At 41.9% G+C, this 116584-nt stretch overlaps 2 protein-coding genes across 2 annotated transcripts; both read left to right on the top strand.

The window, feature by feature from the left end:
- Nucleotides 1-16612: 16612 nt before the first annotated feature.
- LOC121452774 (ankyrin repeat domain-containing protein 26-like) lies at nucleotides 16613-48428 on the top strand. Its single transcript, XM_041659025.1, has 10 exons — nucleotides 16613-16733; nucleotides 19142-19334; nucleotides 26027-26210; nucleotides 27689-27826; nucleotides 32445-32515; nucleotides 33139-33232; nucleotides 37565-37855; nucleotides 38922-39136; nucleotides 40567-40792; nucleotides 48378-48428. The coding sequence occupies exons 1-10, from the start codon at nucleotides 16613-16615 to the stop codon at nucleotides 48426-48428; spliced, it is 1584 nt and encodes a 527-aa protein (XP_041514959.1).
- Nucleotides 48429-56812: 8384 nt separating this feature from the next.
- Nucleotides 56813-104647, top strand: Mccc1 (methylcrotonyl-CoA carboxylase subunit 1). Its single transcript, XM_041659494.1, has 19 exons — nucleotides 56813-57016; nucleotides 60098-60144; nucleotides 61540-61676; nucleotides 64774-64869; nucleotides 66656-66777; nucleotides 67265-67412; nucleotides 67495-67616; nucleotides 73980-74091; nucleotides 75241-75322; nucleotides 84416-84543; nucleotides 86662-86845; nucleotides 87474-87583; nucleotides 89665-89881; nucleotides 92255-92341; nucleotides 96567-96616; nucleotides 99851-99988; nucleotides 101363-101470; nucleotides 103538-103609; nucleotides 104327-104647. The coding sequence occupies exons 1-19, from the start codon at nucleotides 56940-56942 to the stop codon at nucleotides 104438-104440; spliced, it is 2151 nt and encodes a 716-aa protein (XP_041515428.1). The 5' UTR covers nucleotides 56813-56939; the 3' UTR covers nucleotides 104441-104647.
- Nucleotides 104648-116584: the final 11937 nt, after the last annotated feature.

The raw sequence follows: 116584 nt of genomic DNA, 5'->3' as shown, positions 1-116584 counted from the left end.
GCCGCAGCTCTAGGGAGAACTGGTCCTGCCCCTCATGGGCTACAGCACTCAGAAGAGAGGGTCCTACACCTCACATGGGCAGCACACTATAGCTGACCCCGTTTGCGGGGGCGTAGGCCCTAAGGACATAAGAATGGGAGAAGCATGTGGTGTCTGCCATGTGGTGGTGTGGGTAAGGAAAAGATGCCCTTCTTCCCCTCTCCTCTTGCCACCTGTAGCAGGTGGGAGACCTGACCCAACATGTCATCAGCTGCAGCACCCCTGAAAACAGATCTTGCACCTCACCTGGGCAGCACAGTAGAGCTGACGGGCACAACTGAGGCAGCCCTACGGGCTCTAGATGGTCATAGCTGGTATGGCCTCCCTCATCTGCAGTACCACAGTGGGAAGAAGGGAAAGATGCCCTCCCCGCTCGCCCTACTGCCTTCAGCTGGCGAGGGAGCTGACCTCTCCTTTACCAGCTGCAACACTCAGGAGAACTGGCCCTGCGCCTTGTCTGGACAGCATGGCAGAGCTGACCCTGTTGGTGGAGGTGTGGTTGAGCCAGCCCTGAAGTTGTGAGCTTGGCGGACTCTCCCTACTACTAGTCTGTTAAGCGGCTGTGTGGGCCAGGGAAAGATGTCCCTCCTTACCCCTAGCTCCTAGCCTCCAGCAATAGACGTGGGAGCTGCCCTCACCACACCAGATACATCACTCAGTTGCAATCAGGAAAGCAGGACCCTTGTCTGGGCAGTACAGTAGAGACTACCCTGTTTGCGACCCTGTTCGCAGAGGCACCAGTGAGCTGGCCCTGAGGGTTTGAGAGTAGGATACCTGGCCACATTCCCTTCATCTGCCACGGAAGAGGGAAAGATGCCCTCCACCCCTGCCCCTGCCGCCTGTGGTAGGGGAGGGATCTGACACCCCCCCTTTACCAGATGTAGCACTCAAGAAAGTGGGAACTGCACCTAACCTGGTCTGTACAGCAGAGCTGACCCTATAGACGGACGTTTGGGTGAATGGACCTCCAATAACTGAGAATCGGAGATCTGATGCCACCCCTCATCTGCCATATGGTGATGTGGGCAGGGGAGAGACGCACCCCACCCCGGCTGCCCATGGTGGGTGGGAGAGCTGGCCCTGAGGTCATAAGAACAGGAGCGCTGCCCCTGCCCTTCACCAGCTGTGGCACTCTGGAGATTGGTCCCTGCACCTCACCTGGGCAACACAGAAGAACTGGCGCTGATGGTGTAGGTGTGGGAGAGCCGACCCTGAGGACTTGAGAGCAGAGAACTGGCCCTGCCCTTTGCTTAGTGCTGCAAGGGGTGAACCAGCCAGGGTAGTGCTGGAGAGCTCCCCCTGGTGGTGAGGACAAGGGAGAGCCGGCAGGTTGGGCAACCCTGCCACTACCGGGGCCCAGAACCAGGGTTATGAGTTGGCCCACCCCAACATCCGCCCCATCTGTGATCTGCTGGAGCATGTGAAGGGACCAGTCCTGCAGACCCAAAGCTGCAGGATCTCCACAACACAGAGCAACAACAGGATATCCAAGAGGAGTCCCAGTGAGAACCCAGCATCCATAGTGTGTTAGAAACCAAAGGCGGATTTATCCCATGCTTTTTTAGACCTTGGCCAGCTGGCCTTGGTGAGTTCCCGATAGAACATCCCCATTGTCTTAGTGTGTGGGTGCACCCCTCGTGGTCCTGAGTTCCTTGCTCTTGCTCCGTCTCCTTCTGCTCCTGATTTGGACCATGAGATTTCTGTCCGGTGCTCCCATGGGGGTCTCTGTCTCTGTCTCCTTTCATCGCCTGATGAAGGTTAATATTCATGATCTGGCGCCCTCTTCTGGTGTGTGGGAAGCAGAATGTTGTACACATAATAAATAAATTTTAAAAAAAAAGATGTATGGACAAAAGGGTCTGCTGTGTGACTCACTGCGTCACACTACAGCTTCCATGATGAGATTTTTCCTTTCCTTTTCCTTTTTTTTCTCTTATTTTTTTTTATTGGGAGGTTTGCAAGTGCAGAGGGGGATATGTATTTATTTATTATGTATACAACATTCTGCCTGTGTGTATGTCTGCAGGCCAGAAGAGGGCACCAGACCTCATTACAGATGGTTGTGAGCCACCATGTGGTTGCTGGGAATTGAACTCAGGACCTTTGGAAGAGCAGGCAATGCTCTTAACCACTGAGCCATCTCTCCAGCCCTAGAGGGGGGATATGAAGGGATGCAGAAATGAATGGGATCAAGATGCATGATGTGAAAGACACAAAGAGTAAATAAAAAGAAAGTTTAAAAAAAGACACAGACTAACAGAATAGGTGCAAACCCCCGTCTATCCTTTTGCTACACCCAAGAAACACACCTCAACATCAAGGATAAACATTACCTCAGATTGCCAAAAGATATTCCAAGAAAATGGACCTAAGAAGCAAGCTAGTGTAACCATTTTAATATCTAACAAAATAGATTTCAAGCCAAAACTAATCAGAAGAGATAGGGAAAGACACTGCATACCCATCAAAGGAAAACTCCACCAAGGTGACGTGGTTACCCTGATACCTAAACCATGTGAAGACCCAACAAAGAAAGAGGATTACAGAACAATTTCATTCATGATGTAAAATCACTCAATAAAATACCTGCAAACCAAATCAAACACATAAAAAAGATCATCCACTGCAATCAAGTAGGCTTCATCCCAGAGATGCGGAAATGGTTTGACATATGAAAACCAACAAATATAATCTACCATATAAACAAACTGAAAGAAAATAAAACCCACACATGATCATCTCATTAGAAGCAGAAAAGGCCTTTAACAAAATCCAACACTCCTTCATGGCAAAAGGCTTGGAGAGATGAGGGATACAAGGAACATACCTCAGCATAATAAAAGCAGTTTACAGCAAGCCTGTAGCCATCATCAACTTAAATGGAGAGAAACTCAAAGCAATTTCACTAAAGTCACTAAAATCAGGATCAAGACAGGCTGTCCACTCCGTATCAGTTGGGCAAAGCAGCAGCCTACAGCATGGAAAATGACTTTTATCAACTCCACATCCAATAGAGGTTTAATATCCAAAATATATAAAGAACTCAAGAAACTAGATATCAACAAACCAAATAATCCAGTTAAAAATGGGTACATATCTAAACAGAATTTTCAACAGAAGAATCTAAAGTGGCTGCGAAACACTTAAAGAAAAGTTTAACATGCTTAGCCATCAGGGAAATGCAAATCAAAACCACTTTGAGATTCTATCTTACACCTATCAGAATGGCTAAGGTCAATAATACAAGTAACAGCTCACACTGCCAAGGATATTGACCAAGGGAAACACTCCTCCATTGCTGGTGGGGGTGCAAACTTGTACAGTCACTTTGGAAATTAATATGACAGTTCCTCAGGAAACTGGGAATCATTCTACCTCAAGACCCAGCTATACAACCTTTGGGAATATACCTATAAGATTCTACCACAAGGACACTTGCTCAGTTATGTCCATTGCTTCTCTATTCGCAATATCCAGAAATTGGAAAAAAAAAACCTAGATGTCCCTTAACCAAAGAATGGATAAAGAAAATGTGGTACATTTACACAATGGAGTACTACTCAGCTATTAAAAAAATAATCATAAAATTTGCAGGCAAATGGATGGAACTAGAAAAGATCATCCTGAATGAGGTAAGCCAGACCCAGAAACATAAATAAGATATGTATTTGCTTGTATGTGAATATTAACCATTAAATAAATGATAACCGAGTAACAATCCATAAACCCAGTGAGATTAGGTATAGAGGAAGGGACCAGGTGAAACACAATGGATCTTCCTGGGAGGGGAAAATAGAATAGATTTTTATGTGGACTGGAGGTTGCGGGGGCTGGATTGACAAGACATGGTGGGAATGGTAGGGAATAACAGGAGAGACAACTAGAATTGAGGGGCATTTGAGGGGTGGTATGGAAACCTATTGTGATGGTTTGAATGAAAACAGTTCCCTTAGGCTTAAATGAAGTGGCACTAATTGAAAGGATTAAGACTCCTGGCCTTGTTGGAGTTGGTGCGGCCTTGTTTGAGGAACTATGTCACTGGGGGTAGGCTTTGAAATTTCAGAAGCCCAAACCAGGATCAGAAACATTTGATCTTGCTCGTGCTCCGTCTCCTTCTGCTCCTGATTTGGACCTTGAGATTTCTGTCCGGTGCTCCCATGTGGGTCTCTGTCTCTGTCTCCTTTCATCGCCTGATGAAGGTTAATATTCATGAGGATGCCTATGTGTTTGATCCTACTGCACGTACTGGCTTTGGGGGAGCCTAGGCAGTTTGGATGCTCACCTTACTAGACCTGGATAGAGGTGGGCGGTCCTTGGGCTTCCCACAGGTCAGGGAACCCTGATTGCTCTTCAAGCAGATGAGGGAGGGAGACTTGATCGGTGGAGGGGGAGGGAAATGGGAAGCGGTTGCAGGGAGGAGGCAGAAATACTTAATAAATAAATAAATTAAAAAAAATAAAAAAATAAAAAATAAAAATAATAAAAAATAATAAAAAAAGAAACATTTGATCTTTCTACTACCTATGAATCCAGATGTAGAACTCTCAGCTCCTCCTACACCATGTCTGCTTGCTTGCTGCCTTTCTTCCTGCCATTCTAATAATAGACTAAACCTCTCAAACTGTAAGCAAGCCCCAATTAAGTGCTTTCAATTATAAGAGTTGTCATGGTCATGATGACTCTTCACAGCAATAGAACACTGACTAAGACACCTAGCATAGTGAAACTTAGTAAAATATAGGAAGGTGATCCTAATGATAGCTCCAAGTAATGGGGAGACAGAGTCCTAACTGGCTGTCTCTTGTCACCAAACAAAGCATACAGTACTGGGACTGGGTTACATCCAGTTGAGTTGTTGGACAAAGAAGTCCCATGGAAATCCCCAAACAACCCAAGCTGTTTCCAAGACAATAGGTTGCTTTCCACAAATTGACAGCAAGCCCCCTTGCTAAGACAATACCCATGAAGAGTTCAAGCTAATACCTACATAGAACCTTCACCCCTATGTTCTAGTGTCTTTTTATACAGAAAGTTACTCTATAGAATACCAAAATAGAAATGTATATACCAAAAACCTTTGATCTACAATGGTTTCCTGCCTGCAAAATATTTTAGGGCAATGGTAGCACAAACTTGTAGAAACAATCAACCAGTGTCTGATTTGACTTAAGGCCCACTCCATGAGATAGAACCCATACCCAACACTGTGTGGTTGACTAAGAACCAGAGACTAGATAGCCCAGAGACTTAAGGTAAAATCAAATACTATTGGTCTTTTGTTCTAAAGTAGTAATAAAATCACTCCAAATGATTCTCTATTATACTCATAGATCCATGGCTTATTCAGCCATCATCAGAGAAGCGTCCTCAAGTAGCAGATGAAAACAAACACAGAGACCCACAGCCAGATGTTACACAGAGAGAGAATCCATGGAGCATTTAGTTCTAAATGGGATGTCTTCATAAAACATCTCCCCTTGGAGATCAGGAGAGGAGAGAGAAACTTTTATCATTAGTTTTAGTTTATCATTTGTCTTAGGGCTTTTATTGCTGTGAAGAGACACCATGACCAGCAACTCTTATAAGTGAAAACATTTAATTATGGTGGCTCTCACAGTTCAGAGGTTCAGTCCATTATCACCATGACTGGGAGCATGGCAGCATGCAGGCAGACACAATGCTAGAGCTGAGAGTCCTACATCTTGCAGGTAACAGGACGTTGTCTGAGACACTGGAAGGCATGCTGAGCATAGGAAACCTCAAAGTCCACCCCCATAGTGACACACTTCCTTCAACAAGGCCATACCCACTCCTACAAAGCCACACCTCCTATTAGTGCCACTCCCTAAGAGATTATAGGAGCCATTTACATTCAGACTACTATAATTACCAATATGATTTTTTTTTAAAAAGAACACATTCCAAGTGATTGCACTCCCAAAGGATGATTCTTCTAAAATAAGCATGGCCATGACTTTGCTTGCTCTCATCTTTTCTGCGATCACTGGTCGACACTTTAATGTTACTCTTGCTTAAACCTCACATATTAGTCTTGCAAGATTTGTGTCTTCTTGGAGAGCTAATGATTTTAAGCTCCCTTTGACAGGAATTCCAGATAACTCTTATTACTGGAAATGCAGAATTTCCTCTTCAATCAAAGGATGAGATAGGGAATTTTGTAGTTTTCTTAAGTAGAGAATCTGCCCACCGTCAGCTGAGAAATAGTATTAGAAGGTTAATTGATCAGCACTGCCTTAATCTGACTTTCTATTGCTGATGAAACACTGGTAAAAGGTAACTCGGGGAGGAAAGTGTTTGTCTAATGTATGCTAATCATTGTCCTTCACTGAAGGAAGCCAAGGCAGGAATGGAAGCAGGACAACCATCATTGATCAAGGAAGCTTCCCCACAGATTTGCCTACAGGACAATCTGATGGTGGCATTTTCTCTGTTGAAGTTACCTCTTTCCAAGTGATCTTGGCTTGTGTCAAGTTGACAAAGTAGCAAGCATAATTGACTCCTTGTCAACTTGACACAAGCATATCATTATCAAACCCTAACTTCTCCCCCTTTATTTCCAAGATCTCATGTTAGTATCACAATACATCAGTTAATCTATTAGAGATTACTATAGCAAAGTCTCTTTCTCTCTCTCTCTCTCTCTCTCTCTCTCTCTCTCTCTCTGTGTGTGTGTGTGTGTGTGTGTGTGTGTGTGTGTGTGAGAGAGAGAGAGAGAGAGAGAGAGAGATCTGAACTGTCTCTATTGCCTATGCCTGTTCTGTGTCTCTGTATATATCTCAGTCTGTGCTTGTCTCAAAAAATAAGTGCTTTGCTCTGCATTTCTTAAACATAAAACAGTATGGGCAGGGAATTAAAGATTCTTTATAGAAATCTCCAACAGAGGTTTTGTTTTTGTTTGTTTTTAGGAGGCTCTCACTTTGCAGCCCCAGCTGGCATGGAACTCACTCTGTAGGCTAGGCTATGTCTCTGCCACAGTAACCCACCTGCTTTCCTCTGTTGCTGGAATCTCCCTGTAAGCAGCATGTGATACTGCTGAGAAAGGAAGAGAAATGTCACTGAAGCCAGGATAGTTTGCATTTCCATCTTACACTAAAGCCACAAGGTGGGGCCAGCAAGCAGGGAAGTGGGAATTTTCCAGACAGAAGCATACCTGCCAGTTAGCCTTTTATTTTAGAGGCATAAATTATAGTTGACAAGTTTAAGTTTCTGTGATCAGGCTCCTAAAGGCAATGACTGCCTTGGGGCTGGGACTTTCCCATGTCCTTGGCGCCTCTCCAGAATAAGAGTTAGAGGGTTAGGGTAGAGTTATGGTTAGGATTAGGGTAGGTTAGAGATTGGGTTAGGGTTAGGGTAAATTAGGGTTTTGTTAGGGGAATTAGGCATGGGTTAATGAGGTTTTAGTATTTGGATTAGAAGTTTAGGGCTAAATTTAGGATTTAGGATCCTGTTTAAGGTCTCTACTAATAGAAACATCAGTTATTGTGTGTATAATGGCTTTCTTGGGGACCTTATTCTTGGAAACATTTTTTTAAAGACATTGACTGGCTCCATTATATATCTATGTAATATTATGGTTATTTTTAATGTCTAAGCTGTTTGCAAACATCCTACACACATCCCACATTTTACCCATCATGACACATTACACACACACACACATACACATACCATATTTTATCCATCACAACACATTACACACACACCACATTTTACCCATCATGACACATTGCACACACGCATACGCACACCACATTTTACCCATCACAACACATTACACACACACACAAGCACACAATCCGTTCATAGATTTTTATCCTGAAGACGACTTGTCCTAATAAGTCATAATTCTTTTTGCTTGGTGATCATTTCTGGATATCTATCTTATCCTCTTTAGGCATCCAAACATCCAGGGCCTTTCTTCATTTTGAAGATAAGTATTTTCCTGTAAAGACAAGAAGAGAACCCTGCCCCAACCCTTATGAAATTCCCTTACCACCTGTATGGTTGTCACCTCTGTGGTTGAGCTGTCATTTCTCTTTCTCAAGAGGTTTCTCCTTTTCAAACCGAATCTTTATTAATTTGATGGTATCCATAGCTTTTCTTCACTTGTGGAAACAAGAACAAAACCCCTTCTCCAATGCTTCCATTGTGAGGTCAACACATCCTTGAAATACACCAGCTGATTTAACTGAGAAGTTTTTTCTATTATTCAACATCTCTCTGCTGCTGTTGTTCCTTTCTCATCAGCATTAAGCAAATTCAAGGTTAATAAAGCCTGTGTTATCTATTTCTGGGGGTGTTTTCCAATCCTTTCTGTTTATTTAACATACCCTTTATAGTTGAATATGATCTTTCTATATCTGCCTGACCTGTAGGATTGTTTAGTATACTTCTAATATGCTTTATATTAAATAAGAGAACCCTGTTTCATTTACTTAGATACATATGCTGAACCATTATCTGTCTTTATTTGTATAGGTATACCCATAATGGCCATAGATTCTAAAAAATGTATGATTACTGAAACAGCCTTCTGAGCTCAAAGCAGTTGCCCATTGAAAACCTGAATAAGAGTCAATGGTGTGGTGTACATATTTTACTTTTCCAAAATCTGCAAAGTGGAACACATCCATCTGCCATATTTCATTCCTTTGAGTACCCTTTGGGTTATTTTCTGCAGGTAGCAGTGTTTGGTTATAGAAAGAGCAAGCAGGACATCTCTTTATGATATCCTTAGCTTGTTGCTATGTAATAGGAAACTCTTTCTTTAAACCTTGTTATTTACATGATGTCTTTTATGAAATTCTGAGGCCTTCAGCATATTTCCAATCAATAACCAATCAATTTCTGCATTACTTTGTGCTAGAGGAACTGGCAGACCCATATGGGATTAGATGTGTGCTATGTATACGGAACAAAGCCTATTCCTGATTATGTCTTGAACCTGAATGAATAATGAAGTCAATTCTGTATCATCTGGTGTAAATTCAGCAGTTTCATTATGCAAGGCACTTCTTTCTGCATATTGTGAATCAGTAACTATATTGAGAAGCCTTTTAAAATCCCTTAGAACCATATCATATAGTCCTGTCTTTTGGACAGAAATATAAGAGCTTTGTTCCACCTGACTCAAATCTTCTGATTTGTAACCTGCCTTTCTTAATTTACCTGCATCAGTATAGGATGGATCCAGTAATTGTTGCATCATGTACAGTCTGATGAAGAATTCCAGTAGTTATCTTTATAAGGTTAATTCTGTCACTTTAGGATACTTGCTATTAATCTTTCCTAAAAAGTTAGCACAAGCTCTTTGCCAGGGTTCATTGTTTTCCCATAATTTTCTAATTTCATCAGTAGTAAAAGGCATTATAATCTCTACTGGGTCTATTTTTGCTAGTTGATGAAGTGTCAATTTTCCTTTTATAATTAATTCAGAGATCTTTTCCATGTAAGTTTTACTTTTTTACTTGGTTTATGTGGTATACAGATCCATTCTAAGATAATATCTTCCCTCTGAATTAAAATTCCTGTAGGGGAAATTCTGGAAGGTAATATGACTAGAATACAATTAAGATTTGAATCTACCCTATCCACATGTGCCTCCTGTAATTTCTCTTCAGCAACAGTTAATTCTTTCTCAGCTTCAGCTGTTAATTCCCTGGGACTGTTTAAGTCTTTGTCACCATCTAGGGTTTTGCTTAAATGAATTATTAGATCAGGTGTTATCTCAACTAGAAATGTTCTATACTGAAAAAGTCTCCAACAATCTTTGAAAGTCATTAGGAGTCTTCATTCAGTCTCTCCTAATTTGTGCCGTTTGTGTTCTAATTTTCTGTAAACCTATTTTATAACCTAGGTAATTGACAGAACCTCCTCTTTGTATTTTTTTAGGAGCAATTTGTAATCCTGATTTAGGCAAAACTTTCATTACTTCTTCAAACTTTCTCTCTTTCTTTTGTTTGTTTGTTTTTGGTTTTTGGTTTTTGAGACAGGGTTTCTCTGTGTTGCTTTGGAGCCAGTCCTGGAACTAGCTCTTGTAGACCAGGCTGGTCTCGAACTCACAAAGATCCTCCTGTCTCTGCCTCCTGAATGCTAGGATTAAAGGCACTTGCCACCACCACCTGGTTTTTACATGTATTCTTATGATTATCTGAATTTCCTTAGTGTCTGTTGTAATGTCTCTCATTTTTAATTTTATTAATTTGGATAACTTTTTCTTTTGAAGAAAACAAGTGAAATATCTGTACAGTGAAACTTTAAGATACTGAAAAAAATGAAGATATCAGAAGATGGAAATGCTCATTGATTGGAAAGATAAATAGTGTTAAAATAGTCATCTTACCAAAACACATTTACAGATTCAACCAGTTTTTGATTGGATTTCAGACCTGCTCCATTGTATTGAACCCATATCTGACACTCTGAATGAGGCCAAAATGTGAGACTAGATGGGTCGTAAACCTCCTACTGTTTTTTTGTTTTGTTTTGTTTTTGTTTTTTGTTTGTTTGTTTGTTTGTTTTGAGACAGGATTTCGCTGTAGTTTTAGAGCCTGTCCTGGAACTCACTCTGTAGATCAGGCTGGCCTCAAACTCACAGAGATCCACCTGCCTCTGCCTCCCGAGTGCTGGGATAAAAGGTGTGCACCACCGCCACCCGGCTCCTCCTACTGTTTTATAGCTAAATGAACATAGCAATAAAACAACTCAATGGCATATTGCTCTATGCAAAGAACAGTGCGTCCCTCAATCCTCACAAGGGAAGCATTTTACAGAGACGGTAATTAACAAAGAGATGTACAACTGGTCAGCTGGTCAGCCCTAAATGGGAAGCCCTTTTCAAACCCCTCCTCTTAAGGCTCAGGGATCTACATGTAAAAGGAAGTAGAAAGATGTTAAGAGATGGCAGTGAACAACTCCAAGGACTGATGTACATATGAATGCACATGAAACTGGTAGCAATCTCAAGACCTGACAAGCTTAAGCCAGACGAAATCTCAGCACAGAGATAGGGAAGTGGCCGCAGAGAGGCTGTGTGTACTGATAGCTGCTATTAGGGGAAAAATCAGGTTTCTTCAATGGCTGGATGACCCTATGTCATCCACACTCCAGACAGGCCCCAGGCTCAGGAGCACTCAGCCAACACAAACCAGACTCCGGTGTTTTGTGGGCTTATTTTTGGGTTTTGGGTTTGTTTTAAGAGAGAAAGAACATGAAATTGGGTACATGGAGTGGTAGGGGGATTTGGAAGGAGTTGGAAGAAGAGAAAGAATGTGATCAAAATGTATTATATAAAATTCTCGATAAATAAAAAGACTTTTCAAACCAAGCCCTCCCCCCCCAAAAAAAAACCCTCAGTGGTTTCTTGTATTAGTTTTGTGTCCTGATACTTTGCTGAGGGTGCTTAGAAGACTTGAGAATTTTCTCTTGACTGCTGAGGATCTTTGAAGTATAGGATCACATGTTCTGCAAGCAGAGGAAACTTCCGTTCCTTTTCTGCTTGTCTCCCTTTAATGCCATTCTCCTGCCCCACTGCTCCTTCTAAAACTTCAATATGGTGTTGAATAAGGGTTGAAAGAATGTATCCCCGACTTTTTCCTGATTTTAGAGAAAATGATTTCAGTATTTTCTCTTCTAACACGCTTGCTGTAGATAGCATTTATTATGTTGAAGTATGTTTCTTCTGCTGGTACTTTTTCAAGGCTTATAAAGAAACATTGATATCGTTCAAATTTCTCTTTTATAGTTATTCAGATGATTATATGATTTTATATTTGAGTGTAATTATATAGTTCAATTGTTAATTTGTATATTTTAAAATATCCTTGTCTCTCTGGAATGAAAGCAACTTGTTCATGGTGTATGGATTATTTTAGTGTGTTGTTGAATTTGGTTTTTGAATATTTTGTTTAATTTTTTATCTTTGACAATTTCATATGTGTATATAGAAATCTATTGTGATATTATGTACTCTCAATGACCCTCTCTTATCCCACTCTCACTGATTCTTCTCTTTTCCTGTCTATTCTGTCTTCTACTTTCAGGTCTTTCATGGGTTTGTATACCTCACCAAGTAGAAATAGAGTTGCTTGCACATAAACTTCCCAGTGGCTACATCACTGAAAAACACTGTTGCCCCTTCCCCAGCAACCATTAACTGCCAAAAGCCCTTCAGAGGGGGGATAGGGCCTCATGATAGAACATTGAAGGGCCCAATTTTGTGAGCGAGAACCACCCACATCAATCACTAATTATGAAAATGCCCCACAGGCTTAATTATAGACATACTTATAAAGGCATTTTCTCATTTGTGGGTCCCTCTTCTCAAATAATTCTAACTCATGTCATGTTGAAAACAAAAACTTTGGATTTTGTTAGTATCTATTATGTATCTATTAGTATCATATCTAATTTTATCAATGGAGCTTTTCCTTTTTTGGTTGGCTTGATAAAGCGTTTCTCAATCTTGTTTATATTCTCTAAGAACCAAATCTGTGTTTCGCTGATCCTTTGATATTCTTCTTTTCATTTCCATTTCATTAATTTTTGCCTCAATTATTACTTTCTTTCTACTAGTTCCAGTTTTTCCCTATGTTTCTTTTGTTTGTCTTCTTGTTGTTGCTTTTGACATAGCCTCTCATGTGGCTCCACTTGGCTTCAGAATCACTCTGTAATCGGGGAAGGATAGCAGTGAACACCTGTGTCTCTTGCTTCTGCTTCTTAAGTGCCGTCTTGTGTGTGTAAGACCTGGAGCACTGGTTCTCAACCCTAACACTGCAACCCTTTAATACAGTCACACATGTTGTGGTTACCCCAACCATAAAATTATTTTCATTGCTACTTCATAACTGTAAACTTGCTATTTTTATGAATTGTAATCAAATAAATATGTTTTCTGCTGGCATTAGGTAACCCTTGTGAAAAGGTCATCGTTCAACCCCCACAGGTTGAGAACCACTGACCTAGAAGAACATTAAGTCATTATAGAAATTTCTTTGATTTTTTTTTCCAATATGGGCAATCACAGCCGTAAGCTTTTCACTTAGAACTCACTTTTCTGTACCAACTTCTGTTTTCATTTTCTTTTTCTTTTTTCTTTTTTTATTTTCGAGACAGTGTTTCTCCGTAGCTTTTGGTTCCTGTCCTGGAACTAGCTCTTGTAGACCAGGCTGGCCTCGAACTCACAGAGATCCGCCTGCCTCTGCTTCCCGAGTGCTGGGATTAAGGGCGTGCGCCACCACCGCTGGGCTCTGTTTTCATTTTCATTTAACTCTAGAATTTAAAAAAATTCTTCCCTGTTTTCTTCAAGACTTACTATTTATTCTGAATGTATATTATTCTAGCTTGTGTTTTTAGGTTTCCATAGTATTGTTGCTGATTTCTAGATTTATTCCACTTCAGTCTGCCAATAAAATGGAATTATTTCAATTATTTTGTATTCTTTAAAAATCACATTAATAATTTGTATTCTTTTAAAAATCACAGAAATAGCAAAGAATATACCGCCTGGTGCTAATAAAAAGTCTAACAAATTAATACACAAAGCTCAAGTAAATGTAAAAACAATAGTCCCGTGAAGTAAATATTTGTATTAACAAGAAAATACTGAAGAATTTTTACAAACCTGTTATATTTAATCCCCTCCCAACAAAGGAAGCAGAAAGTACCAAGTTCCAGGACAATCCTTGTCAGTGACTCCCAGAAGCCACTGCGCCAAACCGTATCCCCGCCCCTATCAGTTTCCCCTCCCCCGGCAGCTAAGGCTGGACGGTTGAACCCTCCTGGCTGGAGGACACGGCTAGACCCCTCTGTGCGCTCTTGTGTTTTCGGCAAAGAGGTGAGAAATATGGGATGCTATACGGTTTTGGGAAAACGTACTAACACCGCTTAAATGACTTCAAATTTGTGATATTGTAAGTGACCCTAAAATCCAGGTGTTTCCGTTTATCCATTGTTCAGACTCCAGGGAAAGGGGGGATTTTGTTTATGTGTAATCAACAAGTAAAGTTGGGTCAAGCATAGACCATTAGATCCTAAGCCCCAACGGTGTCCCTACTTGGCTGTGACGATGGATGATTGTGGTGCATTAGTTTGTGGTGCATGAGTAAACAGCTAAAAACATGCCCATTGAGGAATTTATTTGAGGTTGAGGGAGAAAGTGAGCTCCCCACACACTGCCTATGTTTATTGCTACTTTATTTTTTAAAATATTTTCAAGATTTGGTGAGGATACTACTCAGTAGGTAAAACGTTTGCTTGTCAAGCACAAAGACCGGAGTTTTGGTCCCCAGCATCCATATAAAAGTGCCAGTCATAGTGATGCTCCTGTCGCCCCAACACTAGAAGGCTTGGGCAGGAGACTCTTAGACCCAAAAGCTAAGTCCAGTCATGGTGCGCTCCAAGTTCAAGAGACAGTGTCTTAAAAAATAAGGTGGGAGGTTCAGAGAGATCAGCAGGTAGAAACACTTGGCACTGTTGCTGCTGAGAACTGGGCTTGGCTCCCAGCGGTGGCATGTCGGCTCACAACTGCCTGTAAATCTAGTTTCAGTGGGTCCAATGCTCCCTTATGATCTCCCAGCCACCAAGCGTGTACGTGGTACACAGTCATATGTTCAAGGATGTAAAATACACATACATGTAAAATTAAAAACTAATTAAGGGAGCTGGAAAGATGGTGTGGAGGTTAACAGCACTTGTTGCTCCTTCCAGAAGACTCATGTTGGGTTCTCGGCATTGACCTGGCGGCTCAAAGCATCCTTATCTCCAGTTCCAGAGAATCTGACACCTTCTCTGGCTCTGCAGACGCCCCGCACACATGTGGTGCCCACACTACATACAGGTGAAACATGCGTACACAAACACAAATATTTTTTTAATTTTATTTATTTATTTATTTATTTAAGATTTCTGCCTCCTCCCCGCCACAAATATTTTTAAGTAATTAAGGTAGAGAATAATATTTGAGAGCATCAGGCTGACCTCTGGTCTTCACATGTGCTCATATATGTGTATATACCACATACATGTGCACGTGTGCACACACACTCACATACAAATATTTTGCAAGATTCAGAAATTATCGATTGTAACAAGAAGTGGAGTGATAATAGGAATTCACCTGCCAGTATATGATTGTTGGAGATACTACATCACCACATACGAAACATGCTCTGGAGTCAGAATCGATGGCTGAAATTCTCGTGCAGCCACTGGTCTGCTTGGGTGAGTGATCCGAGCTTTCTTTCTTTGTTATTTTGTTTATGCTGATTGATGGGAGGACATGTCCTTGCCACATTTGGAGGTCAGAGGACGACTTGTGGAGTCAGGTCCCCCATCGATCCTGTGCATCCTCAGGACCTCAGGTTTGGCAGCAAATAAGTGCATTTACCTGCTAAGCCATCTTGCTGGACCAGGACCCCAGGAAGTTTCCTAATTCATTTCTTTATAATGTAACTAATGTGTAACCCACCTCACAATTGTGTGAGGATTGAAATGAATACAACACGTGCCCAGTGCTTGGAGTAATACATAGTAATTGCAGAGTAGCTCCTGAGAAAGCTACCAATTAAAAGTGTTTCCCCCAGTAGGAATTTAAGTAACATTTTCCAAATTGAGTTTGATTCTCATAAAGGCTTATTTTATAAAAAATGACAATAACAGCAAACTGCCTGGTTTATGTCTACTTAATAGTGAAGCTAATGTTGTTTTCCTATTCCTTAAACTGAAAGTTTGATTTTGCCATCTTATTAATAATACTAGCCTTTGTCTCTTAATGTTGCTTTTTCCATTACAGATATATCACCCTTGTATTGTTTTCCAATAGTTTGCAAATATTATCAATGGGGCAAATAAAGAAATAACCTTTATATAAAGTTATTTTTAAATGGTTTGTAAACTTTATGAACACGATAAATAATAAATGTGATTTTATATAAAGTGATATAGGTATAGACGTTCTTCTGTATTTCACAGATTTACCATTTGTCTTAAAGGGATTTTATGGGTTTGTAATCCAAAAGGGCCACACTGAAGGCAACGGTGTAGGCTGCTTAAAAATAAACAAAGTAATATTTTATTAGAATACATTATAAAATGCAGAATTATGCTTTTTTTTTTCAAGTAAAGGGAAGATTCCAGGGATGTGGAAGGGAAAGAAGAAAAGGAAGACAGGATAGAAGAGTATAGAGTGAATGAATATTATATGTGCATAAATATATGCATGCATGGAAATGTCATAATGAACCCCCAAATTTTGTATTGCTAATATACACTAATATGGCAATATTAAAAGATATCTAATGAAAGATAAAGTAAAAAGAATCTATTGTTAGGTGAAGTCATTTAACTTTTAAAATGAGATCAAGAAACATTGTCTCATGGATAGCTAGCTTCCTCCCATCAAAAACATCAATTTTCTTCAGAAACCCCTATGGTTCTAACTATAAAAAAGTGTTCACATTTGCCTCTTCTGTGTTGATAGTATGTATTAAATTATTAAACTGCATTTTGAATTGGTATGATTTATTTTAAAGGTCAAGAAGAAAACCCGCCTGCGATGGAAGATTTTGATGACTTAACTCGGTCGTCTGAAACAGCCTCAGAGTACGGCAGGTTTTCTTGCCCTAGTTATGAAGCTGTATTAAAACTAATTGAACATCTTAGCCTGGAATGCAAAGGTAAGCCCACTGCACCTAGAAAAGAGCAGCAGCTGTCACATTCCCTCGCGCTGCACCCCGAGCACTGATGTGTCTCAGTGCATGGCAGGGGCACAATGAGACTCATATACGGTTAGCCAGAAATTTTATTATTCCTACTGTATTTGCCTCAGTGTGAGTGATAGGTCTAGGATTTTAAAGCCACTATTTCTCTCTTGAGTGTTTACTATGATTAGGTCAGTCTACCAGGAAAACTTTGGAATGCTTTGGAATTGTTTCTCTGCTAACCTCATCCATCTCTTGAGACCAAGATCTACTTCAGAACCCTAATCATTTGTTGTTAGCAATTAAGATACAGTCATGTCAACACCTTGCTTAAGATCCAACAATTGGTCTAATTTCATTTATGCTGCATGGCTGTGTGTCCATCTTGTGCCTCAGAAGTTTGTCCTTGTAATGGAGCTTTTCTTTCCTATATATACACAAAGTATATCATTTGAAAATTTAGACATGTTGTTAAACATGTTGACGTATGCTAAACACACATTTAGGCACCATATCAAGATAGCAACAGATCTACCCTCACAACACTGTTTCTACGTGTGCTTAAGAGCTCACAAAATCATTTCCATGTTTGTACCATCTTCCAGTCCCTTCCTTCAGAAGCATAGATGTTGTCGGTTGTTTTAACCTTCCCCATGGGTTGTAACACATATAACACAATTACATATAACACAGATCAATAGCAATGCTTAGCATTTCTCCATGTCCAGGATAGGCTTCAAAGCTACTGAGAAACCCTGTCTCGAAAAACAAAAACAAAAACAAAAGAGCCAAATTGCTTATTTGTCTGATTTTAGTTTTAGTTTGTTGTATATTTTCTCGATATCATTCCTTCATCAGCTGTCTCCACTCCAGTTTTTGGGTTGTCTATGTATTCTCTTTATAGTATCTTTCTTAAGTGCTGTTTTCTTTTATACTGGAGAATGAGCTCAGGGCCCCACACATTCTAGGTAAGCATTCTAACAGGGAACTACATCCCTAACATTAGTAAAGATATTTTGAAGAGCAAGAATTTAAATTTTTATAAAATCCAATTTATGTTTTGTTCAGTTATGGATTTTGATTTTGGGGTCATAGCTAATAATCTTCATCTAGCCCAGTCTTGGTTTAGAGGTTTTAGGTCCATTTTGAGTTTATTTTCATACGCAGTGTAAGATTTGAGCCAAGTTCATTTTGTGGCTGCAAATATCCAGTTGTTCCTGATCCACATGTCGGAAAGTCTATCCTTTCTCCCCTCCAGGGTAGCTTGTGCTTGCTTTTAAATGTTCGATATGTTCCCGTAGGCTCTGCTGTTCTTCACGGATTTATTTGGCTTTCTTCATTCTAGTGTCATACTGTTTTGATTACTATATGTTTGTTATATCGTAAATGGACTCTGTTCTTACAGGTTTTCAGGGTAATTTTATAGTCTAGGTGTTTTGCATTTCCATATAGCTTTACAATTTATTGATTGGTTTTTTGCATTTCCATATAGCTTTCTGGTTGATTTTTATCTGCACTTGCTTTTATATAGTCATAAGGATTAAACAAGCCTTGAAAATATTCCTCAGTTCCTTAGCCATTGATGTCAATGTGAATTTTATAATCATTTTGTCAATTAAAAATAATTGACAATTTTAATTAAAAATAAGGATAAAAATAACCTGAGTTGTGGTCCTGCACTGACCATTAGACTGCCAAGCATTAACATCTGAGCATATCCTCAAGCTACTAAGCAATAGATTGCATTTATTTTCATGGATAACATTTTATATTTTCATGTTGCTAGAATTTCCGTGTCTTTGTGCAATGTGTGTGTGTGTGTGTGTGTGTGTGTGTGTGTGTGTGTGGTCTGCCTATCTATCAGTCATCTCTCTCTCTCTCTCTATATATATATATATATATATACACACACACACATATGTATACGTGTGTGGGTATTTCTATATTTTATCAGTTTTATCTGCATTTTAGCTATCTTGATAAAATAATATTCACTTTGTAAAATAGCATTTTATTTTACTAACACATGGGAACATATCTTTACTTATATTTATAGGGCTTAGTATAGCATTTTAATACATATCATGATGTATAATTACCAAAACATAGCTTTTATATATCTATAACCTCAAGCTGTCGTCACTTTTTAGCTGTGGGAACATTGAAAGTTCTGTCCACTAGCTACTGTGAAATAGTTAATGTTAAGCATAGTTGTCCTATCGTGTTATGTGGCACTAAAAGTGATCTTCTCACTCGGCTGCTTTGTCCCCTTTCTATGCCCTATATACTCAGTATGAGAATGCATGAATGTGACAACAGACTGTCCTTCATATGCAAAATGTACTCACCTATTCTATCCTCATGTTGGTGTCTCCCTGATTCAGATTCTGGTAGCCTATTAAAAATTCAAGACGCAGTTCATTCATATAGAAGGTCAATAGAACTTAAGGATAGCCACTGCAAAGCACTTCTGGGAAAACTTGGAGCTGTGGAGAGTGAAGTGGGTGGACTCCATAAGAAGCTATCAGACACCGAACATGAGAAAATAAAGCAGGAACAAGAACTCTGCAATCTAAGGTATGACATCTCAATGTTAACGATGTCTAAGTGTTAGGGGTTATGGCTTAGTGGTAGAATACTATGCCCAGCATGTGGAAGGCCCTAGGTATTAATCCCCATAACTTCAACGGGAGGTGGGGAATCAAATTTTGAGCTGGTTGTGGCAGTGTGTGTAATCCCAGCATTTGGGAAGCAAAGGCAATAAATCTCAAATTCAAGGCCAAAGGCAGATAGGGAAACACTGCTGAGGAAGGCGAAGAAGAGAAGGAAGACAGGAGGGTGGGAAGGAGGAGGAGGAAATTGAGGAGGAAGGGGGGAAACAGCAGAGGCAGCACTCTTAATCTTGCGAACTATATAAATTTTGGCATTGACACAAAAAATGAGCTATCACCTCAGAGGGAATAACAGTTTATTCTAGAGACAAATGTAAGTAGCCATGGCCCCAAATACCAATATGGTCACAATTTATAAATTAAGGCATTTTTATTTATTTTTTTTTCACGCAATACATCTTGACTGCAGCCTCCTCTCCCTCCACTCTTCCCAGTCCCCCCTCCGACCTCCCCCTCTCCCAGATCCACCATTGCTCCTCTGTTTCCCTTTAGAAAAGAACAGGTCTCCCAGGATGTCAGCAGAACATGGCATAACAAGACACAATCAGACTAGGCACAAAGTCTCATATTAAGGCTGGATGAGGAAAAGAGTCCCAAGTGCAGGCAAAAGAGTCAGAGACACCGCACTTCGACTGGTGTCAAATATGCAAAACAGAGAAGTATCTGCTATAGACCAAGATGCTATCCGCTAACATTCTTAAACTTAGGGTTAAGTATAATGGTATCTTTTAAAAAGGTTCTCACTGGGTAGTCTAGTCAGAGATGCTCACTCAGAGGACAATACATGGTTGTTTAGGAAGTGAAAGATATCCCGTGATAACTGTGGTCTGCAACCTTCTAGCTCTCCACAGTTTCAGAATAAGTCAGCCAGATGTGGCTTTGGGAGGGGAGCTTCAGGTCAGAGTTCATCTTTTGGGCAAGAGGTACATTTTGTGCTAAAAGACATAAATATTGTTTTATGTTCTACTGTACTAGGAAGGCTCATTCCCAAAATTGGTTAGAGATGGGACTTTGCTAAGAGAAATGCAGAGAGAGAGAGAGAGAGAGAGAGAGAGAGAGAGAGAGCTGGTAAAGTCATTAAGAAAGAAATCCCCAGTTTATACCACATAATGTGTTTGGGTATTAGATTGATACTGGCTTCATAGAAGGATTTTGGGAGTATTCCTCTGTTTCTTTATTTTGAAGGATTGGTTCTAGATCTTCTTTGATTTTTGTTTGTTTGTTTGTTTTTCGAGTGTTGGGATTAAAGGTGTGCACCACCACCACTGCCTGGCTAGATCTTTGAATGCCTGGTTGAATTCTGCTGTGAACACACCTGGTCCTGAATTTTTCTTAGCTGAAAGGCTTTTATTACTATTTCAATCTCCTCATTTTTTTTTTTTTGGTCATGTTGGTGTTGTTGACTTCTTTTTTATTTAATTTTGGCTGAATCTAGAAAATCACTCATTTCTTTTAGATTTTCCAACTTCATAGAGTACATGTTTTTAAAATATTCCAATATAATATTCTGAATTTCTTTAGGGTCTGTTGTAATATTTCCGTTCATTTCTGACTGTTAATTTTCTTCTTCTTTTTCCTTCCTTCCTTCCTTTCTTTTTTTCTTTCTGTCTGTCTTTTTTTTTTTTTAGTTGAGCCTAGGGTCTGTCAGCTTTGTTTATTTTCTCAAAGCACCAGCTCTTAGATTTGTTGATTCTTTGTATTGTCTTCTGTGTTTTTATTTCATTAATTTCAGCTCTGATTCTTATTGTTTCTTGCCATGAACTGAGTTTGGATTTGATTTGTTTTTATTTTTCAACCTCTTTTTGTTACATCATTAAGCTATTTGTTTGCACTCTAATTTTTTTTTAATGTAGACACTTAGAGCTATAAATTTCCCTGTATGGGAGGGTACCCTGCCCTCTCTTAGGACAGGAAGGGGAGAGGAGGGGGTGAGTGGGGGAGCGGGAGGGAAGAGGGAGGAGGGGAGGTGAAGGCGTAAGTCACAAACAATGCCACACCAATTCGGGGTTATGATTATTAGGGTGGTATTTATTTAAAGGGGAAAAAACTTACAGATCACTGTCCCAGGCAACAGCCCTCTACGCAACCAGGAAAGGAGTCTAGTTGCCAGCGGAGCAGGAAGTGAAGAGAGAGAGGAGAGGGAAGTGGCCGCTTTTTTAAAGGGAGAGAAACCACGCCCCAGTGGGCTGGTACCTCAGCGGTGATAGGCTGGAGGAGTGGGAGGACCTCCCGCAACAGGGAGGAAGTGGAAATTTTGATTGGTATTATTTATAAAGTAATAAAAAAAGAAAAATAACATGACATAAAAAAAATAAATAAATTTCCCTGTATGACTGCTTATAATGTGTCCCCCGAGGTTTTCATTTTCACTCAGTTCCAGAAAGTATTTTTTATTTCTTTCTTGATTTCTTCTTTGACACATTCATTGTTTTATAATGAGTGTTTTATTCATTTATTTTTTTTTTTTTTTGGTTTTTCGAGACAGGGTTTCTCTGTGGTTTTGGAGCCTGTCCTGGAACTAGCTCTTGTAGACCAGACTGGTCTCGAACTCACAGAGATCCGCCTGCCTCTGCCTCCCGAGTGCTGGGATTAAAGGCGTGCGCCACCACCGCCCGGTGTATAATGAGTGTTTTAATAACCACGGGTGTGTGTATTTACTAGAGGTGTATTGTTTTTGTTTTGTTTTGCTGTCAACTTTAAGATTATTGCACTCTGGTGAGATAAGGTATAAGCAGTGATTTCAGTCTTTAGGAATATGTAAGTATTTGTTTGTGTCACAGTATATGGTCTGCTTTATAAAAGCATCTGTGTACTGCTGGCGAGAATGTGAATTCTGTGGTGTTTGGACAGAATATGCTGTAGATATCTGTTAAATTCTTCTGATGTGTGAAGGCAATTAATTTTGATGTTTTCTGTTTTTGTTTTGTCCAGGTAACCTGTACATTGGAGAAAGTGGGATACTGAAATCGCCTACTATTGATGTTAATCTGTGTCTTCCAGTTGTTGATATTTTCTGAGATTGGGTATCCCAGACTCTGGTGCATATCTGCTTAGAATAGAAATGTCTTCCTGCTTATATATTCCCTTGATTTGGATAAATTTCCTATACTTTTACCTCTTCTGATTCGTTTCATTTGATGATATTTTGTCAGATATTAGGATAGTGACATCTTCTTGCTTCCTGGTCCCATTTCCTTAGAGTACTTCGGTCCAGTCTTTCACCTTGTCTTTAAAGGCAATACCTGTCTTTAAATTTAAACTGTGTTTCTTTTCTTTTCTTTTTTTTTTTTTGTATTTCCTCTTTTTTTTTAAGGTTTATGTGTTTATTTATTTATAATGTTGACAGTATTCTGCTGGCAAGCCAGAAGAGGGCACCAGATCTCATTACAGAAGGTTGTGAGCCACCATGTGGTTGCTGGGAATTGAACTCAGGACTTCTGGAAGAACAGCCAGTGCTCTTAACTCCTGAGCCATCTCTCCAGCCCCCTAAGCTGTGTTTCTTATAGGCAGCAGATTGGTGGGTTTTGTTTCTTGATCCATTCAGTCAGTCTGTGTCTTTTGATTGGAGAATTGCGGCCATTGCTATTCCAATGTGTGTTAGTTGTGATCATGTTGTTGATTTTTGGTCTTGTTTGTATTCTCGGCATGTTTTTTGCTTTAGTAGTTACCACTTTGTATTCCTTTTCACAGTCTCTCTCCTATGTTCATTCTCTTCAGCCTGAAATAATGCTTCCTATATTTTCTTCAGGCTTGGATTTTTGGATATACATTTTTATAGGGAGATAATGTTGTGGAAAGTTTTGCTTTTCTCTTCAATCATAGTAGATAGTTTTCATAAATATATTAGTCTACATTTTTGTCATTGGTTTTTAGGACTTGGTGTGCATTACTCTAGACTCTTTAGGCTAAAAAAGTTTTCATAGAGAAATTAGCTGTATTCTAATCGATTTTCATTTATATCTGACTTGTATTTTTTTTTCTCCTGTGTTTTTTTCTCCTGTGTTTTTTCTCCTGTGTTTTTTTCTCCTCTTTGTGTTACTTAGTGTTTTAAGAATGGTATGCTGTGGGGGAATTTTCTTTCTGGTCTTGTCTATATTATGTTCTGTGTGCTTCTTATATTCATATGGGTGTGTTTTTTTCTTATTTATGTACATTTTCTTCTTATATTCATATGGGTGTGTTTTTTCTTGTTTATGTACATTTTCTTCTATGTGCTTATTTAATACATGCTTTATGCCAGTGACTTGGGATTCGTCTCCCTCAGCTATGCCTATAATTCAAAAGCTTTTTCCTGTGCTTTTAATTTTCTCACGTTTGTTGCTTATTTGGTTTAGATCCTCTATTTTATCTTCCAGACCTGACACTCTGTCTTCCACTTGAGTCGTTCTATTTGCTAGGCTTTCCTTTGAGTTCTCTAGTTGGGCTACTGAGTTTTCAGTTCCTTCTTCATTTCTGCTTGAGTTCTCTTTGGTGTTTCTGTTTCTTTATTTAATTCTGCTTTCAAGTCCTGATTGCCCTCCTCACTTCCATCAGCCTTTTATGGTTGTGTTTCTTGGACGCCACTTAAGCTCTTCTCCCTGATTTCACTGAACAGTTTCTTTTGTTTTCTTTAAACTGCTTGAATTCTCTGAGGAGGTTTATACTTTTTCTTTTAATTTCTGTGTCCTGGAGTTCATCTAGGTAAGTTTCACGGGCAAACATTTCTACGGCACAGGTGGATTTTGGAGAGGAGATACCGGCTTGATCTTTCCTATTGTTAGCATTCCTTAGGTGAGATCTGGGAATGTAGGCTTCCTTTCTCAGTCTTTATTTTGTCATGGATGGAGCAGTGCTGGGGAGAGAGAACATGCTGAAGCAGGCGTGGATCTGGAGCTTGGAAATGGCCGTCAGGTAGGCAGAGGAGACTGGCCTGGTACACAGGAATTACTTCTCGTTCCAAGCTGAGAGTGTGGGGATAGATAGGTCTGAACGGCAAAGTTGGCCATGACCTGGGAGAGTTGTGTTGTGTGCCAGTTGGGCATGGAGGATACTGAACCAAGCCTAGAGCTCCTCTGCAGTGAAGGCAGCGAAGGCCTGACTAGGCTGGTCCACTCATTGTGGGAGACGGTAGAGAGGGTATGGATGAAGAGGTCAGTGGTCCTCACCAGGACAGAGCCTGGAGGAGGACATGGGTAGTCTGCACGTGGCATGGGGTTGTGAAGGCCTCATGAATGATGGTAGACTGAATCTTGGTGGAAACCTAGATTTTGACTGCAGTACAGGAGGAGGTTGTGGGACTAGGTCAGGTTGTGGGATTGGGGACCCTGTGGAAGCCTAAAGGTCTCCACTGCCAGACAGGGGCCGTCAGACTTGGCTAGGGTACTGGCTGGAGGACGCAGGCTCTCTCTGGCATGATGTGGCAGACAAGTATTGGGGGTACTCACCAGGCTAGACCCTGGAGGAGGATCTGGAAATTGGTATGGAGTGGGGTGGTGTAGGCAACACAAAGAGTTCTGGGAGTGGATCTCAGTAGGTTTTTTTCCTTTGATCAATCCTGATGGTTTGATTCTTCAGTATTTAAATAAATGTTGTTACTTTCTATGTACTTGTATTAGTCACTTTTTGTTGCTGTGACAACATAGAGCATCCCATAAGGAATTCTTACTATTATAGAGCATGGCTACTTTCTTCGGTAGGCATCCTTTCGAGATAGATCCTGTAGAGCAGTCCTCTCCGCTGGGAACGGTTTACTCCTTAGCTCTTCTTACTCCTGGGCTGCTCTGTTGCCCTCCTTCTCTTTGGCACAGTAAGGTGGCAGCCTGACCCAGGAGAGAGATCAGGAGGACAGATTGAGACATGTATCTGAGTGGGGAGGCCAGTTCATCGCCAGAGCCAATTTTTTGGTGAGGCAGTTTATCAATATAACGTGTTTGTGAATGTGTGTGTGCATGTATGTGTGTGTGCATGTGTGCATGTATATGCATGTGTGAGTGCATGCATGTGTGCACGTCTGTGCATGCGTCCATGGTTGCATGTGTATGTGTGTGTGTGGCATTTGCTTCTGTGTAGAATTCAAGTCAATGGTTAACATTGAATAGGAAATTTGCTGTGGAGTCCAGTGAAAAGTGGCTACGCCCAAAGCACCTCCTTCTTATCACCTACATAAAATTGTTCAAACAAGTCATGAGTTCTGTGTTGTGCGTTGCAAAAAGGCTGACAAGGGACAGAGAGCATCTCATCTCCCCCTTTTGACTTGGGTTCCTTCCTGATCGCTTTAAATTTTGTAAGGTGGCAACTATGTGTCACTCTGTACTTATGATAAGTATGTCACCTTGTTGAAGGTGACAGCACCCTCTGCCTTTGTTGGTGTTTGACTTGATATTGTCCCTGACTAGTCTTGAGGCGGCCAATTACTTGAAAACCTATACCCAGTTTGTGTGTGTTTGAAAATGGAGGCGTGACGTCAGAAGGGGCAACAGTAAGTAAGAGTCTTCAGAGGAGGGTTCAAAAATACTCTAGAACATAGACACTTTATGATAAAATTAAATAAATGATGAGCCCAGCAAACTAATATTTCTAACAAAATGCATTCCTAACATAAGCATTTTTAAACCGCAGATTTGCTTTAAAACAAGAGGAAGAGAAGAGAAAAAATGCTGCCTGGGTTTATGAAAAAATGAAGACTCAGCTAAGAGAAAAAGAAGAGCAGTATAATAGAGAAGTTAAAACGAAACAAATGCTTGAGATGCGTGTTAGAGAACTGGATGTGGAATTGAAGACTGCAGGAAATAGTCTTAATAAAGTAAGATAATCACGTACAAATAAAATTGGGTTTTGTTTTTATCAGTATTGCTTATACCTTTGGATATATTGAATATAAACATACACAATCATATGTTACTTACATATGGGACATGATCTGAGAAATACATAGATCTGCAGTCATCAAAAGTGTGCATTCACGCAAGTGTAACCCACCTAACTCATCACCCAGGCAACGCAGTCTCAGCCTTATGGCATCCTTAAGTGGAGTGGAGACTTTCTTAGCTCTCTCTTTATGCTTACTAGGGAGGCTTGGGTCATGCAAACTCAGCTGTGTCCAAAGCCACCCTCAGCCAATGGCTTCCAAGTTCACTGTTTCATGTCCACAAAGAATAAGGAAATGTGAACACAGAAAAATAAAGAAAATACAGATTCATTAAGGAAAATTGAGAACGAATTCACCAGACGAGGACAGGCTCCAAAAGAAAAACACCGTCGTGCTGCTCTGATCGTTTGTGTTACCCTTGCTTTCATGGGTTCTATAGAGAGAATTCAGTGGAGCCTGATAGGCTCTCCAGGGATTGGTCTTTCTGTGCACATAATGGGCCCGGCTAATGAGAAATCGCTATGCCCTGTGCATGCTGTCTTGGCTCTACCTAAGAACTTTTATCCAGTCAGGGAAGGGGTCACAGGTGATATATGACTAGCTGGTGATCGACCATGGGTCCTGCCCGCACTACCAAAGGGCAGCTAGCTCCTGTCTCATTACGGGACCACTGTGTTTTCTTATGTGGTAAATGACAGTATTATTTAGGTTCTAAATAAAAATAGTGTCATGAGAGTGCTGGAAGTTGTCCATTCCCTGGGATGAACAAAGAACTGAGTGAGCATCTAAGAAAAAGCAAAAGCAAAAGACCAAGCAATAGAGAAAGCAAGAAAGCCAAAGCAACCCCTTGGGATGGGAGGGTCCCTAAGGCTGGGAGTCTGCTGGATCGACTCTGGGTTGGATGTTCTCTAGGGCCTCTAAGTCCTCCCTGTTCCCCTATTGATCCAAGTCCAAGTAGACGGTCTTGGGCTTCCATGGCGATTTCACGAAGTGCTAGCTAGCGGTCTGAGAACCTTCATTGTGTCCTTTCAAGGCTAAGTTTGTGCCTTTCCTGCTCCAGAATCATCTTCAAGTATCTTCAGACTGAACTCCTAATCCTCCTGGATCTGCCCTCTGGAGATCTTGCATCACCAGCATGTGCCGCAATTTCTGATTTTACAGTGTGTTCTGAACGGAACCAGGGCCTCAGGCAAGCCCCCTGCCACCTGAGCTGTGTTCCCAGCACCAAGTTTTGTTTTTACTGCCGAAAAAGCTGGCTATCACTTATGTGATCAAATAACGACTGATTCATGTGGGAGGCAGGTTCCTGAGGATTTGATCCACTCTTTGAACATTTTTTCGAAGTTTGTCTCTTAATATGGTTTTATCTTGTCACGTGGTATAAGAATAAATCCTTCTCTGAATGTGTCTAGGCTATAGAGGAACGGAATGACATTGAGAGGCAGCTTTCGCAAGAACAGAATGCCAGAATCCTGCAGGACCAGATCCTGGCAAATCACCTTCACAAACAAAAGGAGCTGAAAATGGCACAAGAGAAAATCAGTTCCCAGGTACTGTCTTCAGTCTCTTCCGTTTTAGACTTTAGTCTCTGTATATGTATCTGTATGTGTGCATAGCTTTTCAAGACAATTAAAGGGCTCATAAAAAGTACAGAGCACTTTTCAAAATTCTATGTGGATATACTTACTAATACACAATTTGATATGGGAATGGCTTTTTCAGAAAGCTGGATAAAGTAATGTTAATTCAAGTCCAACTGTTTACAAAACAGTAATGAAATTCACAGTAGCCTTGTCTAAATGTTCATTCATGTTCAATTTTAGGCACCATAGAGTAATGTCTTTCACAGTAGTCTCATCCACAAGGATTCATTTTTACATGGTCACAAAAGCCTTGTTGATAACAATGTTTCAATCATCTGCATTGGGACTGTGTTTTCTCCCTCTTGATCTGTTAATGGACAGATCTGCTTATTTGTCCCAACATTTGATAAGGAGGAAAAGCACAGCCAGCAGAGATCATATTTCAGACGTCATTTTCTTCTTTTCCAGAAGAGTAGCAGTTCCCTCCAAATCTGTATTTCAGCACAAAGAGCTTTTGACAGCAATGATACACTGTAGTGTAGACAGAGAACCTTGCTACCACTAAGTCTCACCCAGAACAAACGCTTTGGTTTCTGTGCTGTGATTTCTACAGTGTGGTGGCTGGAGCCCAGGTATTTGCTGCACAGTTTTTCTCACAGTAAGACAGGTCTCTAAGCTCAGATCTGGACCTACTTATTTCATACAGACATTTCAAGATAACACTATAGAAAGGCCTTTATACCCTTCTCCAAAGGAATTTAAAGGATTTGAAAGATAAGGTATTTCTCTTATATTTTAGGCATATTTTGAAGCACATAAATAGTAGGAACAAGTTTAATACTTAATATTCAGAGTAAATCAATGAGATATTATATAGATTTTGTCAATGGAGTATTAAAAGGCAACTTTATTTAGATATAACAGTTGTAATACTAAATAGTTTATACATTTGACATAGAATTCACTGTTTCTTAATATACACACAGAGTTTCATAACTACTTCCAGCATCACAAGCAATTTTAAACTGTTTTCATTACTTTGAAAAAGAAACCATACACTTTTTATCTGGGAAACCTCTAGTGACTGGTCCCTCCCTTGTCTTCTGTGCTAAAAACCCATCAGTCTGTTCCTTGTCTCCTTAATGTCCCAGATATAGTCCTTTTTGTGTGTCTTATTTCTCTTAAAATAATGCAACTTATGTAATTTCAAGTGTCAGTCATTTTCCTTCTGTTTATTGTGTATCTGTGCCACTTACCACTCACCAGCTGAGAGATGTCAAGGCTCCACTTGCTGGCTGTCTTGGTTGCTTCTCTTTTGCTGGGAAGAAACACTATGACTAGAGCAACTTACAGAAGAAAGGCTTTATTGGGGCTTACAGTTTTAGAGGCTGGTTCCATGACCATCCTGTTGGAGAGCATGGCAGTAGACATGGTGCTGAAGTAATTGAGAGCTTGCATGCCTGTCTATGAAAAGAAAGCAGAGAAAGACACACACACACACACACACACACACACAGAGAGAGAGAGAGAGAGAGAGAGAGAGAGAGAGAGAGAGAGAGAGACTAACTAGGAATAGCGTGTTTCCTAATCTTTCCCAAACAGTTCTGCCAACTGGAGACCAGACATTTAAATACATGAGCCATTGTCACTCAAACAACCACCCGGCTGTTCCTGAAAGTGCTGCTGAGAACTCTCATTTATGGAGTACAATATGTCATCTCCCTACTACTGGATTTTATTCTAGAGTTTCCTAGGCTGCTTTGATCATTTCCCTTCTTTTGCTCTTGCTGACCAATTGTGTCCATTTGCTTGGGAGCACAAGGTCTCATGTTGCAGCCAAGATGAGCTGAAGCACAATATATAGGCTGGGTAGGCCTGGAACTTGTGATTCTCCTGTCCCATCCCCCCAAACGCTTGGATTCCAGGCCTACATAAGCCACTGCACAAAGCTAGATGTCTCGTTGTTAAATAAGTGTAAATATGTGCACTTAACAGTTGTTAGGTTAAGATGAACTCTTCCAGTCTAAGTCAGCAGACTACCCAGGTGCCTGCACAGCCATATTTATTGTGGCATTATTCACAGCAGTCAATTTAATGAACCAACTCAGATGTCCATCAGCAGATCAGCAGATAAAGGGAAAAATGGCATGCTGCAATGTAGAATTTTAATATACCATAAAAGAACAAAATTATATATATACACATATGTATGTATTTATATGGTAGATATGAATACCATGTAAGTGATAAGAAGACAATTTTGGGAAATGAAGGAGCTATCCTAGCCTAAAGGGGAATGAGAAAGGGAGAAAAGGACAGTGTTGCCTGGGGTTAAATATAGTTAAAGTTTATGATATATACAGATGAAAATGTATTTTTGAAACTTGCCACTATGTACAGTGAAATAGGCTAATAAATAAAAGAAAAAATTACATTCTTCATACCATAGCAATAATTTATTTAAGACACTGACATAATTAGGCTCTCATTTTAAATAGGCTATATAATTAAATATAAAATTAATAGCATTCACTTTAACAGTGCAGAATTGTTTTGCATTTTCTCATTATGGATAAAGAATGAGAATCACCATCATTCTTTATTATGCAGTCGGAGCTGGAATTTATGACTATATAATAATTTGCCACCTAAAATGCTCTGGATTCAGATTTTCTGATGGCCATCATTCCATATAGTCTTCAGTATTCATCAGAGTGCACACGAAAGCCTCCCCGCATGAACAGTGACTGGGAATGAATTGATTCAGGAATTCTACTACAGTCCAATATTTTTAGCCACTGGCTCTTGCCTGCCTCTGATGACCATGCCACTTGCATAGTCCTCAACCCGAGAGGCAGCATTTGCCTTGTGTTTCATCATCACTGCCCACCAAGGAGTCCAGAGAACAAACGGGTTGTAAATATTGATAAGTGGGCAAAGGTTCAATAGGTTAGTGATATTAATGGCTTCGTGGGGTTTTCAGAATGTATTCTGGACCTCCTAGTCCCCATTTGTTACACTCTCTAGGAGGAAAGAATGATTAGTTCACTTCACACAGGTTATTTCATCCACTGGCATATCTCTTGTTAAGAACACCAAGTTCTAGTAAGCATAAAGTATAATAATAATACCCATGACAGTATAATTTATACTATCAGCCTATTGAAGTTCTTTCTGTATATCCTGTCATTTACCTTCCTGAATATCCAGTGAATTCTGTACTATTATTGTGTCCATTACAGAGAAGAAGCGGAAACAGAAAGATAACTTACCTGGGACCACATAGCTAGTGATGCTTGAATCTGGGCTTTAACCCAGTATTTAGACTTGTGCGCAGACACCGAATGTATTGTTCAGATTACTATGATGATTGGAACTGCCACAGTCATTTATATATGTGTGGACATTTCAGATCACACTTGAGGGAGTCCTTGGAACACAATTTTAAATTTTCACCATGGGGAATGTATTGTTTTCCTCCATGTTATCAATTTTGTTGTTTTTAGTGTTGTTATGGCTTGAAAGCAAAAGGTCTCCTACAGGCACATGTGTTTATGTACTTGGTCTGTTGTAGTAAGTTATCTTGAGAAGGTGAGGCCTGGATGAAGGGTGTGGGTTACAGGGAGGCAGGTCTTGAGGCATGTAGGCTGGCCTTGCTCCATTTCTAGTCTCTGCTTCCTGACTGGTAGAAATACAGCAAGCTGTGCTGCAAATGCTTGCCACCACACATTGAGCCCCAGCTGACTTGTGTTCCCCACCGTAAAACTGAGATAAAATAAATTGCTCTCCTCCTGAGTCACTTCCTGGCAGGTTTTATACTATGGCAATGAGGAAGGAAACTAACACTGGAAATTGGTACCAAAAAGTGGAGTTATTGCTGAAATAAACCCAATTATGTGGTTTGTGGGCCTTTGGAACTGCTTTGCTTGAAGAATATGGGGGAATATGTAGCTCAGGGCTGAATAAGCCCTGGAATGTTGTAAGTAGGGTTCCTTTCTGCAGTAGATGATAACAGTGCAGAGATCCACAATCAGTCAAATGCAGAGTGTAAGGAATTGTGAGAGGCTCAGCTCTAAATGAGATGTCTGTGTCACACGCCCTCTTCCAAAGGTTCAGAATTCATTGCAAAGAGGGGGACAGAAAAATTGTAAGAGCCAAGATAATAAGCACCTGCAGCCAAAACAGTGTTTGCTAGACATGATGGAACGTATTCCTCAAACCATGAGTGAGCCATGGCTTCTCCTCATTATTTCTGTATGGTATTCTGTTATAGTGACTTGAAAAGTAACTAACATGATAACACATAAATCCAAAATAATATTTCCTTTCACTCATAGTATAGGCCTCAGTAAATTTTTAAAGGACTTCTAGGCTCTGTGAATCCTAAGATCCTCATAGTTTACTGTAAGAGACTCTTTTGGATATGTGTGCTGTAATTTGGATAATTTTGCAGTTGCAACAACAAAAAGTAGCTAACACATTCTTCAGGTGAAGGGCTACTGAGTCCACTGAAACTTGACAGCAATGCCCAGAGTGGGCATGTGTACACCTGATGACTAGTGAAGGATGTCTCCCTTTATTTTAGTTGCAAGAAGCACTGGATCAACACATAGAGCCTGCACAATGCGTTCAGAAGATGCACGACTGCATTCAGAAGTACACAGCAGCATGCACAATGGCTTGAGTATTAACAAAGCAAATAAATAGTGTGCTTTGAGATTTATGCCAGTCATGACAATTTATGAGAGTTATTCCTAATTTACTTGGAATGCACAATTGAGGCTTGGGGGCAGTTCAGCGGTATAATAATTTTTGCACATTTTACATAAATGTTGCATCTTATTTACAAACATAGCTAGAAAAATGATACTTATTTTACTGTTTTGTTCTGTTTTTGGTTTTTTGAAACAGGGTTTCTCTGTCTGTATAAGAGCTTTGTAGACCAGACTGGCCTCAAACTCATAGAGATCTGACTGCCTCTGCCTCTAGTTACTTTTTAATTTTTAAGAATTTAAATAAGCCGGGTGGTGGTGGCGCACGCCTTTAATCCCAGCAGTCGGGAGGCAGAGGCAGGTGGATCTCTGTGAGTTCGAGGCCAGCCTGGTCTACAAGAGCTAGTTCCAGGACAGGAACCAAAAGCTACGGAGAAACCCTGTCTCGAAAAATCAAAAAAAAAAAGAATTTAAATAATTATTACTCAAGATGTTTGTTGAGAAATTATGAGATGTTTTTAAACTTGGCATACAAGAGTAACTATTTTAAAATGTACATTATAATAGACTTGGACTTGAAAATTGCAAATTAAAATCTACAGCAAGAAAGCAAGCAGAGAAAATTGAACAGTTAAAGAAGAACCTACTAGGAAAAATTTTGGTAAGTTATTCCCTTATTTCTCATAATAATGAAAATAAAGTTTTATTTTTCTAGTATTTGGAATGTTTTAGGCAGTAGAACAGTTTGACTGGTGAACACACTGTATTCATACCAATGTGTACAATTATATTAGTAACACACATACTCCTCTTTGCAGAAGTTTGCTGACTTCATAAAACTAATGATCTGGGTAGCAAATTTTAAATTAAAATGGTGTGAGAGTCTAAAGGCAGTCTATGTGTCCTATATTTTTAGCCACTCACCCACTGAAGGACATGTAGACATCTTCTATGTTTTGATTATTGTAAATAGTGCTGCTCTTACAAGATTGTTTAGTAAACCATGTATAAAATTTACATACAGTGTACAAAAGGAATACATTTATTAATGTAGTTATTACTGCTATGATTGTTATGATGTTTTGCATAGGGATTGAACCTGTGACCCAACAGATGCAAACCAGGCATTATGAGCACTGAGCTACACACCTCGCCTGCACTATGCATCCTGAGGCTGTGATTGAATCTCTGCTTGGCTTTTAGAAAAGCTTTTTTTTTTGGTTTTTCGAGTCAGGGTTTCTCTGTGGTTTTGGAGCCTGTCCTGGAACTAGCTCTTGTAGACCAGGCTGGTCTCGAACTCACAGAGATCCGCCTGCCTCTGCCTCCCGAGTGCTGGGATTAAAGGCATGCGCCACCACCACCCGGCTAGAAAAGCTTTTAAAATTACAGGAAAGTAATTATTTGATGTAGACTTTGGGATACCTATTTTAGTCTAAGACTTCCCCACAAGATTTTGACAATGAATTCCTTATAACATATATCTCATCAGGAATGAGTACTAAGTCATTATATAAACATTTTTCCCAGAGGATAGCTTTCACAGATTCCACTCTGGATTCTAGAAAAGAAATTTTTATATTCATCTGTGATCATTAGCCAAAGACTTATTAGTCAAAGTCCAATTTAGGAGAAAAGAGATTGTTCAGTATGTCAATATAATCATGTATATTAAAAACTCTATAAATGTTTTCCAAGCAGAAGAGAATGCTTTCCCCTGTAGAACTTAAGATCGTAAGTCTGCAATATAAACACTAAACTGGAACAATGCAGTCGTTGCTCCCAGTAGTTGTTTTTTAAGTCACAGTTACCAGACGCTTACAGTTCCATTATAAAGCTGTAGTTATCGCTGTTGGATATGTAGTCACTCTTTCTGCCCCAGCTCATGCACACAAGGACTTAAATGCTGAAGCATTGATCACTGGCCGGTGCATCCGATCACTGGAGGGAAGTGGCTCATGATGGCACTGATTTCTCTAATGGACTAATGCACTCTTGTTTCATAGCTGAGTCTATGAAGAGTGACGGGAGACACATCTGTCCTTGACCTCATTGTTGTTGCTCTGCTCCATGACTGCCATGAACTGAGATTTCTCCTCAGTAACACATCCAGGCCACCATGGTTTTCTGCCTCACTTCAGGCATAAAATGTCAAGTGATTGGGGACTTAAACCTTTGAAGCCATGTGCTGAAATAAATCTTTTTCTAATTAATTGTACCAGGGGCAGGGAAACCTGAACCATATAGAATGTCGGCACCAGGAAGCAGAGTAATTGCTGTGTCAAACACCTAACCCTGTGGTTCTCAGGCCCTTAGAACCAATTTGTGTGAGGAATGTAGAAACGTTTGGAAAAAAAGCTTATAGAAACTTTAAGAGAACTTTTGTCTGGGAGCTCAGAAGACTAAAATGTGGAAAGTATAGGCTGTGCTCATGAAGTTTCAGATAGGAACAAGGACTCCACTGTGGGTAGACTAGAGGCCATTTGTGTTTTCTTCTTGAAAAGAATATGTTCTCCTTTTTGTTCATGGCCTAAGACTATATGAAGCCAAGTTTAAAGTTATAAATTAATTTAACTTGCAAAAGAAGAAGTTCCAGGCAGCCTGACATTCAGGCTGTTGCACCACCATTGCGAGCTGGTTTTAGACAGGTGTTTACTAAATAAAAACTAGAAGCAAAAATATGATTGAACAATTTTTGAAATTTTGTGGTTTGGTCCGTTTTGCCTCTATAAAACTGGGGTTAAGAAGGTATGGTTTCTGCAGAGATAAACACGGTTTAAAAGAAGCCAAGGGTCAGGGTGCAGTGTTGCATACCTTTAATCCTAGCACTCAGGAGGCAAACACAGGTGGATCTGAGTTCTAGGTCAGCCTGCTCTACATAGTCAGCCAAGGTTATAGAGTGAGACCATCTTAAAAAAGAACCAAAAACAAGCACAAGACCAACAAACAAAATCAACAACAACAGCAAAAATAACTATATAAAAAAGAAGCCAGGTATTTTTTTTTTTAACCAGGACAATCAGAAAGACATCTTGAGGGCGTCTCAGGTATCAACAAGACCACCACACCAGTAAAGGCATTAAAGTTATAGAAGGGTAAATTCATTTAAAAAGACTTGAGAAGTGAAAACAGCTAGACACACTTCTGTCACAAGACTGCCTAAGATGCTGTTTCTCATAATTCCTTACACGATGCTCAACTCATACCTAAGGGTTTGCTTACAGCTCAGAAACTAACAACAAAAGATTGTCAAAACTCTTAAATGTACACTAAATGTCTAAAGGACATAAGCCTCTAGAGGCCAGAGGGAGAATATTACAGTTTAAAAAGCCTCATATGTTGAAGACTTGTGCCCTCGCTGATGGGTCCAATCATTCTCAGTGATTGGCTCATAGAGGTGCTAAATTCAACAAGAGAATAGTGAGAGATATGATTGGCTCATAGAGGTGCTAATTCAACAAGAGAATAGTGAGAGATATGATTGGCTCATAGAGGTGCTAAATTCAACAAGAGAATAGTGCATCCATGAATTTGTAGTAGAATATGGTATAAGGTCTGAGGCCTTCTTGGGGAAAATAAGGCAATGGGGATGGGCCTTTGACAGATGGATCTGTCCTTGAAAAAAAAAACCCACTAACAGTTGTGTTGACGGGTCTATCTTATGACTGAAAAGTATCTTTGGGATTTCGTATAGTCTCATTCTCTTACTATATTTTAATACACAGAATTTGACAATTTATTAATAATGAGTTAGCTAAGAATGAAAGCCTCAAAGTACCCTCTTATATCAGTATCATACAGATCAGAAAGTGAGAGATTAATAGGACCCTAAGCCTAGTAAGTTTATCAAAAATAATGAGTGTTTTGCTATTTATTCTTTAAAAAATTAGGAATATTAGCTAAAATCATTAGCCACTTTGAACTCCTCTCCACACGTCAGAGTCACCCAGTGTCCCAATTCCTCATGTTCAGCTACATCTCATTTCTGTGCCATTTTTATGTGTCAGAAATCAACTCAAAATTCAATCTCTCAAAGCCAGCATTTTTTTTATAATCTACATTTAAGTAAGAATTAGTGCGGCTGGCTCACTTAGCATCAACTTCAATGACTAGATATTAGGCACTCAATCTCAAAACTTGTTTATACACATGTTTGGCAGGAGAATCTGATTTTTAACTAGACTTTTGCCTGGGTTGTCTTTATTAGGATTCATTGTGTGGCTTGAGTTCCCTCACCATTACAAGTATCATGCTACCGAATTAAATCATTCTTATGCACAAAATAATATGGATGTGTCTCTCGACCTTTTTAATCACTCATCTTTGAGAATCATTACATCTCGGCGCGCAATTCAAATATTATCAAACATTTACAGTTTGCAAAAGAATTATTGACATTAGAATCTTTATTTGTAAGATTCATTAGAGTCCTATGTATTACTTTCCTTCATCTGAGAGCCAATTATTGAACACCATGTAATATCCTTATGTCTTCTTTAATAGTGAAGATAGATGCCATAAGGTGCCTTCTTCTAAGGGGTAACTTCATGTTAAGACAAAAGTGTAGAAAAATAAAATTTTTGTAACAAAGATAATGAATATGAAGACCATGTTTTTGTGACTTTGGTGAAGTTTTTATTGTTGACCTTCTGAGTAACAACCGTGTTGTAAGAATCAATTAGAAATGATACTTTGTTGCGGGCTGGAGAGATGGCTCAGTGGTTAAGAGCATTGCCTGCTCTTCCAGAGGTCCTGAGTTTAATTCCCAGCAACCACATGGTGGCTCACAACCATCTGTAAAGGGGTCTGGTGCCGTCTTCCGGCCTGCAGGCATACACACAGACAGAATATTGTATACATAATAAATAAATAAAAAATATTTAAAAAAAAAAGAAAAGAAATGATACTTTGTTGCAACTAAAGTTGTGTCAGATTTCTCTTAGACTATTCCCAACCCACTTCCCCAGCACCGAATGGTATGATTTTGTGCCCACAGAATGATGATCTTACTGCAAAACTGGAAACTGCGTCTTCCAAATGTCTACAACTGCATAAAGAAAATCAGCGGCTTCGGCAGGAGTTGCTGTCTATGAAAACCATACAAAAGAAATGTGAAAAATTAAAGAAGCATAAGAAGAAGTTAGAACAAGAAATAGTTAACCTCAGAAATCACATGGAAAAGAACATGATAGAATGTGGTCAAATAGAACAGTATAAATGGGAAATCGAAGAGAAAACAAAGCAGGACTTAGTGGAAAAATTAAAACAAATCAACCTATTTTTGCAGGTTATTTGTTTACAATATGTCTTTTCACTGCCTATTATATTTTGGGTGTATATGCTGCATGTGCTCCTCCTACTTCTTTTGTAGAGGTCTGTTTTATAACTATTAAAGAAATAGTGGGAAAGGTCAGAGGTTAGGGAGGACCAGACTGAAACAGTGTCTTCTGGACACAAGCCAACTGAACTCACAAACGCATAGCAGATGTCACAGTTTGCAGAAGACCTGGATGAGATAGAGCCAGTCAAAATTTAGCATGGAGTGGGCCGGGGATCGTGAGCCCCTCCCCTAACTAAGGAACTCTGGACAGTTGATGGCTTCTAGGGAAGAGAGTAAGTTTTATAGGCTATAGTCCCTAGTAGGTCAATCATGATCCAGTAGATAGCCCTACAGGCATGACTATATGAACAGCACAAAATTGGTACATTACTATATTTAAGAAAAGAAAGACAAGAAATTAAATGTAGGAGGTCTTGAAGGAAGGAGAGGGGAATCACATGACAAAATACATTAAAAATACATTCTTATGAGACTCTCAAAAAATAAAAATGTTGTATTAGAAATTTTGGAAGGCAGATAATGCATGTTTTCCCTTGAGATATTCCCATTGGTATAACCGAAATGATCATGCAAAACTGTTTTTCTTAGAGAATCATTTGATATTGAAGACTAGCTGGCACAAACCATGACTTAAGGAGAAAAAAATATGGCACAAAAATTGCACTTTGAATTGTACTTAAGTTACCACATTCCACTTTTAAAACTGTTAGATTGTGTGAGTCTGAGCATAGCACAGTACTGATTTGAGGCCGTAGTTGATGGTTAGAGCACACGTAAGCACAGGCCTTCAGTGCTCAGCACCACAAGTAGTAGAATGGTAACCGAGAAACGAGTGGTTTCATTCTAAGTTCAAGTTTAATGTAATTCATATTTATGAAAAATGTTTAGAATTTAGCATCATTTTACATATTTAAATGCATTTGTGATGTAATTGGTCAAAACTAAAGGAAACAGATGCGTACCAACTGTTTGAGCGAGTCATTGTGAAACTGCTCTCCTTTGCATTGGCCAGACACAGGCAGCCTATGAAGACAAGCTAGAGAGGCTGAGGCACAAACAGAACGCTTCGGTGCGAATGCAGATGGAGCTCAGAATAAGGGACCTGGAATCGGAATTCTCTAAAATGAAGAATCAAGTAGATTGTAATCAAATCGAAATGGAAAACTATAAGCAGCTCTACCTGCAAGAAGTCAAAATTAGAAAATCATTGTCAAATAAACTAAGCAAGTAAGTCAGAACATCATGGAAGATAAATCAAACTCATTAACTTGTCCCCAGGACACATGTGGGATAAGGAAAGAAACTCTAGGATGTAAATTTAGAGACTGGTGCAGCAGCCAATCAGAGTGCTGGTCTGGCAAGGCAGTGCCCCTCCCCTGCAAAAGTTTCAAAGGAAAAGAGAATATAATTTTAGAGCATAAGATCGACAAAATAAGTTATCCTTAAGGGGCTGGAGAGATGGCTCGGTGTCTAAGAATGCATACTGCTGTTGCAAAATAACTGAGCTCAGTATCCAGCATCCTCATCAGGCAGCTCACAATATCCATAATTCCAGGTCCAGGGAATCAGTGTGTCAGGCTGTGCCAGCTCCTACATGTGAGCACACACATATCCCTTGGTAAAGTTTTAATAACTTCATCCATGTCAGTGTCTATCTCCCCCTCTTCTTCCATATGGCTTTTCATCCTGCTTTATACTCTGCATATTCTAAAGTTGTGTACTTCATACACTCTTGTTACCAAATTTCTGGTTAGCATCCTCTCAAAAAGAAACATTGACACGGTTGGAAAATTACAGCTTAAGCCCGCGGGTCATGGGATACTATTACCAGTGCGCTGGGCACATTCTAGCCTATGGGATTAGGTTCTTTCCCATTACCTCTTGAGGGTCCCTACACACAACTGTCCTTTAGTGTCTTCTACTGTACCTAAAAGTACAGTTTTGTCACAGGAAAACATAAGGAAAATATAATTTGGAAAGATGAGAAGACACTTTCTGATTCAGTGTAGGTCTGAGTGAGGCCTCTAAGGCTTTGGTAAATGTGTAATGGCTGCTTTGTCCAGAGGTGCTTAAGCTGTTCGTGATCGCCATCTCAGCCATCTCTTCTCTCGTAGAAATGATTCCTCTGAGTTATTTTTCACTGCCACACACTAAAAATGGGCAGAATGTACATATAATAAAAGACAAATGCCTTTAAGGGATAGTTTTTTATATTGGTTTGCCAAGTACATATATTTCTAACTTTCTCACTCTTACTTTCAATGTTCTCACAAAGTAGATTGGCAATTAAAACTGGACAAACTAGCGTACTCATCATTTCACGGTCACCCTTTCACGTGTTTCTAGGGACATCGGGAATCAAATGCGTAGGGCTTCTCCAGAAGTCAGCGGTGTGACTCACTGAGCCATGTGTTAGCAACAGAGGTCTCTCTGCTGCACTGTTTGGATTGTTTGCTAGTTAGAATTCCCCTAGAAATACATGCACTGCTTTAAAGCAGTTTGAGCTCTTTCTTTAGATACAATGTATGTGCTCTGACACAGTCTGAATACTAAGATACTGCTTAAGGAGGAATTTCACTGACCATTTTAAAATGTAGATTCCTGAGGATGCACTCAGGAAAGTGAGGTGTGAACAACTTGTCTCGCACTCTTCTTAGAACAGATGAAAGGCTAGCAGAGGTGAAGACTAAACTTCTCCTGGAGAGGAAGCAGAGCAGATCACAGCACAGCACCACTGACGCAAGATCTGTCCTGGAGTCCACCTGCCCTCGAGACCTTAGTAATAGACTTTTCATCCCAAGAGGTTTCTCCGGAGAAAACATAATGGTTCCTACCTCAAACCTATGGCATTCAGTTGAGACTATGGAAAACTGCAAGACCAAGGTAATCTTTTTTACTTGCTTTAGATTCCATTCTGGTGTGGTTCTTTTTCATTTCAGATAATACTAAGTTATTTAGTTGGCTTATGCATGTTGAGTGAGCACCACAGTGTGTGCTCATAAAGAAAGAACGCAGGAATTTGATCATCTGCAGGAGCTCAGAGCTCTCCTTCGCACGCAGTGCTCGTTTCTTAGCTTGGGTTTCCTATGTGACTGACAGCTAGACTGCAGTTTCTTTAACACCGTATTAGCTCACACTTTAGAAAAGGAATGTGACAGCCAAAAGCCAAAGGTTTATTTTAAAATGCTTGGGCTTTCCTTGTAAATGATTTTACTTTGCACTTCTATATTAGTTTCAGCTTTTTTCCTAGTTAAGTAAAATATATCATTAGAATTTTAATGGATTCGAGGCCAGCCTGGTCTAGAAGAGCTAGTTCCAGGACAGGAACCAAAAAGCTATGGGAAAACCCTGTCTCGAAAGTCAAAAAAAAAAAAAAAAAGGAATTTTAATGGAATCGCATTGACTCGTGATTTCCTTTCCATGTCATGGCCAAATCCACAATATTAATTCTGATAGCCTATAAGCATTGTTACGACTTTTCATTTCCTATTGCCGTCATTGGTTCCTTCCTTTGCTATTTTTAGTGTTTCATTGTCAACTTTCCACTGTCACCTTCCTTACCCACTCAACTTTGTTTGCCCCTTCTTTTGTTTACCCATCAGTCCAATTTTAATGTCCATGCATTCGTGACTGTGCAGTGTGGTGAACCTATCAGTGGCAACACTCTTAAAGAAGAGTCTCAACAGCTCTCAGCTGCAACAGTTTCTCTGATATGTCCACTTCCCATTGCCATCGTATCTCTTCTGGTTTGAACGTGCTCCAGGATTGTGTATGCTGTCATAACTACCATCATTTTGTGTGTGCCACTGGCTGCTTTGTCTGGAACATACTGGCCCCTTCTGTTCATTCACCTCCTCTTGCTTTTGCAGTTTTTATGCCCCTCATTTAATTGCTCCATTTTTAAACCATCTATTGTGGAATCATCCAGAGACCTAACTTTCTCCATAGTAATAGTGTTTCCCATTTTTTAACATGGAAAGAAACCCTCTCTCTCTCTCATCTTTCTTTAACTAATTTCCCACTTTAAAAAAATTCCAGTTGTCACCCGGGCGATGGTGGCACATGCCTTTAATCCCAGCACTCAGGAGGCAGAAACTGGTGGATCTCTTTTTGAGTTTGGGGCTAGCCTTGTCCACAAGAGCTAGTTCCATGACAGGTTCCAAAGCTACAGAGAAACCCAGTTTCAAAAAAAAAAAAAATAATAATTCCTGTTGTCTCACAAAATCTGCTGATGATGGTGGTAAAGGGTGAGGCTAGCTGTCACTTCGTAGCACAGCTGGGCGGAGAACACAGGTGGGACACAACCTGGCTTGGGACAGCAGCCCGAGGAGAAGGTCCAAGGGAGGCCCACAACCCACAGGAAAAAGGAGCCAAAGAGGCCGTCTGCAAAGTGGACCCTGGGAAATGTGCGAAAGCAGCGTGTGTGATGGGTGCGGGTGAAAGCATAGAGCTACCCGAAGCCAGAGCTGCCCAGTGCGGAAGGGCTAACTACGGTGGCATTTGGAGTCCAGGCACCGGTGGAGTTTGAGACTTGTAGAGACTGCTGTAGATTGGGTGCAGCAGGAAAAGCCCAGACTCGCTCAGAGGGCTTGGGGAAGAAAAGGAAAAGCCAGCCTGCGGTGTAGCGCCTCCTGCGGGTACAACTCCTGTGTGCATGCAGCTCACGCAAAGCCACTAGCAAATAGTTATTTTGTGAATTCCTGCCCTGAAAGTGGAATGCCCGATAAAGCATTAATCTAATTAATCTCTTCAGCTCCTCAGTCCAAAAGGGCCAAGATCCTGTCTCAGCCCACCTAACCACTTCCTGTTCCTCTCTCTACAGTCCTCCAAACCTCTATGGTCAGCTAGTGGCTAGCTCCATCCTCTGGCTCCCAATAAGCTTTATTTGTCAGAACACAATCAAAATATCACACAACAATGGGAACTTTTGAAGCTGGGTTCGAATGCATTCTTACACTGTAATATAGCTACAAGATTCTGGGGTCCAGGATGTGGTGTTTGAATAAGTATGGCCCCTATAGACTCATATATTTAAATGCTTAGTCATCGGGGAGTGGCGCTATTTGAAAGAATTATAACAATCAGGAGGTGTGTCCTTATTGTCACTGGAGTGGGCTTTTAGGTTTAGGTTTCAAAAGTCCACACCAGGCCTGCCCCCCCCTCCCTCTCCCTCCCCCTCCCCCTCCCCCTCCCCCTCTTCCTCTCCCTCTCTGCCTATGAATCAGGATATAGCTCTCAGCTATTGCTTCAGCATGTGCCTGTATTCAACCATGCTCCCCAAATGTTGATAATGGACTAAACCTCTGAAATTGTAAGCAAGGCCCCAATTAAGTGCTTTTTTAAAATAAGAGTTTCCTTGGTCATGGTGTCTCTTCACAGCAATAGAATATTACTCTATTCTCATGAAATTTATCTTTTTCTGTGCTTGCATGATCAAGATAATCTCCCCCCGCTGCTCTGCATCTAAATTTCCTTTAAATATCTTCTGAAGCATTGGCTTGGTGATCCTGAATCATGTTAATTTGTGCTTGTCTTTAAATATTGTTTTCTATTAATTCCCTACTCTGCTGGCTATAGTAACCTTAGTTAGCAATTATTTAACTGTGTTTATTTTTTATTAACTGAATTTCTCATTTACATAATTTTTGAAAATATGTTTCCTTGATGAATTTTTCCATGTTGCTGTCTTTTCTACATCTTGATGTCCTTTCTTCATCACATTGCTTGTGTTTCCTCTTAGACGACACTAGTCGTTTCTAAATGTACACTTGGAACATTAGAGAACTCTAAAACTTAAGTCTTCCAAACTTGGGCTGTGGAGAGAGCGTGAAACTGGAGATTTTTATATTTTCTCACATTTAGACTTGTGCTGACCCTAAAATATTAAGTGTCAGATATCTGTTAAACAGAAATAGCTGGGGTGGGGTGGGCTTAGCTCGCTGATGGAGAAATTGTAGCACCCTAAAAGCTGAACACATTTATTACATAGAAGTGAACAAAGATGCAGTTATTACAGACAGCTAAATATGAAGACATGGTTATTGCATATTTATAAACAAGAGGCAGGGTTTATGATTCATGAACGGATCACAAGTTTAGCTACTATTAGTAGGAACAATCTCTGCAGGGGAGTCCAGGAGGAGAAGGTTATGATGAGCATTTTCTGCACACACTCTCAACACTCACTCTTAGTCCTCCAAGGAAGGCTTTGCCATCCCTCTGAGCCAGAGGGTAAGGAGTCCTTGACTTGTTAATAGCATGCATCCACTCAGGACTTCATTCACTCAGGACCCCCTCCACTTCCTACACAAGACAACAGAGCTTCTATTCCACTGAAATTTCAGCATTTTCAGTTGGATCACCCATGAATCTCAAGTGTTTGGTGGCTTCAGAGTTGGGAGATCTGATGACCTCTGGCTTGACCGATAGGTTCTGTAGATATCTCCATATGATAGGCTTACCTCTTAGCCTCAGAGGGCAGACTGCTTATACAAATCCTCATGCTGCTAGAATTTCTTGAATTTCTTGTCATGTCAGAATCCTGCCCAACTTTTCTCCATGACTGCCTTCTGCTCTGTGTCTTATATTTTGGCTGTGGGGTTGGCTTTGGGATTCTTCACATTTTTTCTACAAAGACCCCACAAAATTTAGTCTTAAAAACAATTAGATTCCCTTTCAAGATGATGACTTCCCTCAGCTCTCTGAGTCTTGGGGAATGACAAAGAGACCTGTTCTGGACTGTTGACCAAACACATGAAGAATGATTGTTTCTTCCTATCTCAAAGTTTGCAGGAAGCATGAATTTGTCACGTGCATTGACCACTTGTCTCTTTTCACCAGGGCCACATCGTCTACCTTTTAAAAGGAAATTGGTTAGCCTCTCCCTCAAAATTTGGAAGTATGTGATCATTCTTCCTTTATTCCCACCACTCTGTTCTCCACACTTTTCAAGGGTCTTCTTTGTGGTTTCCAGTGCTTTGCCAGTCTTGCTGTCTCTGAATTAGTCCATTCCTTGCTATTTGGACTCTTTTCATTCCCTGCAGCACATGGAGGCAGTTCCTAATCCATCCTCTTACCCAAACAGCCTCAGTTTTTAATATTTTAGTGTAAAGTTCTTTTTTTAAAAGATTTATTTATTTATTATATATACAGTATTCTCAGTATTCTGTCTGCATGTATGCCTGCAGGCCAGAAGAGGGCACCAGATCTCATTACATATGGTTGTAAGCCACCATATGGTTGCTGGAAATTGAACTCAGGACTTTTGGAAGAGCAGGCAGTGCTCTTAACCACTGAGCTATCTCTCCAGCCCTGTAAAGTTCTTTTTAAGGGAAAAAAACACTGAAGTGAAAAAGGAGTTTGAACAGATACCCTTTTTATGAAGAGTAACATTTTACTAAGAATCACAAAGTAATGCAACCAGCCTAAAATATGAGGATTTGTTTAACTTTTGTATTAAAAACACAACTCTTTGAAGCATGGACATGAACTAGATGAAGAGTAACAATCACACTTGCATTGATGAATCTACAATGTTGTATGAGCGGCGGGGCTGCTTTCCGCCGCCTCGCTCCCAGCTAGCTTTACCTGAAATAATTACATGGAAACTGTATTCTTTTAAACACTGCCTGGCCCATTAGTTCCAGCCTCTTATTGGCTAGCTCTTACATATTGATCTAACCCATTTCTAATAATCTGTGTAGCACACGAGGTGGCTTACCAGGGAAGATCTTAACCTGTGTCTGTCTAGAGTGGGAGAATCATGGCAACTGACTGACTCGGCTTCTTTCTCCCAGCATTCTGTTCAGTCTTCTCCACCTACCTAATTTTCTGTCCTATCAAAGGGCCAAGGCAGTCTCTTTATTTAACCAATGAAATTAACACAAAACAGAAGACTCTCCCCCATCACTGCAACAGGTCTGCACATTGTCCTTATTACTTAACTCAGAACACAGTGGGATTTCAGTTTACTTATGATTTTAAAGAAGTCTTCTAGCTAAGTATACTCCTAAAAGTCTCAATTAAGGGTAATATTTTCCTTTTATTTTCTATACACATTTTAAAATAAATAAATGAATAGATGCATACTGTATTTAATTTTTTTAAATTGGATCACTTTGTAATCCAATTGACCTTTGTATTACTATGAATCCCAGGTTGGCCTGGGATTCACAGCTTTCTCCTACATTACCCTCCTGTAAGTAGAGATTGCAGGCATGTGTTACCTCAATGCTTATTGGCCACATTTTAATGATATATAGTCCCCATCATATTGTTTCTTGCTTAATTTAAAGATTATAACTAATATTTGACTGATTTTAGGTGCTGCAGGAATGGGGACAAAGTATAACTAGAGAATTAAGACAAGGTAGGTGTCAATTTTGATTCATTAAATTTGGATTAACTAACTGATTCCTGGAATAAAGTATAAATAGCTAACAGTATCTCTTTCAGTGGGAGTTTCTACATTGCTATTTGTTCTTACAAAATCAAGGGAAAGGTGTGCAAAACAAAGCATTCTTAATGAAAATATATTTATCCACTGTTTATTCCTTTCCTATCACTTTAAGTTCCTCAAAGCCTTAAACAGCTTAAACAGATACTTTTTATATAGAGAGAGTAACATTTTGCTAAGAGTTGCAAAGTAATGTGGTTAGCCTAAAATATGAGGGTTCATTTAACCTGGTATTAAAAATACCACGTTTCTGAAATGTGGATATGAACTAGATGAAGAGTAGTGATCACATTTGTATGAGATGATACAATGGGTACATATTATTCTGTATGCACCATGTGGCTCCCACTCTCTTCATTTCTCCCATTCTTGTGAAACTATCCTTAAACACAATGGCATAGCTCCAAAGACCCTCGGGATTACAGGCAGCTAAGGAATTGGAAGAGCAGGATAAGGATTCTGTTTCAGGGAAGAACACAGCAGTTGGTATCCAACACCAAATGGTCAGCCCTGAAAATATACATACAGGTAGCCTTATACAGACAGAGCAGGTGGTATTTATGTATTTAGTAATATATACATGCATGTATGTATGTGCGTAACAATAATTAATGAAAAAGTGACCATGAATTTGAAAAAGAGTGATTAGGGATATATGAGAGGGTTTGGACAGAGGAAAGCAACAGCAAAAGAGCTACCCTTCATAAACTGTCTCTTGACAAGTGCCTTTCCAATCTCCCAGCATTCCAATCTTCCTTATCTGTTTACTGTTTATCCTCAGGGTAAGCTTACATTTCCTTATCATCAACTGAAAATACCCAAATCCACTTGTTCTTGGCAGTACATCAGACTTAATTCTGCATAGACTTACCTCTACCTGCTGGCTCTCACTCCTCGCCAAGGCAGCCTACTCAGAACTCTATCCACGCTCCTCCGTGTTCATGTTCTTCTCTCATTCTGCTGTATTCCCTTTCTTCTCGCCCTTCAGATATCAGCTCTTAGATATCCACCAAAAAGCCGTACTGACATCTGAGTCTGATTGTTCTAGAAGTGTTGTGTTTTGTACCTGTCAAAGTGTCTGAGTACATGGACATTGTCAACTCACCTGTTCTTTTTCTTAGCATTATAGTATTTGGTTGTGGAGGAACAGACTGTGTACTCCTCACCTGTCTTACCTGTGCTTGTCACAACGCCTTACTAAACAGCTCTTGAAGAATGTTTGAAGACCAGGAAAACCAGATGTACTGTCATTTAGTCACATTGGCAATTAATTGTATAACTATTGCCAATTTCATTTGTCATTTCTACTGTAATAGTTTTAATTTTTCTTTATTAATGAGAATTTTATACATGTACATAAGAAATACAATATATATATATATATATATATATATATATATTTTCCTCCAACTTCCCTTATTTTTCCCCCAACATGTCCCCTTCCATCTTCATTCTTTGTTTTATAATTCGCCAGCTTCAGTTAATGCTGCCCATTTGTTCACAGATGTGGAGCAATTCACTGGAGCCTAAGAATCCTCCTAGTGGCCATATTTCCCCAAAGGAATGATTCTTCCCCTTTAGAAGCTATCAGCTCTCAATAGCTCCTCAGTAAGCGATAGAGCCTGGAAGTCACCAGCCCCATCTGTGCCAGATGAGATCTTGGGTAGGTCTTTGCCCCATCTGTGCCAGATGTGATCTTGGGTAGGCCTTAGCTCCATCTGTACCAGATGTGATCTTGGATAGGTCTTTGCTCCATCTGTGCCAGATGTTGATCTTGGGTAGGTCTTTGCCCCATTTGTCCCACATGTTGATCTTGGGTAGGTCCTGTACAGGTAAGCACAAGCACATATTCTGTGAGCTCATGAGCATGATGGGTGTTTCCTGTCCACAAGGCAGCACCCCTCCCCATCCTCTCATCTTGATATTCTTTCCACCTCCTTTTCTGCATTATTCCCAGTCTTAGCTCAGGGGATTGTCCTGTTTAGAGTTCAGGGGATTGTCTCTTATTCTCAGGGCTCTGACCAGTTTTGCATCTCTCCATTGACTACTGTCTACTGCAGATAGAAGCTTCTCTTATGACTGCTGAGACCAGCCTGGGTCTTTGGGTATAAACATAACTGTTTAGAAGGTTACAGATATAATGAACATTAGCAAAACGATAGTAGGTTCTGCCCTCCAGTCTGTGGTCTGCTGAGCTGTGCTGTCTAGTTTTATGTCAACTTGACACAAGGTATATTCATCAGAGAGGAGGGTGCATCAGTTGAGAAAATGCCTCTAGAAGACAGGGCTGTATGCAAGCCTGTAGTGAGTTTTCTTAATTAGCTATTGTAGCATGGATGATAAAAATCCGGAGACAGATACAGGGGTTAAAGCTGAAAATGAGAGAAGCAGAGCAGTAAGCCACTAGAGAGACCTTTTCCCTCTATCAATGCTCAGACAAAAGGGGTGATCCTCAGACTGCCTAGAGTGCACTGTATCTCCACCAAACCCCAGACTCCACACTCCAGTGAATTCCTGTCTCTTCCCCTCTGTCTGCTCAGCTATATCCCTTCTTGTCTCTACCTCCCTAGTGCTGGGATTAAAGGTGTGTGACTTCCAAACACTAGGATTAAAGGGGTGAGATTAAAGCCACCGCCACCTGGATCTGTTTTGGATAGATCATGTGTAGCGCAGAGTAGCCTTGAACTCACAAAGATTTGTCTATCTCTGTCTCCTGAGCCCTAGGATTAAAGGTGCATACCACCACTCCCTGGCCTCTAGTGGCTTAGCTTTGCATTCTGATCTTCAAGCTTTATTTATAAAAATACATATAAAATATCACTACAAGCTACTGATGGAGGAGGGCCCGGCTTACTGTAGGTGGTGTCAACCGTGGGCTGGTGGTCTTGGGTTCTATAAGGTTGAGCAAGCCATGAAGAGCAAGCCAGTTAGCAAGCACTCTCCTCCATGGCCTGTGCATCAGTTCCTGCCTCTGAGTTTCTGCCCTGTTTGAGTTCCTGTCCTGACTTCCTTCAGTGATAAACAGTGACATGGAAACATAAGCCAAACAAACCATTTCCTCCCCAAGTTGCTTTGGTCCTGTGTTTCACAGTAGAAACCCTAGCTAAGATACCAACCAAAGGTTTTTGATCAGGATGACAGTACCAGGCACTGAATTTCCTTCTCTATACGGCCTCAGATGCAATCAGAAAGTGGTTAGTCCATAGCAGTCATGCTACAATTCACCAGTGAAATATACTGTTTATCTTCATTAACATTGATATTTTTTTTAACTTTTTAAAGCTAACTCATTATTAATTCACTATAAAGTCTTTGACATAGAGATTTTTTTTCTTTGCAGCTACTGCTGAATCTGGACTTCATAGAACTTCTTCTCTAGAATTCACTCATATGTGAAGTCAGAGTCTTCCCGACAGACCTATCAAAAGAATGTGTAGAGATCTTAATACACACACGCACACATATACACATAATTTGAAATATAATATTTTACCTTTGATATGTTATTTGACTGTTCATAAAACATTTTTATTATTTCCAGTATGTATAAAACATTAAAGGATATTTTGTATCAGAGATTGGTGGTAAAAAATAAATAATCTGTTATTAATTTTTAAGTAAACATTTCAAGTTAACACATGTACCATGGAATTTTATGCACTCGGGCTTCTTCAATGCTAGTTGTCACAGTGGCACACAGAGAAAAAATTCTTAATGCTTTGGTGGGATTAAATGTCACCTTAGTGAAGACTTATTTGCCAATTTTTATCAACCCATGGATATATATTAATATATATTTTAAATATTATCATATATAGTTTAAATATCATCTTGATATACTGGCATCATAGCCATTGTCAACACATTTTAATTCAACTTAACAAAATCATAGATAAAAAACAGACACTGTGGAAATTCAGAAAGTCATAATGACTTGCTTTTAAAATCTTTATTCCACCAAATCAAAGCATCTAACAGAAACGGATCAATGTCTAGCTATATATGGGATACCAAAGCTGTATCAAGATGAAAAGCAATAATTTAAATAGACATCTTCCTTGCTGAATTACAATGTCTCAATCTTCCTTGCTGTGTTACAATGTCTCAATCTTCCTTGCTGAGTTACAATGTCTCAGTCTTCCTTGCTGAGTTACAATGTCTCAGTCTTCCTTGCTGAGTTACAATGTCTCAATCTTCCTTGCTGAGTTACAATGTCTCAGTCTTCCTTGCTGAGTTACAATGTCTCAGTCTTCCTTGCTGAGTTCCAATGTCTTAATCTTCCTTGCTGAGTTGAATTTCTACTCAGGCATTATGAGCTCAACCCTCTCTTGTAAGTTCCTGCAGCACAGGGCACTAGCTTAGAATAGTGATCGTGTGGCGAGCTCCTGTCTTCTCTGTGTGCTGAGTGTCAAGAAATAATTTGGTAGGTTAGGTTATAAACTGACAATTTTTATAGTGTTGCTTGGCAGCGGTGGCACACGCCTTTAATCCCAGCACTCCAGAGGCAGAGGGTGGAAGATCTCTGTGAGTTCGAGGCCAGCCTGATCAACAGAACAATTTCCAGGACAGCCAAGGCTACACAGAGAAATTCTGTCTCAAAACCAAAAAGAAAACAAGACAAAACAAAAAAACACCACCAACAACAACTACAGCAAAAACTATAAATAGTGCCAAAATTAAAAATTCCTAGAAAGAAACTGTGTCTGCAGAGACTGATTATAATTTCAATACTGGGAGGAATGGAACGTTAGGGTCCCTGAGGCTAATTGACCTTATTTTGAGTTAGTTTTAACCCTCAGGTCAGCCATTCCTTGACCACTTCCGTGTGAGAACTAGTCTTGTGGGTACCACACAGAAGCTTTTGGAATCTATTGGCTTACCCAATGCACTGGCTCCCACCAACCCAAAAGCAAGAATGTCATCAGATGGCATTTTAGGCCTGTAGCAAAGCCTCCCCTTCTTACTGTAACCCTCTCTAAAGTACCCTCTAATTCGTCTTAAACTCTTGTTTTATGACTTTTCTGGTCTGTAAAACTATGAACCTCCATAAAACTTCCTCCACATTACAACACAGAGTTGGGGGAAGTCTGAATCTGTGTCCTTGGCCGTGCTCCCCCAAATGGCTCAGGAATAAAATATCTCTTATTCTCTTTATGATGGGGCTCTGTTTCTTCTGTTGACAGTACTGTTATTTTTTTTTTACTTGCATTAGTAAGTGTAATGGTCGTACGTCTCTGAGTAGTTATACTGTGCTAAGCGCCTTTCCCATATGTGTTAATGTGAGATGCAGAAGGATATCTGAACTATGTTTTAAACTGTACTTCCCTCTGCTGGTGTAAACTGATTGCTTTTCACATATATTTACTGTGAGGCCAGTGGAAAGAAAAGACAATCAAGGAAATGAGTGACTCCAACAGCACAGGTTTAATCTGGAGGGGGTGCACCTGTCTGCCTTTAGGCTGGGGTAGTTAAGGGGAAAGTGTTGAAAGGTGAAAGGGAACTGGAATATTTCCTCTTTTTTCTCTAGGTTGGCCAATGCTAGGGAGTTATACCCAAGATATTAATCCCCAAATGAATTCACGCAGCCCAGTTTCTGATGCAAATTACACGAGGGTCTTTATTTTACAAACCCGAGTGTGGACCACCCCTTTCTAGCACCCCAGCTTTGTGAGTGAGGAAAGTATGTGGTGATGAGCTGGGGAGGGGAGATGTTAAGGGGAAGCGCAGGAATCAGGGCAACTCATGTCCTGTTGTCTTTGGATTGGGTAAGGAGAACATAGGGTAAGGTAGTTTCTGAAACCACTGGCCAGTTTTGGAGCATGAAACACTAACAAAGAGCTATAAATTACTGACAAGGTATCTTCAAGGACAGGATGCTTCCTAGGAACATCTGGACCTCATTAAATTTTATGGTCCTGGCCCCTAGTCCCTTAATTGGCTATTTATGGAGTATCTATTCAAATTCCACCATTACAGCACATTTCTGGAGCTGAGATCCCCCACCCCACCCCCATTATCTGGTTTAAGATGAAGCCCTTTCTTTAAAACGGAGCTTGCAAAGTTAGGACCTCACAAGGGGTAATGGTGAGTTGAAGAATTTTAAGTGATCCATAAGCATTTCTAATCTATACTCTCCACATTTTACCCTTTTTTCTCGCATTATAGGGGTTCCCCCTTAGTTCATCTGAGGTGTTTCGTATATTAAGGAAAGTATATAGTTGTATTGTTTTTTTTTTTTTTTTTGTGAACCCATGAGTTTACTGGGGTTAATTTACAAGAGTTGTGAGTGAGGAAAGAGTAGAGGGAGGGAAACTGTCCAGATTTACACTGTATGAGAAAAGAATCTGTGTTTAATGGGGGGAAAGGGGACGTGGAGGACAGCAGACAAACAAGTCCTTCTGAATCAACACCATCCAAGCTCATTTGAACTCCCAGAGACAGGCAGCACACACACGGCCTGCTCGGGTCTGCACCAGGTCCTTCGCATATAAATTATGGCTTGTTTTTATTGTTTTCATGGAATTCCTGAGTGTGCAAACGAGAAGTTTTCGTTTCTTGTGCCTTCTCTTGGGCTCCTTTCCTTCAGTTTGTTTGTTTTGTCCAATTTCTACTTGCTAGTTTTTGTATTATCTTACTATATTTTATTACTATTCCTTAGAAGTCCGTTTGTTTTCTGATGAGAGACAGAAAGGGAGTGAATCCATAGTGGAGGGGAGGTAGGAGGACCTGGAAGCAGTAAAGGGAAGGAAAACAGTAATCAGGATATATCATATGAGAAAAAATAATATCCAATATTCTGATGTTTTTATCTTGTTGTGGAAATGTGGGTTAAAGGAAGAAGAAAAAGCTGTAGAAATAATTGGAAGAATTTACAAATCAATTTACAAGATATTTCCCCTTGATTTCTGGAGTGCTCTTGAAATCAAGTGCAGCTTTCCTAGCCTTTTCAGGAGAAATTATGTCAGGGCATATGAGTGGATTGCCAGTCTTCCGCATCTACAATCCTGAGCTGCTCTTGGAGACCACTGAGCCTTCTCAACTGTAGCCCACAGGACTCATGCAGCTAGGAAGATCCAGCGAGACAGGGGAAATATACTGAAAGAACCCTGTCATGTTTCCAGAAGTCACCCAAGTAACATAGCTGAGGGAAAATCACTTTAATTTATTGAAATCATACAAACGTTAGACAAATAATTGTTAGTCCTACTTCTGAGGCCAGTATAAGACCCCTACCACAATTTTAAAGCCAAGTTAGAAGCAAGCTCTATTAAATACTGGCAGGACAATGGACACTGGCCAGGTCCATGCCTGGGATTCCCAGAGAATGGCAGCGAGTTAATTATATTAATCCAGTGCCTATAAAGGCAAAACCCACAAGTCTATGTACTTCCTACCGCCATCCAATCCAGAATAGCCTCACCCTATCCTGTAATTTTATCTATCAGTGCCTGCCAAGTGTGTTGCTATATTTCCATGGATAGCTATTTCGAGAAGAGTGGACATTTACCCAAAATATCTAAGAATCAGATACTTTCAACCAAAATTTCAATTATATACTGTGGTTTTTATTTGCTGTAATGTATTAAACGTCAGAGGCAATTTGGGATTCAAAAGCTAGGATTCTAAGTCAGTGTGTGCATTTCCCACAATGAGCTGCTATGGTGAGCAGAGTATAGTATGCTGACTAGACTTTCCACATCCATGTAGTAAATTATATGTATTCTGTGGTATTGAGATGATAGAAAGTTTAGAGTGACAAACATGTTTAATCTATATTTTAATTAAATGTATGGCGAGTAAGATGTTTGGAGGCAAGGAAAACAAAGTTATACATGTATATGTGCATGTGTGTGTATTTGCTCATGCACACATAAGCTTTTGTCCATTTAAAGCTTCTTTGGTGTTGAATGTGCAACATGAATAACGATCTAACACTCTTTTTCCAGAGAGCCTAACAACCCCAACTCTTGAATTATTGAGTTACAGCGAAGAAGGATGACTGGGTTTTGTCAAACACTGGCCAAGTAACTATGAACAGAACATTTTCTTTTCTCGCAAATACCAACATGATCAACTGAATTGGCGACTGCTCAGTAGTAACCCATTCTCACCGTAAAATTCACCTTTTTATATGGCACTGTGTGCTTTAGCAATATTTACATAGGGTTTTCCCATTGACACCCATAAGTGACCTTGGGTTATCATGTGTGTGAAGAACGTGTTGTTTTTATTGATTTTGGCATCATCATTATCTTCATTTAAAAAAACTTCAAAATTTTCCATCTTTTTGTTATCTAGAAAAAAATTAATTGCTTTTCAGTGAACCAGTTTTTATCATTTATATGGGATTTCTCTGCAAGGGAAGGTGGGGTTTTTTTCCCCATCATTTGGTGTAGAGGGGAAGAGGAGAGTGGAATGGTAGGAAGAATTAATTTTTGGTTATATAGTCCAATTCCCCTGTGCTAATGGTTTGTTTAGACTTCGTCTATTTCTGGGATCTATCTGAGTAAACTGTATTTTCTTGTAACATCCATTTAGTTTCCTGTTTGTTTAAAGTTGAGTGAAATTAGTTTCTTGATAATCTATTTTCTATATATGTGATTTTCCTACTTTAAAAATATCACATCAAGGCTGAGTGTGGTGGCATACACATTTAGTCGTAGTCCTTAGAGGGCAGAGGCAGGTGGATCTCTGTGAGTTCAAGGCCAGCCTGGCCTACATAGTTCCAGGAGGGCCAGGATTATAAAGAGAGACCCTGTCAAACCAAAGAAAGAAACGTCAAGTGAGATTTTTCCCTTTATTTTTTCTTTTTGCTTATTTGAGGGTCGTGTTCACTTTGGTTTAGTGTTTCTAATATATTTTACATTAATTGTAGGTACAAGATAGAACCAATTTCTCCCCATCACCAGAAAACAGTGTGTCATTTATTTAAAAATTCTGGGACTCTTCACACTCAAAACAGCATAGAAATAAAAAAATCAATTAAAACCTGAGGAAACCTGAGCAACAAGGAACTGAATACATAGAGTTCTTATAACTCTGCAGGAAAAAACAAGGTATGTAGCCACACACAAAAGGCTGTAGAACTATCTGATGAGGTTACTGATAAAAGTTTAACAAAAGAGGTCCTTCCATGGGGAGGGGAGAGGCAGGGAGGGGAACAGAAAAAAATGTTGAGCTCAATAAAAAGCAATAAAACAAAGATGTCCTTCCACTCATAATCACCTTTGATGTGAGGAGTTCATTAGTGCTGAGTTACAGTGGAACGGGCTCTTGTGCAGGCCAGCGGGCCTGATCACTAGGACTCTTCTTGAAAACATAGGCAAGCCAGTTTGTATCCTGAGCGTCTAAAAGTTGGAAACTTTCAGGACAGATTCCTAAATTTTTAAGCAGGTTCTGGCATAGCCCAGGCTGGCCTCAAACTTGCTGTGTAGGGGAGGATGGTCTTGAACTCCTGATCCTTTTGCCTCCACTGGGCCCCCTTCATTTCCGATGGACTGTTTTCTTACGTGTTTTCTGAGTTCCTGATGTTAAACCAACCAGTCAAGAATAAGACCATTACCACAGTTTAAAGTCGAACTTGAAGCAAGCTTTAATTAAATACTGGCCAGGTTAATGGACTCTCTAGCCAAGTCCATCACTGGTTTCCCAGAAAAACGGCCCCAGGACATGGTTTGTAGGGGCTTAAGTATTTTCCATCAGGTCCGATCATACATCCTGAAATATTCCCCATCTGAGCCTTCCGCCCATGTGTGTTCAAGCACATCCGGTGTTGGGTCAAGCAAACTTGTTTAGGGGAGTGCAAACCCAAGCATTTTTGTTTTCTGGATCTCTTAGGCATAGAAATTAAAACACAAAATGTAGCTTTGACTCTCACGCTGGGTTAGTCCAAAGGTATTAGTTCTATGAAGCCATTATTTTTTTCGTCTTTACCCTTGTTTTCATTCTGCATTCAATTTTACATTTTCCTTATTTTGATTTTTGAGGACGGCCTTGAAGTATTGCTCAGGCTGGCCTATAACGCACTGTCTAGTCAGTGCTCCCATTCACCACAATCCTTCTGCTTTTTTAGTTCTGGGTTTGCAAACATGTGACTCTATGCCTGCTTTCTTTCTGTAATTGTTGTGACCCTTTAATTGTCTGTTTTACAAAGTATTTGTCCCCCAGGAACCTTGCCCCAGCTGTCTCCAATAACCATCTACAGATATTTTTACTGTGTCTTTATTTTCTAGATATTCTGCCACTCAGTTTCGACTTCCCCTTTTCTGATGTTCAGGGAGAGCGCTTGCATTTTAAGTGAGGGTTAGAAAGGCTCCGGGTCGCCACGGAAGGTGGCGAGCTGGCTCCACCCCCAGCGCCGGGCTGCTGGAGCCCAGCCCCTCGATCCACAGCCACCCCGGTCCAATCAGCCAATCGGTGCCTTTGAAACACCCGGCTCTGTGATTGGCTCCCGCGGAGACGCCCACCTAGCCTTCGGTGCAACGGTGGCCGACCGCGGTCAAGAGGCTTGCGAAGTGAGGGACGCTTTCACGAGGACCCCGGGCGGATTTTGGTGTCCAGCCGGGCTGTGCGGAGATGGCGGCGGCGGCTCTGCTGGCTGTGGTGGACAGGAACCAGTTGCGGCGGGTCCCGATCCTGCTGCTGCAGCCGAGGTGACGGTGGGGGCGGCGGGTTCGTTCGCGGCCAGGTTGCGGGGGCGCTGGGTCACGTGAGCGACCCTTCAAGTGTTTGTGTGGTTTTGGTGGGCGCTGTCCCACTTCAACCGGTTGGCTCTTCCCCTGGTCCCTTGTCATTGGCTGGTTTCTGCTCTGGCGTTTGGGAGGGTGGCGCTCTGAGTTTGCGGGATTTGGCACCCAGCATGGCTAGTCCTACCGCAGAGTGCACAGCTGGAGGCGTAGGCCAGGACCCCCTTCCCAAAGTCTCTTTTAGCTCCAGCCCCCCCCCCCCCCAATCTTGAGTGCAGTTCACGGGATTCCCATTGTTGGAAAGAATCAAATTAATGAGAGCCACCTTGCAGAGGGCTGAGGAGTTTTGTCGAAAGCCGTTCACAAGTTTGAAAGCTGTCAGGTGACCTACTGTACCCCAGATACTTTTGGCGATGAAGCTCCACGCTTCGTGGACAGTAATTTCTGCAGTGAAAACCACCCACATTTTGGAATAGCAGCCTCCCAGTACCCACCTGAGGGCAAGATTGCCCTGCGGGCAGAAGGCTGGTCTCTCCTATCCGCAGCTGCTCACTGTGTGTTTGAACTTGGCCAGGTTATCTTATGTCTTTGCTTCAGTTTCTTCTACGTGGAGGTAATGGTGCTCGCATCTAGCGGAGATAATATTAATATGATACTAGTCCTCTCTTTTGTCCAAATTAACAAGTGGATAAAAATTTAACCAGATGTGGTCCATATGATTTAGTCAGTTAACAGACTTTGAAGAATCAACGCTTTTCTCTTCAACAAACAGAGGTAGATACCCTGACTTTTCAGTGACTTCTTAGACTCACCCCGTATTTTAGGTAAGAAAGATGGTGAAATTAGTGTTAATGCTGTTTCCTTTTCTTACTTTTCCAAGCACCGCCTCTGACTCATTCTCTTCTCTGTTCTCTCAGAGTCTGCTTAATTGTCCATAAAAAAAAAAAAAATCTTTGCTAACTGTCATCCTGTTAATAGTTTCTAGAATTAAAAATCTAACCAGCATGGGATTTTTTTTAACCAGTCATGATTCTGCTAATCTCAGAGAAAAGAATCCTTAGTAGTATGATTCTAGGTATGAGAATAGACGCTGTCTTAATCGGTGCCATTATCTCATGGCAGCAACTTACTTATCTTGATTAAATGTTTTAAGATGTAGCAGAAGTAACTGTAAATAATAGGATAGCACAATCAGAACATTGTCAGGATAGAGGATTCTCTAAGGACTATGTCTTTCTGCCTGTCCTGTCTCAGTCTTTACTAGCTAAAAGGAACATGCTTTGGGCTGTCAGTGGGCCCATTACGAAGTTGCTGTTTCGTAGGCTTGACTGCCTGGAAAGTACTTAAACCTTAACTTACTTGAACAGGTCAAAGGGAAGTCAGTGCCCCAAGTTGGAAAAGGTCTCATAAAGATCAGGAAACATGTCTTTCTTCTTGAAGATGAAGAATGTGAGGTGGGTTGGGTTGGAAAGATTTATGACAGCACCAGTCTCCTGGAGAGGCCAACTGCAAAGCTCTCATGCCAGAGATGTGTCTTCTTGGTTTCAAGAATGACAACATTTGATTAAGTGTGTTTAGACAAAAGATTCTTTCCCACCTGGTCCTGTAGCCACTCAGTCCCAAAGAAACACGCAGAGGCTTATATTAATTGTAAACTGTTTGGCCTATTGTTCAGGCTTATTGCTAACTAGCTCTTATGACTTAAGTTCACCCATAATTCTTCTCTATGTTTAGCCACCTGGCTTGGTAGCTTTTCTCAGTAAGGCATTCTCATCTTGTTTCTTCTGCATCTGGCTGGTGACTGACTCTGCCTTTCCCCTTCCCAGAATTCTTCTAATCTGGTTGCCCCACCACCACCACCACCACCCATGTTTCCTGCCTGGCTTACTGGCCAATCAGTGTTTTATTAAACCAATACAAGTGACAGACCTTTACAGTATACAAAAATATTATCCCATAGCAGTGTGCCTCCCAGGACAGTGGATGTATAGTGTGCCTCAAGTGACCCTTGGGAAATACTAGTCCTGGTGATTGCACATTTACATGTAAAGTGTATATGCATATTGTTGCAGTTAAATAATATCTAATGTATACTGTGATCTTTGTGCTTTATGAAGGAACTAAGTTCATCAGTCTATAGTCAGCTGTGGCTTTGCTTGGAAAATTGTATACTTTAGAGCTGAGAAGTATCTTCAAGATCGCCTCTTACAGAATGGGAGCTATAGGTTAACACTTGACTAGCAGGTGTTTGTGGCCCTCTATCTGTAAAATTTATTCCTCACTATTTAAGTTTTCTCACTGGGAGGGTATTAGTAAAAAAAAAGATTGAGGCACCCCAACGTGATCTGACCGTGGGCAAGCAGTGCTGAAGAGAAGCAGTGGGCACTAGGCCATAGCCAACATTGCTTATTTCTGTTATCCTTGCTCAGCTTCCTTCCTTTAATTCCTCTGCCTTTATATCAAAACTGTCTTATCAGAGGTTTGCATTCAATTTGCTTTTTCAAACTGTAGTTTGATTAGCATATTTGATTCAATAAAATAGAACAGATAACAAAGTGCAGAGTGAGAGTAATCTTCCTTGACAATTCTGTGTGTGTGTGTGTGTGTGTGTGCGTGTGTGTGCGTGTGCGTGTGTGCGCGTGCGCGCGCTGCGTGATCTTCAGGCAAGCTTTATTTGTTAAAACATAAACAAAATATCCCTACATTTTACTCTTACTTACAGTCCAACAAAAGGTTTTTAAACAGCCAAGGTAGATGATTCTAAAGCGCCTTAGCCTTGTAATTGTCTCTCTGGCCATGTTCCAGCTTCAGATGTTAAACAGGATAGGTGACTCATTCAAAGACCTTGACACACAGGGAACCTGGCCAGCACTCAGCCTCCCGGGTTCTAAGTAGGTCTTTTTCCATGGAGAGTCTTAATAAATCACCTTGCTAATGGGCTTAGGTTAACCTTTCGCCATATCTGGACTTGTTTGTAAGTTTTGAAAGAGCAGTAGCTGATCTTGTATATTCTGATTAATTATAATTCCATTTGGGTTTATTTTATAGGGAATGGGCTTGGAAGCAGAGAACCATGAAGTATGGGACAACCCCAGGTACTGGCAGACTTGGTTTGGCATTGCTTTAGGATGTGAGCCAAGAAAAAGAAATACGTAATCTTTAATTTGTGCACAGTAGAATTAGCCTCTCATAAACAAGCCTTTTTACTTTGGTGTTTTCATGATAACTTTCTTATTAATTACTTCAGTCACCAATTTTGCCTTTTATGTCAAATCCTTTTTGTTATTGGGTGTGAATTTTGATGTGTAATGATGGACAACATTTTCAATTTTTTGTTTGTTTATTTATTTTTTTTTTAAAGACATGGTCTCCCTACATAGCCCTGGCTATCCCGGAACTCACTGTGTAGACCAAGCTGGGTTTGAACTCACAGAGATCTTCCTGCCTCTGCCTCCTAGAGTACTGAGATTAAAGGAATGCACTACCACTGACTGGCCACAAAACATATTTTTTTTTAAAGAAAAACTTTATTTTAAACTGTCAGCATTTATCTCATTTATGATGATAGAAATGTTTATCATAATATTTTTCTAGATCAGACAGTTTTATTACCATGGTTAAAACAAAAGGAAATAGTGAATCTCTTTGGCACTCAGAATTATGAACCATCAGGTGACTGTGCAGGCGATATTGCAGGGACCGTTGCCCGCTATACTGTATCATTTCTTTATAAAATGTGATTATATAAGTGTTTATCTTATGGATGAATCCTAAGTGTGTGAACAGGACATAATCTTATGAATAGCTTTTTAAGAAATAAATTTGGAAGAGCTATGCAGATGGGCAAAGAAGTGGCCTGTGCTGTTGGACACATTTGGAACGCGTGTCTTGATTAGGTTTAGACTGGATTCTAGTACTGGGAAGGAATGAAAACCAGCAACATTTCAGGCAATAGCGTAGGAAAGCCTTGAGAAGCCTGTTGATCTGACTGGATGAGAACAGCTCTCTGGGGAGATGGCTGAGTGATATTGACTGTAGAGCTAGAAACATGAACGAGCTGGAGCCGCTGAGAACACAGATGTCGCCCACATAGAAGGGGTGGCGCCCACATAGAAGGGGTGGCGCCCACATAGAAGGGGTGGCGCCCACATAGAAGGGGTGGCATTTGAGAGTAACAACACAAGACATGACACAGGAGAAAACTGAGAACCAAGTCATGTCTCCGTCACACGTGTTTCTGCATGTCAGTGTCCTGAACTCTTCCATATGAAGATCATACAGTCTGGTTTTTTAAGCTTTATGTAACTTTTACTGAGTAGCTTGAGTTTGATTAATAGAGATATTATACTTTAGTGAACAGAAAAGAAATCCACTGTCTAATACTAAGGGTGATTTTGAGCTTCAGTGTACCGGTTTCGTCAAAGCCTTTAAGAGCTGACTAGTAACATATTTTAATTTCTCCTTTCCTAATATCACTTGTGTCTTAACAGGAAGAAGCATTGCCAAGGTCCTCATTGCAAACAGAGGAGAAATTGCTTGCAGGGTGATGCGAACAGCCAAAAGAATGGGCATACAGTCTGTGGCTGTTTACAGTGAGGCCGACAGGAGCTCCATGCATGTGGATATGGTACGCTGCTAAGAGCTGGGAGCAAAATCTTGTTGGCGATTGCATGTATCTGCATCTGTGTTCAGTTTAGTTCTTTACGGGGCAGTTGTTGATTGCAAGTGTTAACTAGGTTCCTTTAGGTAGGTTCCAACTTCCTGGACCAGCTTCAGATGGCTTCTTGGTTTTGTTTTTTGTTTTGTTTTGTTTGTTTTGTCATAGTAAACTACTCTGTCTTGTTAGAAATAAGTTTTCCTCCTGCCTTTCAGGTCTCTGAACCTTTCTCCTTTCTCAGTGTCCTTTCTGGACCCCAACCACTTGTATGTATTCGACCATTACTGTTAAAGTTCTGATGTCGAGACTTGCCTTGACCCTCCTCCTTTCTCACTGTGTTCTTTATTTGACCATTTGACCTCTCCCTTTGACTTTGTGGAAAACTCCCGGATTTCTGTCTGTAGCTCAGCCTTCCTTTTGAACACGGGTGTCCAGGGACACCAAGCTGCCCATTTGTCAAACAGCAAACCAGTATGTCCTGACACTGAACTCTAGCTATTTTATCTACACGCAGCTTGATGGTCTTCACACTTCCCTTCCCAGTGCCAACACCTCTGCTGAAGCAAATAATGGTGCAGAGACCTGGGTCTGGTTAGATGTCCCCCTCCTCTTTTCCTCACTATTTAGAGAGCACTAAGGGCTGCTACTTCTGCTTCCCAGACGCTCCTCCCACTTCCTCCTGCCCTCTCTTACCTGCACTAGAAATCAGGCCACTGTCTTGACCGGAGAGTGCTGTTGCCTTCTGAGCCTTCTTCCTGTTCCCCCCTGGTCCTCTTAGGATCTCTTTCTTGCATGTCAGCCAGACCAAGTTCTGAACCAAAATAGTTCACATAGTTTAATTGCATTATGATCCATCAAGATAGGAAAACTTTAAGAGACAGACAGCTAATTCTTGGTGTTGGTGAGGATGGGTAGAATTGGTGTGTTGATGGAGATGTTCGTTAGTGAAACCTCAGTGCTGATGAACCAGGAACTTCAAAATGTACACATGTGTGACCCTGTCCTGCAAACATTCTGCTTGGCCTGTGGCTCCAAGGTGGGGGGGCGCATTCATATAAAAATGCACATGTGTGACCCTGTCCTGCAAACATTCTGCTTGGTCTGTGGCTCCAAGGTAGGGGGGCACATTCATATAAAAATGCACAGAGTTATATAAAGAATTTTTAGCCTTGCCTGTGTCCAGTGCTGTGCCACTACAACCCAAATTCAAGTGGAGAGGCTTGTGATTAAATGAGCGGTGGTACCTCCATTCTGTGTAACTGTTCTGCACAGCTGTACTTGTGTGTGCTATCAAAGAGGCACCCCCCAAAAAACAATTCCAGAAGATAGGCAAATAGTGTGATTCTGTTTGTATACAACTAAGACTGTGTGTGTTGATGTTTATGTGAACAACTAAAAATATGGATATGAAAAAAATGTTCCAAATTAGTTCTAGTGGAAAATAGGTCTGGAGAGGACTATAATGAAGAAAGGCTGGTACCCAAGGCCGATTTGCCATTGTATTATTGTCCATGTTTTTCAGAATGAGAATATACTCGTGTTTTGTGAAGTTAAAATATGATTTGGGGCTTTTTTTTTTTTTTGCCTTTTGTATCCCCCCCCCCCCCCAATCTCATTATGAGTTCTAATAGGGAAAAAATCCAAAAATTTTTACTTCCCGGAGGCCTCATGAAATCTGTTATCACAGGTCCCTTGACCGGTCTCTTACTATGACCCAGCCACATGAGTTATCCTTGGTTGCTTCCACAGACCAGGTTTCTGTCCACCTCTGGACCTCCACATACGTGTGTCCTCTCCATGGAATCTCTCCAATCCCTTTCCTAAGTCCATTTTTTCATCGATCCCCAGGCCAAGTCCTTACTAACACCAACCAGCAGCCCTGACCGCCCCTGCTAGCTCACCCTGCCACCCTCAGACCAGAGCCAGCCTCCTCCTTTAGGGCCTTGGTCACAGTTTCCGTTTGTGTGTGAAGGTTGAATGGCTGTCTTCCCTCTGTAAGGGACACTCCCCAACTGACAGCCTGGCACGCCGTAGGCATTCAGCGCGTGTGTATAAATGGATACTTGCTTCCTATTTGGTCTACTGCAAAGGATGCTTTGGTTGTATGAGAAATGTAAAGGGCAGTGCAGAACAATGAACAGATCATGAGAGATTATATGAACTTTTAATGTTTCCTTGCTACATAGTTCCACTAATGTATTTGTGTATTTAGGATATAAGTTTGGGCACTAAGTACATCTAAGATCATTATAATGCCATGATTAAATCTAGAATGTGGTTTATTTGGGAAAATTGAATTTTGACTCTGCTTACATGCAGGAGTGAGTCCCAAACTGGATGCTTCTGCTTCTTCTTCTTACATTATTCATGTCATTGTCTGTTGTGCCCAGTGTTTTTGTTTTAAATAGTAACTATATCAGGATTTTTCTTTTGGGTCGTTAATGAGCTCCAAAATCATGACATGGAGACTTATTAACTTACTATTAATTATGAATACTTGCCCTTAGCTCTTATTCTAATCGGTTTTTTTTTTTTAATCTACAGTTTGTCTCAGGGACGTTTACCTTTCTTCCTTTCTTCCCTGGCCTCCCTCCTTTCTTCCCTGGCCTGCCTCCCTCCCTCTCTCCCTCCCTCCCTCCCTCCCTCCTTCCTTCCTTCCTTCCTTCCTTCCTGTATATCTTACTTTCATTGCTTCTCATGGCTGACTGGCTGGCACCTTCCTGGCTTCTAGCCCTGGGCATTTCCCTTTCTCCCTCCTTTTCCTCTCTTCCCCTTTGTCTAGATTTCTCCTCCTACTTACTCTCTTTGCCCACCAGTCCCACCTATCCTTCTCTCCTTCAACTATTCATTCAGCTTTTTATTAGACCAATCAGATACCTTAGGCAGGCAAGGTGAAACAAATTCAACACACCTTTACATTGTTAACAAAGGCAGCAGGAGCAAATGTAACCCACCTTCACATAGTTAAAGTAATACTCTAGAACGTAAACAAATGTAGCATATCTTTGCCTAGTTAAACAAATTTTTTGCAACAAGTAACTGAGGCTAGTATTGCTGTCTTTAACAGGCGGATGAAGCGTATTCCATTGGCCCTGCTCCGTCTCAGCAGAGCTACCTTGCAATGGAAAAAATCATTCAAGTGGCCAAGAGCTCTGCAGCACAGGTAAGAACTGTGAAAAAGTTTATAATGCAAAGCAAGTAAATTTTGTATAGTTTATGTAAAGTTACTTCTGTGTAGGCATTTTCTCTTTCCAGCCAGTTTTTGTGTGTGATTATTGAGTTATCTTTGAAAACTGTATACATTTCTGTATACATTTGTATACATTCTTCTTCCTCAGCCTTTTACTGGGTCCTCTGCACTTGAATTCTTTTGAGAAGTAGATGGTGGGAGAATCTAAAACATAAATTAGAATTGGGAGAGAGTTGAGCTCTTCTTCCTCAAAATTCAGGTGCTTTGAACATGAGATGTTTGGGTTTAGGTCATTTTTGCACAGAAACAATAAACAAATCCCTCCTCCCAGGCTACAAGCCTTTGCTGTCCTTAATAGCACATCAAAGTGTGTGGGGTGTTCTAGGCTGAATGGCGTGGCTCATCGGGTAAAGGCCCTTGCTGCCAAGGCCTGTCAGCCTGAGTTCAGTGGAAGGACAGAACTGATTCCTCTAAATTGTCCTCTGACCTCCAGACGCATGCCTCAACACACACACACACACACACACACACACACACACAGCCAAAGATGCAATAACAAAATAACAACGGTTTAATAACTCTTACTCTTTTAACCAAATATATGCCTTAAATTAAAACAGGAAAGCTATGTCTTAATTGTGTTTCTAAATTTAATTTTTATTGAGTAATAGCCACTTCTTGATTTGAGCATTTTTAAAGTTCAATTATTGAAACTTTAAAAAAGTTTACATAAAGGTAAAAAAAAATCTAATGTGTATGTAAAGATTGTTCTAGAGATAACCATACAATTAACTAATTCCACTTTAAATTTTTATTTATGTGTGTGTTTGTGTATATATATATGTATGTATATATGTCTGTAAATGTGTGTATATGCCTGTGTGTGTCTGATGTAGGGGTTGGAAACTTGTGAACGTGAAGGTCAGAGAACAACTTTACAGAGTCAGTTTTCTCCTACCGTTTTATGGCTTCCAGACTCAAACTCAGGTGTTTGCTTTCGGTGGGCACTTTACTCACTGAAATATCTCACTGCCCTATTAATTGTACTTCTAGGTAGATATAGAAGAATTTATACTAGGGGCTCATATTTGTCCACCAAGGTTCACAGTCATGTTATTTTAGATAATAAAAAAGTAGAAACAATTCACACGTCTGTGAACAGATTTGTGGATGACCAAATCTGGAATATACATGTAATAAAATATTGGCACTAAAAATGTTGAAGCTCTGGTACAAGTTGCCACATGGATGTGAAACCAGCTAAGTTAAATGAGCCACAGACAGACAAGAATTCCATCAACAGAAGATATCTAGACTTGTAAGTTCATAGAAATAAAAAGAAAAATAGCGGCTGCTTGTTCATTATGTCTGGGACGGTGGTAAGATTTTGGAGACAGGTGATGATGACAATAGGAGGGCATCCTCATTGTCAATCATGTGCTTAGAATTGCTTGACCTGGTACCTCCTAAGCTGTGACTTATTTCTATGATAAAAAGTACAAGGCTGAGGGTAAACTCCGTGATAGACTCCGTGCCTAGCACACGCAAGGCAACATCAAGTGAAAAAAGAAATAAGCTTTCATGGTGTAAAACAGGCTTCAAAATTCAGCGTGAATGTTCCAGAATCTCTGTGGGAGCATGTCATGACAGAGGCCTTGGTGTCTTGTTGGCCACATCTGGATCTCCCCAGAGGAGGGTGCAATGCCAGCACCAAAGCTCTGCTAGCCAGTAAATTGGTTGTGCTTTCTCTCTTTTGTAGGCCATCCATCCAGGATATGGGTTTCTTTCAGAAAACATGGAATTTGCTGAACTCTGTAAGCAAGAGGGCATTATTTTTATAGGTCCTCCTTCATCTGCAATTAGAGATATGGGAATAAAGAGGTAAGCATATAAGACAAATTGAAGTAGTCTATTTTATTACAACGGGTATTTTTTAAATTAATTGTTCCTTGTGTGTGTTTGTGTGTGTGCACATGCAAACATTCCACCTTTACGTGGGTTCTGAGGACCAAAGTCAAGGCTCACAGGGCAAGCATTTTGCCCACTGAGCCATCTGGCCAGCTCCATTCATAGGCATTCTAAACTATACTCTCGTTGCTGCTCTTCTGGCATGTAGGAAAACTCCACTGAACTATGGCAAACATACGGGTAGTTAGTGTTTTAAGATCTATATTATCTGTCCGGGGTTAGACAATGGTGGGATGAGCTACCACGTGAAGTAAAGGCCAGGGTGTAACAAGGACTTCGAGTGTGTGCTGTAACATTGGTCTCAGCCTGAGGTCCTTCCTTTACTTGTGCGATGATTTTTAAACAGTTGTGATTTATTGATACCACGGAATTGGGACATCTTGGTATCTTTACTCTAAAGCACATCCAAGTCCATCATGGCGGCTGCTGGAGTTCCTGTTGTGGAAGGTTACCATGGCGAGGATCAATCTGACCAGTGCCTGAAAGAGCATGCTGGGAAAATCGGGTACCCTGTTATGATCAAAGCCGTCCGTGGTGGAGGAGGAAAAGTAAGGTTGTGGGTACCTTTTCTACCGTTTCTGGCTAGAGGTCTGCGATCGTTTTGTGTTCACACCATTCTTTCTTTCTTAGGGCATGAGGATCATTAGATCGGAAAAAGAATTTCAAGAACAGTTAGAATCAGCCAGGAGAGAAGCTAAGAAGTCGTTCAATGACGATGCTATGCTAATCGAGAAGTTCGTGGACACACCAAGGTCAACTGCTGGTTTGGGGTTTTTGGCTTTGGGGTGTATGTGTGCAATGCATGTGTAGTCTGTAAGCTATGTTGTTGTAATACTGTATGCATTCTTGAAGTTCCCCAGCTCTGCCTCTGTAGTCCTGGGTTAGAGGACAGTATGCTTTCATCTAAATATTTTTTTCTATGTTATTAGAAAACTCATGTGTAAACACATAAGAATCAAAATATGCTTAAAATAACAGTGAATAGAATAATTTATAACATAATGTTATTATACTTCCAGGCATCTTTCCGTATCAGTAAACACTAACTCTGTCTTAGTGCCTTTGTTCAAGTTGGAGTGGCTCTGAGACAGCGATGTACCAGAGTTTGTTTATTACTGGTGAAACTAAGGATTTTCTTCCGGTATTAATATATTCTAAGAATCAGTGTAGTTACAGAGCTGCAAGCATTAGTTGGGGATTTAAAACAACGGAACTTGTTAGTTAACTAGAGCCAGTTATGAAGATTGTTGTCATCATTCTGTGTTAGCAGGTAGTAGCCCTCCTGGCTAACACGGACTCCAACATGTGCCAGATTCTATGTTTTCATATTCTAGGTAGTCTTATCGTCCTAATTCGAAAGCCCTTCCCCCCGGTTTCAGTGTGTACATCAGGGCACCAAGCAGTAGAGTGACTATTGCTGCCTGTGGTCGCCCAGCTATTATGCTGTAATCTGAAATTTGAGTGCAGAGTTCATATATATTATTAATATACACACAAATATATACATATATTAGATATAAATATACATGTGTAAAACCTTTAAGTCAAGTGGAAAGAACAATTCATTTGTGAACCATGCATAGAAAGGCTTTACTTTGCAAACAACGAACTTGAAGCACTAAGTTCTTTCCCTAAAAAGGACTTTCTTTAATTATCTTCTCCTTAAAGAGGGCCCTGAGTTGTTTTGGGTTTTTTTTTTTTTTATGCTGTTTAAAAGGTGGAACTGTAGGGCTGGAGGGAGCAGTCTCAGCAGGTAAGAGCACTGACCGCTCTTGCAGAGGATCTAGGGTTAATTCCCAGCACCCACCTAGCAGCCCATCTGTAGCTCCAGTTCCAGACCTCTTCTGGCTTCTGTGGGCCAGACGTCAGGCGTGCATGTGATGCATAGACATACAGGCAAAACACCCATACACATAAAACAAAAATAAGTAAATCTTTTAAAAAATTAGTGGAACCCTACCTGAGTGTGATGCATGAAATTTAATTGCAGTTTGATAGTTAAAAAATAAATCCATTTAAAACAGGTCAATAATTAGAAGAGCACAACATTTGCTTCCTATTAGTGGGAAGGCAGAAACAAAAAAGATTCTAAGTGTTTCTTTTTGTAATAGCTTTCAGAAGAAAATAGAAGAGTCAGCATCCTCTTCTATGAGAACTCTAGCAGCACTTGCTGGACATCCCAGCGAGTGTGACTCAATACAGGAAATACTGATTATCTGATACAGGGCCTCCCCATGTCGCCCTGGCCACGCGCTGACCTGGAGCTCTCTATGCAGAGCCCTTGAGCCCACGGTCCTCCCACCTCTGCCTCCCCAGTGCTGGGATTACCAGCAGGCAGTACCGCATCCGCTTCATCAAGTAAGATTAGCATTTCTGTTCAGTGGTTTCTAGTGGAAATACTTGAATACTTGACTATTTTAGTCATCAGTGTGTTTTTAGAACCTGCTGAATAGAGTTCCAGAGAATTCATGGGAGTGCTTATAAATCTGATCAGAATTATTGTTTTTCTGAGAGATTAGGATGGTAAACCTTCTCTAAAGTGTATTATTTTAGAGAGAAAAAAAAACAGATTCCTTCTTCATTTATACCCAATACATATTCTAGATAGCTTATAAACATACATAAGAAATAGTATTTTGGTGTTCTTTGACAATATCCTGGCATTCCTGTACTATCCACCAGTGTGTATTTCTCTCTTTTCTAACCAGACTTCACAGTGGTTAAATTGAAGCCTCTGATCAGACGTGTTTGTGCCCTGGGCTCTAGAACTTCTACATTAGCACAAGGGAAGGTCACTGAGAAAGAAGAAAATGGGAGCCACCAGGTGACTGCAGAGACCGTAACAGAACCTGTGTCTTCTGAGCTTCCCTTATATTTTAAGTATCACAGGAAAGGTATTTCCCACTTCTGGGACTCAGAGAAGAGCTGCTGTGGGTGGCTAGGTCCCCCATGTTCCCTTCATATCCCAGAGTCTGTACTAGAGTGTCTCCTTCCGTGGAGCGGTGAAAGTGTGAGCGAGGCAATGAGCCTGATGAACGCATTTCATCTCTGTGTAAAGAGGCTGGACACCAGAGCAAGCAGGGAAAATAAACAAAAGCTGAACATGACGACCCATTTAGACTCCTCGGAGAGCTGAAGCACAGAACAGACCACACTGAAATCTGGACTGGCCGGGGAACTCAAGTTCTACTGGGATCCCCTTACCTGAAACAGCAGCTGCTGAAGCCCTGAGACTTGGTAGGGATTTCCACAAGTGTCTGGCAACTTAAGCATCAACCAGCTTGAAGGAACAGCTCCCCCGGGGTGTATGCACCACCATTCATGGGAAATCAAAATCTACCTCGTGATTTGGAGGAGGGAATGTATTTTATAACAGGCCTAGAATATTCTATTCTCTTTAACAAACGTATCTTCCCGAGAAGCCATGCTCAAGCCTATACAGTGAGAGGTGCCAGCTAGTCCGCTTTTTTACCTAAGGGAAGAAAAGAACAAGGGAGACACCCATGAAGGTCACAGCAAAAGGACAGACTGTAGAGTAACCGATTTAATTGAATGCTGTAGTAGCTTTCTGTCATGTAGCTATGGTCAAGTGTGTCTGTGAAAGTTAACCAGCCAGAATGGCGACAACACCTTGGTTGCAGCTCAGCGGTAAAGCACTTGCCTGCCCTTTGCAAGGCTTTGGGTTTAACCCCCAGGACTAAGAAAGCATTTTAGAGAGGTTGGGGCCTTGTGGGTGTGTTAGGTCATGAGGGTTTTGCCCTGAGTGGAATTAGTGTTCATCTAGACGGGCTTCAGGGAGCCCATCTCTTTATTACTCAGTGTCTACGTAAAGACACCGTCTATGAAGAGCAGGCTCTCCCCAGGCTCTGGAGTTGAAGTTGTGTCCATCTTTCCTTCTCACCCCTTGGTGCTGTAAAAAATAAATTTTTGTCATCTATAAATTTCTTAGCATAAAATACTTTGCAATAGCAGCCAGAAACGACCAGGGCATGTCTCCAGCGTCAGTGTACCGACAGTGCATCGCCCCAGAGGGTCTGCAGTGCAGGCTCAGTTGGAGAAGGCTGGGAAACCCCAGGTCAGTCTGGCAAGAACAGCAAGAGGAAAACACAGCTGTGGGGCCCGCGACTTTGACATGGTCTCCATTGTCCCCGGTCTGATCTAAGACATCAGTGAAGTTCATTTTACCTCATATCTATCACCGATGCATCATGTCCTATTTCTGACCAAAAAAAAAAAAAAAAAAAAAAAAAAAAAGATTCTGAAGCCAGAAAAAGCTTTTCCTGAAGAAACAAAGTAAGCGACCCAGCCGAAAAACTGAGTCTCAATTTAAGCTCTACCAAATACGAAATTTAAAGTAACTTATTAGTTCATTACAGGCTTTGGTCTGGCAAACAGAAAACATGGCAGGACAAAGGAAAATGAGAATCAGAGATGCGGCCCAAGAGAATAAAAAGGAAATGCTAAGAATGAAAACACTGTAGTAAAGTGAACACATTGGATAGGTTCAACAGCCTGAATATGGGCAGCAAAGGAAAGAGATACTGATCGGAACATATGGCAGTGACGCTCCCCAGGCACAAATGTCACAAGGAAAAATTAAAAGTAAAACCCACAACCAAAGTATTTTAAAGATATTCTATGTTATTCCACTACTGGAAGAAGAAAGGAAGAAGAAATAATTTGAAGTAGGTATTGCTAAGGATTTTCCAAAATTAATGACAGTCATCCAGCCATAGAAGTAGGGCAAATAGGTTGTGTTATGGTGGCACACGTCTTTAATCCCAGCAGGTGGGAGGCAGAAGCAGGCAAATGTCTGTGAGTTCCAGGATAGCTAGAGCTGTTACACAGAGAAACCGTGTCTCGAAAATCAAAAGAATAAAAAGTAAAGTAGTAGGACGGATGACCAACTATCTGGATAAATAGCTAAACGTATCTGCTCGTGTGTCTGTGAAACTTAACACGAAAGGCAAATAGAAGCCATGGGGCGGAAAGCTGCTAGAGGCTAGAACTGAAATGCCTGCCTCCGAAGACCTGTGTGTGAGGGCTAAGTTCCCAGTTTGGCATTCACTGGAGGAAGAGACGCCTGGTTTGAGATACTTCAGTCCTGGTGGATGTTCCCTTGGGAGAGACAATGGTACCTACCCCCTACTTTCCCTTCTTAGCTCTGAGATGTACTTGACTCTGCTGTGTCCTTCCACCTTGCTGAGCTGCCACAGGCCCAGGGTAGCAGGGCTAATTGGTTGTGGATTAAACACCAGCAGTCATGGACCACAAGCAGTGACAGTACTCTCTCTCTTCCTTTTTAGTATCTACTTTTTAATTATTATTTATTTTTAATTTTTGATATTATAATATAATTACAACATTTTTTTCATTCCCTTCTCTCCAAACCCTCCTATGTACCCCTTGTTCTCTTTCAAATTCATGGCCTCTTTTTAATTATTATTACATGCATATATGTGTGTGTGTGTACATATATATGTATACATACACCTAAATACAGTCATTCTGTATAATGTTACTTATATGTATGTTCTCAGAGCCAACCATTTGGTATTGGATAACCAATTGGTGAGTTGTTCGCTGGGGAAGACTACGTCTCCCTTTCTCAGCATTCTTTAGTTTCCCAATGTTCTTTGTGTAAAGTTGGGGCCTTGTGTCCTTTCCACCATCCCTTTGGCATGTCTGTTGTCCTTGTTCAGCTCAGGTCTAGGCAGTCAAGTTGTGAGACTTTATGGATGTAGCTTCTGACGTTACTAGGAGATACAAACTCCTTGATGGTCTGCCCCTTACAATCGTCCCTACCCCTTTTCTACAGTGTTCCCTGAACTGTAGATGCAGGGATGCTTTGTAGATGTATCTGTCCATTGGGAATAGGCTCCACAAGTCTGTATATTGGTTGGTTGTGGTTTTCTGTGATGGTCTCCATCTGTTGCAAAGAGAAGTTTCCTTGATGAAGGGTAAAGACTACACTTACCTGTGGATTGAAGGCCAGTCTTTAGTTTCTTGTTAGGGATCACGCTGGCTTAATAAAGCAGTGCTTGTAGGCTCTTCTTCAAGACCCATGACTTCACCAGCCTGGGTAGTTAGCTAGGACCAAGTGATGTATGAGCCTCATTTGTATAGGCATTACGTATGTTCACTCTCAGTATGACTTGTCAGAATTTTGATAGTTTTTAAACTCATTATTAAAGTGCCTTTTTGATTTTTTTCATGATTTAAAGCCAGTACATTCTTGAAATACTAATGATTTATGTTTCTTTTAATTATTTTTAGCTCCTTTATAGATGAGAGGATTTGATTTCAGTCTTCCATTGTTTATAAAATCTTGTTGACTGTGTTTCTGTCCTGCCCAGTTCCCGCAGTCATTAAGTCCCAAAGAAATCACACAGAGGTCTACATTAATTATAAACTGATTGGCCCATTAGCTCAGGCTTCTTATTAACTCTTATAACATATTTAGCCTATTATTCTTGTCTGTGTTAGTCACATGACTCAGTACCTTTTTCAGTGGGCAATCACATCTTGCTTCTTCTGTGTACAGAGGGAATCTATAGACCAGAATTCTCCTGTTCTCATTGTCCCACCTCTACTTTCTATCTGGTTGTCCCACCTATACTTCCTGCCTGGCTACTGGCTAATCAGCGTTTATTTAAAATATAATTGACAGAATATAAACCATTGTCCCACACCAAAATCTGACTGTAAAAGTTTTTTATTATTTTTAAAGCTGGTTATTATTGATCTTTTTATGAACTGTAGTTTGTAGTAAATTTTTGTAAACAATTTTATCAGTCTTTGATTTTTTTTCCTTTGTAATTAATGCCTATTTTAGGTCTCCTGAATTTTCACTCTCCGTTCCTACCAGTCATTTCAGATACATGAATTAGTTTTCTGTAGTTTCTATAGTACAAGTAGAAACCATACTACTTGGACTTTACAAGATTGTAGCTGTTTCTAAATCTATAACCTCAACATGGAGTCTAGAAGGTCATATCTTTCTCAGAGAAAATGAGCAAATCTTGGTCATTTTGGTCAACAGTTTGGGTTGATAAATGTAAAATCTCTGAAACCTTAGTGAAGTATGTTAACACATTGGTTTCTTTTTGAAATAGGCACGTGGAAGTCCAGGTGTTTGGTGATCACCATGGCAACGCAGTGTACTTGTTCGAAAGAGACTGCAGTGTGCAGCGGCGCCATCAGAAGATCATTGAGGAGGCCCCAGCGGTAAGGAACCTGAAAGGAAATTTCGGGGTTCTCTGGAGTGCAAACCTTGTTCAGTCTTATTTTCATGTTTATAAAGACAACGTCTCTCATCCCTAGCATCTGACTAGTAATGCATTGCAAGACTTTGGTGCAAAGCTGAGGATCCATAGGGTTGGGGAGTGATGTGTGGATTACTGTTCTGGGATCAGACACAGGGGAGCCCTGCTCCTTGTGGACACAGTCCAGAAGGATCTACCTCGGTGCAAATATATGACCAAGAGTTAGCAACTGGGCAGTGATGTGAGTACACAGTTTAACCTGTAATTAATTAGGACTGATTGCATGAATAAAATGGAATGATCTGGTCAGTTGGACATCACTTTCATGGAGAAGACTCTTGTTTTAACCCCTGTTTCAGCATGTTCCCCAACTGTGTTAGTCATCTTCTTGCCCAACAGTTACACTGGAGGGAATGTAGTCTCTATTTGACAACTTCCCCTTAATACTGTTTCTGTCCCTTAGTTGGTTCAGGTTGCCAAGAGGGTCAAAGCCAGGGCTTCCTATTCTATTTCTGTGGAGCTCACAACTGCCATTGGTGAAACACCAGTGCTTTCTAGTTAACCAGCTCTTACCCTACTCAAAATAGAATTTTTGTTGCGGAATATATTATATATTTGAAGCACATGTCAACAACTTCAGGAAGGCTTAGTTTTTAAGCAGTGATTACTTGAATGTCTATGTGCAGAACCTTGTTGGAAACAGTGCCTGTAGAAGTAGATGGCATCAGATTCCGTTGGGCCCCCCTACAGGTTGTGAGCTGCTTGTTCTGGAAATCAGACTCTAACCCTCTGCAGGAGCAATACGTACTCCTAACTGCCGACCCATCTTTCCAGCTCAATCCTTGGTCATCTTCTATATAGTTATGAAGGTTGTTATGCAAACACCAGGATAAAGATATGTAATTGTACTGAGTAATATGTGTGGTTCATAGACATTATTAGCAGAAGCATTCAGTTTTGGTATATTGACAGACAGGTTGGTATATTAGCTTTTAATGCAGTTATTTAATATACACGATTATCTAATGTGCATTTTAATTGTTTTTGCATTCTGGTGGAAATGTATAGAGACCAAGTACTAGTGGGAATTATTTTTACTCTCTCCCTGTAGCCTGGTATTAATCCTGATGTAAGAAGAAGGCTGGGAGAGGCTGCAGTCAGGGCTGCTCAAGCTGTCAAGTACGTGGGAGCAGGTATGTCAAAACTTCCTCACAAAAATGATTTCATGTCAGGAGACAAGAAGGATATGCTTCAGGCTCCTAGATGTTTTTACCATATCTGCCGTAAGAAATACACTCTTAAGGAACAAACATTTCCTAACCAGTACTTTGCCTAATAGAAGTCTGGTACTTCTATTTCAAAATAAAATGAATAAATTGTGTTTCTCTTTCAAAATGATTAAGTTTTATTTTTAGAGTGTAGTTCCTATTTGTTTCTTTACAGAGCTGAGAACTTTGCCAGGGCCTCACATGTGCCAGGCAATATCTTTACTATGGCGATGCACCCAGAGTCTTTAAGAGCAATTTCAGGTCACAGCAAAGCTCAGTGATGGGCTGTAAGCTGTAAGATAAATTAAATCCTTTCCCAAGCTACATTTGAGCAAACTAGAGTATCAGTGCTGTGGATTGTCGACCACTTGTTATCCCATTGTTTCATTTGTTCATGGTTCATCTTGCATTCTGGCGATAGACCACAGAGCCTTGAGTGTGCCAGGCAGGTGCTGTACCAATGAACTACATCTTGTCCCTCATTGTTTGAATTTTTATTTCCCTCCTGAGTTATTTGCCATTTCTATATCTACTTTGATAAAGTTTCAGAGTCTTTCATCCATTTTTTTTTGCTGTTTTTAGTCTTTTTTATATTTGTTTTATAGATACTCCGTCTGTACTTGGCCTCTCACTTTATTCAGAAAATCTTTTGGAGAGTGTATGTTTTCAATTGTGATGAACTCTTACCTGTCAGCTCTCCCATGGGCTGTGCCTTTGGTGTGTGTGTGTAAATGTCATTGCTATACCCCAGTTTGCCTAGATATACCCCAGGTGATCTTGTATGTTATTTTCTAGGGCTGTGGTTTTGCAGTTTTCATTTAGACATATTATCTGTTTTGAATTAATGCTTATGAAGAATATACAATTTGTGTCTAGGTTCCTTGTTTTTTTTTTTTTTGGAATGTTTTTGTTCCTGTGTCAGCATCCCAACAAGTTATTTGTGAATATCAGTAAACTGACTCTAAAGTTTATATTAAGAGGCAAAGGACCCCAAATAGCCAACTCAGCAATATAGAGAGACTGCAATTATATTGCCTGTACCCTTTGCCATAGGTTAGTATATTTACGTGGTTCTGTGTTTAGGCTTGTTTTTCTAGTCCATTGGTTCATCTCCTCATTTTGCGATACCATACACTCTTGGTTTAACTTTAGCCTTTATAGCAAGTCTTAAAGTCGAGAACTGTTATTCCTTCATCTTTGCTATTTTCCTGTATTGTTAACTCAACAATTGATTTGGGTTTTTTACATTTTTTAAAGATTTATTTTTATATGCATGAATAGTTTGCCTGCATGTATGTGTGCACAGTGTGAGCGTGATGCTTGCAGAGGCCAGAAGATCATGTTAATCCTCTGGAGCTGGGGTTACAGGTGGCCATGGTCTGCCATGCGGGTCTTTTGTTGCGTATTTATTCTCTGTGTACGTGTGTGCCCTTCTTTGGTTTTTTTATTTTCCTTAGAAGTCTAACTGGGGTGAACTAGAAACCCTACCATGTTTGGATTTCCCTTTTCCCAGCCTCAGTCTTTTCCTTAGCTACTTGTCTGATTCCTTAGCTTGGCTTTGTGAGCATAGCTAAGCAGATAGTTGTACCTGTATTCTCACATGCACACAGGTGTGCCACAGCACACAGGAGATCAGGGGATGGCATTTGAAAGTCAGTTCTCTCTTCCACCATGGGATTGAACTAGGGTCGTCACACTTGGCAGCAAATCTTCTGAGCCATCTCTCCAGTCCTTTGTTGTAATATGTATTGTTTGACTCCTAATTTTTATTTTATTTTTTTTAAAAAGAAAACAAACTATCTTTTTTCACTTTGCATACTAATACCAGTCCCTACTCCCTCCCCTCTTCCCATTCCCACCACCTTCTCCCCTCCACAGCCCCCCATTCACTCCTCAGAGATAGTAAGGTACATTGCTTTGGGGAAATCCAAGGCTCTCCCTACTATATCTAGGCTGAGCCAGGTATCCATCCAAACAGAATGGGTTCCCCAAAAGCCAATACAAGCAGTAGGGATAAATCCTGGTGCCACCAGTGGTCCCCCCAGTCTGCCCCAGCCATACAACTGTCACCCACATTCAGAGGGTCTAGTTTGGTCCTATGCTGGTTCCTTTCCTGTCCAGCTGGAGTTGGTGAGCTCCCATTAGCTCAGGCACATTGTCTGAGTGGGTGTGCCCATCATGGTCTTGACCTCTTTGCTCATATTCTCATTCCTCCCACTCTTCAGCTGGACTTTGGGACCTCAGTCCTGTGCCTGCCTCTGTGCCTGCGGGTCTCTGCCTCTGTTTCCATCATTTGCTGGATGAAGGTTCTGTGGTGACATTTCAGATATTCGTCAGTCTGACTACAGGGCAAGGCCAGTTTGAGCACTCTCTCCACTATTGTTTATAGAGTCTTAGCTGGGGTTTTTTGACATCTATAACTGGATAGATGCTCGCCCAGTCCCACTGGGCCAGTTTCTTTCTTACCTGCCGGGACCTACAGCCACTTATAGAATAATCACTCAGAGGCTAATATATTAAATATAATTGTTTGGTCAATGGCTTAGGTCTCTTACTGGCTAGCTCTAACTATAAATTAACCCATTTCTAATAGTTTGTATTTTATCATGAGGCTCATGGCTTCCCAATAATGTTCCGACCTCTTTCTCCTTTGGTGGCTACGTGGCATCTCCTTGAGTTTGCCTACACTTTCTCTGTGTCTTTGTTTGGACTTCCTGCCTAGCTTTACTTTGTTAAGCCATTAGCCAGAACAGCTTTATTCATCAACCAACAAAAGCAACACATATACAGAAGGACATCCCACATCAACGTCTGTTACTGGATTATTGAATTAATTTGATATTCTTTCTTCCTTCCTTTTTTTTTAATTTTTTTTTATTGAGAAAAGGAGAAAAAAAAAAACAAGTTTCCACCTCCTCCCAGCCTCCCATTTCCCTCCCCCTCCTCCCACCCTTCTCCCCCTCCCCCCACTCCTTTCCCCCTCCCTCTCCAGTCCAAAGAGCAGTCAGGGTTTTCTGCCCTGTGGAAAGTCCTAGGTCCTCCCCCCTCCGTCCATATCTAGGAAGGTGAACAATCAAACTGGCTAGGCTCCCACAAAGCCAGCACATTAAGCAGGATCAAAACCCCGTGCCATTGTCCTTTGCGAAATCCATAAGCACTGTCTCACTGTCTCTGCTACATCCATTCATTTTAATTGTATTTTCATTTAACATAAAATAAAAAGTTTTCTTTAGTTTTCAGGTGTATTTCTGATGTGTGTGTGTGTGTGTGTGTGTGTGTGTGTGTGTCTGTGTGTATCTCACTTTGGCTTGGTCATCAGTTGGGGCCTTGGTGTATGATCAATCCCTTGTTAAGTAAAGTATTGCTGAGCATGATGGTCACCATCGTTGTCAATTTGACAGGACCTAGAGTCACCAGAGAGACGAGCTGGCTGTGCCTATGGAGTATTGTTACTTGAGGTGGGAGGATCCATGTCAGTGCACCAGCGTTCATTGCTCTCTTCTTCCTGCCTCTGGACAAAATACAACAGTCTTGTCACCGTACCTTACTGCCATGACAGACTGTCCCCTGAGCCCTGAGCCCAAATAAACCCTTTGATGGTTTGATGAAGGATTTTGTCACAACAAGAAGGAAAGTAATGAACACATCAAGATTCAGGGACAACTATGTCATGGTTGGGTTGAGGCACAGTTTGTTAAAACTGGGCTGGGATATAGCTCTGTATCATAATATCCATTCATCATACTTAAGGCACCAGGGTATAACTTTCACCATTGAGAAAGAAGAAAACAATAGTAACAGCAACAATGTATTACATCCAGATACAGAAACACTGCAACAACTAATTAAAAACTTTTACTAGCACAATATTAGTAACAAAAGAGGAATAACAAAAGAATAATAAAGTAAAATATTTGAAAGGGAATGAAAAATGTAGGAAAAGTTTATTTTTGGAACAAGGTCTCACTATGTAGCTCTGACTGGCCTGGAGCTTACTGTGTTGTCATGGTTTGAAAGAAAATGACACCTAGAGGGAGTGGCACTATTAGGAGGTGTGGCTTTGTTGGAGGAAGTGTGTCACTGTGGAGGCGGGCTTTGAGGTCCCGTATATGCTCTAGCCATACCCAGTGAGACAGCCCACTTCCTATTGCCTGTGAGTCAGATGCAGAACTCTCACCTCCCTTCTGCCACCATGTCTGCCTGCATGCTGACTTGCTTCTCACAGGATGATAACTAAGCCTCTGAACTGTGAGCCACCACAATTAAATGCTTTCCTTTAAGAGTTGTCATGGTGTTTCTCCACAGTAATAGAAACCATAACTAGGACAGAAGTAGACCAGGCTAATCTCCAACTCACAGAAATCTGCCGCCCCTGCCTCCCAGGTTCTGGGATTAAAGGTATACAAGGCTAGAAAACAAAATTTTAGAATTTAGAAATTTGTGCTAACTGAAAAAATATAGAGAAAGAAGATCAAATTAAGTATAAACACTGTAGATGTGTGTTAGCCTTGGCCTAATCCTTAACATCCCAGAGAGTAGGAAAGAAAATAATAAAAGGGAAATAAGCAGGAATGATCCAGTTAAAACATTTTAGAGGCAAAATTACACGCTAAGAAAGAAAGGGTGCACAGAACTAAAGCCTCCGCAGGCCCCGGCAGGCTGTGGCGTGAGGGTCTGTCTGCATCACAGAACACTGAGTTCTTACCACACAGGCCACAGCCACCTTCTCTCTCCAGGGTTTCTCTCCCACACTGCTGACCTTGGCATTTCAAGGAATAGCAGTGCAGGGATGGATGGAGGCATCAAGAGCTGGAGTTCCAGTTGAGGTCAGGACCGTGACAGTAACTGTGATGCTAAAGCCCAGAATGCAGTGTTGCTGACCTCCAGAACCTGGGTTTCACCACCTATAGAGGTTGGTTTCTTAATAACTATGCCGTAAGAGAATATTCTCCATGTGTGTACATGTAGCACACATCGCATGTCTTTGTTCATATTTAATATAATTTAAATGCCAAACTAAACAGGATGCCATCGTTTCTTTCCCTGGTACTGTGATGGAACCTAACAAAAGTTACTTAAGAGAGGATTCATTCTGGCTCACACTCAAGAGTACTGTGCACTGTGGCCCAGAAGTTACAGGAGCAGGAGTCCAGCTGGTCACTGTAAATACACAAACAGGAAGCAGACAGTGATGAATGCATGCTGCCAGGCAGTTCCCTTTCTTTGCTTACGTGGTCTAGGATGCCAGGCATGGATGCTGCCACATTAATCATAGCCATTAATCATAGCCAAGCTAATGCCCACAGGCATACCCAGAGGCCCTGTCTCCCTGGTGATTCTAGATTCTTTCAGGTAAGCAGTGAGGGGGAGGAGAATTTACACACACACACACACACACACACACACACACACTTATTCTAATAAGATTCCCAAGTGATCAGCTGAGAAATCAGAAGTAAAGTAAATGGTTTTGGCCTTTGCTGAGCAGATCTTTTAGTGACCTCTGGGGAGAGCACAGGCCCTTTCTTGAGTTTTACTCACTACCACCTCCCCCTGCCAATCACAGACTGATGTACAAAGTGGTCTAGTTGGTGATCAGTCATATTATCTCTGTTCATCTTAAGGCAGAGCTGACCTGTCTGGCTCCTTTGAGGGTTTGAATGAGACTGTCTCCCATAGGCTCAGATGTTTGGTTTCTAGTCAGCGGTACTATTTGACTAGAAAATGTGGCCTTGCTGGAGGAAGTGTGTCACGGAGGGCAGGCTTTCAAGTGTCCAGGCCTTGGGCCATTCCATGTGCACTCCGTGTTTCACGCCCTCAGCTTCCTGCTCCAGTTGCCCTCCGATGAGCCCTTTCTTTGTAAGGTCCTTGGTCATGGTGTTTTATCGTAATTGGTACAGATGGGGTGGGGGACTCCATGCCAGGGTGGGATTGGGTCAGTCAGCTGTGCCTGATGGGGAGTGAGGGCTGAGCGGGGTTTCACCAGAGCTCTCCCCCAGCTCTGATATAACAAACGCAGCTCCCACTTTTATCCTGCCTCTCTCCCCACCTTTGTTCCCTTCCAATCCAGACCAGCTTTCCCCAGCACAGAGCTCTCGGCAATTTCCCTTCTGAATCGGTCCCCTGTTCTCAAGGTAGCCCTGAAGACTGTGTCCAGTGTATGTACACACCCCTTGCTGTGGGTTCCTTCATACAGAAAGATGTTAGAACCTTCGACTCTTAAGCCAGGAAACTCAGACGAGATATTCTCAAGACAGCCTTAGTGATACCGCGCTGCGGAATTTTCCCATCTTCTGCCACCCTATGTCTCAAGTGTGTGGAGGCTGCCTTCCCTCCCTGTGCTGAGGCCTGTGTGACTCTGCTTTCTTGGTCTGCCCTTCACTCTCCACCTCCACCCTACCCCCAGACGCACTTGGCGAGTTTGCCTGAAGCGCTTTCTCTCAGCCTTGGCCCTCCGAATCTTCTGGGTTTTGTCAAGTTATCTGTTCACAACTAAACTTCATGACCTTCCCAGAGTCACAGCTCCAAGAATATCTGCTCCCTGGTTGTTTTGGTTCTATTCCCTAGAGAAGTGGGAGATTATGATCTGTTTCTTAAAAATTGTTAACATGGCCATTCTAGGTGACTAGTCATTGCGAGGTTGAGAATGTATTCTGTTGTGGTCCATCGACAGCAATGTAGTTGGTTGATGGTGCAGTTGAGCTAAGTATATCCGTACTGATTACTGCCGCCTAACCCGATAGAATACTATCATTTCCAACAGCTGTCACCAAGTCATCTATTTCTCTTTGTTCTCAGTGTTTGCCTCATGTGTTTTACAGAATTGACCTTCTTATCATGTTTATATTATCATCTTTATGTTATTGTTTATCCATGATAACAGTCTGTGTCTGAAATAGCTACTTCTCTCTTTATTGTTTATATGAAGTATCTTTCTTCTATACTTTTCATTTAAATCAGTTAAGTCTTTAAAATTGAGTTTCTTGTAGGCAATAGACAGTTGGGGTCTAATTTCTTTTCTTTTTTTGATTTTCGAGTTAGGGTTTCTCTGTAGCTTTTGGTTCTTGTCCTGGAACTAGCTCTGTAGACCAGACTGGCCTCGAACTCACAGAGATCCGCCTGCCTCTGCCTCCCGAGTGCTGGGATTAAAGGTGTGCACCACCACCGCCCAGCAGAGTCTATTTTTGAATCTTACACAATTTCTGTTTTATTTGGTATGGGACTATAGAAATTTAAATTGGTATTGCTGTAGTTCAAATGTCTACCATGCTTGTCATTGTCTCCCATTTGTTCCCTCTGTTCTTCATTTTTACTTTTGTCTGTTCCTCATTTTCTTCCATACATATATTTTTCCTGCTCAGTTCTGTCACTTTCATGGTTTTACTTGAGCATTTTATATGAGTCCCATTTTTCCATTAACACATCAATTAGTAGCCCCAAAACTCATAACATGCATTCAGATTAATCCCAATCCACTCTCAGACGACAGCCTCGGGCCAGTGAGAGGCACTTGGCATGCACATCTGACCATCTGAGTATGGTCCCCAGAACCGACCACCGGAAGTTGTCCTCTGACCTCCCCGTGTGCGCCACGGCATGTGTGTGCCCCCGCTCATAGACACACACAGTGATAGACACACACAATGATAGACACACACAATGATAGACACACACAATGATAGACACACACAATGACAGACACACACACATGTCCTCTGACCTCCCCGTGTGCGCCATGGCATGTATGTGCCCCTACTCATAGACACACACAAATAAAGTTTGAAAACTTTTAAAAAACTATTATCATTTCATGTCATAAGTACAGGTACTTTATAATAATATATCTCTAATATTTCTTTATCCCTTCTGTTATTGCTGTCATGCTCTTTATTTTTATATAAGCACATATATGGAGAAATACATAATCACATTCACTGTTTCTGTTATTTTAAACTGTTCATTAAATCAACTAGCAAACAATTAAAGCAAAATTAGTTCATTCTACTTTTCCTATTTATTTTCTGATGGTCTTCCTTTACATAGACACATATTTCTTGCAAATCTGGCATAATGATTGCATTCATTTGACAAAAATCAGCTCACCTGTACTTAAGATAATTATTGTATGAAATTAAGCCTAATAACCTGAGGGATGTTTGTTGACCATGCACTAGGGTCTGGGGCTCATTCCCAGAACTGCTAAGAATAAACTTGGGGAAGTATTGTAGATCTTGATAGATTACCAGTAGACTTGGAGTGGCCTGCAGCTTAGATACTGAGAAGTTAAAAAGGCTTCCAGTGTGTCCCTAGCAAGGACTTTTCTAACCGGGAGTAAGGGACAGTATTGAAGACTGAATTTAGGCCCAGTGCATTGGAGGTAAACGACCTACCATGCAGCTACAGCCCTGTTCCTCACGAGGACTTTAAGTGGAAACCACGGAAATCGGGGGGGAGGGGGGGGTTAGGCCTTATCCAGAGTTCACGGCACGAGGCTCCTGGGGTAGGTATGTGGGACAGTAACTCATAGTCCAAACACATTCTCATTACTACAGCAGATAAGACTGGCGCATAATTTGGGCTCAGCATTTGCTCAGAATTCCAAAAATATTTTCTATTGCTACATTTCATAAAGTTCTCTATTTTAAAGTAAGACTCATTTGTGCTGCAAAATATGGCATTTTCCTCATGAAATACAAATCCTATTCCATGAATGAAGTCGGCAGCAGTAAAACTCAGTGTGCTACATTGTAGAAAATCTTTTTAATGAATTTTTAAATTATATTTTTATTTTTCTGTGTGTGTGGGTGTTTTGCCTGTGTGTGTGCCGGTGTATCTTTCCCGTGGAGGCCAGAAGAATGCATCAGATGTCAGTTGGTCCCCGAGTGGGTGCTGGGAACTGAGCCTGCGGGAGGCCTAGTGCTCTTCGCTGCTCAGCTCTTTCCAGCTCCCGTCCTAGGAATCTTGATTTGCTGCTGCCTCTGAACCGCTGACGTGTGACAACTGCATCTTCCCCGCTAGGAACTGTGGAGTTCATTATGGACGCAGAGCACAATTTTTATTTCATGGAGATGAACACAAGGCTGCAAGTGGAGCATCCTGTCACCGAAATGATCACCGGAACTGACTTGGTGGAGTGGCAGTTCAGGGTGAGGTTTGCCTAGTGACGCAGTCTTGGGCTATGGGTGGAGCTCAGTGGTAGAGTTGTTGCCTAGCGTGAGTGATGCCTGGGCTCAGTCCCAGCACTGCCTTGAATAAGGTCAGTGTTGAGAATACATTATGTTGTGAACTACTTTTATGCTACTTAGGGTATCGCTCACCTTTGGGGTTGGGATAAGGACAGGAAAATGTAAGATTAAAAGAAAAAAAAAACTGGCCGGGCAGTGGTGGTGCACACCTTTAATCCTAGGAGGCAGAGGTTGACATTCTCTGAGTTCAAGGCCAGCCTGATCTATAGAGCAAGTTCGGGGCAGCCGTGACTGCACAGAGAAACCCTGTCTTGAAAAGGAAACAAACTGCATGTGAGGCTGCAATGTTATTGGCACTGTGGGAACACAGATTCCAAATGATCAGTTCCCTTCATCTTAGGTAACTGACCCCATAGGCCCTGGGCTGCAGGCAGGTGAGCTGTGTCATTCTATCTTGTCCCGATCCTGTGGCCAAGCCTCGTGGTCTACCTAAGGTCACAACATTCTGGGCCACGCCACTGTTAGAGGTGAGACGTGCTAGCCGAGATGAAATGACCTAGGGAGCTGGGAATGAAGAGCGAGGGGCAAGGTCTTCTAGCAACAGAGTGATCCGTGTAGAAAGTTCATTTGCAGACTGCTGTCAGCCCATGAGTAGGGGTGCATTTGTAGTGGCCAATCACAGCCAGTGTTCAGTGTTGTAGTCTTTGGCACTGCTGATGTATCTACTACACACCGAACACACACACCATACACACACTAGATCTATATGTAAAAATATGAAAGTATTTAATATGAATATTCTTAATTTCTGTGTGATTCTTGGTTCATTTTATGTACTGAGTCTAAGTTATTTTTTTCCATACTTTGATGATGAACTCATGACATTTGGATAACTTTGTCTTTTCAAAACTTCTGTGGACAATATTGTCATGTTTCTTTGGTGAGTGATTGGTGGTTCAGATTGAGCCAAAAGATTCTTAGGGACCTTGGAAGCTAGAGAAAACCAGGCGTACTGAGCTACTAAACATTAATAGTGTCAGATAAAACTAGCAAGTGTGTTTGTTTCTAGAATCAAGAAGAGGGATTTTTTTCCCCCTGAAGCAATAACCAAGTGATCCCGTGGGCTCCTTGCAGCTGAAGACAAAGAATTGTAGTTATTTAAAGTATTGTGAGGGGTTGCTGGCGTTGCAAAGTTCTCAGGCATAAACTTTGTAGGTGACAGCATCATGTTGCACCGTCAAAATGCTGGACACCTGACAGAACTTCTAAATCGTGGAGGAATTGTGTTCCTAAGCCTATAGGAATGAGAAAGAAAACCAGGGATGTTTTTATTTCTTTTCTTTTTTTAAAAAAATATATTTATTTATTTAATATACAATATTCTGTCTGTGTGAATGCCTGCAGGCCAGAAGAGGGCACCAGACCCCATTACAGATGGTTGTGAACCACCATGTGGTTGCTGGGAATTGAACTCAGGACCTTTGGAAGAGCAGGCAATGCTCTTAACCTCTGAGCAATCTCTCCAGCCCATGTTTTTATTTCTGAATCTCAGGAAATTGCAGGAGCTTCTGAAAAGGAAACTAGCTTTAATCATCCAAGGACACACTGCAGAAATGAAGGAACTGGGGCCTCACGTGGGCACGAGGTGCCCTGGAATCACGCACATGAAAAGTGGGGACCCTGACAGTTGATGCGCCAAGGATTCGAGCTTCAGTCCTGCCTCTAGAACCAAAGACTTCTTAAAATGAGGGTTCAGTGGGGGTTCAGTGGCTCTCGCAGCTGAGATGGGGTTCCAGTGCAGGACCAGCAGGGCTCAGGATACTAAGGAAATCAAGGCTTTCGGATGCTTCGCGTCTCTCTGAGAGGGAAAATGGCACAGAACTCCCAGCCTGAAGGTGTAGCTAGGGCCACTCTCTTGAACTCAGATGAAAGCCAGTCACCTCAGAAAAAAGGGGGGCAGTAAAGATAAGCCAGTTTGAAAGTGGTCGTATAATAAGAAATCAGATTATATCCTAGAACATAGGAGTCTGCTGGTGACTCTAACATTCATTTTCATGAGGAGCACTGTTTTGTTACCAGATTGCCGCAGGAGAGAAGATCCCCTTGAGCCAGGAAGAAATCCCTCTGCGGGGCCATGCCTTTGAGGCTAGAATATATGCAGAGGACCCTGACAATAACTTCATGCCAGGGGCCGGACCGCTGGTTCACCTGTCCACCCCTCAGGCAGACATGTCTACAAGGATTGAAACTGGAGTACGGCAAGGTACCCTTAAATGAGATCAAAGCATCAGTCTAATTGAACTCGCAATCAGTTACTTTTCTCTCGGGTGAGGCCAGACTATGGTGCCCAGACGGGGCTCAAACTCCTGCCTTTGCCTGCCAATAAGCTAGAATAATGTATCTCACCATAATACCCAGATTAGACTGCATTATCATTGCGTGTCTGTGTGTATTGTTGTTGCTGTTTTACATTTTATTTAATTATCTTGTGGGGTTTGGTGTACGTGTGCATGTGGAGGCCCCAGCACAACATATAGGAATGGTTTCTCTTACCTTGGGAGCTGAGAGTGGAAACAGGTTTCACATGAGGGAGTCCGGCTTTGCCTTGACCTCTAAAGAGAAAAATGAAAGGAAGATAGACCTGAGAAAACCAGGTGGTGTCACTGAATCACGTGATAAAGCCTGGTACTCTCCGCAGCTAATCCTAAGGACAAGATGGGCAAGTTTTTAAGTCCATCTAAGCCTTGGTTTGTGGGGGAAAATAAAACGGCTTAGGGCACCTGCCGCTCAGGGTTGGTGAGCGTGTGCCTGAAGTGGCAGGACATCCTGCTCTGCCTGCTTCATCCCTCAGGGCTGTGACATTGGCAGGTGACAGTGTCTCTCGATTCTAGGAGATGAGGTCTCGGTGCATTATGACCCCATGATCGCAAAGCTCGTGGTATGGGCTGAAGATCGCCCTTCGGCCCTGTCGAAACTGAGGTACAGCCTTCATCAGTACAACGTGAGTGAGCTGAGGCCAATGCCGACATCCCTTGTGTCCCCAGAGGCTCTCGTTATCAGACACAAAACAGTTCCTCCCGGGGCTAGGCCCCAAGGCCGGGTGTAGGTTTGAGTGCACTTTGTTGAAGTCAGGAGGGAAAGGATTGCAGAGATAAACCGTTCACGTCAGTACACAGACTAGTGAAATCATAGTTGTCCGTCAATCCGGCCAGCTGTATGAGTGAGTGCAGTCAGTTTTCTTAAAAAAATTTATTCTTCGTTTTCATCCATTCGACAGTTTTTTTTCCTGTATCACACTAATTTCCTTTTTAAATTATTTTACTTTTTAAACAATCTTTTTTCCTTTAAATACCAATCGCAGTTCCCTCTCCCTCCCTTTTCCCCTCCCTCCACCTTTCCCCCACCCCACTCCCCATCCATTCCTCAGAGGGAAGTGAGGTCTTCCATGGGGAGTCAGCAAAGTTGATCATATCACTTTGAGGCAGGACCAAGGCCCTCCTCCCTGTATCTAGGCTGAGCAAGGTATTCTTCAATAGAGAATGGGCTCCAAAAAACCAGTTTACAATAGAGATCAAAACTGGTTCCACTGCCAGTGGCCCCACAAACTGCCCAAGCCAAACAACTGTCACCCACATTCAGAGGGTCTAGTTCAGTCCTATGCTGATTCCCCTGCTGTCAGTCCAGAGTCAGATGTTTCTGTGGGTTTCCCCCTCATAATCTTGACCCCTTTGTTCATATTATCGCTCCTCCCTCTCTACGACTGGACTCCAGGAGCTCGGCCCAGGCCTGTGGATCTCTGCATCTGCATCCATCAGGTACTGGATGAAGGTTTTATCCTGACAGTTAAGGCAGTCATCAGTCTGACGACAGGGGAAGGCCAGTTCAGGCACCCTCTCCACTATTGCCTAGATTCTTAGCTGGGGTCGTCCTTGTAAATTCCCGGGGAATTTCCCTAGTGCCAGGTATCTCACTAACCCCATAATGGCTCCCTCTATCAAGATATCTCTTTCCTTGCTCTTCCTCTCTGTTCTTCCCCCAACTTGAACTTCCAATTCCTCATGTTCTCCTCCCCTCTCCGCTTCTTCCCTCCCCCGTCTCTTTCCCCTCTCCCTGTCCTGCCATCACATTAATTTTCTTGGTGCAGAAATCCCAAACACCTTAATTTCCCTTCATAGAAGGATTTATAACACATGATTTAAAATTATTGTGTTATTAACCTGCGTCAATTTCTGTGGTTCTCAGCACTGTGGTTCTACTTGCAATGTCTTCAGAGCCCCCATGTGGGGACATGCTCCTACCTCCTCTGTATAGCGTCTTTATCTGCTGACTCCTCAGCCCTGCTTACTTCCTGACTCTATTTCTAGTTGTCCCATTTAGAAAAGGACACTTTGATGTTCTCTGTCATCTTGGCCAGCCTCAGTCTCTGACACAGCCTTTAAAGGCAGGGGCTGCATCTGTTTTGCCTCTCCCTGTCCCCAGAGCCTGTGTCAGATCCTGGCACCTAAAACTGCTCAGTAAAAGAAATAAGGAATGGATGATTGAGGGAATGCATTCATGGACCCAGAGCCATGGTTACCTTTTTCTTTAGTCCCTTTATGTATCTGGGTGTTTGTTTGTTTGTTGTTGAGAAGCGGTAAACTAGGGTTGCTGTTATTCCTTTTTATAAATTTTTATACCCATGAGTAAACTTTGAATTTAGTACTGGAAGGAAGCTCTTTCCAGACTATTATTCTAGTTTCCCCTCCAGTACACACTCGCGCCTGAATTTGTAGTCATCCTATTCTGTGGAATGTTCAAAACAACAACTCCCATCTCTTGAAAATGCATTTCGTGTCTGTTTTAAAACATTCATCATTTTCCTAACCTGAGTCAGTTAAATGTTTAACCCGAGCCAATCAGACACCCCTGCTGCACCACGTCCTACATCTTGTTTCTCTTCTTTAGTTGGATTTTGAAGTGTGAGTCCAGATGTGCAGTGATAAATCTGGGGACAGTGACACCTTATTGGGTCACCGAGCAGATGCTTTTCTGAATATGTTGCTTTCTATATTCAGCAGGACCCGGGTTTGCTTCTCTCCCTAGATTGTCGGCTTGCGCACCAATGTGGACTTCCTGCTCCGGCTGTCTGGCCACCCAGAGTTCGAAGCTGGAAATGTACACACTGACTTCATCCCTCAACACCACAAGACACTGCTGCCCACTCACAGCGTCATAGCCAACGAGGCCGTGTGCCAGGCAGCTCTGGGGCTCATCCTCAAAGAGAAAGCTATGACCAGCGCTTTCAAACTGCACACCCAAGGTACAGAGCACACCTCTTCCCTCCCTGTGTCCTCTGAACCAGCAGGCACGTGCTTCTCTTTCTGTGTTTCATTCTTGCCTTTTCTGCTGCCAGTGAGTGATCCAATTACTGCAGATGTTTTTCAGTGTGGAAAAGAACTCTCCATATACCCCAAGTGCACACATAAGCACTGTTGAGTGCAGTGGATGTAGCTCAACTAATGCCCGTTTAACACTGTGGAAACTGGTACCAAATGCCAGTTCTTTCTGTCTATTGTGAGCCCTGGTGACTTTACGCATCCACCACCCCTTGTGGCTTGCGTCATTGTGCCCACCGCACCTACAGCAGTACCCATGTGCCTACCGTACCTGCAGCAGTACCTGTGTGCCCACCGCACCTACGGCAGTGCCCGTGTGCCCACCGCACCTACGGCAGTGCCCGTGTGCCCACCGCACCTACGGCAGTGCCCGTGTGCCCACCGCACCTACGGCAGTGCCCGTGTGCCCACCGCACCTACGGCAGTGCCCGTGTGCCCACCGCACCTACGGCAGTGCCCGTGTGCCCACAGTACCTACGGCAGTGCCCGTGTGCCCACCGCACCTACGGCAGTGCCCGGGTGCCCACCATATGTACGGCAGTGCCCGTGTGCCCACCATATGTACGGCAGTGCCCGTGTGCCCGCCTCACCTACGGCAGTGCCCGTGTGCCCGCCGCACCTATGGCAGTGCCCGTGTGCCCGCCGCACCTATAGCACTGCCCTTGTTGCCCGGCGTCTAGGCCACAAGAGACTCAGAGTCCTTTCTGCTAGCCATGTTTCATTACTGTTTTTTTTCCTCTGTCCTGTAATTCATTTTCTGTCCGGATAGAGATTTGGGTCCTTGAGGCTGTCAGAGAATGCACTGTGGAAGGGTCTGTTCTGGTTACCACACAGGCTTTCTTCCTCCAGCATGCTGTAGGTGCTTGCCCAACTTCTTCCTGGCAACTGCTTACCTCACAGGCCAGCATATTATAGCCTCAGTCAGCTCTCCATTGAAAGGTTCCCCCCACCAAAAAAGTAATACAAAGTCTGCATTCTCAAACTTGCCTCCCCCCAACCCCAGTATTTACTCAGGATGTTAAACATTGAATTAAACGTAATTATAATGGTAAAAATAAAACAGTACCATTCCCCAAGGGGCAGCAGCAGGCAAGGAGCCAGGAGGGGCTAGCCGTGAAGTTGGTGATAGACCTAGGAGGGTCAGCCAGTCCCATGAGGAGCGGGTGAGAGACAGAGACCCATAGTCACACCATGCAGAGAAAGTGGGTATTTACTTAGTTGGTTATAGAAGGGAAGGGGAAAGGAGAGAGGGAGGGAGAAGGGGGGGAGAGAGAGAGAGAGAAACAGATGAGGGGAGAGGAGAGGAGAGAAGGTACCTCTTCGGGAGAGATGAAAGGAAGCAGAAGGAAGATCTGCTTGCCTTGGGGGAAGGGGAGGGGAGTGGGCGGGGCTTGTCTCTTAAAGGAACAGGACAGACTGGCCTCAAACTCAGATCCACCTGCCTCTGCCTCCCGAATGCTGAGATTAAAGGTGTGCGGCGCCACTACCGCATGGCAGATTAAACATAATTTTAAGTCTATTTGTCTTTTATTGTTAGAATTATTATATTAAATGTTTGTGTTTAGTTTATTTGTGTTTTATGTATATGGGTGTTTTGCCTGTATCTGGGTCTGTGCTCCATATGCATGCAGTACTCATCAGGGCCAGAAGAGGGCATCAGATACCCTAGGACCAGACTTAATGGATGTAAACCTCCCTTTATCTGGGAATCAAGCCTGGGCCCTGTGGAAGAGCAGCAGCTGCTGTTAACCACTAAGACATTTCTTTAGCCCCAGGGTCATTCTATGTTCCTGCCTACTGTAGTATTGTTGTTAGCATCTTTGATTTTAGATTGTTTTTTTCAAGATCATTGTATTGAAAGCTTAAAGAATACAACTGTATCTTTAGATTTGTTTGCTCTGTTTCCACTTTGTTCCCTTACTCTTTAAATTTATAAGTGTTGCAGTCGCAGGCTCCACGCTAGAAGGCTTCAGTTAAGTTCCAGCCTCTGGGTGTGTCCAGCAGAGCAAGTCCACCTCAGCACATAGTGCTGGGCCAGTGACACGGAGACCCAGAGCACGGGTAGAGACCGGGGCAGGGCGAGGGCTGGCTTACAGACACTCAGATTCACCCACAGAAGCTGGGACTTTTCATAGTAAGTCCCTGAGCTATAAATCAGGGTATCTTCCTTAAATTTAAAATAGTCAAGAGCTGAGCTGCCAATTGAGGACCCAGGGTTTATCTTCGCTTTTGTAGAGTATGCATTTTTGGGGGCTCGATACTTGTAATTTTGTTGTTGCGTTTTAAATTTTTTCTAGATCAATTCTCTCCGTTTTCATTCAGCAGTGGGAGAAGACTGAATATCTCTTACACCAGAAACATGACTCTGAGAGCCGGTAAAACTGGTGAGTAGCGTTCCATCACGAGAGAATGCAGTGTAGAAACACAGCACCTTAAACCAAAACCGCCTCCAGCCTGGTCACGCTCAGTCAGCTCTTGGAGTTGATTGGCTCAGGGTCACTGGTTAATGGTGTACATTTTCTCCTCATTTCTGTGCTGTTAAGTGTTCTGAAAATATTCTGTAAGACATACTTAGCAAACAACTGAAGCAGAATATGACAAAGTATTCTGAGGAGCCCGGGGCATGGCCTGAGGCACGGGTTCTGAGGAGCCCGGGGCAAAGCCTCAGGCATGGGTTCTGAGGAGCCCGGGGCATGGCCTCAGGCACGGGTTCTGAGGAGCCCGGGGCATGACCTGAGGCATGGGTTCTGAGGAGCCCGGGGCATGGCCTCAGGCACGGGTTCTGAGGAGCCCGGGGCATGGCCTCAGGCATGGGTTCTGAGGAGCCCGGGGCAAGGCCTTTCTCCTTGGCTCTTTGTTCTCTGCATTGCTTGCAGGTTTTCTACTCTAAGAATACTGCTTTTAGATAAGAAAACAGTGGTCACCCATTGCTCAGGCCATGCCTTGAGATCCACGTGGAATCGGTCGCCAGAGCTGTCACTTAGTGTGTGTCTCATCACATGAGCGCCTGTCTTCACAGCAATTAATAAGGAACTAAGGTGTCACTGCTCATGTTCGGATGCTGAAGCTAAAGCTGGGAAAGCCAGCCAGGGCACGGTATTAAGATGCCCGCTCTTTTGATACCGACTCCATGGTTTTTCTTTCTTTTTTTTTTTTTTTTTTGGTTTTTCGAGATACTTTTTATTTGGGTAGTTTTGTTTTTGTTTTTAATTTTTTAACTGTACTACTTAGGGAAGACTCAAAGTAAAGACTAGCTCACTTTAAAGTTAGAAGCTGGTGGCTCCTAAGGCAGAAAGTGGTTAATAAATCATGACCAGGCAGGATACAGAGGGTCATAATCCTGTAACAGCCAGTGACCGTCCCTTCTGCTACAGGATAGTCAGCATGAGAAGCCAGGGTAGGCGAAGTAGGCTAGATAGAGGACGTGAGATAGCCATGAGCTATGGCAGCTCGCTGAAAAAGCAGGCCTTCTAGTTGGAGTAGCTCCCTGCCCACAGTCCAGTAGTCTTCTCTGAGTAGAGCATGACCTTTTGACTCTAGATATCACAGCCCTCACTATTGTGTGGGAAACAGAGTGACTGCATTGTGGTATCATGCCACCCTCAGCCTAGATGGATGCTGCTAGAACCACACTGGCTGATCTCCAGCCTCCACAAAGGAAGTTTGCAGGCACGCCTCTACTCCGTAGCATAACTGGTTGCCTGTGCGTCCTGGGCGGGGTAACTCATATCACCCTGTAAAGCAGCCTCCAGAATCTGAGCATGTCTTATTAGCAACTCCTGCATGCTGAATGCATGCAGCCGTCAGAAAAATTGCAGTGGCCTTTGCAAACTAAATTAAACAGACAAATCCCATGGTCTACTGTAACTCAGAAGATGCAACTGTGCTATTTGGCGTGGGTCTTCATTAAACCACTGAGGGGTATTTTGAATCGTGCTGAGTTTTATTCAAATTAAAAATGTTTTAAGTTACAAATGAGTAAGTATGTAACTGGAAAGCCAGCATGATTGCTGTTCCACAAAGACAGTCTGATTCCGACGGCAGTTCACTGCAAGTGTTCTCAGGAGTCTTCAGAAACTGCTGATGAGCAGTGACTAGGAGAGTATGCCAGGCAGGAAGCCCCAACATACTTACAAGTCTAAAGGAAAACCAGTTTTCAGTTTTCTTAATGAAAATGAGCAAGTGTTTCAATAGTTTTGTTCATGACTTGAATTTTTATATATTATCTTGTTGCTATTGGCCGTGTTCCACAGAACCCCATGTTGGTTCTCAGTAGTAATAATAATAGCTCAAATTTATTGAATGTTCTCAGATACAGTGTTACACATTTCCCAGAGACTATCTCATTTGCATTTTTCAGAACAGGCCAATAAGATTCTTGCTATTATCAATGCCACCTTTATTATCAGCAACTAGTCTTTCTTGGCCAAGGGCAAAGCTCGGAAATCAGTAATTTTCCAAAGGTCATAGAAAAATAATTCAAGCCAGGGTTCGACCCCACATCCTGAGGAATGCGTACTTATGTAACGCTACACCCTGCTAAATTGCCATGCCTTATTAAATGTGTAACAAGCTGTTTAAGATTCTATGGTAGGAAACAAAATAACTGGGGCAGGGAATAACAATTCACTCTGTGAAATTATAATCAAACCTTTACTATAATTCTACTTGCATCTATGACACTTAAACACTTTGAATGTTTTGTAATGGGAAGAAAATTGATCTGTTGTAATTGGAGGCATTTTCTTTAAAAAATGTAAGGCATGTTTATAATATATAGGATGGAGAATTTTTACCCACCCAGCATGTGTGTGTGTGTGTTCATGTCCATGCGTATGTGTGTAAGATTTTGCTATTAGGAGTGTATATAATATGGGTGTTGGAGCACTTGAAGGTGGAGGCCTTAGTGTTTTGGTGAGCAGTTTCAGTTTTTTAGTGTTTTGTTGTTGTTGTTGTTCGTTTGGGGCTTTTTTTTTTTTTTGAGAGAAAAGTTTCTCATAAATTGGGGTAAAGAGAGAATCATAAGTGTTTTATAGTTTATAGTAGAAGTCTATTTATGTTCAAAAGAGTGAGTTCAGAGACCTAAAAAGACGCTCCCCAAGGACTGTGAACCTGCTGTAAATAGGAGTATGGGGAAGGAGCATCCCTGAGCCAAGAGGCATCTGGAAATATCAACTGGACCATTTTCCCCTTTGCTCAGAGCTGAGCCACACACACAGGAAGAAAACAAAGCTGAGAGCTTTGGACCTTACATATTATGAATTTAAATTTTTTAAAGAAAATACCTCCAATTACAACAGATCAATTTTCTTCCCATTACAAAACATTCAAAGTGTTTAAGTGTCATAGATGCAAGTAGAATTATAGTAAAGGTTTGATTATAATTTCACAGAGTGAATTGTTTTTCCCTGCCCCAGTTATTTTGTTTCCTACCATAGAACCTTAAACAGCTTGTTACACATTTAATAAGGCATGGCAATTTAGCAGGGTGTAGTGTGATATTAGCATACATTCCTCAGTGTGTGGAGTCTAACTCTGGCTTGAATTATTTTTGTAATTCAAAATTCCTGGTAATTGCAAATTACCAGGAAAGTAACTTGAATATGGAAATGAGAGGGTTGAGAAGGGAAGCAGGAAGGGCCCCAAGTGGCCCTCAGAGCCAGTCAGCCTGGGTCAAGAAGAGTATCAGGAAGGCAGGGACGAGACTCCGGACAGATTCTGGAAGGAAAGAACTTGACAGCCAAGTGCTGCCCACTGGACATAGAAGGGATAGCATAAGGCGAGGGTGAAAAGCATCACACCGGATGACAGATCAGCTGTGCCCGTCTGGAGCTTATGAGTCGGGAGGGACAGTGCTGGAACAAAGACGTTCATTTCAGTGCCAACGGGACCCAGCTGGGCATAACTGATCAGGGTCCTGGAGGACATCAAGATGAAAACACCCAAGTTGGCAGCATCCTATGATGGCCAGGACACCCGGTCCATGAAATGGTGTTAATGTGTACAGCTCTGATCACAAAAATGCTTGTTGCTGGGAATTGAACCCAGAGCCTTGTAGATACTGCACCAAAACACCCACATAAAACTGATTTCCAACTTGGAGAATGGTCTTCACCCAATCCCATATTCATGTACACCTTGAATAATTCCTTACATTCTTATGGTCTGGTGCAGTTTTAAAGCCCTTTCCCCTTTACTTAGTCGTTGCTAGCATTCCCATACTCAGTGGCGGACCGTGAAGGAACAATGAGAGAGTAGCTGAGTCAAGACCACAGAGGTAGTCAGATGGGAGATGTGGGTCTCAAAGCAGACCTTCTCTGGTCTGATGCTGGTTGACGGCATTTTCTGACTATCACTGCAGCTTTTTGTGTGCAGGTGAAAATATGTCAAATATTCAAAGTCCATTTTCAAAAGAGAAAGGTTTGCCAGTCCGCCTGTGCTGAACCCAATCAGAGACTTTGCTAAGAAAAACATTGTATCCCCTGGAGTTAAGATGTTGCCTTTTCTTGGACTAGCTAAGTAACTTAGAGCTGAGAGGGAGAATGTTCTCATCTCCATTGTTTACATAATGTCTTTTTTTTTCTTCAATTTCTTCCTTGTTCCATAAAGATACAGTCATAGCTGTGACGTATAACCGTGATGGGTCATATGACATGCAGGTAAGCCTTGTTGGTTCTGGTCTGTAGCTCAGAGCCAAAGCCTATCTTTGTCGTTCTAAGTAGGGTTGATTTTCATTCTCAAATTCCCCTTAAGCCTTTGACCATTGTGACTGTATTGAGAATGTCATGTGCTTTTATTTCAGAGCAGTTTGAGGCACTCACCCTGTATTGTTTCCAGCTTGTTTACTAGGTTTGGCTATGATTTCCTTAAGCATAAAAACCTAGCAAAAAAAAAAAAAAAGCCTTGGAGCTGGAGAGATGCCTCAGCTGGTAAAGGCTAGGCTCACAACCAAAAATAGAAGAATAGCCTTGAACTAAACAGCTCATAAGCCCCTCAGGTATGTGCACACATTTCACCAAAATAGCAGCACTTGGATTTTTGGGCTTAGAAATCCTATACACACTTAAAAATTATTGATAGGTCAGATGTGCAAAGAACTATTAGAAAACTTAAGAAAATTAGGTGACAGTGTAGTGGCACAGATACCTTCGTGTTGTTGTGGAACCATAGCTACCACCCATCAACAGATCAAACCGAAACTCCCCTATCTCGGTCCTCTATTTTTTGACAATTTCTATCATAAATACAATGTATTGTGAACACCTCTTCCATTGCCCTCTCTTATTCCTCCCCCATCCACAAGACTTCCTTCTCCCCAACTAGTCCCCTCCAACTGTCCTGGCTTCATTTTAATCCACTGAGTTAGTTGGGGTTGCTTATGAAAGCAGGGGTGGAGAGCTATTTGTCCACCCACAGGCAACTCCCTGCTCCTTACACCACTTAAGAAAATGATGCCCCTTTCCCAGCAACCATTAACTGCCAATCGCTCCCTCCCTCTTCCTCCTCTTCCTCTCCTGGAAGGCCTGGGAACTCGTGGGCCTCTCTCCATCCATGACAAAATGTTGAAGAGACCAGGATTATGTGGGCCTTGTGCAGGTGCCGCTGTTGCACAAATCCCACCAGGAGCGGCTGCGCAGTAGTTCTGCAAAGTCACTTAGTTTTTTTGCATACATGTCCTAAAGTAGAGTTGCTGTATCATGCACTAATTCTGTTTTTCATTTTGGGGAACTGGAGCAGTGGCGGCGTTCTGCATTCTCACCAGAGTGCCACGTTTTCTGTGCCCTGGCCACAGGGCTTTCACCCCATCTTGTTTAATAACAACCATCCTCATGGGTACAAGTGGTCAGGTGTTGAAGCTCTGATTTTTAGATGACTTAAGGATGTTGGTTTTTTGTTTGTTTGTTTTTTAGTTACTTGCTGGCCATTGGTATGTCTTCTTGGGAGAAATTTCTCTCTGTGGCTTTAGTGTATATATATATTGGTTTTTCGAGACAGGGTTTCTCTGTGGTTTTGGAGCCTGTCCTGGAACTAGCACTTGTAGACCAAGCTGGTCTCAAACTCACAGAGATCCGCCTGCCTCTGCCTCCCGAGTGTATCTATATTTTAATGCAGTTATTTTGTTGTTGTTTTTGAGTTGTGGGAAAACTACAAAAAATATAAAATCTAATATCACACAAGTACTCAATGCATTAACCATTGGAAGTGTTACATTCTCACAAGTCCAATGGCTTCTAGAGACTTCTGCTCCATACTCAAGAGGGGGAAAATGCTTTAAAAGGCAGATAGCATCTTGGTCCTATTATGAAAAGGTTGATTTTGCAGTTTCTCTAAATGGCTGTTGGAAAACGCTAAGAATCTAAATCATGTCGCTCCAGGGTAAAGCTTAGGCTAGCCCTTAATTAAAATAAGTCTGTTTGCAAAATGAAATGCTAAGAAGGTTCTTACTGTTATTTATTCTTTTATGTCAGTCTCACTCATGAATCTAGAGCTCATGTGGAATTCAGAGGACAATTCACAGAAGTCGGTACTCTGTTTCCTGTGAGTCCTGGGAATCAGACATGAAACTCAGGTCATCAGGCACCGTACACTAAACCATCTTGCCTAGCTCCTAAAGAAGGTGGTAAAATTTTGGCACTGAGCTACAAGTTCAGTAAATGTATCACGTTTAAAAAGAACTGAATGATTTCAAATTCTGAATGGATTTCCCAGTTACATGTGTTAGACCTCCCAGCGCTTTGAGACCCAGCAGTTTTCTCTGTCTCCGCACCAGCCGCGGGAAGTCACCCACTTTGATGCATGCACCATGCTTCCTTCATATTGGCGCCTCTGCTTTGGGACCCTTTCTTGTTCCTTGATTAGTAAATTGACAGTTGTCCAGTTGGTTTATGGGAATAAATGTACATTTGTGAATTTTTAGACAAAACTTTTATACCCTGAGATTTCACAGATATTTAAATAGCTGTTTTAGTAGCTTGCAGGGTGGAGTAAATGTCATGTTTAACTTCAGGGAGATGAGAATTAATACAAATTCTCCCATGTGACCTACTTCACTTTAGCCCAAATAGCATATTCACAAAGAATAGACTGACTCTATTCTAATATGATAGGAATTGAAGAGGAAAACATGGATTTTCTGTGTGTGAGGGAAGTTTTCTCTTGCGTGTAATTCAAGAGAACACTCTTGGAAACAGGAAAATGTATCCCTTTGCCAGCTGCCTTGAGACCTAAGTTCTCTTCTGACACAGCCTCTGCGAGCAGGACAACTGTAACCAGTTCCTGTCCTTTCACCTGACAGCCCAAACCCGTGGAGTCAGCCTTGTGTGGAGGAATGCCCTCTCTGCGGTCCAGCTCCGCTTTCTGTCACTGCTGACCTTGGCACAGGAAAACTGCGTTAACTTAAGAGCTCAGAAATGAATCCCAGCATGTAATATAGCCAGGGGAATTGGATAATTTTGTTTGGTTTCTACTTATTTATTTGTATTTTGAATTATATATATAGAGAGAGGATAGGGGTATGTGCATCTGGGTGAAGTTACCTGGAAAGAACAGAAGAGGGCATCAGAGCCCCTGGAGCTGGAGTTAGGAAACTGAGCTGATGACGTTGGTGCAGGGAACCGAGCTCAGGTCCCGTGAGAGCTGCGCGCTCTCGGCACTGCTAAGCCATCTCTGCAGCCCTTTGCTGTGTACTTTTATTTGACATTTTTATGCTGCTCCTTCCATTCTTAAATGAACTTCTTCTGTGGCATTATGCTGATATGGATAACATAGGATCTCCGGGTGGGGTTCTTCATGGTTCCTTGAAAAATACACCTTTGAAACTGCTAATAATAAAGACACTGTGGTTTTATTAACTCTACATAAGTCATTTATTTTAAAGACTTTTTTTTTTTCAGATTGGAGATGAGACCTTCCGCGTCCTTGGTGATCTTGGCAGTGAGGGAGGCTGCACCTACTTGAGGTCTTCTGTTAACGGAGTAGCCAGTAAATCCAAGTTCATCGTCCTGGACAACACCATCTATTTGTTTTCCATGGTGATGTCTCACTCTTGTCTTGTTTTGATGAGGTTTTAGTCTGCAGCCCAAGCTGGGCTAGGACTCACGGCAATCCTTCTGCCGTAGTTTCCCAAATGTAGGATTAGGTGTAGGTTACCATGTCTGGGTTTGATGATGTCCCTCTGAGAGTTGGGATGAGTTCGATTAACCAGAAGCATTTCACGTCCACCACTGAGATCATGTTTCCCCCTCTGTATTTCTTTGCCACAGTCCTACGTTTCTAGTTCTATTTATCTGTTTTGTTCTCACAGAGTCTCATTGTTAGACACGACAGTTTTCTTCTCTGAATTCAGAAATGGAGCTTGCACTCTCCTTGAGAGGCTCTGCCCTCAGTGCTGGCATTTTCTCATACTTTACCCGGACTCGTCCCCCTGACACTTGGAATCTGGGGTGGGGGAGAGGTGACCACTGGGAAAGCAGTCTGGACCAGATGCTTCTGGTTATAGGGAAGCGAATGGGTTAGTGGTGATGACTTGGCATTCAGAAGAGAGCCAGAGCAAGCTTGGCTTGGCTTCGGTGTAGAGCCTGATGACCAGTGTCAGCTTCTGGGCAATGGAGAGTAGACTCTCCGTCAGAGATGGGGCCACATCAAGATGGAGAGTAGACTCTCCGTCAGAGAGATGGGGCCATGGAGAGTAGACTGTCCATCAGAGATGGGGCCACATCAAGATGGAGAGTAGACTGTCCATCATCAGAGACATGGGGCCACATCAAGATGGACAGTAGACTGTCCGTCAGAGAGATGGGGCCATGGACAGTAGACTGTCCGTCAGAGAGATGGGGCCATGGACAGTAGACTGTCCGTCAGAGAGATGGGGCCATGGACAGTAGACTGTCCGTCAGAGAGATGGGGCCATGGACAGTAGACTGTCCGTCAGAGAGATGAGGCCATGGACAGTAGACTGTCCGTCAGAGAGATTGGGCCATGGACAGTAGACTCTCCATCATCAGAGATGAGATGGGGCCACATCAAGATGGAGAGTAGACTGTCTATCAGAGATGGGGCCATATCAAGACTACAATGTTCATGGTGAAATGGCTTTAGTTCTTACTGTAGAGTATCTTCCCTATGGTAAGGATGCTACTAAAAATCACTTCTAGAAGTATCCATCCTGTCATCTATAGTCCTGTCCTTTAATTCTCAGTCCCTGGTTAGGCATCTGTACCATTACCTCTGTGTCATAGGAGATGAGACTGAGTGAGGCTTAGTGGCCTTAGGTCACCAGGCTTCATTAGAACCGGGTGTTGATGGCACCTAATTCTCACTAATAGCTTGAAAGCTGTTGATCCCTCAGGTGTACTTGTAAAAATAAAGAGATGAGACCTTGATTCTATGTTCATTGTTTTGTATAGGAAGGCAGCATTGAAATTGGCATTCCAGTACCCAAGTACTTGTCTTCAGTGAGCTCGGAAGGAACTCAGGGAGGTGCCATCGCTCCTATGACCGGAACCATTGAAAAGGTAATAATCAGGGGACACTGATACAATGATGCCAGAAACGGCTAGTAAATGGTTTGGAGTTTGGTGTTTCCTTTCTTTCTCTATTCTTTACCCTCCTAAATTTTGCTTTTGGAAAGCACTCACTTAAAGAAAGTAAGAAGACTGAAGTGTAGTGGTTCAACTGTCAGTGTACATACAAGTACCTGTTTTTTTGATAAAGATTACTGTGGCTTTGTTCTGGGGTGTGTGTACATGTGTGTGCTACATGTATGGGCCTGAGTTTAAATCTAGAGCCTCAGACATGTTGAGAACTCTATACCCAAGCTCCACCCCACAACTTCTGGGGGAGGGTTGTTAATTTGTTTCCTAATTTTAATTTTGTTTATGTGTGGGGGTGCATGCATGTCTGTGCCCTACGTGTGTATAGTGCTCACAGAGGCCAGGAGAGGGTATCGGCCACGGCAAATTGAGGCATAAGGGTCACCTGAATTTGAGCCCAGCCTACACAGCAAACATAGCAGGACTCTGTCACAACAGAAGTGCAGTTAATGCTGACTGGAGAGTATAGCTCAGCGGCAGAGCCGGTGCCGTACTTGGCTCCAATCTCCAGGGCTAAGGAGAAGAAAGAGAGCTAGGTAGGAGGGTGAATTAAAGCGCATTTTTCCTCTTCAGTGTCGCGTGTCCCAGGCTGCTCTTGAACTCCTGGGCCAAGGTGGTCCTTCTCAGGTGCCACCTCACCCAACTCGGAATGTAGTTTTAAGAATGAAAATGGAGTGTTCACCAAAGATTATCTAAAGTCGGTGTTGTAATGTGAAGTTTAACATCATACAGTTTTGTCTTGAAATAATGACATTTCGCCTATGTGTTACAATGAGTTTGGAAGGCTGGTATTGGGGGAATCCACGTGGCTCAGGGTGGGGTACAGCTTGGAGAGGAAGCTGTTTTGTGGTTTTGAGACAGGGTTTCATTATGTAGCCGGGCTGCGCTCAGACTTGGAGCACTGGTCTTGCATAAGCACACACCTCCACAGCCAGCAAACCACGTGGTCCGAGCAGTCTAAGCATAGTGCAGGGGCATTCGCTCTCTTAGCCCACTTGACTTCCCTACTCTGAGGAATTGAAACTATATAAGTTTATTCTTCAAGGTTCTGGAGGTTGGGAAAATCTCAGATCACTGGCTGGTGAAAAGCCTGCTTCTTGGTGTTGCAGTGGACACACCATCTCCTCCCAGTGACCCCACATGGTTGAAGGGCACAGGACCTCTCTTGGGCTTTCTCTGTGAGGGTACAGACCCCCACTGACCTAATTAATCACCCTTGAGAAACCCGAGAGAGAGAGAGAGAGAGAGAGAGAGAGAGAGAGAGAGAGAAAGAAAGAAAATAGTTATTTAGTCTCCCACTGTTTTCCACTGTGTGAGCTGACTTAGATCAATCTCAGTTCACTCAAGCCTCCCACAGTGAGGGATGCCAGTGGCTTTGGGAGGCTGTACTGAAGAAGTGTCACCAATGACTGGGTGATCTTTGGAGCATCCAGAGATGCTTGTTGCCTATGACTGTGAGATCTAACTCTCCCGGCGATGCCTTTATAGACTGTTTGGTAACTATTAACTAAGGAGCACTTGGCCTATACACACTCATTAGTCTTGTAGAACTGGAGAGAGGGTTATCTTTTGGTGTTGTGAGAACTATTTACACATTTGTAACACAAACTAGAGAAGTGGTCAAGAGCCTCATCCTCTCCTAGGAGACATTTACAGGTATCCGTCTTTGCTTGTGTCATTTATGTGTGCGTTTTCCTGTATCAGACATCCAGGTCTGTCCTGATCATATTTATGAAAAACAAAACAACAGCACCAACTTATGTAAAACCCATTCATCTGAATCAGACAAAGCTAGGTCATAACCAAGAGACTAAGCATACGCAGTCAACAGCACTAGCAATGCTGGGTGGACCTGGTGGTCTCCAGTTTACCTGCTACATCTGCCCTTGGCAAACAGACATGTAGGCATGTGCTTCTGTTCCATTTGTTTACATACCAATTCTGGAGAGCAAGAAGGACCTGCTTTCTAATGCATCCCTTAATCTCTAGGTGTTCGTGAAAGCTGGAGACAGAGTAACAGCCGGAGACTCTCTGATGGTTATGATCGCCATGAAGATGGAGGTAGGTGGAATCCCAAGTCCAGGTGCTGAGTAAGCCTTGAGAGCAGCCTGGCCTACATGTTCTTTGCTTTATTTGATTGGTAATAATATTTTAAATACTAAGCGTCAGGAACTGGCTAAGTATTAATCTCAAGAAGCTAAAGCAACCATCTTTCTGGTAAATACATTTTTGTCTTGTGAAGCCCTCCCTGCCTTTGTAAACTTACTGAAGTATCCTCACTGAACACTCCCTGTCGCTCTTTCCTCGGAGTTGAATTACAGTGACAAGTGTTGGTTAGACTGTAGGCCAGCAGCTCCTGGCCCTAGGCAAATACTACATTCACTCTGGAAGCTTTATAGACCTGCTTCTGGAGACAAATTGAACTGGGACCTCCAGCAGGAAGGCCTAGTTGAAGTGCTGGGATTGATCCCAGAGCTCTGCAGCTGGTGGGGTACACTCACTGGCACCCCAAGTCCTAGTACTTCATGTAAGCTTCTCACATGAAAGTGTTGTGTACCGCCTGGTTGAGATTGCTCATTAGACCAGAGATTCTGGGTCACATCCTTGATGGTGTTACTGCGCAATCGTAAAAGTGTTTCCATTTTCTCTGTGGATGGGGTGTGTATAAACAAACTGAGAAACGACACAGCATTGAAGGTATTAGCTGTGTTTTCATTTTTTTTCTCCCTCTCCTGGCCCCCGCTGACATGACTACCATGGCTTTTTGTGTCTCTACAGCATACCATAAAAGCTCCAAAGGACGGCAAAATAAGAAAGGTGTTCTTCAAAGAAGGGGCCCAGGCCAACAGACATGCACCATTAGTGGAGTTCGAGGAGGAGGAATCAGACTAAGACATGCCATAATGAACTGTGTCCATCACAGAGAGCCGGCTGCACAGCGTCTTAGCTGCCTGGATACAGCAAGTGCCTCTTCAATCTAAATCCCGGAAAGAGGAGCTTTATTAAATAAGATGATGGGATTGGATGAAAGACCTTTCGTACTCACAAGTTATCTCAAAAGGTTTCTTAGAAATAAAACTGAGCTGCATTTTTTTTTTTAATTTTGGGAACTAATGTTTGCCTTAAATCTTACATGTTTACTCTTTTAAGAATGGGGTAGAGGGCAGCTTGATCTAAAGAGGAGTCAGAAGGAAATGCCATGGAAATGAATGGCTTTCCAGTTATCCTGATTAAAACACAGAAACGTCCTTCAGAGGCAGGGTCCCGAGCTGAACTCAACCAAGGGTAATGAGTAATTTAAGACATGAGCATTATTTGTTTCTAGACCTTGTGTTTGGAACATTTCTCTTTAGAATCATCTGCCTTTATTGTATTTGTGGGGAGCCTGGGGAACCCCGAGTGAGTGAAAGTCTTGACTAAATGTGTGTTGTTGACCTGGGCACAGCCAGGTCAAGGACCTTAGCCTTCGACTCAAGGAAAATGGCACTCATCCCCCATCTTGAGATTCCCCTTTGGGGGGGGGGGGTGTAGGGAGTGAGGCTCAAAGGAATTTTTGTTTCCTGTGCAGTATATTGATCCTGTGTGCAAAACTGTCCACCATAGCCTTCTACCTGGGGTAGGAGGTCCTTCTGTTTATGTGTTGCTTTCATTGGTTAAAGAATAAAGAAACTGCCTTGGCTTTTTGATAGGGCAGAACTTAGGTAGGCGGGGAAGACAGAACTGAATGCTGGGAAGAAGAAAGCAGAGTGAGAGACGCCATGGATCCTCCACCTGAGATGAACACTGGTTAGAATCTTTTCTGGTAAGCCACTGCCATGTGGCGACATACAGATTAATAGAAATGGGTTAAATCAAGATGTGAGAGTTAGCCAGTAAGAGGCTAGAGATAATGGGCCAAGCAGTGATTTAATTAATATAATTTCTGTGTGGTTATTTCGAGGCTAAGCTAGCTGGGCAGCTGGGACAAACCAGCAGCCTTCCAAGCAGCTCAGAGGCACAAGTGGGCCTCTCCTTACAACAAACTTAGTCAACAAATGGCACCCACATGGACAACTGCATCCACATAAAGCCTGAGAGATGGGAAGTAATTCTAGACATAAAATAATAGAGTTAAGCACTTTCTCGGGTGGGCTCTGCTTGCTAGAGGCAAGCACTCTCATTTAATAGAGGCTTCCTGACTCAGCTTTAGTTGCAAAACCTTGCAGCTCTTTTAAAAGGTCCTGCCATGAAACACTTAAATGATGTTGATGAAAAGCTGACTGCATGCTTTTTGGTTTTCAGCTGTAGCAGGGAAAAAGCCATGCCATTTTAAAATGCCAGCTTTCTGAGCTGTCCTGCCAGTGCAAACTCTAACTCTTTCAGGAAGGAGGTCTGGCTACAGAGCATTTTAGTGCGGTTTGTGAGCAGACAGCTACAGCTTGCTTGCTGGCAGGGACCTGGAAACACCATAGAGTTGTGGCAATAAACATGGCTACAGCCAGTACCTCTGCCATGAGGTAAGAATCTCAGAAAGCTAAGGAATGAGCTGAATCCAGCTGTCAAAGCCATGATTTTAATCCTCTCCATATTGCTTAGCAAATTAAAGACTCACATGGTCAGAAAAAGAGAGGTATACAGTAAAGTGAGATTCAAAGACAAAGAAAACCTCTAAATTTTTACAGTGTGTTAAAAAATATATGTAGGCTTGGGAGAGAAAAGAAAAAAGTTAAAGTCCTTAAAATAAAAAAAATAGTTGGGTGTGGTGGCACACACCTTTAATCCCAACACTTGGAAGACAGAGGCAGGCAGATCTCTGCGAGTTCAAGGACAGCCTGGTCTACAGAGGGACTTCCAGGACAGCCAAAGATATACAGAGAAACACTATCTCAAAAAGCCAAAAATTAAAATAAAAGAAATAAAGGTTAAAATAAAGCCATGCAAAGATGAAAAATACACAGAAAGTCTGGACACTATGTTATTATGCCATCTTTGAACTGTTTGAATACTGAGGAAGGAGCAACAGCTGTTAAAAGATATTTGCTTATAAATGCTGCCGAATTAATCCAAGATAGGTATTTTGAAAATACCTTGACTTCAAAATTGAAGTCAAAAGATATGTTACTTTGGAGAAGAGGTTTTGCTTTTGTTTGCACAGAAAATGAGAGGCTATGGATTTATTATGAGTTAAGAGAAATTAGATTTGGTTAAGGAAGACCACCTGAGAAATCTCTGGTAGGAACAGATAGCCCAGATGTCTTAGTTCTGCATCCAGAACAGATTTAAGATGCTGCCTGAGATGATCAAGCCTCACAGAATACTCCTGTCAGGACTTGATCATAATTCTAAATTTTCTTTAGGTCCCCATAAGATTATCAACACCCCCAACCAGCAGGAAGTAGCCTGGAAAACTATGCCCACATTCCTCCAAAATGGACTATGGATATTTTCCTTTGTTTAGAATGTTAGTTACAAGTTGTTATGGCTAATGGTCAGGAAAAAAGCTAAACAAAGGCTATTAGATTGAGCGTTCTTGTTTTAAAAAAAAGGGGGGGGGAGTGCTATGGGGCAATGGTCTGTATTCTGTCAATTATATTTTAAATAAACGCTGATTGGCCTGTAGCCAGGCAGGAAGTATAGGCAGGTCAATGAGAATAGGAGAATTCTGGGAAGAGGAAAGCTTATTCTGCAGTCCTGACCCAGCCACAGAAGAAGTAAGATGTGACGGCCTCTACGAGAAAGGTACCAAGCCTGGATGTTTACAACCTGCTCTCCTGCAGAGACCACCCCCACCAAGATTAGCTAACCTGTTGGCCCCCATCCCCCTGTATACCATAAACACTGCCTCCTTGTTTGTACCATAGTTTCACCTCCTTATTCAACTCTATGTAATAGACACTCTGCATATCTAAGGTGCTGTGATTTCTCCATCAGAGAGTCCTGTCTATCTAAGCCCAGTCTTGTCTTTACTCCCTAGCCACCCCAGTCATGTCTGTCTCTGGAGCTACGCTGAACATGCAATATTGCACCTGCTAAGCGTGCATTTTAAAAAGTGTTTGTATCATGCTAGAATGTTATGTACCTTCAATTTGTATAAATTAAAAAAAATATAGTTCTGCTCAAATAATAGACAAAAGGGCTGAGGAGATGGCAGAGTGTTTAAAGTGCCTATGCAAAAACAAGAGGGCTGGAATTTTGATTCCTGGAGCCCATGAGAATGCCAGGTAAGCATGCCAACTTGCCTGCAATTCTACCCTCAGAAGACAGAAACTGGATCCTTGGTATGAGCTGGCTAGCAAAACTAGCCATAGCAGTAAGCTCTGAGTTTGGTTGTGTGTGGAAGCACAATTGAGGAAGGTCATGGCCATCAATCTGGCGTCTCCATGCAAGGCTGACACAAAGAAATGGGGATGGGCTAGGACGAGGGTTGCGAGGGGCTTGAGGAAGGCTGGAGTGCAGCAAGTGTCTGCGGAGTCCTAAGGGAGTGGAGTTTGGGCAGGAGGAGGAGAGGCACCTGCAAGCAGGCTCCTGCGGGGCTGGGGGATGAGGCTGGAGATAGTGCAGTGGAGGGTAGACAGGCAAGGATTGCCCAGTCAATAGCTTAGTCATGTCAGAAAGGAAGTGATTCCAAAGGCAGTAGTGACCATGGTGCCAGAGAGTCAGAGTGTGGGTCTCCACGTCTGAGCACACGTCCTAGTTAGGATACCCACACAGTCACCTAAGGTGAAAGCTGGCTGGTATGAAAACGGGCATTTCCCTGAAAGTTATGTGGGCAGATGTGACCAGGGTAAGATTCACTAAGGAAAACCCAGGAGGATTTAGACTAAGAAGTCAGGCAGCAGCAGAGCCTCACTGGACAGTGAGCCAGTGTCCTGTGCCTGAGCAGGTTTGCACAACTGGAGGAGAGATGCCAAGCTGGCCAGGCTACACGAGAAAAGTGTGTAACGAAGGCTGAGGAAAAGTCCTGCCAGGAAGTGAAAAATGGATGAGGAGCTAGTAGTGATTGTTACCGTAAAAATAAAATGGTGCCATTCCCCAAGTGGCTGCAAACGCTGCAGGTGCTCTAATGGCAGCAGAGGACAATGGGCCACGAGACCACGGCTGGCCACGAAGGCAGCTGGTCGCAGACAGGGAGCCACGTGGTGGATGAGAGACAGAGACATGGATAGGTACACCATGCATAGAAAGTGGGTATTTATTTAGTGGGTTATGGAAGGGAAAGGCGGTAGGAGTGAAGGGGGAAGAGCAGAGAGTAGCAGAGAGAGAGAGAGAGAAGGGGGGAGAGGAGAGGAGCCACAGCAGCAGCTACCTCTTCAGGAAGGAACTCAGGCTTGCCTCATGGGGGGGGGGCTTGTCTCTTAGAAGGACAGGACAGACCATTACAGTGATTGTATAGAATTATATAGAATTACTTTTTTAAGCAATGAATTGAGGAACCTGCCTGACTCCATTTTGAAGGCAGGGGCCATTATACTGTATTTTACAAAATAAGTTTATTTACTGTGGAGATCAAGACAGTGAGTAACATTTTGGCTGAGCTTTAAAGATCCAGCCATTTGCCACACAGAAGAGATGGTAGGTAGTGCCAGGACACCAGGCATTGGGACTAGCAGAAGCTAGAAGGAGCTGTAAGAAAGCAGGAAACCACAGTGTTGGGGGAAGAGTGTTCCACCATGGGATGGACAACAGAAAAGGAAGCTGCTGCCCATGGAGGCAAAGGCTTCTTGTGTCCCCGTCTGTACCTGGAGCTGGGGGCTGATGAAGACTTCCTAACAGCTTACGGTTTACAAGTCATATATTGTGCACAATTCCAAGTACACCATTGTGTACAGGGTCTCGCTTTGTTGTACTTGCTGGCCTGAAACTCACCATGTAAACTGTTATGTGACAAAACATTTCCTGAGGGATGCAACTCATAGAACTGCTAACTCCGGATAGGAATCCTAATACAGACCAAAGTACAGAGACCACCAAAGTCAAACTTGGTGAACCAATGAGTTTTACAGGGGTTATAGAAGTATGGTGAGGGGTTACTTCCAGGAGCTGACTCAAAGACAGCTGCACCATCAAGGCCCTTCCCAGCCCACCAAAACTAGGACCTGGAACACACTGCACAGCCTACAGGGAGTTCAAAAGGTTGGAGAGTGTTCTTTCCAAATGACTCTGGTCTAAACATCTTCCAGGCTGACTTTTTTTTTTTTTTTTGGTTTGGTTTGGGGATTTTTTTGTTGTTGTCGTTTTCTAGGAAGCAGGTCTCATGTCAGGGTTTTCTTTGCAGACTGGCTGGTTTGACAGTCTTTGCAGTTTAGATTAGGCAGTTTGAGAGTAACTCTCAGCTTTTATTGCTTACTCTGGCATGAAGGGGTCTAGTGAATCTGGTCAGTTTCTGCAACTTCCTGAAGCCACTTTGAGTTACGTAACCTTCCTGTTTAAGGAGATTCCCTGGAGGTTGGAATGTTTCAATCTGGAAGGAAACTGTTACACCACACAGACCAAGTGGCCCTGAAATTGCAGCGGTTCGCTGTCTCTGCACCCAAGGGTCAAGATTACAGGTATGAGCTAGCGTTCTTGTTCAGGCTGGCCTTGAACTCATAACAGTTCTCCTACCACAGTCTCCCAAATGCTGGGATTGCAGGCTTGAAACAATTCTCAGCTACATGTCCTTAATTTAAAAGTAGTTCTTCTGGGTCAGGGCTGGAAAAGGGAGCTAAGTTCAGCCTGGCTGGCTGATCTTGCAAACATCAGGTCCTTGGGTGATGATGAGCCTTGGTTAAACATGCATCAGCCAGTTGCTTCTCTTCCCCCTCTGTCTCTAGTCTATTCCAGTGACACCATGACAGCTATCAACCACAGGAGATTATATGTTCTCTAGGAAAACCTCCAGTGTTTGCCAGGCTGGCATGTCATTGGAATCTGTGAGCTAAAGGGGCCTCAGAATGTCTACACCAAGGGCAGCTCATCTCTGGCATGAAGACTGGACCTGGATTTGTTCTATCTTCCTGTCAGCTGTAACACACCCATAGCTGGCATGGGAGGGAAGCTGTTGTGTCTGGCTTCAGTGTGGGGACGTCACTCCTTCCTCTGGACAGCAGAGTAGGGCTGGCTTGCAGCTGAACTCCTTGCCTTATTTTTCACTGTCAGCTCTTCTTGCTTTTGCACACATGCTGTGCTTAACCCTCAAAACAAAACCCCCCGGGTATGTCAGAAGTGGTAGCATCACTAGCTTCCTGACCTGCTTGCAAGGTTCATAACAATACTGGCTTATGTTGCACCTTTCATCAGAGGACCCCAAGAAGCACTCCCAGATATTCATACAGTGCTTACAATTTTCAGGAAGACAGGGAAAATGTGGTTTGAATTATGTGCGAGAGGAGAAGAGATGGAGGCCTCCATGTGCTTTGCTTTGTACCTGCATTAGATACTTCTCTCTGGCTGTAATAAACACCATGGCCAACACAACATAAAAAGAAAAGTTATGTGGGTCTTAGAGTTTCAGAGGAATAGAGGCCATGGCCATTGTGCTGGGGAGCATGGCAGCAGGCAGGTAGACATGGTTGCAGGCGCAGCAGCTGAGAGCTCATCTTTTGATCAGCATGCAAGAAGCAGAGTGAGTCCTGAAATCATGAGTGTCATTTGAAAACAAAGCCCAACCCCAGAAACACACCTTCTCTAACAAGGACACACCGAACCCTTCCCAAACAGTTTCGCTAACCAGGGATCAAGTATTTAAATATGTAAGTCTAAGATCACCTTTCTCATTTGATCTGCCACAGTGCCCAGTGCAAGGAAGGAACCTTTGGTCATGGCTCCTCAGATGTGGGATTTCTCTGTATGCTGTGGATACCATTGGATAATAAGGAAACTGTCTTAGGCCTGCACAGGGCAGAACTTAGGTAGGCAGGGAGAACTAAACTGAATGCTGGGAGAAGGAAGGCAGAGTCAGGGAGAAGCCATGTTGCCCCACTGGAGACAGATGCCAGAACTTTACCTGGTCAGTCACAGCCTCGTGGTGATATGCAGATTAATGGAGATGGGTTAATTTAAGATATGAGTTAGCCAGAAATATGCTTAAGCTATTGGCCAAACAATATTGCAAATAATACAAGCGGCCTTCACACAACACTCCTCTCCTGCTGAACACACTTTTGCTCACACTTTCTCAGGTTACAGCCATGATAGTAGACTTTTAAGTCCTGTAGAGCCCGTTGGCTGTGTGGAGGCATCTTGCCCTTTCCCCAGGTCCCTGCGATGTCCTGGGGAAATGTCTCTATTCCTATTCCTAAAAGGCACTATTCCTCTGGGCTATGGGATTCCCAGATTATCCTCATCACCAGATATTTGTCTCACGGCTTCAGGAATTAGAGTGCCTTCATTACCACAGTATGCACTCGGGCGATAATGTAAATGCCTTCTTTCCCTTATGGTCAACTCAATTATTCATACGTAACAACCCTCATTATTGCATTATTAAGCCTTTAGATTAGATTGGAACTATTTCTTGAGGAGTTAGATAGTGTAGCTCAGTAGGAGAGTATGTGGTTAGTTTGTGTGCTGGGGTTAATCCCTAGCACAAACCCTGACTTAGTTATTTTTCTATTGCTATTTTAAAATACCCAGATAAAAGTAATTTAAGGGAGAAAGAATATATGAAAAGCTATATGGAAACACACGACATCATAAGCTAATAAAAATATTTCTTAAAAAGGGAACTTGAATGGTAGTGCACATCATGGGTGGACAATATTGTCCCCAAAAGACAACCTCATCAACAGACATGGGACACGCCTTGCAAGCTGTAGATCAAGAAGACCCTAGAGACTTCCAAATCAGCACACGCTATGGTCATTGCTCTTGGCTACCCACCAGAACTAAAGGGTAAGATCCATAGTTGAAGGTAACACACATTTTGGTTTCAGGACAGAGAAATTCATTTGGAAATGATCACAAAGCCTCCTCCTTACTGGCTAGCTTTCATAAGGTCTGAAGGCCAATGGGGGGGGGGAATCAATGGTCTTACCCAGAGCTGGACCCTGTATGCCACAATACTGATATGCCAGGCAAGACCTGCTGATGTAACAGAGGCACAACGATTTATAGGAATGGCAATGATTAGAGCATAATCATTTTTTTATTTTACTAGAGTTAAGGCCTGTCCTACAAAAGAGAATTCATTCCTGGTACTGTGTCTTGGGGTTTCTAGTTCTGTGATAAAACACCATGACCGAAACCAAGCTGGGGAGAAAGGGGTTTATTTCATCGTATACCTTGTCACCCATCATCTGGAGAACTCAGGGTAGGAGCTCAAGGAAAGAATCTGAAAGCAAAAACTGATGCAGAGGTCAAGCTTTGGGCCTGTCCTAGAACTAGCTCTCGTAGACCAGGCTGGCCTCGAATTCACAGAGATCCACCTGCCTCTGCCTCCTGAGTGCTGGGATTAAAGGCGTGTGCCACCACTGCTGGCTATCAGTTTTTCTTATATACCCCAGAACCACCTGCCCAGGGGTGGAACTGCCCACAATGATCTGGGCCCTCCCACATCAAATATTAATCAAGAAAATGCCCTGTAGACTCACCTACAGGCCAATCCTATAGAGACATTCTCGTAATTAAGATTCTTTCTTCCCAGATGGCCCTCGCTTGTATCAGTAAAGCCGGACAAAATGCTGTGTGTGGCTGGGGAAGTCATAGGCTCTAGGGGAGGACTCACCACTTTTGTTTTGCTAAATGGTCACACTGTCAAACTACCTTTTAATATTTGTACTTATACCCACAGATCCGTTCTGCTCTCAGCCTCCATGAGAGAAGTGCTTTATAGGGGGCAATAGTTAATGCAGGGACTCATAACTGTCGGAGTGCTGAGAAGAAGTGACCGAGCGATCCATCCTAAAGGGATCGTTTATAGCAACTCTATCCCACAAGGTCAGAAAACGTCATGGAAGAGAGGGAGGGACACCTAAGAGCTAGAGGAGAGGGGAAATTGTGTAAAATGCTGCCTGCTAGACACGACATGATAGCGCATTCATGAGCTTACCACTGCCGTAGTTACCTGCACATGTAAGGCAGCGAAACAACAGCAAGGCTAGGGAGAGGCTCCTGAGACCTCACCACGAGCTGAGCGGGTGGCTGCCCTGGGACGTAGCATGCGATGTTGAGGAAGTGTGTTTACTCACAGATTGCCTGTGTTCCAGTGGATGGCTCCACACTCATGTGCATGTGGGCACTGATGGGCACACTGGGTTGGGAGGAGAAGGTGGAGGAGGACTAGGAGGTGATAATGGAGTTGAGAAGATGTGGTGGGAAGGGGTCCAGGGAAAGTTCAAATGGGAAGGGGGTGGATATGTTCAAAATACATTGTACACATATACAAACTCTCAAAGAATGAAAATATCATTTGAAACTAAATAAATATAGGGAATAATCCACCCACCCAGCTCTACTTCATTCAGCGGCTAAGCACTCTTGTTTCTTGTGTATCCTGGCATTTCATTACACTCACAAAGCAGGTAGCAATGCAGTCTAACTCCCTCCATTCACAGAAAAAGTAATGTTCTCCATCCCTTCTGATGGGCAAGAGATGGAGTCCTATGGGGATTTTATTCCTTAGCAACTAATGATGAACACTTTTTCATATCCTGTTAGCCATCCAGGTACCTTTCTTGATGAAATGTCTATTCAACTCTTATCCATTTAAAGTCTGAGTCTCTAACCTTTTGCCTGCAAGAATTCTTTACATAGTTTGGGCATCCTTTTTTGTATTTCTTTTTTTTATTGATTTTTATTGAGTTCTACATTTTTCTCTGCTCCCCTCCCTGCCTCTTCCCTCCCCCCTACAACCCTTCCACAAGGTCCCCTATGCTCCCAATTTACTCAGGAGATCTAGTCTTTTTCTACTTCCCATGTAGATTAGATCTATGTAAGTCTCTCTTAGAGTCCTCATTGTTGTCTAGGTTCTCTGAGATTGTGGTTTGTAGGCCGACTTTCTTTGATTTATGTTTAAAAATCACCTATGAGTGAATACATGTGATAATTGTCTTTCTGGGTCTCGGTTACCTCACTCAAAATGATGTTATCTAGCTCCATCCATTTTCCTGCAAAATTCAAGATGTTGTTATTTTTTTTGCTGTGTAGTACTCCATTGTGTAAATGTACCACATTTTCCTTATCCATTCTTCAATCGAGGGGCATTTAGGTTGTTTTCAGGTTCTGGCTATGACAAACAAAGCTGCTATGAACATAATTGAGCACATGTCCTTGTGGCACGATTGAGCATCCTTTGGATATACACCCAAAAGTGGTATTGCTGGGTCTTGAGGAAGGTTGTTTCCCAACTTTCTGAGAAATCGCCACACTGACATCCAAAGGGGTTGTACCAGCTTGTATTCCCACCAGCAATGCAGAAGTGTTCTCTTTTCCCCATAACCTCTATAGCATAAGTTGTCATCAGTGTTTTTGATCTTGGCCATTCTTACAGGTGTAAGATGGAATCTCAGAGTTGTTTTGATTTGCATTTCTCTGATGACTAAGGATGTTGAACATTTCCTTAAGTGTCTTTCAGCCATTTTAGATTCCTCTGTTGAGAGTTTTCTGTTTAGATCTGTACTCCATTTTTTTTTATTGGATTATGTGTTCTTTTGGTGTCCAATTTCTTGAGTTCTTTGTACATTGGAAATCAGACCTCTGTCTGATGTGGGGTTAGTGAAGATCTTTTCCCATTCTGCAGGCTGTCATTTTGTCTTGTTGACCGTGTCCTTTGGTTTACAGAGCTTTTCAATTTCAGGAGGTCCCATTTATTAATTGTTTCCCTCAGTGTCTGTGCTGCTGGGGTTATATTTAGGAAGTGGTTCCCTGTACCAATGCATTCAAGTATACTTCCCACTTTCTCTTCTATAAGGTTCAGTGTGGCTGGCTTATGTTGAGGTCTTTGATCCATTTGGACTTGAGTGTTGTGCCTGGTGATAGATATGGGTCTATTTTCATCCTTCTACATGTAGTCTGGGCATCCTTTATCTAACAGGATAAAGATAACTCAAGGGAGGTGCTTCCTGTGGTCAGTGACTCATCTTTTCATTGAGCTACTGCTATATATACTTTGGAAGTGTATATATATTTTTTAATTTTGGTAAGTCATTTTTTTGATAAATTGTGATTCTGTGTCATTTCTAAGAACTCACCAAACTATGAGCAAACACTTCTGTTTTCTCTTAATGTTTTATAGATTTAGCTATTACCTTCAGCCTGTAATCCATATTTTATTTTATCATAGCACTAAGAAAAATCAGATTCATTCTTTGAAATCCAGTTGTCCCGGCAACATTTGTTGAGTGTTACTTTCCCCACTGAGTTGCCTGGATCCTTTCGTTGAAAATTAATTAAACATAAATGTAAAGGTTTACTTGGGAATTCTCAGATATGGGCAATTGATTCTTGTCTGCCTTTATATTACTATAATGTTTGAGTCACTACAGCTTTATTAATAAAATCCACGATATGGAAACATAAGTCATTGAACTCGGTTAGAGTTTTTCCAAGTTGTGTTGCTAGTCCAGGTCCTTTGAATTTTCATATAAATCTTTCATAGATTGACCTTATCAATTTCTAGAAATCATACTAAGATCTTGGAAGGAAACTATATGGAGCCAGAAAATTAATCTGGAGGGAATGAACTATGTCAGCATATTCATGAGTATGGAATAATTTTGGCTTACATCATCCTTAACTTCTAGCAATGTTTTTTCATTGTCAAATTATAAGTCTTTCACTTAATTTGTTAAATTTATTCCTCAGTACTTTAATATATAGAGTTGTTCTATTAGTTCTTTTTCTCTAGAAAACCTTAATACACTAGCCTTAACTATATTGTTACAGCAATGGAAAATAGATTAATACAAATGGTGATACTAGACATACTTTTCTTCTTGCCATTTTAGGAAGAAGCATTCAGGTTTTTGGTGTGGTTTTGTTGTTTTATCCACCAGTAAGTATGATGTTGGTGCTAGGATTTTTTTTGTGTGTGCCCTTTGTGAAGTATGGCATTTCCTTTTATTACTGAGAAAAGTAGCT

Source organism: Microtus oregoni, unplaced genomic scaffold (assembly GCF_018167655.1).
Source record: "Microtus oregoni isolate MIOR12 unplaced genomic scaffold, Mior012 000010F_ref0000083, whole genome shotgun sequence".
NCBI lineage: Eukaryota > Metazoa > Chordata > Mammalia > Rodentia > Cricetidae > Microtus > Microtus oregoni.
Note: the sequence above shows the minus strand (reverse complement) of the source record. Positions and strands in the feature narration are given on the sequence as shown.

What these genes read in the sequence shown, in the direction of transcription:
- Mccc1 (XM_041659494.1), top strand. Translation starts at nt 56,940, where the DNA reads ATGGCGGCGGCGGCTCTGCTGGCTGTGGTGGACAGGAACCAGTTGCGG. An exon ending in TCCGTGGTGGAGGAGGAAAA is followed by an intron (nt 67,413 to 67,494) that starts GTAAGGTTGTGG and finishes TTTCTTTCTTAG; the next exon opens with GGCATGAGGATCATTAGATC. An exon ending in ACAGCCTTCATCAGTACAAC is followed by an intron (nt 87,584 to 89,664) that starts GTGAGTGAGCTG and finishes TTCTCTCCCTAG; the next exon opens with ATTGTCGGCTTGCGCACCAA.
- LOC121452774 (XM_041659025.1), top strand. Translation starts at nt 16,613, where the DNA reads ATGGAAGATTTTGATGACTTAACTCGGTCGTCTGAAACAGCCTCAGAG. An exon ending in AAGAGAAAATCAGTTCCCAG is followed by an intron (nt 27,827 to 32,444) that starts GTACTGTCTTCA and finishes CCTTTATTTTAG; the next exon opens with TTGCAAGAAGCACTGGATCA. An exon ending in TTGTCAAATAAACTAAGCAA is followed by an intron (nt 39,137 to 40,566) that starts GTAAGTCAGAAC and finishes CACTCTTCTTAG; the next exon opens with AACAGATGAAAGGCTAGCAG.